The 141,933-nt window shown below is 44.8% G+C and overlaps 8 protein-coding genes across 14 annotated transcripts; 7 read left to right on the plus strand and 1 right to left on the minus strand.

Annotated features, from left to right (window-relative positions):
- Positions 1-4,605: 4,605 nt before the first annotated feature.
- tp53inp2b (tumor protein p53 inducible nuclear protein 2b) lies at positions 4,606-12,721 on the plus strand. 3 transcript variants are annotated; one of them, XM_079741805.1, is made up of 4 exons: positions 4,606-4,875; positions 7,000-7,386; positions 8,121-8,664; positions 8,758-12,721. In XM_079741805.1, the coding sequence occupies exons 2-4, from the start codon at positions 7,263-7,265 to the stop codon at positions 9,011-9,013; spliced, it is 924 nt and encodes a 307-aa protein (XP_079597931.1). In that variant the 5' UTR covers positions 4,606-4,875; positions 7,000-7,262; the 3' UTR covers positions 9,014-12,721. The 3 variants fall into 3 exon arrangements, with proteins under 3 accessions (XP_079597931.1, XP_079597933.1, XP_079597932.1); XM_079741807.1 differs by having other exon boundaries at positions 8,511-8,664; XM_079741806.1 differs by having other exon boundaries at positions 4,606-4,871.
- A 1,049-nt stretch (positions 12,722-13,770) lies between these two features.
- ggt7 (gamma-glutamyltransferase 7) lies at positions 13,771-21,350 on the plus strand. Of its 2 annotated transcripts, none has more exons than XM_079741077.1 (16): positions 13,771-13,891; positions 14,436-14,651; positions 14,786-15,012; positions 15,211-15,362; positions 15,451-15,568; positions 16,681-16,748; positions 17,198-17,271; positions 17,437-17,630; positions 17,991-18,078; positions 18,200-18,327; positions 18,625-18,713; positions 18,822-18,974; positions 19,109-19,223; positions 19,324-19,461; positions 19,573-19,672; positions 19,814-21,350. In XM_079741077.1, exons 2-16 carry the CDS (start codon positions 14,438-14,440, stop codon positions 19,987-19,989), a joined length of 2,034 nt encoding a protein of 677 aa, XP_079597203.1. In that variant the 5' UTR covers positions 13,771-13,891; positions 14,436-14,437; the 3' UTR covers positions 19,990-21,350. The 2 variants fall into 2 exon arrangements, with proteins under 2 accessions (XP_079597203.1, XP_079597202.1); XM_079741076.1 differs by having other exon boundaries at positions 13,782-13,891; positions 14,236-14,651.
- Positions 21,351-21,840: 490 nt separating this feature from the next.
- ncoa6 (nuclear receptor coactivator 6) lies at positions 21,841-33,993 on the plus strand. Of its 4 annotated transcripts, none has more exons than XM_079742191.1 (17): positions 21,841-21,982; positions 22,687-23,025; positions 23,180-23,335; positions 23,454-23,576; positions 24,118-24,237; positions 24,321-25,220; positions 25,605-25,748; positions 26,005-27,586; positions 27,687-27,805; positions 27,951-28,375; positions 28,478-28,711; positions 28,796-31,760; positions 32,199-32,255; positions 32,364-32,391; positions 32,893-32,934; positions 33,197-33,333; positions 33,631-33,993. In XM_079742191.1, the coding sequence occupies exons 2-17, from the start codon at positions 22,734-22,736 to the stop codon at positions 33,675-33,677; spliced, it is 7,371 nt and encodes a 2,456-aa protein (XP_079598317.1). In that variant the 5' UTR covers positions 21,841-21,982; positions 22,687-22,733; the 3' UTR covers positions 33,678-33,993. The 4 variants fall into 4 exon arrangements, with proteins under 4 accessions (XP_079598317.1, XP_079598318.1, XP_079598320.1 ...); XM_079742192.1 differs by having other exon boundaries at positions 28,481-28,711; XM_079742194.1 differs by lacking the exon at positions 33,631-33,993 and adding an exon at positions 32,569-32,634 and having other exon boundaries at positions 33,197-33,268.
- Positions 33,994-34,417: 424 nt separating this feature from the next.
- Positions 34,418-45,091, plus strand: top1b (DNA topoisomerase Ib). The gene is made up of 21 exons (XM_079740676.1): positions 34,418-34,520; positions 34,803-34,827; positions 36,278-36,374; positions 36,945-37,071; positions 37,160-37,215; positions 37,428-37,526; positions 37,685-37,775; positions 37,880-37,965; positions 38,210-38,325; positions 38,436-38,557; positions 38,648-38,770; positions 38,894-39,081; positions 39,901-40,045; positions 40,457-40,600; positions 40,881-41,066; positions 41,701-41,769; positions 41,907-42,021; positions 42,173-42,300; positions 42,498-42,592; positions 42,993-43,142; positions 44,011-45,091. The coding sequence occupies exons 1-21, from the start codon at positions 34,488-34,490 to the stop codon at positions 44,111-44,113; spliced, it is 2,298 nt and encodes a 765-aa protein (XP_079596802.1). The 5' UTR covers positions 34,418-34,487; the 3' UTR covers positions 44,114-45,091.
- Positions 45,092-45,727: 636 nt separating this feature from the next.
- Positions 45,728-75,329, plus strand: plcg1 (phospholipase C, gamma 1). The gene is made up of 33 exons (XM_079741583.1): positions 45,728-46,076; positions 46,803-47,090; positions 51,262-51,414; positions 51,854-51,947; positions 52,348-52,395; positions 53,046-53,130; positions 53,428-53,514; positions 53,985-54,007; positions 54,146-54,215; positions 54,357-54,458; positions 55,535-55,653; positions 56,240-56,325; positions 56,789-56,909; positions 57,706-57,874; positions 58,173-58,295; positions 58,493-58,594; positions 58,868-59,055; positions 61,759-61,959; positions 62,845-62,964; positions 63,715-63,895; positions 64,105-64,182; positions 65,025-65,128; positions 65,822-65,915; positions 66,133-66,202; positions 66,812-66,975; positions 67,686-67,782; positions 67,908-68,132; positions 68,894-69,042; positions 70,229-70,343; positions 70,739-70,900; positions 71,055-71,143; positions 72,153-72,427; positions 72,713-75,329. Exons 2-33 carry the CDS (start codon positions 46,874-46,876, stop codon positions 72,750-72,752), a joined length of 3,951 nt encoding a protein of 1,316 aa, XP_079597709.1. The 5' UTR covers positions 45,728-46,076; positions 46,803-46,873; the 3' UTR covers positions 72,753-75,329.
- A 1,099-nt stretch (positions 75,330-76,428) lies between these two features.
- Positions 76,429-89,613, minus strand: zhx3b (zinc fingers and homeoboxes 3b). Its single transcript, XM_079741486.1, has 7 exons — positions 89,338-89,613; positions 81,453-82,363; positions 81,251-81,355; positions 79,387-81,012; positions 78,243-79,070; positions 76,859-77,180; positions 76,429-76,741 (listed from the first exon to the last, which is right to left on the minus strand). Exons 2-7 carry the CDS (start codon positions 82,188-82,190, stop codon positions 76,731-76,733), a joined length of 3,630 nt encoding a protein of 1,209 aa, XP_079597612.1. The 5' UTR covers positions 82,191-82,363; positions 89,338-89,613; the 3' UTR covers positions 76,429-76,730.
- A 2,182-nt stretch (positions 89,614-91,795) lies between these two features.
- On the plus strand, positions 91,796-95,016 carry rab5if (RAB5 interacting factor). Its single transcript, XM_079742046.1, has 4 exons — positions 91,796-92,080; positions 92,496-92,599; positions 92,756-92,885; positions 93,878-95,016. The coding sequence occupies exons 1-4, from the start codon at positions 91,973-91,975 to the stop codon at positions 93,917-93,919; spliced, it is 384 nt and encodes a 127-aa protein (XP_079598172.1). The 5' UTR covers positions 91,796-91,972; the 3' UTR covers positions 93,920-95,016.
- Positions 95,017-95,280: 264 nt separating this feature from the next.
- dhx35 (DEAH-box helicase 35) lies at positions 95,281-102,799 on the plus strand. Its single transcript, XM_079742226.1, has 21 exons — positions 95,281-95,332; positions 95,828-95,955; positions 96,083-96,175; positions 96,525-96,602; positions 96,936-97,040; positions 97,129-97,190; positions 97,281-97,350; positions 97,488-97,547; positions 97,857-97,969; positions 98,072-98,168; positions 98,261-98,419; positions 98,616-98,826; positions 99,033-99,157; positions 99,347-99,401; positions 99,669-99,859; positions 99,936-100,013; positions 100,133-100,262; positions 100,384-100,465; positions 100,559-100,630; positions 101,312-101,423; positions 101,676-102,799. The coding sequence occupies exons 1-21, from the start codon at positions 95,293-95,295 to the stop codon at positions 101,712-101,714; spliced, it is 2,100 nt and encodes a 699-aa protein (XP_079598352.1). The 5' UTR covers positions 95,281-95,292; the 3' UTR covers positions 101,715-102,799.
- The last annotated feature ends 39,134 nt before the right edge of the window (positions 102,800-141,933 follow it).

A 141,933-nucleotide genomic window follows, 5' to 3' on the forward strand; every position in this document is an offset into this window, starting at 1 on the left:
GACATGCCTGGGCCATTGATTTTTTTTCTTTAACAAACTCCACCCCTTCATTATTTTTATGGTCAATGTGCTAAATTACATTATTAAAGCTAAGTAGTTGGCTGGTAGGCCTACTGTATTCATTTATACAGTTTGGGTGGTTTATTTCCAGAAGAATCTGAAAAACAACATATTTTCTTATCTTAAATAGCCTATTCCCCATAAAGGAGATGCAAATTCACACAAACAAATAGCTTTGTACAATCGGTTTTACCGAATACATCAATTTATGTCACAAGCTTAAAACAAAAATTATGGATAAAAAGTACTCCTTGGAGATGCCGGGGATTGAACCCGGGGCCTCATACATGCAAAGCATGCGCTCTACCACTGAGCTACATCCCCAGTGGAACTGACCGTTGCAGTTTACGTATATGTACACATTAAACGGAATGGCGTTTATATAACTAAAATTGCTATTTTTGTCTTGTTTGAGACGAATTTATGTAATCTGACATTCTATTTGACGAGTACGAGCCTGTTCCGTTAAAAAAAATAGAATTGAGCATTGTGCACACCAACGTATCACGATAACCAACGCGTCATCGTGCGGGGAAATAGGACTAATTGAGTCCTAGATATTTTTTAATTCGTCATAATCAATTCAAACATACATTTGAATCTCACTTTCCACACAAGATATGGTCAACATTTAAGGGTTTAATATAGATTAAACAGTGTCATTTTAGTCATAGGACAAGTTTATTTTGGGGTGAGTTGAGAAACACAACTGAGAATGGTGGTTAATTCTCCATCCAGAATCCTGACTGTACAAGGGAGATTAGACCTGCTATAAATGCTATCTATATGAGTTCATCAGTTTAAGCATATGGCAGGGAAGAAGCAAAGATGACTCCATCTTTGCTGCAAACACAAACTCTCATCATCCATGATAATCTTAATCCGTAGGGATGGTTTAAAATAGGCCACTTTCAAGTGTGAAAGCAGGACTGTCCTCTCCTCTTTCCCCTCTCTTTCTCTACCCTCTCCACTCTTCCTTCTCCCCTCTCCCCTCTCTCCCCAACCAGTAATAGCATAGTCCGTCCTGTACTGTTTTCCAGTGCACCAGTGCCAAGGACACTGCTCCCAGGCCCTGTTTGCTGTAGCCTTGTAAGGACCCAGTGTGAGGGACGGCCAAGCGCTTAAGGGCAAAACAGGTCTGAAGAGCGGACCAGGGTTTGTTGAGGACAAACAAGACTCTGTTGTCCCTAACACCTTGATAAAGAAATTCAGCTAATTATACAATACAATGCAATGCTCTCTGCCCCCCCCCCCCCCCCCCCCTCTCTCTCTCTCTTTCTCTTTATAAGTCTCGCTCCACCTGCAGTTACTTTTCAGCAGGTCACCTATATCCCAGATGCAAAGAGGACACTCAAGATCTCTGCAGCTGTGTTGATTAAGTCTACATACAGACCAACCCAGAGCTTGCTCCAGTAAATATCTTATCCTCTTATCCTTTGTTCGCAATCTTCTAAGTGGTAAGGGTTATCAGCTTGTTTCCGTCGTAGATCACACCCTATGAGGATAAGGCCTTATAGGCTTTCAATGTGCATTTGAGTTTGACATTTCCTCTGACAAATCACTTTTCACTGACAAAAAACATCAGAGATTACTCTTATAAGCTCTTTAGCGAACATAATCGGAACATGTTTGTTGGACTGGACCAAAACACCCAATGTCAAGAAGCCCCAGTAAGGTCTGGACAGGGATCACGCATGATTCGTTATCATAACATAATGTCATGAAGTAAATACATTATATCATCTGCATCACATTTAGACATGGAGCAGACCCTTTTACCCCAAGTGAGTTTGGAGACAATCATAACATAAAATCAATAGTTAAGGATTCACAACCACGAAAAGGTTGCCGCACAGTTTTAAACAGCAAATGACGCACATGACGCCTGTTGCTGTATGGCATGGGCCAAAACGTGACCTTTGTTGCGGTATCAGCTGTGAGCTGATGGAAAGGGAGAGTTGCTCTGGCAGAGAGAGGCCAGCCAGTGGCCCCTTGTCTATCAGCTGCCACGGGGCTCTTATCATCTTGCTGCAGGGGGTTCAAGAGGGGACAGAGAGGGCCCAGCAGAGAGCCAAGAAAGGGGCACCAAAATAAAATCGTGGCAGGAGTCGTGTGCACACGAGTTCGTCACTGTGACATGGATAGTTTGCAAACAAAATGGCTACATGGAAACTTATTATGACTAAATTGGTAAGAATGTTTGGGGTGGAGAAGGGATTTCACCAAGACAGGTTTTTTACTTTGCGCACACGCCTTAAAACATGGAATGCTATTATAAGCCAAATCAAAATAACTCAAGACTTGTGATGGCCCAATGATACTAGACAGGCCTAATGCAATGGGGAACATCCCAGTTGAATTCACAAAAGCACTGGGCCCTTTCCTTTAGCTATCATTGGCCTTATCTTCCAAGTGTGCTCAAGAGGAGAGGTTGTCAACAAACAGGCCTTCACATTTCCAGCTCCGGCTTTTCCTGTGTTGACAAACAACAGCTGTACCGAGGGGTGTGGCTGGTGAGACACGCTGCATGCTACTCACACGCGGGTCATCAAGAGCAGGGAGCAGCATTCCACCCTGGATCAGCTGTTGGGCTGTGTGGTCCGGAACAGACAAAGACAGAGAAACAGACACAGACACACAGACAAAGACACACACATACAGACACACACACACACATACACATACACATACACACATACAGACACACACACACACACACACACACACACACACACATACATACATACACATACACAGACACAGAAATAGACACAGACACACAGACACACACACATACACACACTCACACAAACACACACACACACAGGATGAGAGAGTCAGATAAACAGAGAGAGTCATAAACAGAGAGAGAGTCAGTGTCATAGAGTCTGCACTGAGGTACTAGGGCAGGAATATGATCATAACACAGAGAGGACGGTATGGGCATGCGCTTGTGGGTAAGTTGCTTAGCACCTGGTAACTGTATAGCACAAAAACCTTATCATCTTGCCCTGAGTGAGCTCATGTTGCAACTGTGCATTTAGTTGCTGAACTCAAGTCTCTCTCTCTCTCTCTCTCTCTCTCTCTCTCTATATATATATATATATATATATATGACTCTCTCGCTGGCTCTCTCTCTCTCTCTGACTCTCTCTCTCTCTCTCTCTCTCTCTCTCTATATATATATATATATATATATATATATATATATATATGACTCTCTCTCGCTGGCTCTCTTTCTCTCTCTGACTCCCACTCTCTCACCCTTATCTCTTTTCCTCTGGTGAGGTCACAAGTGTGAAAAAACAAGCAGTGAAAATATGCTGAGTAAGAAGTCTATGTATGTGTGTTTCCAATGATATAGTTATCTTTGGAAATAAATGCGTGGCTATTGTTTCTCATGACATTGACCACTCTTTCATCGTTAATAATAATGCACATAATACCCCCCCCACCCTTCCGTTCCCGTCCCAACAAACACACACAAACCAATCATACACACATTCTTTATGCCCCACAACGGACCTCCGATTCTCATGATTCACCAGTTAGCTGTGTCTTTAAATAATGGGATACTAGTAGCGACGGATTATTTGTTGGACACCCTGCAGATGGTTTTCTATCTCCTACCCTGATTGGCTCCTCGAGTGCTGCATTCAGAAGATAAAGCTTTTCTCATTGGCTGGCTTGCTTTGACGGACACTCGGCGGGCCCAGCAGATGCGGAGCAGAAAATGGAAGACGGCGAAGGGGAGGGTAAATTTATTATTTACAAATTAAATTCAAACCTACGCTTCGAAAATTGCACTACTGAGGCGCTATTATGTTTGACACGGAAGCTGTCGTGGTTATAAACCACGGGGACAGTCAACGGTATTTACATAGATGGAACTATCCGTCATCACTAGCAATCAAATAAAGCCCCATGTTTGCTCAAACTATTTAAAGTTTCCCAAGTATGCAATCAACTTCCGCGTTGAAGCGTTAATTTAACTATGCATAACAATAAATCATGTGATCAACGGATGGAACCAATTGAAGTAGGCTTAAATGGAAATGTACAATTTAGTAGTTGAGTTGCCTTCATGTAGGCCTAATAAAGCCGGAGCTTTGGTGGTTATGTGTTGAACTGTTGGATCAATTCAGTTCACGATATTAATTAAGAATGCAATCATGTAACGATCCTTTTTGTAAACTAACTTAACAACTAACCCAATATCTTTTTTTATTAACAACAAACCCTTATAGTCTCTGGTTTAACATCCCCCCCACACCCGTTTGCCCTCTGCCAGTTTATACCATGAACATCAGGGTTTAAGACCCTGGTGATCCGTTTGTGGGAAAAGTCCGAGCTTCAATCTGGGCGCAGGGTGACAGCTCATTTCTCCCAACCCCCACTCGGTTGCCATAAGGAGGCCCGGTTTGCATCTTGTGTAATATTCTGATAGGTCGAAGCGTGAAGGGGGCGGGGAAAAGGGCGTTTCAGAGTGTATTGTGATCTCACAATCAGCTGTTTTGTACGTTCTACATTCTGATCCGAGGATCAGCTGGAGGCGGCAGTAAACAGAACAGAACGTCGATCTGCAGGGAATAAACGCAAAAATAGGAAAGCTGCAGATGTTTTGATCTGAAGAGAAACGTCGGTGTAAAATATTACATGAAGTCCTTCTTCTGAGAAGAAAGCCTTTTATTTTTTTATTATAGTGTTATAACTACCTCACTTAAAGGCTACCTAAAGCTATGCTTTACGAGTTGTTGTCGTTTCTACTTTGTGTGTGAGATCACGTTTACAACTTGAATTATATTACAAAGGCAGGTAAGATGTTCCTTTTCCTTTTTCCTCGATTACGTTTAGTGTTGCGTGATTATGGTCAGGTTGAGAGCTAAAGTGGTGTCAAACTACAACTGTTTTGTGCACCCTTCTCGGGCCTAAAAATATATCAGATGTGGCCCACAAGCATAACACAAAACGCATACATGGACGACACAACATTAGCTGAGTATGCCTGTCGACAGTCGACAGTTGCTGATGTGTTTATGGTTATATCGTTTAGAGATTCGAAAGCTGTCGTCTTTCTCAAAGCAATGATGTCTCTGAGACGCTTCAGTGATGTATATTCCAGTCTCTCAAAATATAACAACACCCGACCAATCCTTCTATTGGGGATCGCAGTGAATATTAATATTGTTCAATCAGGTCTTTGGCGAGTGTTGCTGTATCACTCATAATATGCTCTAATTTCACAATCGAGCGATTATGCTATGGCTATGAAATCCCCATGGAATTATCTATGTATTCCGTGATTGCTCTGCAGCTGAGCCAAACTGTCATTGCTTTGACCCTTAGCTGAAAGCTTACAGGGATAATTCATGGTTAACCTTAATAGCCTAAAGACTTGAATACAGGCCAGATTTTCCCCCAAGAAGTCTCTAGAATTTCTTTACATATAAAAATGTCAACATTGGCGGTTGGATGCAGTCTTTTTTCCATGACAAATGTCAAGTGATTTCACTGTACATAGAAATATGCATCAATCGTATTATTCGGTATTGTTCAACAGAGACAACGACGGATAGTGTATCACGGGTCTGTACTTTCGCCATCAACCCTAAATTCGGTTTTCTTCCTCTTCCTTTTCCCCTTTTTCTCTTGCCGCTCGGTGGGCTGACCATTATACTGTATATGAGGCAGAGCCTACTTGCAGTTTCAGTGACGTGGATTTGTGTCGTCACTGAAGTCTTGTTATTATTTTCAACCCCCCCCCCCCTTCCTGCGCACTTATGCTCCTCCCAGCGTTAAAGGGGCAGGCTGGGAGCTCTGAACAGAACTGGAATGCAATAGGATTCTAGAGGGCTAGGGAGCAAGGAAATAAGAAACGTTTTTTCGATTATTTTAATGCATGGTTCGCTCTTATTTTCAGAAATTCATTCTTTATTGATCCTACACCAATCAAACGACCTGAGTATGCTCTCGGAATACGAGAAATTTTAAATTTAATTGCGATTACTGCTGCTCTTCATAAACTGTTCTGTTTAATTTCTACCAAAGAGTTTAGACTTCACGAACCTTCCAACATGGTCACATGACCTTTTGCAATATTAAATAACTTAAAATAGATACTTTAGCAGAAAAAAACCCTGTTACAATGCATGTTTATTTAAGGATATTATTTATTAATTTTATTCTTGGTAAACTATTCTCTCTGCCCGAGGAACTAATAAACTTCCAGAGGGCGAAACTGCCTACGGCATACTTGACACTGCTCCTGAAGAGACTTGCCCTGTTGTCAGTGTCACCATGGCGACCAGTCAAATAATGGCAGGAAGTCTCACTTTTCAGACAAGCGTACATGTACGTCTCTTCTTTCCAACTCCCCAAACCGCTTCACCAAACATTCACCTAACCTTTTCAGACAGACAGACCGTACGTATGGTCTTGTACAGCCCAGGACTGTTGAGATGGTATTGTCTTGACCTCTATGTTATGTGTAACCCGAAACGGTTCCACCAGCTGTGTGAAGTTACATCATCATGTTGGGATCTAGGCCAGGTCTTTTGCCTCATTTATTTCTGCCCTTGTCCCTCATTCTTCTATGGTTTTCACTGTAACTGGACTTCCCTTCTCTTGATTGGTCTCAATGACAACAAGAGCTTATTTTTTGTTGGCCTATACATACTTTCTACTCTGCTACTTTACCCTGTCTAGTGACACAATGATTGTCGAAATTCAAGAAGGGATGGACGGTTTTCTAATTATTCTTATTATTTTCAATCCAATGTTCTTTCAATGAAGGTAAATGTGTCTTCTGTTTGATTTGGCATTTGTTGTTGTATTGCATTGAGCCTCGGGCCATTATATTTCAGCGAATAGACAGCTGAGCGGTGGAATAGATCTCTTCCCCATAATAACAACCTTCCTCATCCCCTCCTCTTTCTTCAGGCCTTTGCTTCAAAACCAAGTGAAACCTTACATTTGCACTACGGAAGCCTGCACACTCCTGTCCAGCAAGCACAGGGATCCAGCAGCGGAGAGAGCTTAGGAAACAAATTAAATAAATACATCAAACACAAGCAACAAGCAACAAAATCTGTCAATAAAAAAGACCAAAAAAACAAAAGGCAGCTACAGCTTTGTTTAGCGGATCAAAAACAAAGAGACGTCAGAAGGCCCGGGTCCATCGGACAGCAGGGAGACCAGCAGCCATGTTCCAGCGCCTGAGCAGTCTGTTCTTCGGAGAGGTGGAGGAGGTGGCCGCCGAGCTGAAGGGGGAGAACCCCTGTGTGACGGAGGCAGACGAGGAGGGCTGGATGCTTGTCAACTTGCCTGGTGAGTCCCCCCACTCCCACCACCCAAGCCCTTTCAATTCACCCAGCATCCACCCACCACCACAAGGTTGGAGGGGTCCTGTGAAAGCGAATGTCAAAGCCACAGCACGTTTTAAAAAAAAGCTATTGATGGGCAGGAGTGACGGAAAGGGGTGAATAACGGGTTTTAATTAAGAGAATGCTATCACACTATTGCTACCATTCGGTCAGTGTTGTCTCTCTCTGGTGATGGAAGTGGATGTGATTGTCTGTGAAAATCCACCCCTCCCCTCTTTGTTTATGATCACAATCATGACAAAGGTAATATATAAATATATTTGCATAAATTTGCAAATAATGTTTTAGGCCCTTTAGTAAAAAGCCATTTTAATGATCTTTGCAGTTTAAACACACCTCTCAAGACAAACATTATGTCAAGGACATAACAAGGAGGAGCTTAGAGGGTACACATAACTAATGATATGATTCTTACGTTTATGTTCTGTGTTGTGTCCTTACCCAATCCTCCCCCTACCAATTTTTATTCATACAACCTCACATTCCCCACACTGGTTTGTGTGTGTGTGTGTGTGTGTGCGAACGTGCGAACGTGCCCCACTTAAAAATTGTCCCCTCATGCCCTGCATGGCTTTCTCAAACCTTATGCATCAAATTATGCAATACGCCCACCCTCCCCTAAACACCATTCCCCGATTGGTCAAACCATCCCTGATCTGACCCTCGTCGTGCTCTCAGTGGAAGCTGATTGCACGATCCCGCTTGAGGGTGAGCGGGTGGTACAATCATGTCCGGGGAACGTACAACCGAACCGTCAGGACAACATGCAAACGACACTCGCAGAGACCGAGTGGCCCCGCCCACCTCTCAAGCGTCGCAGGACACACAGGGGCCGGGCGCGAGAGCTCGACACGCCGCTAGGCCCGTGTGCCAAGTCCCGGCCCCGGGTCTCGGGAGCCTCGACGCCCGGGACCCTGTCCAGACGAGCCGAAGGGTCGGCGCTGTCCGCGTCCCCCGGTTCCGGGCGTGAATGTGGCGGCGGTGGGGGTGGTAGCAGTAGCGCAGGCTCGGAAAGAGGCTGCATGGATGAGAGTTGGTTTGTCACCCCTCCCCCCTGTTTCACTGCAGAGGGCGCCACGGCCGAGGCCAGCCCCATGGAGGACCTGCTCATCGAACACCCGAGCATGTCCGTCTACGTCTCCCCCAACAACCTCTCCATGGTCTCCAACGGCAACCTTTCCGTGGTGGGGGAGGAGAGTGTGAGCCTGGCAGGCAGCATGAGGTAGGAGCTCGAACCCGCCTTGAAACACACGACGATGCCGTCTCTTTGATCAGCGCGTTAACCATCCCCCTTCCACCGCCCCCCACAATGCAGCAGGGTAGCCGACCAGCCCGCCGCTCCCGCCATGCCCACCAGGGCGAGCCGTGGAGCCGCCGCCCAGGCCGGAGCCCTGGCCAAGGTCACCCAGGTGGCACGGGTCCAGCGCGGGAAGGCACGCATCGAGAGGCGCCACCTGGGTCGCAACCGCATCCAGCGCCAGAACCGCGTCAGGGAGCAGGTTCCACGCCACGCCGCACACGCCAGAAACACCTTCCTACACCAGCCCGGAAACCGCAGCGTCTGCCATTAGTCCTCGCCGGGGAGGGCCGTTTACTCTGAAGGCATTTCTAGATCATAGTCACACCCCGGGTACGCATACATGCTGTACAAGGTCATTCACATACAGAAGATGGGACATCAACACGTTGCACCTAGACAGATATACCCCAGGCTCTGAAGGCTTAGTCACAAACTGCTACATTGTCACCCCGAATTAGCACTAGCTTCATACACCCAATACAAGTTTGAGTTCATTTTTCTTCTCTTATATAAAAAAATGATTAGGAATGTAATACAATGTTTAAAGTCACTTTAGATCTGCAAAACAACGAATATAAATATGAATGTCCCCGGACTTTAACAAAATAGTACTATATTAGTTTGTTCTCAATTTACTCTGCAACTGAAACTTAAAGGATTTTCATTTACCAAATATTTGTTATTTTATTTTATCCAAGATATTATTGTTTACGATTGGTTGTAGTAGTTATATTAATTCTAAGAAAAAAAAAATAAGGGTGTACTTTCTCTGTTAATCAGAATTAATTTTGTAAAGTAAAATACATTAGATTGAATAATGTAATGTTATGTTGAGATTTAATGGGATTGTACCAAAACCTCATTCTCTTTTTGTTTTTGAGAGTAAGAGGGATGTACCACTATGCAGCAAGTGAGGAGGAAATGCCAAAACATTGCTTCTCTTGTGTCGGACTGGCCTCTTCTCGTGATAATATATCAAGTCATATTAGAAAAAGAGAAGCTGAGATGAAAAAGAGGTAGTCAATTTACTAATCTGAAACAACCATTGGCATTTCCCCTCTTATCGCTGTTTGAAAGATATAAGCAAAGTAGAGGATGGGAAGAGGATGAACAAATATACAATGAGTTGCATTAGTTGATACTGAAAGAGGAGGGTGTGGTTGGATAAGGTAGATATAGTAAGTGTATTGTGGCTCTCTGTGCAGCCTATGAGTTAACAACCTTGTTACTGAGTCTGTGTGATGACATCACTATAGGAACCAGCAAGTGGCATAGGATTAATAACAACCAGCACATTGATAAGGTGGTTCTAAAACATAATAACTACCATGATGTCATCATGGACTCTTGTTTTCTGTGTCTGTGTAAGAGACGTATAAGATATACTTGACAAGAGCTTTGACCAAATGTAAGGCTTGTGGCATGGCAGGGGGCTACAATGTAGGGCAGGGTAGGGGAGGTCCAAAGTGGTATGGAGGGCTGTTTTGCAATATTGTTTTCTGTTCATCATCTTTTATTCAGACATTATTCTTTCTCCGTTGGATGTCCAAGGATATTCAAAACTTTACACATTCTTTCCCCCTGAGAAACACGGAAAGTACACTTTTAGTTAACGTTATTTTAACCAAATGAACTGAAAAATAATACATCTGTGAGGAGGGTGCTTCCAGAAAGAAATAAAAAATAAAAAAAAAAGCCCAGCACATGTCATCCCAGTGGTGGGCGTGTGTTGTTAATATTGTGACATCCATGAAAACACAAAAAAAAACGGCTAAGATTTACTAACTGCATCCCTTACCACTGCAGACAAACACAATGCTTAGAATGATGACAATGAGAAGAAACATGAGATTATCCGCCCCTAATACACACACACACACACACACACACACACACACACACACACACACACACACACACACACACACACACACACACAAACACACACATGATCAGGCTGTCCATCATTGGTGACAGGCTATCTATTTTTTCTTTTGCACTTTTGGCCTCTCTCTCTCTCTCTCTCTCTCTCTCTCTCTCTCTCTCTCTCTTTCTCTCTCTCTCTGTCTCTCTCTTTCTCTCTCTTTCTTTCTCTCTCTTGTTCTCTATCTCTCCATCTCTCTCACAACGCACATCTTTTTAACTCCTTTCTCTCTCTTACAGCACATTTAGCCGTAACAGTGTCCACCTGACCTAGCTAACTGATATATATATTCAAACAACAATAGTAAACGATGGTGCTGAAGTGTATATGAATATATACCAATGTAAATTATTTGAGACATGGATGTAAGTTTGCACTGTTATACATTTTGTGAGTCAAATTTATAGTTGTGTGCAGTGTGCTTGTTGATTTATTCTCAATTTTTTTCTTTTAATTAAACTGTCTGTAAGAGAGAATGTTTCATAACATGCTAAGTCTAAAAAAATCACAAAAAAAGACTATATATGGACAAAGGTCTTTTATTTGTCTCTGTAAATAACCTGTTATGCTCCTATATGTCAAGCCTGTCATGGTTTCAGTCCACATAGGGGTTTCCAACATGACTGAAGGGAATCCTCTCACTGCCTCACCTCTACTATCTATTTCCATGGCCAAAAGTGGGTATCACTCCACTTTCAAGTCCTGCATTGAGCTTTGGGAACATGGCTAGGTTCACAGTATTTGTGCCATAAGCAACCACTGCCCCCTAGTGGAAGACAGAAAAAAATGACAATAGGGCTCCTGCTTTTCTGGAAACGGTGGTAGAGGATTCGTTGACATAATGATTGAGTTTGAGGATTCCTTCAGCTAGTTTTGGAAATTACCGGCCCTTTCCAGTTATTTTGAGACAAATATATTTTATTTTACCTCGTCATCACAATCTACAAACTTTCAAATAATGCCAATTTTCCTTTAAATGGCTATGTTTTATTCAGAATAATTTATGATATAATTATTAATATTATATATTTTTATTTTCTGTAGTTTATGAATGTGTCATGTGTCTCAACAGTCCAGTGGCTCAGTGGGTTGAACACTGATGTACACGCCCACAACCTCAAAGATCTCCATTTATTATTTTTGAGGCTGCCTTAATCCCTACGAGGGTTTCTGTCATGATTGTGCCTCGGAGGTTAACAAGCTGTGCCTGTGGTGTATGAACAGAAAGCTGTCACACAGAAAGAATGAAAAAAATCAAAGGCAAAGACGAGGAGAGATCACAAGTGGGCGTGGGTGCTTTTTACCATCACAGAGAGCTACCACTATGTTCTGTTTTATTCTCTTTTTCCCCCCTCCTTTCTCTTTCCCCTTCCTCACCAATGTAATGTTAAAGAAGGGCATTGTGTGCAGTGTGGTGTTTGTTTACTGGAAGGCTAGGTTCTGTCATCCAATACTACGGGGAAGAAAGCGTTTGCTCACAAGTGGGTTGAACCAATGAGGTGTGAGGGATGTGTGTGTAGAGAGGAAGAGAAGGTCAGAGGTATTCATTCAAACATAAGTATCCGCAACTAAATAAATCAAATTAAAAAACATACAATGGAGTAAGCTTGCAGTTTACAATATAGTTATTAGAAGAGTTGTTCACATTGTAAGATGTTTTAAAAAATAAAAGGGTTGAATGTCTGGGGAGTTTTATATATGTATGTTGTGCCCTGAAATGATGGCAGCTTCAAAACATGTCAGGGTTCACGCCCCGTGTCACATCTAATATAGTACACATCTCCCCAATAAAAAAAAACGATAAATAGACCTATAAAATTGGTGTATCTGATATCTGTGGTGATTGTGCCTTTCACTATTTCTGCATGGTTTTTGTGATGTACTGAACTTCCCTTGACCCGAAAGGACAGTCGTCCATTGACAGGCGAGACCTATGCAAAACCAACGGATGGGGTTTTCAAGCATCCATTTAGAAAACACAGGTACCCACCAAAAAAAAAAGAAACTAAAGAAAATTTAACAAAAACAAAACAACAATAAATACTCAAGCTCAAACCTGAATTGTGTCTCTTTATTTTTGCCTGCAAGGAGAAGAAAGATGGGATTCATAACCACTTCTACCTATTAATCTGGCCATCTTTCTATCTATCCATCCATTCATCCATCCTGTGTCGATTCTAGCTATTCGGCCGCCTGTTTAGATCCGGCCTGGGTCAAAAGTCCCAGAGCTTGTGGTCATTCAAAAGAAATTTTCCCCTAAAATTCCACTCACTTGAGATGTTCTGAAAAGATAGCAGGCCGCCATAAGTCCAGAAACGGCCTTGCATCAATCCATCCACCATCCATCGTCCGTCGACCCAACATCCATTAACCCACTTTCCTTCATTGCAACTCTGCTTGAAAGGAATTCAGTGAAACAAACACATAGCCTATACTAAACACATTTTCAAATATTTGGCCTGAACAACGCTAATTTGAGCGTTGGACTTTTTTCCTGGACCGTTTTCCTGAAGAAGATAGCTCAAATTTTAAGAGGAATTAAATCAAACAGACCATAAGGACAGGGTTCCAGTGGTAGATAAGGGTTAGGGTTAGTACGATTTTTCTTGATAATATATGCTGTATTCTTCTACTGACTCCAACATTCCTTTATATATGTACTGTATGACTACAAACATTGAATCACTGTAACTCAAACACCTCCTATTGGATATACCTGTAACAAAACATTGAATCATTGTAACTCTAACACCTCCTATTGGATATACCTGTAACAAAACATTGAATCACTGTAACTCTAACATGTCCTATTGGATATTCCTGTAACAAAACATTGAGTCATTGTAACTCTAACATGTCCTATTGGATATACCTGTAACAAAACATTGAGTCACTGTAACTCTAACATGTCCTACTGGATATACCTGTAACAAAACATCGAGTAACTGTGTCTCTAACACCTCCTATTGGATATACCTGTAACAAAACATTGAGTCACTATAACTCTAACACCTCCTATTGGATATACCTGTAGAACAGGCAGAGCGTGGTTGGCCTGTATTGTAGGTTTCCACGCCTCGACAGTGCGTCTTTAAGGCGGTGACGTTTCCGTCCTGACGTCATGGATCCGGTAGCTTGTGATTTGTGAGACAAATTCTCCTGAATTCACCTGCTTTACCATAATAAAAGCTGCTTTCACGCTGTCGGAGGAGGCTTTTCGAGACGGTAAGAACGTCTGATTAATGGACAGTGCCTATCATCCCGTGATTCGAGTTGTGTTTCCAGTGGTAAATTATGTAATAGTTGTGCATTACCGAATGTCGTCTTAAAAAAAGTATCAAGCGCGCACTACCCCAAATAGATTATGTCAGCTGTTCATCTGTTGAAAGAGAATGGCGTACAGCCCCATATAAATGTTTTATTTCTCGCTATTCTTTTTTGCTGTCTATTTTCTATCGTGTTTCAACAGCAGATCGGCGTGGCTGAATGTCATGACAAACATGCGGGCAAGAAGTGGCTTTAAAGAGTCTGTTGCCACTGCAAAATGTTCTGTTTTCGACCCTCCACAGATGTTGCACATGGATCTTCCAAACAATATGCATCATCATCATCATCCTCATCATCATCCGAGGAATCATTTAGCGTCTGGATTCAGCAGTGTCTGATCAAGAGCGGTGGCCTAAACCATTCTTTGGTGGCAAAATCATAAACCTGTAATAGCATTCCACCTTCTCATAGCAGTTGCATATTTGTATTTGTCTCAAACTAGTCATGTACAATCCGGCAGTCGAAAATGCAGGGTATCCAAGTGGACCTATAGCAGACGAAGACGCAAATCAGGAGACAACTTTAGGCAGTGCGTATTCACCGGTCGACTACATGAGCATCACAAGCTTCCCTCGGCTGCCAGAGGACGAGGTGCTCTCTGGAGAAAACACGCTCAGATCTCGCAAAGATGATGACTGCCTCAGCGACCAAGATGCAGGTCAGAGCATTCCCTGCCACACATCTTTGTCTGCAATCCCCCACTATGGCAATAGTGCCATTGCATTGCACTCATCTACTTCATTGTAAATCTTTTGATTTGTTTAATTTGTAGTCAAACACATTTTTCCACAGACCCAGATGGGTTTTTGAAGTCTGCACGTCTGCAGCGTCTCCCGTCGTCGGCCTCTGACCTGGCCAGCCACGACATCTCCCCCCTCCAGGAGACCACTGTGGACCCCTTAGCAGAGGGCTGTGCCTGCCAGCGGGACGGACTGACGGTCATCATCACCGCGTGTCTCACCTTCGCTACAGGGGTCACCATTGCTCTCATCATGCAGATATACTTTGGAGACCCACAGGTGTGCACCCATCTTGCTATCTGTCTGTCTCTTTTTCTGTCCCGTCATTGAACAGGTTCTCTTATTTAGCCTTGAATGTTTTATTTAGCCTTGACTCGTATAATTTGCCATACACGTACACACACTCACAGTGAGCTACCTGTATTTCTTTTAACATCTCCCAACCCACTCCCCAACGTCCTCTCCTGCTCTTTGTAGATCTATAACCAGGGGGCAGTGGTGACTGATGTGTCCCAGTGCACGTCCCTGGGCTTTGACGTTCTGGCCAGGCAGGGATCCAGTGTAGACGCGGCCATCGCCGCCGCCCTGTGTCTGGGCGTCATCCACCCGCACACCTCTGGGATTGGAGGGTGAGTTCCGCCGATTATATTTAGTTTGACCTCCAACGGCACAAAGCAACAGCAGTCTGACTTGGTTCTGTGTGAACGTGCCCTGCAGCGGCGGGGTGATGTTGGTCCACGACATCCGGAACAACAAGACGCAGGTTATTGACTTCCGAGAGACTTCACCATCATCTCTCAGCGAGGAAATGCTGGAGGCAGACTTCAAGCTGAAGGTATGTTACTGTGTTCCTGTTGCTTTACTCTTGCACGTGACCACATTATCATAGAGCATGGAAAAGGCTGTGTCTTACTTGCTTCATTGTAAGTATAACAAGTAAAACAGGATTTTGTCACAGGGAAAGGGGGAGGATGAACGTAAATTGATCCTTGAGGATCTTTTGGATTATACACAGGTGTCAACACCCATTATTAGTTAGCTGTGCATTGGCTCCTTGCAAACATTGTACGGAAGCAAAATAATATGCCTGCCTTCATAGCCTTCACAGAAGTTGGGCTGTAGAGGACATTATCATATGTTTGGTATTTGGCAAACATGGATAGGAAAATGTGTTGATAAAATCACGATGATAAATATGCTATACAAACAAGTTCAGAAGCTTACAAATTGGATCATTTATGGTTGATTTTCTTTTCAATTTGACTTTTTAAATAACAATTGCTGATCCGAACATATAGTGAAAGATTTTGCAACAAAACAAATGACTCCTTCTTGGATCTGATAAAGAGATCTGAGGAATGAGGACCAACTGCAAATGAAGAGGTCCAAATTACAGTATAAGGACAGAATTCAGGAGACGTACAGGAGAACAAATTGTGGGGCATTGTGGGATAGTCTGAGAATAGAATAGAATAACAGGCCAGAATAATCAAACCAATCCATATGTGGTTTGGATAGTTACATGGAATTATCGGATGCCCTGAATAGATTTTACTTGAGATTTGACAAGTTTCTTGATGTAACTGCCAAAATCACAAATCCCAGAGGGTCGCAGCCATATTGAAAATATGGTGGTTCGCCGGTTGAGCCAGTAAAATTGCTGACTGTCCAGCCGGAAGCTTGGGGTGAGATATCCTGTTTAGCCTGTCCACGGGGCCTGGTATGAAGTCATTGGAGTGGCTGGTCCTGCAGCACTTGGGCAGCAAGGTTGAGTGTTTATTAAATCCTCTGCAGACGCCACGGTCACTGTACTCAATAACGTTTACAAGTAATATGTAATGTATTTGTGATGTTTGTTTGTGTATCATGCCCCAGTGACGCCTAAAATGTTGAACTGAACTGTAATACAACCCTAGTCAGTGACTGGTTTCCTATTGGCCCTTTTAGCCCGGCCTGCTTGTGGGCGTACCGGGCATGCTCAGTGGGATGCACCAGGCTCACCAGCTCTATGGCAGGTACTGAAACTCACTTAGGGAAGATGCCTGTTGAGTGTGTGTTTGGTTCCTGTTTACGGGACCATCCATTTCAATTTTTTTCCTGTCCGAAGGGGCGTCCCAAAAGGCCATTCGTGTTTCTTAGTTTTATATTACCATGCTAAGTGCTGTGCTGAAATGGGCTCATGCTAGATAATGGTGTTAGATAAAACAAGGTTGAGGGTATCTCGCAGTTGTAGTCGCTCTGTAATCAGAAGCTATGCTCAGTGAACATGCAATGTAAACCTCTCCCTGTAGTGTCAGCGTGTAATTACATTGATGCTATGCAATTATTCAGCCAGTTCCATGGCCTCAGCCTTCAAGGCACTTAGCAAACCACTCTTTCTTGCTTGTTTGCCACATTCAAGATTCACACACAAGATTTAAGTATTGTTAACCCAGTGTAACTTGAAAGACCCTTACAATTTCAGATTGCCATGGAAGGATGTGGTTACATTGGCAGCAGATGTGGCCAGAAATGGCTTCAACGTTAGCCATGATTTAGGTGTGTAGTCAATCTGTACTAACTAGTGAGCATTATTGTCCTTGCTATTTCACTTCAAATGTCCCCACTTAAACTATGGTGAAAAGATGTATAACATACATATATCAAATATCAAGCAGTAAAGATTTGGTTTGGCAAATTTGGACATTTTGTTTTTCTCCATAGCTGAAGCTTTAGCTGCAGTTAAGAACCAGAGCATGTCAGAAGCGTTCATGAAGATGTTCCTACCCAACGGACAGCCTCCCATCTCAGGCTTTTTCACCCGACGTCTTGATCTGGCGGCCATCTTGGATGACATTGGGTCAAAGGGGATCTCTGAATTCTACAGTGGAAACCTGACCCAAGAAATGGTTGCTGCTGTGAGTCCGTGCTGTAGATTTTTTTCCCCATAGAAATCGATGATTCTATTCTTATTTTTTAACGTTGTATAGGAACACCTTTTGCATCAAAACCCGCAATTACTGAAATCCAAATAGGGATTGGAATCAGAAGAAACCTCTCGATAAAATTTAACTATATATTTTGACTCTTTGTGACTATAGGATTATGTATTGTTAATCTGTAAACATTGCAGTTGTACTAATATTGCGATACACAATTTAGTATTTTGTCTGTTTTTAACATTGTGGTTCGGGTTCTATATCAAATTTTTTAATGAATGTGGCTAAACAGAAACAGAAGACGGTTGATTCACATGCACCATGATATATTTTCAAAAGGTTCAAGCAAGGGGAGGAGTGGTGTCTGAAAATGACTTTTCAACCTACAGCACAGCTTTAAGGCAGCCAGCTGAGGTCGTCTATCAAGGTAAACACCAGCTCCGATAAGATATGGAAATAAAAATCGTTGACTCATTATTTTTAAGGCGTTTCTCAATGGACCCATATGACCTTGTCTATCATCATGCCTATTTCTTCTTGTTGTGCAGGACACCAGGTAATGGCGGCCCCAGCCCCACATGCTGGCGTGGCCCTGATCACAGCTCTCAACATCCTGGAAGGTTACAACATTACTAACCAGGTCCCCAGGAATAGTACCTACCACTGGATAGCAGAGGTAACATTTTATACATTCACATGAATTATTTTTGTACAGGTAAAAACAAAATACTTTGGTCAGCAGATAAGGCCAGTGGAAATCTTGTTGTGGCTCACAATGAACAATGAATGAATATCAATGTTTTGAATTACAATTTAAAAATGTTGAGTTAGACCAAATGGATGGATTCTTCAGTAAATTCATTGATCCACTACACCAAATAAAGTATTGTTGTCTGTGATGAGAAGATACTGTTAAACGATAGTGTATGTACTAGAAAATAAATTGATTTTTTTTTTCATTGCCCTCCCCAAGTCAGTGAAAATAGCACTGGCTCTTGCAAGCGGACTTGGGGACCCCATGTACAATGGTTCAGTCTTGGAGGTAGTGTCTGAGATGCTGAGGTAGGTTGTTCTTGGTTTGATTGGTTATTCATTCATAGGTTTGACGGTAATAATCATAGGTGCATATTTAATTTATATTACCTTCATGTGGTTTGTTCTTCCTGCCAGTAAGGCCCAGGCTGCACGACTTCGGGAGATGATCAACGACACTCAGGCGTTCCCTGCTGGTCATTACACACCCTCATTTGCGTTGGAGGAAGAAGGAGTGGCGAGCCAGGTTATGGTCATGGGGCCCGACGACTTCATAGTGTCCGTCATGGGGTACTGATGAGCTTCAGTTGCTTATTTTTATCTACTTGGGTTGGGGTTTAAATGATGCCCACCCTGGAAAAAAAGAAAAACATTATTATGCATTATTATTTGCATTTTAATGTCCTAATTCTGTTTTTGTGTAGCTCCATGAACAAGCCATTCGGAAGTGGGATACTTACTTCTTCAGGGATCCTTTTAAATAGCCAGATCCTGGCCTTTTCCTGGCCAAATAAAACACAGACGTCGGAGCATAACCCAGTAATGTTAACATTTACGTATTTCCCTAATGAATTCACTTGACCAAACTCCTTGAGCAATCTCTAATGTTTTGGTCCTTGATCTGCCCTGGTAACTGTAGCACAACAACATTGAGCCTGGAAAGAGGCCCATGTCCTTTCTGATGCCCACAGCTGTGAGACCTGCAGTGGGGATGTGTGGCACCTATGTAGCCCTGGGATCTTCCAATGGAGAGAGGGCCCTCAGCAGCATTACACAGGTTATACAATCGCTTACAAGATTGAATAGATCAATGCCCAAGTCAAATACTATTGGCTGGTTTGATTTTGACATATTTCCTTGTATCTCCGACTGTTTTCTGATCTCATAGGTGCTAATGAATGTGCTGTCGTCCCGTAAGAACTTGAGCGACAGCTTAGCATATGGAAGACTCCACCCACAGTTACAGCCAAACACCCTTTTGGTGGACTGTGAGTATGAACTTTATGCATGTTTGTAGAACCGCAACACACCCAATGTTTAGATTATTGGCGTTACCTCAGTCAGTAGCGACTTGTTTATTTTAACTCAAACTTTTCATCCTGAATCTTATGTATCTTCATTCAATCCAGCCGAGTTTCTGGAGGAGGATGTCTTGGTCCTACAGGCCAAAGGTCATGAGGTGAAAAGGACGGGTGTCTTGTCACTGGTGGAGGGCACCAGGAGAACCAATGATCTCATTATTGGGGTGAAGGACCCCAGGAGTGCAGATGCTTCCGCTCTCACCATGTCTATGAACATGCCCTAGCCATATCCTTACACTGGAGATGGAGGATGTTCTTAAACGCTACAAAGATAGGTTTACCTTAGCAAAAGTGCACGTTTAAAGGTTTTCATGCCGGGAATTTAATTATTCCTGGGCTAGGGGCCTAGAAGGAGGTGAAATGATGGCTAGTCGATGAGCAAATGAAGACATCTCCTTTTTTAGAAGACGAATCAAGGCTACTGATCAGTAACTTTTTTATTTTGTTGATATTGCCGCAGCCAAACAATATCAAGGGACGTTAGCGGAAACCTTTGTCTCTACACACTGCTTGATGGTCCTAGGTCACATTAACCCACCGTAAAACTTCCTTTCCTGGGTTATATAGCGCAACTCATAACACTGACAGACACAGCCATTTGCCATTGTGTATACGTCAACAATGCAGTCCATTTGAACGAAAGGGTAGAGCCATGGTTGGAATTGGAATTTGATTTCCAACTGCAGCTTCGATGCAAGATGTTACGCGTGTCAAACTATTTTCAATCACCGACATACACTAAACCCTTTTCTAGCATGTGTTCTTTCCAAGACATTGTTTCAGAATTAATAAATGACAAAAAAAAGTATCCAATTTTGGTTTGGCATTAAACACAGACCATCGGTTGGGTTATTTTCTTTTTATTTATTTTTGTATAGCACAAGAGAAGTAAAATCAAACAATAAAGTTTAAAATGTATTAAATAAATTATACAAATACTCGATAAATGTTGGATGCTACACATGCTTTGAATGTGGACTGTACCTTTTTAGTGAGCGCAATTAGAACTTCCTTTGGACCACTTTAATATTTATTTATGGATAGGATCAAATCGATACAATTTTGTATTGATGCAGTTGGGGGAGATGGTTTCTTATTAGCAGTTATAAAATAAATGCATTTAAATGTTGTTTTTAAGAAAAACTACTGTGCATGGTTTCATTCACTTTAAATGTTTTGTTTTAATTTTTTATAAGAAATACATAGTTGTGTGCGCAAATTAGCAGCTTTATTTTACGTGAGATCAGGTTTAAATTTGTGTTACTTAGTGAAACTTAGTTTTTTTTCATTTTGCCATGTAGTTACAATAAATAATGTCTTGTATTGCTCACAATTGGTAATATAATTCCTGCAATGTAAAGTTAACTTCCAGAAACATCAATACTGGCTTTCTGACAACTCAAGTTGTTTTTGTGAATGGTGTTTGTTGCACATAATCTGTTGTTTCTTGTTGCCTTCACTTTACAATAAGTTGTCTTAAAATACCTTTTTGCACATGCAGCTCATGTTTGCAATATTTATTATTCTTGTATTTGATTTTGATCAAAAGGAAGCTTATGTCCAAAAATAAAATGTTTGCACAAAGGTTGAGAGCAATGTTTATTTCCCCCATTTCTCATACAGCCAAATACTTTGAAACATCATGCATATAGGTATTGAATAAAATAAAACAATATTTATATTGTCCTTGTATTGGACGAATTTTTATAATAACTTTGTCCAATAATGTTAAACTAATTTGGGCCTTTTTTATAAATGTATGAATTAATGACTTGCGCTTTCTTTTATTGATCGAAGTATATTTCAAAGAAATCTTTGGTGGATGTTGCACATTTAAATGTTGCACGTCTTGTATCTACCAAATTTTCAACCAAACGGCCTAGGAAAGACTGACGTGCTAGGAACCTTTCTGACCTGCTAGGAACCTAGATGACAGCTAGGAACTTATCCAATTAGAGACCTTCCTGCCGGGCTGGGGGAACCTACACAACAAGGGACCTTCGTGTGGGGCTAGGAGTCTAAGAAACTAGGAACATTGTGACGGGCTTGGAACCTAATCAACTAGGAACCTTCGTGACGGGCTAGGAACCTAAACAACTAGGAACCATAGTGACGGGCTCTGGTTTCCTGCAGCGCTGCTGATGTGATCATGTTGTGCTAGCATCTCTAGCTCGCAGAGGCCGAACTGATACATTTCTATTTTCATGGATGTGTTTGGTAAGGCTTTTTATAAATATTTTTATTTTGTATCAAGTTGTGTACTTTCATCTGAATTAGTTCTAGCAATACAGGCCGACTAATCGCCTAATTAAGGGGTTCAGAATTGTTCAATGTTTTCACGATGAATTAATGCTAATGGACTAGCCAGATTTAGCTAGCTGGCTAACTATGGCTTTAATGAGCCGTTTTCAAAAGTATTGTATTGCCATTCGTGTTCAAAAGTATTTACGTGACATACTTACCAAAAGCACCGTGTCACTTGACACAATAACGTCGCGTTTGCAAGCATGTACTGGATGACGTAAAGCATAAATTCTCAGGTGTCAGATGTTGTCTCGAAGGTTGGTTGTTCCGAGGCCTGTGATGCGGACAGATAAGGAGCTAGCTCATTACGGTGGATCAGCTTTATGTTGGGAGCTTGTATGCATATGTCTAGGAGAAGATCGGGTTCTTTTCTGCACAAAAAACGATTACATTGAATCGACACAATATGTGCACAGCATATTGTCTTTGGGCAGGAACAGTGATTACAAAGCTTAAGTAACTGGCGTTAGCAGATCTAGCTGATCATAAACAGATTCAGTTACTTTGAAACTGTACATCTTAAAAACGTTTTCGTTTTGTGTGTCCTTATTTAGTAATCCTCCAAGTTGGATATTAAAATTGGGACCTAAAAAAAACCCATTCCTCCTTTGTTTCAGCATAACCGGACTAAGCTTGACCAGGCCACTCCTAGTATAGGGAGAGGATGGCACATCCACATATTCCACCTCAGCTGCCCCAGGGGGCAAAAATGCTGGAAGGTGATAATGACTCCAATGGGGACTCTGGAGTAGAGGAGGATGTAGTAGAAGATACAGGTGGTTGCCAAGGAAGCGGAACCCAAGAGGACTGTGTTGAGCAAGAATGCAATGAAGAGAGCAATGGGGATGAGGGACATTTTACAATTTTTGTTGCTTTTAAAGGAAACCTGGAGGATGAAGACTTTGCAGAAAAACTCAACAGAGTTGTAAATGGCATACCCAGCATTATTGATTTAGGTAAAGTGTCGGATATTTGTAAAGCATCACTTATTAGCAGGCTGCACGCGCTTCCGATCATCTGCGCTAACAACTTCTTATGTTATCCCATTTTGCACCCGCCATCTCTACCAATTCAGTTTATTGTCTTCATCATATTCCATTCTCCTTCTAGGCTCAGAGACACTGCAGCCAAAGCGCGTGGAGAAATGGAACAGTGTACGTGTTACCTTCAACATCCCCAGGGATGCTGCAGAACGCCTGCGGTTGCTGGCCCAGAACAATCAGCAACAGCTACGAGACCTGGGCATCCTCTCAGTACAAATAGAGGGTATGGCGGAGCTCATTTATTGATATGTGTCGCATGCACCCAACCTTTTGAATAAGTACACATGTTGGAAACATTAACCTAAAGCTTGCTCTTTGGTGTTTATGGCTGCTGTGTCCAGGGGAGGGACCCATAAATGTCGCCATGGGCCAGAACCGAGGCCAAGAGGTCCGGGTGAATGGGCCAATCGGGATGCCTGGCCAGATGAGAATGGACATGGGGTTTCCAGGTCAGCCTGGCCCAGGTATGATGCACACACGGTTAACGCTCCTTAATCTTTCTTCATACCCCACCATTCTGATTGGTCCATAATGTAATAATGTAAAGTGTGTGCGCTCATTTTAAATAACGGGAATCCTCCCTATTTTAATCATACAGTCTAACGACAGTCTGAGTAGAACTATAGAACAGATGCTCGCTTGACAACGTAGAAACACTATGCACATAAGTCACAGAATCATATATTCTTATTTTAGCTGACTAGGTCGTTAAAATACAGTAACTAAAATAATGAAAGGATGAGCTAAATAAACCATGACTTGATGTCCCATTATCGGAAAATGATTTACGACAGGTAGTTACTGAATCAAGGTAAAACCCAGGTTGCTTATAACGCTGAAATAAAACTAATATTCTTCAGAGAGTCTGAGCTTATTCCTTACAACACTGACCTCAGGTACCAAAGTACCATGTGGTACTATCTTCCAGTTAATTGTATAGTTTTATGGTGTGTGTGACTGCCTGCATGAACGCTTTATTAAGGCCATGTGTGTTTTGACTATTAGCTATGAGGATGCCCAATCCATCAATGGTGCCCCCTGGGCCCAGCATGGCCGGGCAGGTGATGGTTCCGGGCGGCAGTGGACAGATGCCTCCCCGAGGTCGAGGATCAACCGCTCAGATAGGTTTGTTACTTTATTTCCCCTTACTTTATGATAGAACATAAGTGGAGCTCACAGAAAATTAAACCCAAATTCTTCTCCCCCAGACGGGATGGACCCAATGATGTCAGTTCAGCAGCAGCAGCAACTCCAGCACCAACAGGCGGGTCCCCACGGCTCGGGTCAAATGCCCCCACAGGCCGCCCATCACATGCAAGCATTGCAGGTTGGCAGGCAGCTTAACCCTGCCGCCTTGCAACAGCTTCAGCAGCAGCACCAACAACAACAACAACAACAACAACAGCAGCAGCAGCAGCAGCAGCAGCAGCAGCAGCAACAACAACAACAACAACAACAACAACTACAACAGCAGCAAGCGCAGCTGTCCCAACTTGGACCTAGACCTCCGTTCAACCCCTCAGGCCCGATGGCTGCTCCTCCTAACTGGAACCAGCTACCATCTGGGGTCCTGCAGCCACCAGCCGCCCAAGGGGGCCCTGCATGGAGAAAGCCACCTCCTCAAGGCCAAATCGGTCAGCGCCCCCCTTCCCTCGCTGCCGTTCAGACTCCCAATCACCCTCCACCTCCCTACCCATATGGCAGCCAGCAAACTGGACAGGTCTTTAATGCCATGGGACAGGGTCAGTTGCAGCAGCAGCAGGGTGGCATGGGACAGTTTGCAGCCCCTCAGCCTAAAGGCCCTCAGACAGGCCCTGGGGGTGTAGTAGGACCCCCTAGGCCCCCCCCATCGCTCCCGGCAGCCCCTGGACAGCAGGGTAACCTTGCCGCCAAGTCCCCCGGTTCCTCCTCGTCTCCTTTCCAGCAAGGTTCCCCCGGGACCCCTCCAATGATGGCCCAGCGACCAACCACCCCACAGGGCTTCCCCCAGGGTGTGGGCTCCCCAGGAAGAGCGGCTCTCGGACCGCAAGGGAATATGCAGCAAGGCTTTATGGGAATGCCTCAGCATGGACAGCCAGGGGCTCAGGTTCATCCGGGTGCAATGCCAGGTAGGCAGACATAAGCTCTTGGTTAAAAGCTCAATGTGCAAGATTGTAGTAGGCGGGAGACTTTCAGGATTAAAAGAACTCGGTAACAGTGTTCTTTAAACTCTAACTTGCTTAGCAACTGTGTGACCAGCTAATGTTATTTGTGGAATAGATCTATAGTTATAGGGTGTGATTTTATTGATGACGTTATTTAAATCAGCATTGACTACATGTATGTCTTGGTTATTTTAGCTTAGTTGAAATGTTTCTGATTGCGTCTTTAACAAACATTATAGTTTCTCTATCTATCCATCTATGCTATACTGGGAGGATTGTAAAATGTTCTTGATTACAACAGTTTGACTAATGATAGTCTGTATGTCACGGACTGATTTCTTATTGCAGGCATGCAAAAGCGTCCCATGGCGTTTTCAAACATGCCTGGGAATCAGAACTTTGTGCAGGGTCAAGTGAGTGGCACTACCCCTGGAACACCAGGAGGGGGAGGTGGTCAGCAGCTGCAAAGCGGTCAAGCCATGCCTCATCAAGGTAACATGGAGCCATGGCTCTTCAAATAAAGAACGGTTGACCAGATTCACATTTCCTTGGCTTTCATTAAAGTTGAAAAGGCTTAAAGGCTTTCAAAGTTAACAATGCATCCCTATAATTTAGTTATAAATCCAAGCTTGTGTAGGTATTGGATTTATGCTATTTCTAAATGTGATTATTCATAGTTGTGGGATTCGTGGTACCAAAAACATGATCTACATCGTTTGTAAAACTTGCTCTTCTCTTACTCAAATAGGGCCACAGCCATCTTCCGTTGCTTCCAACACCATGCAGGGACCGCCTCATGCCCAAGCTAATGTTATGGGTGTACCAGGTGGTCAGCCTCCTGGTGCCGCTGCCGGAGCTAGTATGGGCCAGACGCAACCTGGCCTCCAAACCCAGATGATGGGCCTCCAGCATCAGGCCCAGCCCGTGTCCTCCTCCCCCAGCCAGATGGTTCAAGGCCAGGGCGGAGGTCAGACGGTCCTCTCCAGGACCCTAAGTCAGGGGCCGAGAGGAGGGATGACCCCACCCAAGCAGTTGATGCCTCAACAAGGCCAGGGGGTGATGCATGGGCAGGGTCAGATGGTTGGAGGCCAGGGGCACCAGGCCATGCTGCTACAGCAACAGCAGCAGCAGCAGCAAGCTCAGCAACAACAACAACAACAACAGCAAGTGCAGCAACAGCAGCAGCAGCAACAACAACAACAACAGCAAGTGCAGCAGCAGCAACAACAGCAGCAGCAGCAGCAACAACAGCAGCAACAGCAGCAGCAGCAACAGCAGCAACAGCAACAGCAACAACAACAACAACAACAACAACAACAACAACAGCAGCAACAACAGCAACAGAACACCATGATGGAACAAATGGTTCCCAATCAGATGCAAGCGAACAAGCAGGCTTTTGTAGGAAAGGTTCCGGCGGGGGTCATGCCTGGCCAGATGATGCGGGGCCCTTCACCAAATGTTCCAGGGAACATGGTTCCATTCCAGGCCCAGGTCGGCCAGCAGCAGCAGCATTTGACTCCACAACAACAACAGCAGCAACAACAAATGGCTCAACTTCAGCAACAGCAGTTACAGCAGCAGCTTCAACAGCAACAAATGCAACAGCAGCAGCAGCAACTACAGCAGCAGCAGCAGCAACAACAACAACTACAGCAGCAGCAACAGATGAACCAGCAGCAGCAGCAGCAGCAGCAGCAGCAGGTTCCCATGGCCGGGAATCCAAACCAGGTGATGGGTATGCACGGGCAGCAGATGAGGCTGCCTGCTGGGCATCCCCTTGTTCAACAGCAGCTACAGCAGCAGCAGCAGCTACAGCAGCAGAAACAACAGCAGGCAATGTTGCAACAACAACAACAGCAGCAGCAACAACAACAACAACAACAACAACAACAACAACAACAACAACAGGCAGTCCAGCAACACCAACATCCACTGGGTGACCCAAACAGCGGGCCAGGTGAAATGGGTGTCCAACAGATGCTGCCTGATATGCAGGGACAGCAGCAGCAAGGCATGATGGGAACCCCTCAGCACATGCAGGTGGGCAACGGCCACTTTCAAGGACATGGCATGAACTTCAACCCACAGTTCCAAGGGCAGATGCCCATGCCGGGGGCCGTGGGACCGCAAGGGGGCTTCCCTGTTAACAAGGATGTAACGCTGACCAGCCCACTGCTGGTCAACCTGCTCCAGAGTGATATCTCTGCCAGCCAGTTTGGGCCAGGAGCGAAGCAAGGAGCAGGGGGTAATAACCAGGCCAAGCCCAAGAAGAAGAAACCCCCGCGAAAGAAGAAACCTAAAATAGGAGAGCAAGCTGATGGCCTTGGGTAAGACAACACACCGCCCTGTGATTTTTGTTCCCATTTTTGTTTACTGCTGCTATGGTGCAGTATGTTTATTTGTTGCAACTTGTCTTGCGTTCCTCAGTGGTCTGGATGGGGCTTCTGGTCTGGAGGACTCTGACCTACCTGGGATGGCTGGAGATCACAGTTTAGTCATGGATACCTCTGGTCCTAAACTCCCTGATTTTCCCAACAGGCCTGCAGGTAATTGCTGATATATCGATGTATATCTAACCTGTCATCAAATTCCCTTCAGCATTTCCTTTCTCTAGTAATTGCAGTTCTCTGTACAATGTATATACATTGGTTTTTATTGGAATAATATTGTTTTACTTACTTACCTCTGTAGGCTTCACTGCCCAACCCGGAGAGCAGCGAGTGTTGCAGCAGGTGCCCATGCAGTTTATCCAACAACAGCAGCAACAACAGCAGCAGCAGCAGCAGCAGCAGCAACAACAACAACAACAACAACAAATGCAGCACTTGCAGCAGCAGCAGCAAATACAGCAGCAGATGCAGCAGCAGATGCAACAGCAGCAATTACAGCAGCAACAGATGCAGCAGCAGCAGATGCAACAAATGCAGATGCAGGGGCAGCAGGGGATGGCCGTAACCCAGCCTCCTGGCCAAGCCCAGGCTCAAATGCATCCTCACCAGCTTCAGCAGCAGCAGCAGCAGCAACAACAACAACAACAGCAGCAGCAGCAGCAGCAGCAGCAGCAGCAGCAGCAACAACAACAACAGCAAGCCCAGCCAGCACACCTTCAACAGCAGGTAAGATTAAAACCCTTCTAATGCTCTTCTTCAATAGCAACAACAATACATATATTTATAGGTCCCCAGTTTAAGATTGTGACAAACTATTTTCACAAACAGCAGCAGCAGATGATGATGATGCAGAAGATGCAGCAGGAACAGGCTAAGAGCCGTATGTCCATTCCTCCTGGAGGTCAACTGCCTCCCAGGGGGATGGTCAATCCAGGGGACGTTCACAGAATGCCAGTTTCCCAACAAGGAGGTATGCCTGCGATGATTAACCTGCAGGGGAATGTAGGAGTGCCGCCTTCACCTGACAAACCTAGAGGGATGCCTCTGGGGGTCAACGCACAGGTGAGGACCTGCTTTAAAAGCTCATGTGACGTTTATTTTCAGATTTTCACTTTGCTTACGCTATATGTGCTGTTCCCTGTCCAGCTCGCTGGAGGACCGCGGAGAATGTCTCATCCAGATGTCGGGCCGGCTTCCCAAGGGTCTGAAACAGAAGAGGCCCCTGGAGGAGCCCACATGATGCAGGGCAGGCCCGGAGTCCCAGAGCTGGTGATGCAGTCTGGAAATGGAGCCCAACAGATGATGGTCAATCCAGCATCCAATGCTCACATGATGAAGCAGGGCCCTCTTCCGCCGTCCATGCCCCAGCACCCTGGAGCCAGTCCCCAGCAGCAGCTCCCCTCACAGGCGCAACAAGGAGGCCCCATGCCTGGCATCCACTTCCCTAACGTTCCAACAACCTCGCAGAGCTCCAGGCCCAAAACCCCCAACCGGGCAAGCCCCAGGCCATACCATCACCCCCTGACTCCGACTAATCGGCCACCCAGCACAGAGCCGTCCGAAATCAACCTGTCCCCGGAGCGACTCAATGCCTCCATCGCAGGGCTGTTTCCCCCTAAAATCAACATTCCCTTGCCTCCAAGGCAACCCAACCTGAATAGGGGCTTTGACCAACAGGGTCTGAACCCCACTACGCTGAAGGCTATAGGGCAGGCCCCACCAAGCTTAAACCTGCAAGGCAGCACAAATAACGGCGGTGGAAATAATGGTAACAATGGGCAGCAATCTTTCTCTTCTGCAGGTGGGGCGGCAGGTCCAGGTAGTAAGCAGGACAAGCAGTCCGGAGGGCAGGCCAAAAGGGCCAGTCCCAGCAACAGCCGAAGGTCAAGTCCAGCCTCCAGCCGGAAAGCAGCCACTCCAAGTCCAGGGAGGCAGAAAGGGACAAAGATGGCTCTCGCTGGTCCTCCCAACCAGCAGCAGATGATAAATGCTCCGCCATCTACCATGATGCTGAACCACCCCTCAGTAGCCTCCAATCTGGTATCCATGCCCTCACCAGTAGCTCCTGCCCCCGAGACTCAGCCTGCCCAGAACACCTTCATTGGCATGCAGGGTAACCCCACCGAGGGACCCAAAGAAAGCCAGGGAACCATGCCTCAGCCCCAATCCATGACCCATCCTCAGCCTTCCAGAGAGTTATCTGCCCCTACTAGAATGGCTAGTCCCCGCGTCCCCACACCCCATGAGGGTGGAGTTGTACCGCAAGCAAGTTTGGTTGAGAGGCAACCTGTGAACACGACACCCACGCCAGACTCTGTTCCCGAGGCCTTGTCCGCTTCAAAGGACGCACCAGTGTCTCTCAATCAGCTTCTGGAAAACCCCAACGCAGCTGGTATGCCTCCGAGGCCCACGCAGAGCACGCTTGCCAGGGATGTGGCGAAGGATAGTCCCAAGCCTCCATCGGCTCCAGAAAGACAACAGCCCAGTGTTTCTCAGGCCTCAGACATTCCATGCCCTGTTGCTCCAACCCCTGCCCAGGTGGAAATGGAAGCTAAACCCAAGTCTGCGCCCTGTGTTCCAACCAGCAGCCCTAGCGTGCAGACAACTGCGAGCACTAACGTCAACACTAATCCAACCTCCGTCCCCAGCCTCAACAATAACCCCTCCCTGAGTCAAGCTGTCCATCCCACTCAGAGCATCGTCGCCACGACTACCCACGGCTCTGCTCCAATTCCAAACACTAATGTCACCCTCGCTGTAGCCCCCCAGTCAGCCTCTTCTAGCCACAGCAGTCCTCTAGTGGCTGTCTGCTCCAGCCTCACCACCAGCTCTGTCGGCTCCAAGCCGAGCCCTAGCCCCAAGCCTGCGGCTGGTGTTCACTCTATCATACAGTTACCCGCCGCGTCAAGCCCCATCGCCCCAAGTCAAATTACTGTGTTTGTCACCTCGAACCCAATCACTCCTGCCCCCACGACGCAGGCACCACCAGGCATGGTCCCAACCATGGTCGTTACCAACAAAAATATTAGACCGCAGGACGTCCGACAGCAGACCCCAAACCCCCGCCCGCCCCAATTCATCACTACCAATCCTGTATTTATCAACCCTATTTTCCAGGTCCCTGGAGCCTCTGTGGCCCCAAACACAACCGTGGTGTCCCAGCCAGTAACCATGGTAGCACCCGTCACAGTGGCCACAAACATCCAGCTCTCGCCAGCTCCAGGCTCCACCCAGCCCTCTGGCACTACAGTGTCCAGCGCTCAGCCCGCTAGAACAGTCGGGGGCCAGGTCCAGTTGACAGCCAATACGTCTTCAGCGGCCCCAGCTGTCACACCCCCGGCCCCCCAGCAGACAAACTGTGGGACTGTCAAAACTGAAAACGTAGTACAGGTAGCCCTCGGTCAGAAGTCCAGTCCGTTAGGCAGCCCGCCGCCAACCCGTCTCAGCCCTCCAGCCCCGTCATCGTCACCCTTTCAGTCCCCCCTGGCCTCCCCGCCCACCTCTTCTAGTCCTGGGGCCACAACCCCGCTGAGAAAGAGCCCTGTGGGTCCTCCCTCTCCTGCTCTGGTTCAGAGTAAGCCCATGCAGGTGGCAGCCCCTGGGCCCTGTCCACAAGACCCACCGCAGAGCGCCAGGGAGAAGCCTGCAGCGCCTGCCACTGCGTCTTTGGCTCAACTAGCCCCGCCCTCTACTTCTGCCTGTCAAGTCAGTCAAACTGATGCCCCAGTGACCCAGGCCACGGCAGCTGCTTCAAAAGTGTCCACCGTAGTGTCCTCTCCATCCCCACTCCCAAATCCCTCCCTACCCATTGCGGCCCCTGCTCAGGCTCCCAGCCAGGCTTCGAGTTCTGCTCCCGCCGCTGTCTCGACTAAAATCACCCAGGCTCCTGTTGTGGCTCCTATGCCCACCGTTGCCTCCTCTGCTACCTCACTCCCCAATCCTGCCCCTGTACAAAGTCCCCCAGCCTCCGTTGTAGCAGCCCCCCCTGTGGCGGCTTCAGAGGTGGCCCAATCCACGTCCTCGCCACCGTCTGATCCCATCAGAGAGGCTGCTGCCCCGTCTGAGTCCCCAGCGATGGGCCCTCCCTCGCAGTCTGCCCCAGTCCCTCCAGGTAGGTGTTTGGCTATCAGCTATTCCCAGGATACTTTCCGCTGAGTTTTCCGTTGTATGCATTATAAATGGGTCCGAATATTCGATTCTTCGCTTCTTCGTTCCCGAGGGTCAAAATTCGATTTTTAACATTTGGTGCGTTAACTTTTTTTCCCATTCAAATAGAAAGTTTTTCACAAGCCATAACTTTGTTTCTCTGGTAACGCCTGAGGGTTTGACTAATACCTGGAACAATCATTACCTTCCCGTAAGGTTCTTATGCAATGTTTAAGATATTAAGTGATTTCTTGCCGATGATCCATGGCTGCCTTTTTAAATGTCGGCACACATCGAATAATCGATTATTCGTTCATACCACCCACTGATTATTCGACCATTGAGTTGAGTTATAGACATCCCTAGTATGTATGAGCTGACATGTCTTCATGATCTTCCCCAGCACTAATTGAGCCCGCCGGTCCACAGTCACAGGAACCTATTGCCAGTGAAAAGACAAGTATGTTCCAATTTATTTCCTTTCTTACATGGAAACATAAATGATATATATCCTATATCTCTCGATTATGACTGATGCTAACATTTTTTTCTCTTTTTTTCTCTGCAGCATCTGAAGAAGTCGCCACAGAACAAGGGTGAGGTCCTGAAATAATATTGACCATTTATTATTTTTTCAACCATGTGGTGATTCGTGGGCTTGGGCTTCCATAAAGGTATACCATTCTGCCGATGTTCTCAAAGTTGGCCACGTCTAAAGTGCAGTGCTTGTGAACGGGAAATGCTTAGACATTTCTAACTCTACTGAAACTCAGGGAGTTCATTTGGTTGGCCAGGGGGGTACATGGTGAAATCAATGATCCGCGTGGCCCCAACATTTGGTATGTATGCATGGCATGCAACATTTCAACAATTCAAATGCATGTCTCAAAGATAGATCAACCGCAGTACTCATTCTCTTAAGGATGAGGCTTAAGCTTCCTCTTCACTGATCTTCTCACCTTCTGTTTATGGCCATCACATTTCTTTCTTTCTTGGGTTTATTTTAATTTTCCCAAAAATATGAAGGGGGAACTAAACCCAAGCTTTGTGCGCACCACAGTTTTTAGTTTACCGCTGTTTTTCCACTTCTATCACAGATGGGCAAAGAAAAGAAAGACGCCCATCAACTTAGTCCCAAGGTATGTATTTAAGCCGTACTGGTGCTGCCAAGACACACGCAGTGTCCACGCCGACCCTGCCACCTCGTAGTGGACACGGTGGGGGCTGAAGACGGGCAGTATCTGTGGTAGACGAGGAGAAACAGCCGAGTCCCATGTGGTATTGTAACTCTGACCAGAGGAGGGTTAAAGGATTCCTGCGCCTACCCTCATTAACAACCTCTTCTTCCCTCCCCACTCTTGTCTTTCTCGGTTTGTTTTCTCCCTCTGTCTGCCTCTCCAGAGTTGCCGTGGAGAAGCCCAAGGGTCCGAGTCGCAGGAGCTCCCGGGCGGACAAGGAGGCGGAGGACGAGCCCGTAGCGGACAGCGGGATGAGGAAGAGGTCGGCCAGGCCCGCTGCCTCCAGTGCTGCTTCCAAAGGTGTGTGTGGGTGGGTGGGTGGGAGGGACTGGCTATATACCTTATGTAAATTATAACATTTACTTTGGAAATGTATATCTATCACAATAGAAATTTCAGTCAGAACATGTGTACATATGGATGTACTCTTGTACTTATACTCTTGTATTATCCCTTTATCATCCACAATTGGTTGTCATGAATGCCTATTTTATTTTTTTAATTCAGCAAAAAAGCGATTTCTGTAACACTGCTGTAACTCAATCTTTCCACTCACATGCATCTCAACCGATGATCTTTCTTGTTTGTCCTTCGCAGAGACTGGAGCGAGTCCCACTCAGGCCAAACGAAGGAAGTCTAAATAGGCCTGACTGCAGTTGTGGTACCCTGTGAACTGTACTTTAAACATTTGTAATCATCTGATAACGGTTTCCTGCTCGTGAATTCTGAATTTCACTGGAGTGTGTAACCTATGTACAGATTATTGTTTTAAAATAATTAAATTCTGTTTTGTCCCTGCTATTATGTGAGTTTGTAGTTAGTGTGTGGTTATGAGTTTGTGTGAATGATGTGTTTTTGTTTTTTAATGCTGGATTAATCACGTGAAGACCGATATTAGATCTTGTTATGATTGTATAATTATGTTGTAAAAGTCAATTAAATTTTCTACTGCTTTGTCTTGTGAAATCCTTGTATTATTTAAAATGTATATATTCTCGTTTATTGCTGACTTTCAAAGTAACAATACAATACATAACAATACATATATCCAATGTATACAATTTGTGTGTTTAATGGGGTAGGGCATTAATGCACTGACAAGTTTGTTAAATTGTAACCTTTCAAATAGTCTGTCTCTTACAATTTACCTTAATCGATGTTCAAATGGTATCCCATTAAATAGAAAGTTGAATGGGTCCTCGTTAATATTTGTAACTGACACGTATTTGAGTCAGTTATGCATTATTTTGATTTTTTTGTCAGGGAGGTACCCCACAGAGTTTTTTTCCTCTCGCCATTCAAATTGATATGAGCATGCGCACTGTCTAAATAATGGGACTTAAACCAGCGCACACCGACTCCATTGCATAGACTATCAAGGATTCCTTGTGCCAACGTCGCTTCTTGAACAGGCGTCTTCTGTGGCTGCCTTTTACTTACACAACAACTTGAAGATGAGCGGAGATAATAGAAATACAGATTATCAGGTAGCTCTTTGTCAGCGATGTCTTTATACGTCTGTCACACATCAGTCATGTATTGATAATAAGTCGTGGTTGGCTGGTAATAATAGGGTATGCAATAATGGGTAGAAGTAAATAAGTTCAAATACTTATCTTTATCACGATCATAGTTTTAATTGATGTGCGGATGCAATTAATTGGTGATGTATCCAGGAATTCTTGTTCTACCCACTGGAACTTGAATAACCAAGACACCGGCATTTAGAAAGTAGAAATATTTAATACCTTTGTCTTTCAAAATTTCAGGTCAATTCTGGATCTAAAACAAACGGTAGGTCATGCAGTAACGATTTTCATTCACATTTAGCCTGATTTCTATTGTGTATCATGAACTGTCTACTGTTAGGTTTTAAAGGACAGAAATGGCGTCCCAGAGACTAAGTCCCTTCTCCTCCACTCTCTTGCGTCTATTGTTCAAAAACAGGGTATGAAAAATACCCTTGTGGTTGTAAATATTGTATTCTAAGGATTGATTCTTGAAGTGCGTGGCGTCGTGTTTATTATGCATGCGATAGCTCTATTAAATATTTGTGCAAATATGCCTAATTTTAGAGCCGAAAGTAGCAGAATTGGGGTTGAGGACTTAGTCTCTACGCCATTTTCTTTTTCTCTGTCTGACGGCCAGGGTGCCGACCAGTGAGGGAAGTGCCTGCCGTGATATGGAGGCGAAAGCCGGGAGCCTATCTCCCCTGTCGGCCGGTATTGCGGTCCTTTGACCAGATGTATTGTACCTGTATTATATTACACGCAGCGGTGTATTGCTTCGTCAGGGCGATAAGGATTCATCATTAGACTGTACTTGTAAACTTTTGAAATGAGAAAATAGGTAAAATACATGATTAAAAGCATATGGCATTGATTTCCTTATAATTAAACGCATGTTTATTATGTGGCCATTAATTTGGACTTAAGGAAGGTTTGTGTCGATCCACAAATGTTGGGGCAAATTGTTTTTGGAAAGTAGGCCTAGGCCCAAGCCCCCTTCATAAGAACAGAGTGATGATTGTTATTGTTCTTATGGGAATGTCTTCAGCCGCTGTTCAGCTGTGATGACAGCGGGGCGCCACGAGGTGATGATCAAGGCCAAGTCCGCTCGCACTTTATATATTCTTACCGAAATATTGCAAGAATGTGTCTTAAATGTTCTTTGGTCTTACGCACGTACTTTTTTACTGACTTGGTCAATAACACCGTCTTGTCTTGTGGGCTTTCTTCTTCAGAGAAATTGACAATACGTTGCTAGAGCAAAATAATCTTGGTTTGAAGCAGGAGGAAAAGCCCCTCTTCTAATTTTTGTTCTGTTGATCAAGATATGCTTCCTTGAAAGCACACGGGTTGTATTATATCAACTCTCTGTCTTTGACTTGTTTGCTCATCATGTACATTTTTAAGGCTTTACTTTTGAACACAAGTTCGTGTGAAGGTGGAATAGCCTAAAGATAGGTTGTTCCAAATGCTATTTTAATGGACCTAGTATTTCCATGTTCTGCTTTGTACATTAATATTGTAAAATAATATTAATTGTAAAAAATATTGTCATCTTTTCAATCTTACTATTAGAAAAATATATTTTAATGTAGATAGTTAAATACATATTCAAAATTGTATCAAAGCCATACTAACGGGAATGTCATTTTAGACATATTCACAAGATAAATTATACGATAACATCTTTTGTGAAGTGTTTACATGCCCAGTGAACCACACATGTTTCCCTTTAGACTCTCACAAGCATAAAGACAAGCACAAAGACAAAGAACACAGACACAAAGACCATAAGAAAGACAAGGAACGGGAGAAAGCCAAGCACAGCAACAGGTAGGGAGCCCTGTACAAATGTCTCCTCGCCTATTGACCATTCATTTAAGTGGAGAGCTCTATCTCAAAAGGATAACAATTTACATGTCTATTCAGACAATACCTTTAATCCTACTACTGCCAACCTTTTGTTGATTGTCAACTGCATTGTGTGATTATTGTGATTGTAAATTATTAAAATATAAAACCATAAAGCAAATAGTGAGGCAATATTTACAATTTAGACATTATTTTCAGTAAATGATCAAGATTCATGTATTATGTTGTTATATGTCAAGCAACACATTTCCTTTAATAGCAATCAAAGAACTACACCTATACGTATTTGGTAAATCCATAACATCTACCAAATACAGATTTCCTGTGTTATTGTGTATTTTCCCAGTCATGCCTATGCACTGACATTTTCTACTCTTTATTTGTCAGTTGATATCAGCATTAATTCCTTTCACTGTTGATGTCTTCTTAACTATCATAAGTTAGGAATTAATTACTGTCTGATAAGAAGCCACCGTCTGACCCCTGCCCCCCTGACCTCTGACCTCTCTGTTTGGACTTCTGTTTTCCCAGTGAGCACAGAGACGGGAGAGACTCTGACAAGAAGCTGCGGGACAAAGAGAAAGAGAAGCTGAAACACAGCAACGGCAGCTCCGACAAGCACAGGGAAAAACAAAAGGAGAAGAGGAGAGATGAGAAGGTTTGCCTTCGCAGCCGTCTGTTTGACTTTACTACAAACCCTTTGTAGCAGACCGATTCTTAAATTACCCTCTTCTGTATCTTCACAGGTCAAATCAATCCACATAGATAAACCGAAAAGGGAAAATGAAAATGGATACGCAAGGTGTGCAAGAATTTAGTTGAGAAATGTAGTATTATTATGTAACTGTATTATAATATTATTTATTTGATTTGTGAATTTATTCAAACGTTGTAAAAAGGACGCAAAAAAGAAAATAATAAGTAATGTAATGAATTTGGTGGGTGGCTTTAATAGACTCAATAGCTGGCTTTAGTGTTTATTCATTATCTATCTGTCTTGAAATATTGACCCAGAGAGAAAAGCCCACCTCCTATTAAGAGTGAGCCGGACGACAATGGATTTGACCCCTCGCCCAAACAGAAGCCAACCAAGAGGGAACGAGAGGACGAGGAGTGAGTAACAAATGTTAAATGGTTACAAATACTGTCAGACGGGTGCTGCTGATGTTGTTATATATGAGTTAATACATAGTTATACATGCAGCGTATGGATAACTACTGCAGCCAGTGAGGCGCATGCATCATTCATGTCTTTGTTTGTTTTTTGTTAGATTTGATTGCAAGCCCAAAAAAGTTAAGAAAGATGATGAGAAAAAGGCCAAGAAGAGGCGACAAGACTACGATGATGAAGAGGAGGAGGAGGTACATAGAGGAAGGGCCTTCCTTCACATATTCACATAGTTAATGGGATCTTAATTTCTGTGCATATTTCTTACCCAGAGATTATATCTTGACATCTGTATTAGGACATAAAGCCCAAAAAGAAGACAAAGGTCAAAAAGGGAATGGAAGGAAAGAAACCCAAGAAGGAGGAGGAAGAGAAGTGGAAATGGTGAGTTCAAGGGATATATAGTTGTTCTGCTCATGTTCCAGCATATGAACATCTGCAGCATTTAGGCATTTAATAGTGCATATATATAGAAAAAAAATCATATAACGAATATTAATACAAATAGAAGTAATACACATATACTAAATTACAGGTAAAAGGGTTTTGGTTAGCATTCTTCCGGTATGTATGCACTTACCAATGTTCCCATCGGGTTTTTTATTATTTCTTCTGTTTGGTTTGTAAGGTGGGAAGAAGAGAGGGCCACAGACGGTTCCAAGTGGCGCTTCCTGGAACACAAGGGGCCCGTGTTTGCCCTCCCCTACGAGCCCCTTCCTCCCCACATCAGGTTTTTTTGCGATGGTGAGGATCACGGTGTTTCTGAGCCTCTGCAGAGAATGCTACTTCCCGAGAATGGGTTCATTCATGGTGATGTGTGAACGCGCATCTCTCTTTATGTTGGATTCCTTAAGGTAAGCAAATGAAACTGAGCCCACCTGCTGAGGAGGTAGCCACTTTCTTTGCTAAGATGTTGGATCACGAGTACACCACCAAGGACATCTTCAGGAAGAACTTCTTCAAAGACTGGAGAAAGGTGAGCGGCCTCTTCGTTTTCGCCTTTCGAGAGCATTCATTTTCACCTGCACCATTGCTCAATCTCTTCCTCTCTGGCGCTCCTTCCTAGGAAATGACACCAGAGGAGAAGTCAAAGATCACCGACCTCAACAAGTGCAACTTCAATGAGATGGGCGAGTACTTCAAGGCCCAATCAGAAGCCAGGAAACAGATGTCGAAAGATGAGAAACTGGTAAGCACACAACATCCAAACACAAGCAAACAACCATAGTCATTATCAACACCCTAACCCCGTGACACCTACCGCACGTAATGGTGTACAGAGTTTTGAAGGCATTTTGAACATTTTCCCCAGAAAATCAAAGAGGAGAACGAAAGGATCCTTCAGGAGTACGGCTTCTGCCTCATGGACAACCACAAGGAGCGCATCGGAAACTTCCGTATCGAGCCCCCCGGTCTCTTCCGCGGACGAGGCGACCACCCCAAGATGGGCATGCTCAAGCGCCGCATCAGGCCAGAAGACATCATCATCAACTGTAGCAAGTGAGTGACCTAGCCATCCCTACGGCTAATCCACGGCCATTGTCACATGTAGTTCAGCCTACCGGCCACAAGGTGGAGTCCCCGTCCACATGTGTCCTGACATGTTCAAGACCGTTAACACTTTTAATACCAGGTGTGCGATTCATGTTATCTTTCTGGAAGAGGAAATGCTGTGGGTTGATGACTATTCTCTGGTGCCTTATAATAACAATGATCATAATGTGTACGTGTCGGTTTTGATCTGGTTTCCTGTTCTTTTCACCATACACTACACCTCTCCTTCATACTATAACCTTCCCCTTCTCCTGTCCTATTGTTATGGTCCCCAGTTTCCGTTTCAGCAGTCGACAGAAAGAATCACTTTTGTTAATTTACCTAGTTGTTATCACATTCCTTCCGCCTACAGTGTACTGTGATCTGGACATGAAATGAGATGCGTGTGGCATATTTCGTAGACAAATACAGCCACACATGTATAGAGGGACTCAGACACACACACACACACACACACACACACACACACACACACACACACACACACACACACACACACACACTTGCTACCCCTTCACTGTGTCAAATGTAGTCTTCCTGTACTCTTTGTTATTGTAGAAACAACAACTTCTCCCCAGGGGAAACGATTACCCCGTACGTTATTGCTCTTCAACAGATTGTGTTTTTTGCCACGCTCGTTCTCCATTATCCCAACAGCAGCAGAACATGACTGCAGCAGCAGAACATCAGACTCTAGCGGTCAACAACACAGAGCTGTTCGCTGCTCGCATCCCAAGTGCTCACATGTAGTTCTCCCGTCTCCAGGGACTCAAAGCACCCTAAGCCCCCCGCCGGGACGCGCTGGAAGGAGCTGCGCCACGACAACAAGGTGACGTGGCTGGTGTCCTGGACGGAGAACATCCAGGGCTCCATCAAGTACATCATGTTGAACCCCAGCTCCCGGATCAAGGTACCCCCGCTGCCTCGCCTCTCAACCCCCCTCCTGTAGTATGGGAATGAACAAAATACATTAGATGTATTAGATGTACGTCCTTCTTCCTTTCCCACAATGATCATCAGAATTCACACACTTTCTGAATGTTTTCGGACCACATTCTCTTTTTTTCGTTGTTGTTTTCTCTCTCTCTCTCTCTCTCTCTCTCTCTCTCTCTCTCTCTCTCTCTGTCTCTCTTTCGCTCTCTCTCTCTTTCGCTCTCTCTCTCTCCAACATTTCCTTCTTATTTATCTTCAGTTCTCAATAATTCACTTTCTTTTCTCACTTCCTTTCTGTCTGTTTCTTTGCTTGTTTGTGTGTGTGTGTGTGTGTGTGTGTGTGTGTGTGTGTGTGTGTGTGTGTGTGTGTGTGTGCGCCCGCACGCAGGGGGAGAAGGACTGGCAGAAGTACGAGACGGCGCGGCGGCTGAAGAAATGCGTGGAGCGTCTGCGAGCTCAGTACAGAGATGACTGGAAGTCCAAGGAGATGAGGATCCGGCAGAGAGCCGTGGCCCTCTACTTCATAGACAAAGTGAGCAGAAAACATGGTCTCTGTTTGGAGGGACTGGACATCTAGCTAGTATTCCTGTATTTGCTGGCACCGTCTATGAAGGGGGATAAGGAAAACAGCAGACATAATAGTGTTTTATTTACGTGTGTTGCACTACATTTCAACTGGGGAGTAAAGGAAGAAGTGAAATTCCATCTAGGCTCTTTCCAGGCTCTGGCCAGGCTCTAGCCAGGCCCTAGCCAGGCTCTGGCCATATTGTAGCCTGGTGATGCTGACGTGCAGTGTGCCCTCCCTCCTGTAGCTGGCGCTGAGAGCGGGTAACGAGAAGGAGGAGGGCGAGACGGCGGACACGGTGGGCTGCTGCTCCCTGAGGGTGGAGCATATCAACCTCTACCCCAAAATGGACGATCAGGAGTATGTGGTGGAGTTTGACTTCCTGGGGAAGGACTCCATCCGCTACTACAACAAAATCCCTGTGGAGAAGAGGGTGAGATGAAAGACAGAAAATAGAAAGATAGAAAGAGAGAAAGATAGAGATAGAGAGTGACGGACAAAGAGAGAGAGAGTGCTAGAGACAGAGATAGTTCAAAGTAAAGGATCAGTAACATAGCGTGTGATGATGATGTGGGATTGGATATTGTGGATGAAATTGACACAACTTAATTTTTGGCTGCTCAATAAGACCGGCAATAGCGTAAATAAGGTCACAACAGGTCAGCTGTGGTTTGTGTGCGTGTCTGAGTGGGTATGAGAGAGAGAGTCAAGGAGGATGTTTGCACAGATAGGTGAACCAGACCCTAAACACTTTCCGTCAACTCTGCCTCATGGGGCAGTCTGTTTCCTGCTATTAGTGACACACACACACACACACACACACACACACACACACACACACACAGCATCTTCTCTTTTCCTCTTAAAAAAACAAATATCTAAGGACAAATCCTTTCCGTTTCCTTATTAGCACAAACACAAAAACACCTGTGCTTTTCCATCCTGAAAAGGATCAAATGGCATCCCCAGCTGGCAGACATGTGACATTACATTCATTATTTCAAATATTCGTGTGTAGTACTTTTCATTAAATTGAATATGTATTGATACAAATTCCACATCTTCAGGCCTTCAAGAATCTCCAGTTGTTCCTGGAGAACAAGCAACCCGAAGATGACCTTTTCGACAGACTCAACGTACGACACAAACTCAAACACACACACACACACACACACACACACACACACACACACACACACACTCATTCATTCCAAGGCTGTACCTCCTTGTCGCACTGACTCTCCACGCACTTCTCTACCCCCTCTCCCGCTAGACCTCCATTCTGAACAAGCACTTACAGGAGCTGATGGACGGACTGACGGCCAAGGTGTTCCGTACCTACAACGCCTCCATCACCCTGCAGCAGCAGCTCAAGGCCCTCACCTCCCGTGAGTGACCGCAGGCTCTCACAGACATCTGTGATGTAGCATACATCAACGGAACTTCACGCCACTTGAGTTTATATTCATACAAGCAAACAATATTTTCTGCTATAACGTTGACGCTTTCCCTGCTGTTATTCTTGTCTCCTGTGGACAGCCGATGACAACCTCCCCGGCAAGATCCTGTCGTACAACCGGGCCAACCGGGCAGTGGCCGTCCTCTGTAACCACCAGAGAGCCCCACCAAAGACCTTTGAGAAGTCCATGCAGAACCTGCAGACCAAGGTAAACCCATGGCCACCTCACTCAGTGTAACTCATGCTTTTCTACGTCAACGGCGGCATAATTGAGTTGCATGTACCACATGGTAATTGATTTGTCCGGTAGATTCACAGTATATGTGTACAATCATTTGACCTGTACATTTATAGATACATATTTTGGCAAGCGGATGAACAGAAGTGTGTTTGTGAGGATTCCAGATTGATGACAAACAGAAGCAACTGGCCACATCCAGGAAACAGCTGAAGACTGCCAAGGCAGATCACAAGGCTTCTCACGACGAAAAGAGCAAAAAGTGAGACCACCATCCTCTTCGCCAGCCGGGCCTTGCTCTAAAGTCTAAGTGACACCATCATGCCTTTAACTCTATCCTCATCTCTTTGTTCCACTGTGTTTTAAACATCAATCTCATCAAATTTGATCAAGTATCTAATCATTCTCATCCTCTACCTCCCTCGCTCTGGTCTCAACCCAACACGGCTGCCCATCCCCCACTATTCTCTCTCTCTCTTCTCTCTCTCTCTCTCTCTCCCTCTCTCACCTTTCCCTCTTATTTATCTCCATTTCTCAATGATTCACTGTCAAAATCTCTCTCTATCTCTCTCTCTCACTCACTCACACACTCTCCCTCTCTCTCTCTCTCTCTCTCTCTCTCTCTCTCTCTCTCTCTCTCTCTCTCTCTCTCTCTATGTCAGAGCGGTGGAGACGAAGCGTAAGACAGTACAGAGGATAGAAGAGCAGCTGATGAATCTTCAGATGCAGGCGACCGACCGAGAGGAGAACAAGCAGATCGCTCTGGGCACCTCGAAGCTCAACTACCTGGACCCCCGCATCTCTGTGGCCTGGTAGTGATGTCTCTATTGAGGCTGCTGCAGAGGGAATGCTGGCATGGCATGCACCAAAGACATGATTATTAATCAATCGTTATTCATTTCAAACTGTAGTTTCTAGATTATGTCATTATAAGTACACATATTAGTATTATAGGTGGAGGTTAGCAATAGGGGGTTTTAACCATCCCTCTAAATGTGGAAATAATAGTAATATGGTGTGCTTGTGTGTCTATGCGTTTGTATGTGTGTGTGTTGTGCATGTTTTCTTAGCGAAAAGGGCCGTTAGAGATACACCTCTGTGACAGAAAGGCAGGAAATGCTTTCGTGCTGTGGGAAAAAAAAAAGCAGAGGAGACCAAAAAAAGAAAAAACTAACAGCCGCAGAAGCAAAATAAGAGGAGAAATGTGTGTGTGTGTGTGTGTGTGTGTGTGTGTGTGTGTGTGCGTGTGTCTGTGTGTCTGTGTGTGTGTGTGTGTGTGTGTGTGTGTGTATGTGTGTGTGTGTGTGTGTGAGTGTTTGAGAGAGAGAGAGAGTGAGGAACAATGGGGTTTGTTTCTAAGCTCTATGCTCTGGAGCGTCCACACACAAACACACACACACACACACACACACACACACACTACAAAGTCCTTCCTCTACTGTTGTAGTATGTGGATCTCTTCCTCTCCCTCCCCCTCTCCCTTCGGGTCTGTTGTGGTTGGGCTGGGCCACAGGATAAGCCCTCGCCCACCCTCCACTAGCCCTCGCCCTCCCCTAGCTTGAGCCCATCAATGCCCTAGCCCTCCCCTAGCTATAGCTCATCCCTAGCCCTCTCCTAGCCCTATCTGGTTTTCCCTCATCTCTGACCCTTCTTTTGCTCCTTTCGTCTTCTTCTGCACAGGTGCAAGAAGTGGGAAATTTCCATCGAGAAGGTCTACAACAAAACCCAGCGAGAGAAGTTTGCCTGGGCCATCGACATGGCGGAAGATGACTTTGAGTTCTAACCAATTCCCCCATCCCTCCTTTCTACTCATGCCTTTTGATTGTAGTTTGTAGTTTCCCTTAATGATTCCACTGTGTGGGCAATCCAGGGTGGTCAGGAAGGACTGAATGAGACACGACCGAGGCTGAGCACGGCGGATGTATATCTGTGTTGTGTGTTTAGGTTAATTGTGGAGATGCACAGATAAGCAATGTGCCAGGCTGCCAGAAGGGCTGGTGGTGATGGTGTGTGTGTGTGTGTGTGTGTGTGTGTGTGTGTGTGTGTGTGTGTGTGTGTGTGTGTGTGTGTGTGTGTGACAAGGCCTTAGTCAAATTCATAAGCCATTATTTATTGAGAGATTCTATATTCTAATAGGATAACGAATGAAGAAGAAATCACGTTTTTTCCCACTCTTTATAAAGAAATACAATGAAATGGATTTTGTGTGTGTAAGATCGTAAGGATTCAGAAGAAGATGGCGTTCATGAAATTAACTGTGAAATCCGTCCGCCGAAAGGAAGAGAAGAAACCACAACGCTATGCTGAAGCAGAACTGTTGGCGCCCACAATTTTCTTGACTTTTAATTCTCATTTATTTTATTAGTTTATTTCAGGGATGTACATATTTATGGTTGCCTTTTCTGTTGCATACATTCCATGTTTTAAAGACGAGTATCACATTGAGAACAACACGCTTTCCTTATGTTGATCTTGCTTTGGGCAGTTTCACGTCTTCAAGGACATAGTGTTCTGCTTTGTGAAGTGGCTAAATGGTGTACTTTGGGAGTGAGTGATATATACAAAACTTTTCCAAATAAAATTAAAAAGTGATGTGAGAGGTATTTAGGGGGATTTGCCAAAAACGATCACAAAAGTATTGTTGTATATTATTGTGACGTGTTGCTTTTTGTATTGTTGTGAGGAAGGTGACAGATATCCTCTTTCTATGTAAATTTGTAGCTTGCCTTTTACCCTAAGCATTATTTGCTTAATGACACATATTAATGTTAATCCGTCATTGTATCTGTCTTTGTGGTTTTTAGAATTTCCAAGTTTAGCATAACTGGTTTTTGTCAGTTTTATTTGCATTTATTTTAATGATCAAGTGTCATCTTAATAAAAATAATACATGTATGAGTTACAGTAGATTTAGTCTTTAAAACTAGATTTGTATTTAGTCTTTTAAACACCCAAAGCATGAGAGGAGCTTATCACAGTGTGTCCTATAAAGACATCTAATCAAACCTAATCCTGTCAATCAGTGTATTTTCACAGATCGGTGAAAACTAACAATCCAATAACAACCACAACACTATGTGCAAATAGGAAAAAATCAACAAAGAATCATACGTTGCCCAACGTTATACAATGAAGAAAACCAGCCTTTAACTTTCAGGTAGCTTTTGGGCAGTGAAGTATTTGATTTTAAATACGACACAGTTATGTCTTTGCCTCATACGAGTTATTGTCTGGGATATGTTAAGCCCATTCCTATACCTAGTTAACGTCACATCTCGTTTTAAGTAGTGCTGTCAACGGGCCAATCATCCACAGTAAATGGCATTTGTGAGCAGCTAATTACAACAGCGAGGCAGGGTAAAGTGAAAGATGCTGTTTCTTTAAGAGGCCGATCTATCCACCGCTTTGTTGTACCGGAGGGGTCGGACGGGGGGAAGGGCCCCAGCCGTTCTTCTAGACCAGACCAACTTGTGTACGAGCCGACACGGCTCTCTCTCCATGGACTACTGTTGCGGGACTCAAAGGGGAAAAGGGATCATTCCTGCTGGGACGGCAACACCATTCCAGGAGGCCGCTATGATTTAATCAGGATAACGAAGGGGAAGGCGGGAGGTGAAGACGGGCCGTCGGCGATGCGCTGTCGCCGAGATTTCGGCGCTAGAGACGGAAAGAGAGAGAGACGCGTTTAGCTCCTGCTGGTGTGCGGCTCCTCGCATGTTCTTCCACTTGATTTTTCTTTTCACACGGTAGGACCCGACGACGCGTACGCCGAAAGGAAGAGCGAACATAACGTGTGTTGCACCGCTACTGCCACCTATTTAGTCAGAGGCACACATTAGCCATTGCTTCTTAACAGCAGGGCGAAGCAAACGCTGTCCTCCACTCCTGTGTGCGCCCTGAAAAAAATGTCCCGACTGGTCCTTTTTCCCATGTAGTATGTCCCATGTTGTTTTGGTGCGCCGACGCTGGTGTCCCGGTTCATGCCGTGTTTTACCAAAGGGTGCTTAAACAGGGAAACTTTATGACCAACTGGCCTCTACTGCGAGATATCCCAATAGATTATAGGCCATCTCGTTGTTGGAACAGGACTGTACGATGAATCCCAATCCTATTAAACGTCCCCTGGATTAAGAGTCAAACCTGTGGATCTGGAGGAAAGTTCTCTGAAACGAGTAGCCTCGTAAATCTCCCCCACGACACTTGTTGTCTATTGTTGGGTGCAGCTGTCATGTTAGTTTCCGTCACCTGCTAAACAAAATTGGACACGTATATTATTTTATTTATATAATATAGATATTTTATGCACACCCTACATTAAACAGGATTCTTTACCCGTTGAATTGATCTTCGTGCCCTATACTTTCTTGGCAACTAATTCTGTACTGTACTATTGCCTCAATTATGGGTGCTGGCTATAGGGTGTGAGGGACTTGGAGCAGTGTTCATTCGTTTTCCCGTATTTTTTCTTGTAGGTATCTCGGTCAGAGACTGGAGTGAGGAAAGTGTTCAGAAAGGAAAAGGATAACAAACAGGGGAAGTGACCATGGCTGGAACGCCAGGCTTTTTCTCCAACGGTGCTGTGCCGTGGACAGAGAATGACGCGGAGACCAACAGCCTTTACAGGGACCTTGAACTGGGGACAGTGTTGACACTTTTCTACTCCAAAAAGTCCCAGCGTCCGGAGAGAAGAACTTTTCTAGTCAAGTTGGAAACCCGGACGATTGTCTGGACCAGGGGCACTGATAAAATAGAAGGAGAGAGTGAGTAAAACGCACACCACAACAAAGGTATCAGTCTAAAGATAGCACTCCTAAAGCTGATGTTTACAAAGATTCATAAAGATAAAACAACAATGAGGTTGTGAAGGGGTCAAGTGGATAAGTACACACCACAAAGGAATTCTTAGTTTTGCCACAAAGGCCATTATTATTTGACAATATAATATCCTCCATACATTGTACAAAACCATCTTTTGAAACAATGCATAACAGCAGTCACCCTCTGTTTACTAAACAACCATTAGCCTTTACTCTGACAACACTGTAGTATATCCCTTTTTTATTTAACCCGTTCACATTTGTTAGTTAGTGTTTCAAGTATTGTATAAAACACTACAAGTGTGAATAAGTATTGTGACCATCTCTGGAGTAAAATACACAACATGAAGGCAGAGGTAGATATTTTTTACAATATATCTTTACAATATCTATCTTTACAACATTTACATTTGACTTCATGGTCCTAGTTTGATGAGGTATTACAATAAGGGTAGTACACCACCAATATGTGTGTTTACGGTTGTAATCATTCAGTGTGTCATATGTCTGTCTCCTCCTGGGTAGCAGGATGCCTGCTTCACAGCTGCACTTTGCTCTGGATGCAGCCCAGACACTGTGTGTGTGTGTGTGTGTGTGTGTGTGTGTGTGTGTGTGTGTGTGTGTGTGTGTGTGTGTGTTTCTCTCTCTCTGTCTCTTGGTATCATCTTCTATGCCATGGTTTTATGGGCATATGATCTCATGTCAGACACTCGATACGGATGGAGAGGCGATACTGGGCTGGACCGCTCATTTATGTACATATGTGGAGTAGTGCAACTGTTTACGGGAACAACAGGGATCACTGGGTTTGCCCCGTAATCAGTAAGATGTGGCGGAAGATTCCAGACATGTGTACCTTGGGTTAATAAAAAAGGGGTGTAAAACAGGTTAAAAGTGGATGCTTGATTGGTCCTGGATGGGTTTTGTTTGGCTAGGTGTTTTCTTTTGCACTCCTCTGGTTTGTTTCTGGACACAGTGCATCTTTTTTTCGCCTTCTTGATCCAATAAGGCATTTATGTCGTTCACAATTCAATACAATCAACTTAGTTTTTAGTTTGACCAACAATGACTGCCGTCCCAGAGTCTACAGTGGTCACTTCAGATAGCATCTTAATAACCTATTGCTATTTATATTGATGACCATGGTCCTGATCGAGCTTTGCCTTATCTTCCGAGAAATTTGAACCGGTCTATAACATCGATCAGTAGATCACAAGGTGATGTGTCATTCCACATCTTTCAAACGTCAAGGCAGACTAAACCAGGTCTTGGATTTCGGAAGTTCTTGGAAATGTATCATTTAAATATACATTGGAGAAGTGTATTTAATGCCTCCTGGAGTTTTTCTGAATTATTTATTTTGTTGAATGTCTAATACCATGTATTATGTATGTTTAACAAACCAAGGGGAAACTGCAAACATGTTTCTGTGTAGAAATCAATGATGGATAGACAAACGAGGTCATTAGGACACACTAAATCAGTTAGTAAACAACCAGCGACACTTTGGGGTTAAACTGTGGACAGAAAAGTATGTAGACATTTGTCATTGCATTGTACAAGACTGCAGCTGCTCTTAAAACGGAAAAGTTAGCTACCTGTAGTTGTGATATGCAGTCAGTAGCAATGTCTTATTTCTACAATAGACTTGCTTATTGAGTGAATTAACCTGTGAAAGGTTGAATGACATTCTTCATCATCATTACAAAAAACGTTATTACAATACACATTGTGTTCATGTTACATCAATAAAATTGGTCCAGAACAAGTAATTTCTTAATAAAGTAAATGATAGCAGTTGCTTGTTGAATCCCCAGTTGTTTTCATCAGTTTTCTATATTTGACAAACTTCATACAGAAGTTAAAGAGGTTTATCTTTTAGGCACCACATTGGAGGAGGATACTACGGAGGAGGATTAGGGCCACACACAAAGTCAGTTCTGACTTTATTCTCAGAGTTCTGACTTTAAAGTCAGAATTCTGACATTAATCTCAGAATTCTGAATTTAACCCATTCAGACCGGATCACGCATCTGTGTGTGTTTACCTTTAAAACCGGATTGCGCATCAATGCGTGTTTACCATTAACCCATTTGTACCGGCTGCGCGGAGCAACATTGTATCTACTAGATATGTTGCGCCGCACAGCGTCTGCTGCGCGGTGTATCTACTAGATACAATGTTGCGCCGCACAGCAGCCGGCACAAATGGGTTAATATCAGAATTCTGAGAAAAAAGTCAGAATTCTGACTTTAAAAAAAACTGGCACCAAAACAACACATGTTCCAGTTTCACTCACCTTTTGGTGAGTGAAACTGGAACATTTTCTGAAACCCCTCGAACCCGCAAGAAGTCGCTAAGGGAAGACATCTTGGCACCAGTAGGCTAGGGCTACTGGCTACTCTGCGTGTGGTTTCCTCCAACTGCATAAAGCAAAAATCTCAAAAGAATTCTGACTTAAATCTCAGAATTCTGAGAAAAAAGTCAGAATTCTGAGAATAAACTTTATTTTTTTTTTATGAGTGGCCCTAATTCCTCTTCCGTAGGATACCTTTGTTGATGTACTTACTATTGTATAATGTTTGTCAAAATAAGGTAATTATTCTTAACAATGTTATGAATAATGCTAACATGATTGAATATAGGCTATATATATATTTCTGAATATTTTCTATTTTATGATTGAGTACCTGCGTGTAACAGTGACTATAACACGCTCCCCAGCTGTGTGTTAGTCCATTATACGCTTTATATTAGGCAGAGTGGAAAAATGCTGTATTATTAGTGGTTGAAATGTCAAGTCACTCGGAAATTATTTAATCGTTTCTTTTAAAGTTGACAGAGTTTATGTTGGCCAATTGCATGCTCACAGACCCCTGTGCCTCATTCACCCAGAATTTAACTTATCTTCCATCAGGCATGCGATATTAATGTAATGGTTGGTTTGGGAGATGCAGTCAATTAATAAAGAAATTAGAAATCCTAAACTTGCCATACTTGAATAGTTGAATAGTTGAATTATGACTGTGGACATGAGTTAACGGTACGATAAACTATCATTATGTAAATACTAATCTTTCGCTAGTGTCTTTTTAAAATAACCTTTGGGATCAGGACTGACCAGTAGCCGTTAACTGTTGGAGGGAGAGTTTGGACCGGCTAATGAAGGGATGGTGGGAGTTGATTGTTGGGGCGGAGGGCATGGAGGAAGCGTGGGGGTGTAGAACAGGATGCCAACTCCTCAACTCTCTGGTGGTAAGGTCACACCTCTGGCTATCTCTCGTGTTTCCTGACCAAATACCGGCGCACAATATTTAGACCCAAATCTTTAGTGTGTGTGTGTGTGTGTGTGTGTGTGTGTGTGTGTGTGTGTGTGTGTGTGTGTGTGTGTGTGTGTGTGTGTGTGTGTGTGTGTGTGTGTGTGTGTGTGTGTGTCTTGGCAAGTGAAAAATAAACTGCGGCAAGAGAAGAGAGCAACCCTTCTTAGCTCTACAGAGCACAGGACAGGATGTGTGGTTCAGGAAGCTAGGCAGGAGCTCTACAAAGTGCATGCCTCTGCATGTGTACAGAGGTGTCTTTTTTTTTTGGTGAACAGCGCAAAAAAAATTGTGCTGTTCACAAAGTTTTGAACCGCCACTAATATACCGGTAGTTCATGTATTCGTTAACTATACAGTACAGTCAGCACCTTTTCTCTCTTTTATTTCTCTGGCTTGGATAATATTTAGGCTACATGCGGTTTTGTCTGAGGACGTGTGTTTATTACAAGTATTTCCATTACACTCTGATCTGTGGCAAGTCCTTGGCTTGAATTTTGGTCATATCTGACCCGTTTGAGGTTTCTCTTTCCGATCCACTCACTCTCGCATGTGGCTTGAGGTTGTATCTTTTAACTCTGTGGTCAAAAGATGTAGCACAGTTCTATATAAAGTGTTATTGTTCTTATTATGTTTACGCCTGCAGAACTTGCCAAGCGCAGCTTTGATTTGAGGCCTTTTTCATAAAACGTGAAATAAATACTACCACGAACATTAAAATCTACTGTCTGCTGTTTTAAATGTTGTATTCAGGACCTGTTGGTTCCTCTGTTTTTGTGTGTGTGTCCATCTGTCCAGTTGACATCAGGGAGATTAAGGAGGTCCGCCCTGGGCAGAAGTCTCGGGACTTTGAGCGTTATGTGGAGGACTCTGCTGGACGGCTTGAGCAGGCCCACTGCTTTGTCATCCTGCATGGCTCCGAGTTCCGCCTCAAAGCCCTCAGCCTTGCAGGTACACACCCTCGCACGCAGGCATGCAAGCATGCGCGCACACACACACATACACAGCTGTTTGCAGGGCACGCATGTGCGCCACACGCATTTGCATAGCACAGGGAAAAAAAATATATATATTTGGTGAAATTGATCACAAGATGAATTTGTTCATGGAATTTAAGTATTTTATCCCTATTGGCGGACTGTCTGTACTTTTGTTCTTCAAGCATGAAACAAACACTCAACATGGGGACACTTTTTTGAAATTGTATTGAATAAGCATGGTGGCACTACATTCAAAGTTCTTATCAAACCCAACATCAAACACAACGCTTACCATTTCTTGACCAGATAATTCTTGAGATGATATTTCAGTTGTTATTTAATTTCACACATTTTCTAAATATGTTTCACATAAAATAACTGCAATTAACTGTTGTTGTCTTGTGTCCTAGCTACCTCTGATGAGGAGATGACTATGTGGGTGAAGGGCTTGAACTGGCTGGTTGCAGACACACTGAAATCCCCTACTCCGCTCCAGATCGAGAGGTAAACCCTCTGCTTATTGCCGGCACTCACCTCTTCTCCGCATGTTATCGTATTCTCAGCAACACTGAGAATGCTGAAGGGTGGATGTCTTACCTAGGTCCTTGAGTCCTAAAATCATCACACATTTTCCTCTAAGGAGGTTACTTTATAAGGCTGGTTTTTGTGTAACTCGCACACCAAGGCAGTGTTTCTAACCTCTGCCCTCTTTAGATTTTTTGGTTACACATTGATTTCAGGTCAACGCTGACATTAACCAAATACATTTAGCATTTTCAAGCAAACTGAACTCTGATCCAACTTTTAAGAAAGGGCAACTTTAAAGTTTGAAATAGTGATGCAAATGATCAAATGTTATTTTGAGAAAGTATATTTATATATATTTTTATTTTCTGTTCTTAAGGTGGTTACGGAAACAGTTCTACGCTGTCGATCGCAACAGAGAAGACAAGTAAGCTTGCCTCCGCGTCTTTATAATTGAATAACGTCTCTATAGAACCATCATGGTGGTGTGTGGCGCTTGTTGGGCATAGTGCTTGCAATGCAGCAACCCTTGGAGCGCACACACACATTTAGGCACACACACAGAAGTTGTGTATTGCTGAAATTGTGCTGGAGAGGTGTAGCGGAGGAAGAAGCCCCTCAGCCACTTGCAGCACCATTTCCTGCGGCAGGAAAAAGACTGCAGGGGATGGAACCGTGTGTGTGTGTGTGTGTGTGTGTGTGTGTGTGTGTGTGTGTGTGTGTGTGTGTGTGTGTGTGTGTGAAGTGACAACATTTTTTAAAACCATTGTCGTTTGGCCGTAGACGGTGTTGTCTCTTGCTGCTCAGATCTCTATGCTTACCAGTAACAATGGAGGTCAAAACAGTTGCCCACTGGCTACAAAGAAAGTGTTTTTGTCCAAACAGTTTTCAGGAACATGCATGAGTTTGCTTTTGAAATGTTGTATACGTGCAATGTTTAGTTGTCTGTAATCTTTTGGTATCTATGTCCTGAATGTTGCTGAGGGAAATTTTTCAAGACAATGTTGGCTGTTTTTCACCATGTACATAATCATGTTTTGGAGTTTGACACAGTGTGTTTGTGCGTGCGCGATTTAGGATATCCTGTAAGGATCTGAAGAGCATGCTGGTTCAAGTCAACTACAGGGTCCCCAACATGAGGTTCCTCCGAGAGAAGCTTCCGGTACGCTCCTTCCCTTCATCGCGGTCCGGCTGCACTCCAGCGCTGAACCTGCTTCCTCCTTTTAAGGAGATATTGTTTTGGATGAACGTCAGGGGATTCAGCCGAATACCATTTACAGCTCTCTCTCCCACTGTCTTCTGTTCTTCTTTCCCTACTCCTCTCTCCCTCTGTGTCTGCTTCTCTCTCTGCCTCTCTCTACCTCTATCTGTCTCTCTCTCTCTACCTCTCTCTTTCTCTCTACCTCTCTCTACCTCTGTGTCTCTCTACCTCTCTCTTTCTCTCTCTCTTTCCCTACAGGACTCGCAGGAGTTGCGGAACGGCGACGTGTCCTTCAGCCAGTTCGCTCATCTCTATCGCAATCTCATGTTTGACGCACAGAAAAACGTACGTTCAATTTGACGTCACACAATGTACATTTGCAAGTGTTGCCCTGAGCAGAGGAGACATCTGTCCCGGCTCTTTCAGTATTCTGGTATCCTATATCGGCTACTCTCCCACCCCTCCCCTCCTTATCTCGTCTGCTCTCAAATGGCTGCCTGATCAATACGGAGCCCTTAAATCCTACTCATCTGGTCTGGCCCAGGCCATTAGGGGCACAAGCACACACTCACATATCTGCAGCAAAGGTCGGTGCGGGCTGGGGTCAGATTAAGTGGATGACCTCATTGCGCTCTCCGGCCCTATGCACCCCATTTCCCCCCCCCCCCCCCCCCATCTTATCCCCCATGACTAAGCACAACCAACATTTCGCCTTGGAGCCACATTCCCATTTGGGGCACATTCTGTTCTAGATCATTGTCTCATTGATTTACATTAAACCCCTGGCCATGTGCTATTTCCTGCCTTTCTTTCAGATGGACATTCCATTTATACAGAGGTAGGTCCCACACACACACACGCACGCACGCACGCACGCACGCACGCGCGTGCATTGGCCCATACTTGCATTCTGCAAACCCAAGTGTTGTGTTATAAAGGTGTTGCTTATTGTCAAATGAACTCTGTCGTGTGGTAGGGTCATTGACCGACCGGAACAGAGGATCAGTCTGGAGGATTTCAAGGGTTTCCTTCTGGAAACTCAAAAGGTAAAGGCCTCTCTCTGGCCCCTCCCCTTACTGGTTCTGCCTATCACTGGTCCCACCCATTGCTTTGAGCATAAAGGGCAGTCTTGGCCTTTGCCAATGTTGTTGTTGTTATTTATGAATTTGTATTTCTCGTAAATGCAGGAGCTTTGGGCTGCAGACACCAACGTTGTGCAGGAGTTTATGTTCGGCTACCTGAAAGACCCGCTGAGAGAAGTGGAGCAGCCTTACTTCCATCAAGACGAGGTTCACATCTCTCACCTTCCTGGCTTTCTATTAACATTTTTATGTTTCATTTCCTCTCTGGGTGTTGAGGGGGTTTACTGAGCTGTGCTGCTGATCTACTTGTGTGTGTGTGTGTGTGTGTGTGTGTGTGTGTGCGGTCTCCTCCCACGGAGTCTGTGGCATGGCACTTAGACTTTGCTCTGCTGTGTGAGCTTCTTCGTGGTCCAAAAGCGTTAATCTTTTCACTTGACATGAGAAAACAGGAAGTGTGTGCGATCAGGTTCCAGGCCGGGTGGACTTTTTTTAAACTTTTTTTTCAGTTTTGTTCTGTAATATTTGTTTACAAGTACAGCGTATTATTTTTCAAATAAAGCGTGTTGGCATGTGGTCTAAAGTGTCAGGAATACAGAGTCTGGCTTCGGCCCCCCGCCCCCGCCCCCAAGCTACGCTATGCTATCCCAACCGGCCTGTTACCAATAAGAAGGGCCGAGGGATTTAGCAGTTCAAAGTTTAGTTCATCCTCAAATAAATCCTGTTGGGTTTTTTATTATTATCATTATCATTATTATTATTATTATTATTATTATTATTATTATTATTATTATTATTATTATTATTATTATTATTATTATTATCTTCATATCCTTTATTTAACCAGGTTTAGTCTCCATTGAGATTAAAATCTCTTTTACAAGAGAGACCTGGCCAAGATAGATAGATAGACATAAAACACAAGACAAGTACAAGTTCAATACTAAGTGCAATAGTAATAACACATTTAGATCATTGACTAAAACATTTGCAATTTCCAATGGAGTCCAACTTCAAACTCTTTACAACAGCTTTAAATTCACTGAGAGTAACTAGGTCTTGCAGCTTGAGCTTCTTCTGCAGGTTATTCCAGGAAGATGGTTTGTTATAGTACCAGAGCTGAACAAACTGTGGTTGCTACTGCTAGCGGTTAACACTAATTGTGTGTGTGTGTGTGTGTGTGTGTGTGTGTGTGTGTGTGTGTGTGTGTGTGTGTGTGTGTGTGTGTGTGTGTGTGTGTGTGTGTGTGTGTGTGTGTGTGTGTGTGTGTGTGTGCGTGTCCACAGTTCCTGACCTACCTGTTCTCCAAAGAGAACACTATTTGGGATGCCTCCCTAGACACGGTCTGTCCTGATGACATGAACAACCCCCTGTCCCACTACTGGATCTCCTCCTCACACAACACGTAAGGGGCCACAGCCTATCTACTCTCCTCCTCTCCCCAACCTACTCCTTCAATTAGATTTACTTTTACTTTAAAAGTGGGGTCCTGTCCTTAGTGTGTGTTTGTCATCATCCCCATTATGGGGCAACGTCCACCCGCAACCGGCCTTTTGAACTTCACCGGGGGGAAACACATCAGATAAAACCGTGTTTCTTTTAACACACAATAAGAACCCAGATTCCATTATGCCGGAGCAGGTCCTTTTCCTTCGATTGAAAAGTGTGTGAAAGGGGAGTTCAAATGCCGAATTTATGTGCCAGTTGTAAAACAATACACGGGGGCATAGAAGGATTTAAAACGTTTAGATTTTGATTAGGGTGTTTCGATTGGACCCACTGAAAGAGGAAGTGGTGAGTGTTTTCCCTCAATCAACAAAAGCCCCATGTTACATGGCCGCCCTCTTTGATAAGGGACCGTCTGCATGTGTTTGCCTGGCGTACCGGTGTGAACAGTGCGGCCTCTTGGCCCTGTGTGTGCTGTTGTCGTCATCGCTGTGACTGGAAGCCTCTCCAGGTGCACTCTGATCCGGCTGTGTGTTTATTTTTAGCTACCTGACGGGAGACCAGTTTTCGAGCGAGTCATCCCTGGAGGCGTACTCGCGCTGCCTGCGAATGGGCTGCCGCTGCATTGAGCGTAAGACACCTGCCTACGCACCCGCTCTCTTTGTCAACAGTGTCATCGCCCAGGGTTGCACCTCCCCTTTCTGTGTAATGTTTAGTTTGAGTTCCAAGTCATTTGCACGTGAACATACCTGCACACAATAAGCGAGGCATCACGGTTGCATAACTGCACTATGCATGGCCATAAATCTTACCCTTGTAAGACAGGTTTCTAGTGTTGGAACGGTTTCAGGTCGCTTCATACGAGAATAAATACATCTGACATGTAAACCTACGATTATCTCCCTGTCTGTCCCCAAAGGGCTCTTTCACTGTGAGAATAATCAAATCTGGAATGACTTTATTTTGTATTGCGTTTATATTATGTGTTATATTCTTCATAATCAATGCTGTAACTATACTGGCCATGTTTTTTTTTTTTTCATCTAATATTGCTGACAATCTCTGTGTTTGTGTTTTTGTGTGTGTGTGTTTAGTGGATTGCTGGGACGGCCCAGAGGGAATGCCTGTCATCTACCACGGTCACACCCTCACCACCAAGATCAAATTCTGTGACGTGCTGGCCACCATCAAAGAACACGCTTTCGTCACTTCTGAGTAAGTGTCAGTGAACTCCACCTATTCCTCTCCTATTGTTGTCCTGTTTTCTGAGAAGAAAAGATGAGCCATTACGGTAGAATTTCTGAATTCACCGCACCTTTGCCGAGCGGCACGACGATGTCTGCATTTCTACGTCCACGTCATGTTTACCAGTACACGAGGGGTTGGTATATGTCCGCTCCACTAAAGATACTAAGTGTAGCCCCGTTCAAAACTTGTCTGTTCGGAACGATAGCGTGTCCTATCGCTGCGAGAACCTCTTCCAGGCGACAGAGGACCTCTGCAGTCCCCCTGCAGGGTGTGAGGTCGCTTGGAGGAACGGTTGTCGAGAGATCCAAAGACACGCACACACACATGTGCAACGTTACAGACACTCCTTCCGCTTTAGATAGATCTCAGTAAATCAATACATCCATGTGAAAATGGGCTGCTAAAAAAACAGATAAATAGTGTATCGGGAACAATAAGGTGATGCCTGAGCATTCACCATATCCCCGTGTCCCGCTGTCTAAAACCAAACAAAACACCTGATTCTCCCCCCCCCGGCTCGACCAATCAGCGATTACTTGATGTGCAGAGAAGGATAACGTATTGCTCTCAGAGGACCGCACGCCTTTGCTACGCTTAGACCACAGACACAGAAAATAGTCTATAAAAGTCCCTGGATGTGACCTGGATCTTTTCAGACCTTCTGGTTGCAGAAGTGTGACTCTGCCTTAAAAGTGTTGCCGTCTCTTGCGGGATGTTGCCACCCTCGAGCCTCAATGCCCTCCCTGCCTCCTCCACCCTACAGCTATCCCATAATCCTGTCCATCGAGGACCACTGTAGCATTGTGCAGCAGCGGAGCATGGCCACCAACTTCAAGAAGGTCTTCGGGGATATGCTGCTGACCAAGACGGTGGACATCTCTGCCGACGGCCTGCCCTCGCCCAACCAGCTGAAGAGGAAGATCCTCATCAAGGTGAGGGAGAGGCTTTCTTCGTCAGTCCTCATCATCATCATCATCATCACCCAACTAATTACATAAACATCGTTGACGATATGTGTGTGTGACCCAGAAAAGGTACACACTCTGCTATCTAAAGGAGGATGCTCGAAAAAAATAAAACGATTATCGTGTGGGTGCAAGTGTCACAACCTTTTTATTTGTTTAGGAAGAAGAAGATTGTGGTTAACTGGTTTCATTTTTTCTGTTCTTCCTGTCTAACCACCCCCGCCCCCCCTTCCCACATTCTCTTACTTCTCTACTTCCCCCACAGCATAAGAAGCTGGCGGAGGGCAGTGCCTATGAGGAGGTGTCTACGTCAACACCGTACTCGGAGAACGACATCAGCAACTCCATCAAAAATGGCATCCTGTTCCTGGAGGACCCTGTGAACCATGTAAGGGTCTCTGGTCTTCTGCTGCCTTTCCTGGTTTTAATGCTGTCGTTGAAACAGGGAAGATGGCTGGCATGTAATTTTGGGTGCAGCTGTGTCTTTGTGTCACTCTGCAACCGCATCTTAAAATAAACCCCCATCGCTGAGTTGTATTGAAGTTGATTGTTGATCAACCCCGTCTCTTTTACTCGGCCCTACAGGAGTGGTACCCCCATTTCTTTGTCCTGACGAACACCAAGATCTACTATTCGGAGGAGACCACGAGTAACCAGGGCAACGAAGACGAGGAGGAGCACCGAGAGGTGAGGCGGACGCTTGTGACTTGTTGTATAGTTCACAAGTCCAGGAATTGTTCTCGTGCCATTACATTGCTTTTAAAAAATATTTTATTTGCAAATAATAATCTGATTCTTCTGTATTCTTTGGGCCAAGATACGCTTAATAATATCCACATCGACCAATCATTTTTTCCATATCCCTGCACTCCTAGCAATTTCTCCTCATTGCTCCCATTATTGGACACGCCAGCCACTCACGGTAAACACCCAGAACTGTCACCCTGCCCCCCCACCTAGGTGACCAACGGGATGGACCAGCACGTCACGGAGAAGTGGTTCCATGGGAAGCTGGGCGCGGGGCGGGACGGCCGGCAGATCGCCGAGAGGCTGCTGTCCGACTACTGCCTGGAGACCGGCGCGCCCGACGGCTCCTTCCTGGTCCGGGAGAGCGAGACCTTCGTGGGGGACTACACGCTGTCCTTCTGGTGCGCTGCTCTGCTGCTTTTTAAAACATGGGATTGTGGGATAGTGAAGGATAGGATGGTCCTTATTGCCCCGAGGGGAAATTTGGTTTGCAAACAGTAGTTAACCCATTTGTACCGGCTGCTGCGCGGCGCAACATTGTATCTACTAGATACAATGTTGCGCCGCGCAGCAGCCGGTACAAATGGGTTAACATAGCCAATTCACATCATAAAAAACATAAATCCATATAGCATACAGTAGATGTCATCCTGACAATGTGTGTGCTATAGCAGCTAGGCCTACAGCTTGTTTTAAAACCGAACAGCTAAAGGAACAAATGAGCTCAGATACCTATTTGATTTGGCCCTCCTATTGAGAGTGTACCTCCTCCCTGATGGCAGGAGTGATGCTTGGTTTGTAGCGTCAAAACAAGAGGATGTCCACTTTATTTGGTTTCATATGGTGGATGATTGAGCCCAGCCTTACATATCTATGATTTAGAGAGTTATCTACGGCCCTGTATTTAGATCTGCGTGGTTTCACAGATGCAAACCAGGTGCAAAGGGCGAGATCAATGGCGGATGGTTTAGTCATTGATGGAATGCAGTGTTAGTCACACTTTGTTCTCTGTGACCGCAAGCGTTGTGTCTTGGGCTGCACAGCGCAGATCAAATATCTAATTGTGAGTATTTTTATAGATTTTGCTGTAGTACCACTGCAGGCAACATGATGATGATGTGTCCCGAATCCCATTCAGTGGCATTGGTATTGCTCTGTGGGATAGGAGTATTGAACCGCTTAGTTGACAGAACAATTGGGTTGCATGTTCTACCACATTTCATACTTTGTTAGAATAAAACGTATTTTTTGTTCCACAAAGAGCTCTTCTCTAAACGTAAATCGTAGATTTTACACCAAAGCTGAGCCATGCAACATGGGTGATTCACAGTCCTTATTGCAGTGATGGAGTAAGGATCTGTGCATCAAAGGGGTTCATTTAAAGCTCCTCTGGGGGTTCCCCACCTTTTCTGGCACATGCCCCTATTTCTATGTCTGAAAATGTTTGCGACCCAGACTTCTGCTTCCACCCAAATTAGTTTGGAGTAATATCAATGTCCCACTTACGTTCGCTCTACTACACGCCAAGTGATTTGCTCTTGGCTATGAATCATTATGTGGTCAGTCGGTTCATAAAAAAAGGGCGTCTGAGACGTGTCTTTAGCTTACGTCAGCAATCACCTGCGACCCCATATGCGTACCAGGGGCCCGACTGTAAGGTGTCAATCTCAAAATCCCACGAATAAAACCCTCCATGTGTAGCCTCCAAACGGGCACATGTTTAAGGTTCAACATCTAGCCTACTAAAGGGGTCAAATCTATATGATGCCCTTTCCAGTTCTAGAAACGTACAACTGGATCAGTTTTTATTTGGTAGTCTAGGCCATAGACTAACCAATACTCTAGACTCTACTCTAGGGTATAGGTTTGACTCTAGACTCTAGTCTAGGGTAGTTGAGTGGGTAGTTGGAGAAATGGGGTGTGGATAGCTGGGTGTGGATAGGGCCGCATTTCATTTTTTGTAATAGGCTATTTAGCTACTTTTGCAATTAAAAACAGTTTTAGTTTTTTTATGCTGTGAATATATGCAATTGCAATAAAACATAGGCTACAAAACAAGCAACTTTTTTATATTTTAGTAGATGTTATATCTAACAAGATATGAAGGAGGATGGCAGGAAAAATCCACTAACAGGTTTTTAAGATTAAATTGAGTCGGCCTAGCTCTGCAGATTCAGTTCATGTTTGTGCAAAGGAAATTAATATCATTGCATCATAGAAAATATCAGCCTAAACCTGTTTTTGAAATTGAAACATAATCTTTAAAATAACAACGCTGGTAAACATTTCAAACAATTTAATTTTGACTGTCAAGTTTAGTGCACAGTAGTCTTGTTGGATTGATTCCCAGCAACACTTTGGGCCTGCATGAGCAAAAACTTTTTTCATGCCACTTTACAAGCAGTTTATTTTTACAAATTGATGATGTATGGTTGACTTTTGACCTACAACAATCATCGGAAAATGAATCAATATACATTTTAAGTTATAAAAAAAAAAATAGAAAACCCCAACTTTTTGTATTTATTTTTTCTTTTTGCCAAAGGGCAATGGTGGCGCAAAAGGGCTGACCTCTGGTCTAGTGGGTAGTCTAGTCCAGTGGGTAGTGTAGGGTATAGGGCGGCCTCATGGTTGAGGGGTTTGATATTCTACAGCTAAACACTGGTTCCCAGCCTCAGGGGTCTCTGATATACATGTGGGGTCAGGGGATTGCTGACATATCAGCCACAAATATTTGATCATGCATTTTTACTTTTAAGTGTATTATGTCCCCCCTTATAGATCAACAGTGTTTATATTTAAATTAAGGATTCATAGCCATACGCAAACTTCTCCACTAGGATATGATGATCGAACAGGCAGATGTTGATGCACAAAAAATTTCTGACCGAAAGATGCGGTCACTGGTTAAAACCGTTGGGCACCACTGCCCTGTGTACTCCCTGCTTCTTTAAGACATGCATGCAATTATTCACTGTGGAAGTGGAATTGGATCAAAACCGTCTGCTAGAAAATATGACTAAATAGAGACTGGATGGATGGAGCGATATTGAAACGATCCAGTTTGGGTGAACATGTTGCCGTCTTCCCTCGTCCCGATCCAGGCGCTCCGGGCGTGTCCAGCACTGCCGGATCCACTCCCGGCAGGAGGCGGGCAGCCCCAAGTTCTACCTGACGGACAACCTGGTGTTCGACACGCTGTTCGCGCTCATCACGCACTACCAGCAGGTGGCGCTGCGCTGCAACGAGTTTGAGATGAAGCTGACCGAGCCTGTTCCCCAGACCAACGCCCACGAGAGCAAGGAGTAAGACCCGCCCTGTCCCTACCCATCCCCGTCCCGTCCCATCCCCGTCCCATCCCATCCCATCCCCATCCCCGTCCCATCCCATCCCCGTCCCATCCCATCCCATCCCCGTCCCATCCCATCCCCGTCCCATCCCATCCCCGTCCCGTCCCATCCCCGTCCCATCCCATCCCATCCCCGTCCCATCCCATCCCCGTCCCATCCCATCCCATCCCCGTCCCATCCCATCCCATCCCCGTCCCATCCCATCCCCGTCCCATCCCATCCCCGTCCTGTCCCATCCCATCCCCGTCCCATCCCATCCCCGTCCCATCCCATCCCGTCCCGTCCCATCCCCGTCCTGTCCCGTCCCCGTCCCGTGCCCGTCCCGTCCCGTCCCTGTCCCGTCCCGTCCCCGTCCCGTCCCATCCCTGTCCCGTCCCGTCCCCGTCCCGTCCCATCCCTGTCCCGTCCCGTCCCCGTCCCGTCCCGTCCCATCCCCGTCCCGTCCCGTCCCCGTCCCGTCCCGTCCCCGTCCCGTCCCGTCCCCGTCCCGTCCCGTCCCCGTCCCGTCCCGTCCCCGTCCCGTCCCGTCCCCGTCCCGTCTCTGTCTCGTGCAGCCTGCACAACTGACACAGATGACATCATCAAATGCTGCGCTTGTGCCTCAAAGGCAGACGTCTCTTTGATTTCACTGGTGGTTAACTGTCTGCCAGAATTAAGATTATTGTTATATTATTATTTAACTTTGATGGTTTTTATTTGATGGTTTTTACTTTATGTACATGTTTTTGGAAAGGTGGATTTAGGAATATAGTTAAGAAAAATAGGGTATGAACTTAGCACTGTGTGTGTGTGTGTGTGTGTGTGTGTGTGTGTGTGTGTGTGTGTGTGTGTGTGTGTCAGGTGGTATCATGCCAACTTGTCCAGGAGCCACGCAGAGAACATGCTGATGAGGGTGCCACGTGACGGGGCCTTCCTGGTCCGCAAGCGGACGGAGCCCAACTCCTTCGCCATCTCCTTTAGGTAATGCCATCAAGGCTTTCCCGGCCTTCTAAAACATCTCCTAACAGGCCATAGGGCTTGTACATCAGATTGCATCATGGGATTTTTTGTTGGCTATCCTCTGCCATTTTGTGATGAAAAGCAACGTAAATAAACTGTAACCTAGGCTAATAAAAACGTTGTTTTGCCGTGTCTCGCATGTGAAACGCTGTGTTTTAAACACTACAATGTCTCCCCATAAGAAAAGGAAGAAAGGGAAATAATCCCCAAATACCATTCCTACTAATAATATTCATTGCGATGTAACATCCAGGTTTACAAGCCCAATTAACAATTAACACTCTGAGTCTGGTAATTATTTTGTGTGAGCTATAGAGCAAAGAACCTTTTCCACAAAAGTTTTGTAGTCAGGATTAATGAGCAAAGAGATGTTGCGTTCAAATTTTCTTCTTGGCATCAAACAGCCCAAAACTAAAATCTATGTCCTGTTGTTTAAACCCCCACTACCCAAAAGCAGCATAGACCCCCGTCTCGTTGTTGACATTTAGACACTCATATTGTTGATAAAAAAATGATTTAAAAATTATTTAAAGAACATTTACATTTGATTCATTTTTTTGCAAAATTGTTTAATGTCTTTAATCACTGTACTGTATTTCTGCGGGGATGCCCGCGGTTCCCTGGGGTGCGAGATGATGGTGATGATGAGGGTGGTGATGATGATGATGATGGTGATGCTGATGATGAATGAGGTCTGTGTGCCGTTCTCAGGGCGGAGGGGAAGATCAAGCACTGCCGCGTGCAGCAGGAGGGTCAGATCGTGGTGCTGGGCACGTCGGAGTTCGACAACCTGGTGGACCTCATCAGCTACTACGAGAAGCACCCGCTGTACCGCAAGATGAAGCTACGCTACCCCATCAACGAGGACACACTGGAGAAGATAGGCACCGCTGTGAGAATCGCGCCCACACAAACACAAAAACACCATAGAACGTTCTATAGGCTGCAATGACTTCATAGGCCATGACCATATGGAGACATTTTCCTGATCTGTGTAATCGTAATGTGATTCGCGTTTTGTGTGGAGGCTGTAACATGGCTCTTCTCACGCTGAAGGTCCACCCCTCATTGTAACCCAAGGTGCGTCTCTTGTCCTGTCAGGAGCCAGACTACGGGTCCCTGTACGAGGGGAGGAACCCAGGCTTCTACGTGGAAGCTAATCAGATGCCCACATTTAAGGTGTGTGTGTAATTCAGGTGTTTTCATTGTTTGTTTTTCAGAGCATTCATTTATTGACGTCAGACAAAAAAGACACTAAAAATAGAACAAATCTTATTACGATACTAACTTCAATACAATAGAAAAAGAATGCTCCAGGGCGAACATGACTGGACGCATAGTTTGGTTACAGAGTGTAACACTTAAGTTACTTAGTTAATTACAGGTTTATGTCTCCAAGTCTCTAGAGGGAAATTCCAGCTCAAAGTAGGTAAATAATTGTCGCCACGCCTTGTTAAGTCTTTGGGTACATCCCCTGGTTGTATACTTAAGGGTGCCTCATCAGCTCTCCCACCTACCGCCTGTGTTATGGAGCCATCACCGGGCCAACAGAGGCGACAAGGCGATGTTCTCTGACTGGGCAGCACAAACACCCCCTCAGGGACCTCATCAAATATTTAGTGATACGCCAAAGGTTAAATTCTGGACTGATACTGATGTTTTTATTTTATTTAGTTTTTGTTATTTATTCCTCCTTTTTCAGGTTTGAACATCCATCAGCCATTCATCACATTATCTTTGAATGACCGCTAATTCAAACAGACTTTAATCCAACCTTCTTCCACATGGCAGATTATTTATGGGGAAAGATACATTTAAAAATGTATGCAACCCAACCAATAAACTATGGATACTGCCAATCGGTGAATGTCTTCTTATTTGCTGATAGGCTGATGGAAGTCAATGAGGCGAACATTGTCTGATACCGATAAACGGCTGATAGATCGGTGCATCCCTACAAATATTGGAAGTGTGTGTGTGGGTGTGTGCACTGATACTCTGTTTTGTCTGTCCCTTCACAGTGCACTGTGAGGGCCATGTATGAGTACAAGGCCCAGAGAGATGACGAACTGTCCTTCATAAAGAACGCCACCATCTCCAATGTGGACAAACAGGAGGGAGGCTGGTAAGTCACAGCCGCGCTATTCAATCAGAGATTTGTTTACCCATGCAACCAATAACCATCTTGTGGAATAGAATAGAATGGGAATCCTAGGCTTGAGATGATTGAATTCATTGAATAACTCTGGGATACTTATTCAGAAAATGAGATGGGGAAATAATTTTAACTACATCTGGCTTGATGTCTTTATTGACGATCCATTACATGGCAATTTCTTCAAAAACCCACTCTCATGCAAGAATTATGCATACTATGTTTTTAAGGTTGGCCATCAAGACACTATTTTTCTATGCACAGTAAACATCATCTGGAGAAATGACCGCAGTGGCAGATGGTCATTTTATTAATTTAAACACAAAGCTGTTTGAATGGCAGCGCTTCAGTGCCCTCAGAAATGAAAGATCTGAATAACAAGACTTCTTCATCAGCACTGCGAAAAAACACAAACTACACATCTGCAAAAGTGCAGTATTTCACATTGTTGCTGGCCGAGTTTGTGCTTGCTAATCATGCGCTTGCAGATCCCCCGTTTTGGCGACACCATTGGTCAAAACAAATTGGAAGCGACGGAAAGTGAAACGGCCCGCTCACCCAGATTTGAGCTCGTCCACCTTTAAGACATTAACCTGGAATCTGGTTTGTGAGACCAACCGACACCTAGGAACCCACCGGGCCCCTCTTGTCTGTGTCCCCCAGGTGGAAGGGCGACTGTGGGGGGAAGAAGCAGCTGTGGTTCCCCGCCAACTACGTGGAGGAGATCAGCCCGTCGGCAGCCGAGCCTGACCGGGGGGTGCGCACACACACACACATGCACGCAGGCGCACACAAAAACACACAGTGGATTGGTTGAACAATCACGTCTGTTGAAACCCATAACTTTATCACCTGTGTGATGGCTACTTCAGAGGGGAAAGTTTGGAAAGGCAGTCTCTAACGTTGCGTTGCGCTTGTGTTTTTCTTCGGCCTCCCTCGCTCTCCCTCTCTCTCTCTCTCCATTGGGCCTACAGGAGATGACGGAGAACAGCCCTCTGGGAGATCTGCTGAGAGGAAGTGTGGACGTGTCTTCCTGTCAGATGGGTGAGTGTGGCCCCACCCCTTCCTGTACGGCTCTGTGCCGGGCTGCGCAGCATACGGTCACCTTGCCAGAGGGCAGCCTCTCTCTGTCTCTCTCTCTATCTTTCTCTCTGTGCCTCTCTTGGTCACATGCACATATACATACACACTCTCTGCCCCAATTCTACAAAATCCGAAAGAGTATTTTCTTCTTTTCGCTCCTATCGGGCTCATCGCTGTGCTGCCGTTTCCCTCCTATACCACGAGCGGTTCGCTGTTTGTGTTTCATTCGTCCCTCAGAGTCTTGGTCTGCAATGCATTGTGTAATCCGGTCAATAAATGACCATCACTGCCGGCACAGCCATCACTGTAGCACCACTGTGGGTCCTGGCTGTAATCCTATACCCGATCATGTCCCGGCCCCACACGCCGCTCGCTGGCTCCATCTAGTTGCCGCGTTACTGTAGTGCATGAGAAAGTCAGTGTCGCACCTAGCCGGGGTCTAACGTGCCTCTCTCTCTCTCTCTGTCTCTGTTTTTCTCTGTTTCTCTCTATGTCTCTCTCGTTGTCTTTCTCTTTCTGTGTGTGTGTGTGTGTGTGTGTGTGTGTGTGTGTGTGTGTGTGTGTGTGTAGTGGTGCGGCAGGAGGGTAAGGGCTCCCGGCCCCACGTGTTCTCCCTGGTGCCGGGCTCGTCCCCCCGGGCCGGCCTGGTGGTGGACATCGCTGCCAGCAGTTCGGAGGAGCTCAAGGAGTGGGTGGCCAAGATCCGCGAGGTCACCATGACCTCAGAGGCCAAGGTGAGGAGGAGGAAATGGGTCTTGAGCCACCACAGAGCCGCCTGGTGGTATCCACTGGTTAGGTTCATGTTCTGTGGGTGCTTTACATGCATGTGTTGGTGTCGCTGGATTAAGATACAAAAATGGATCAATTTTGCGTCACATTGTGATGAACAGAATGGTGGCCCAGCATGACACGCACGCATTTCAACAAAGAAGTCCTGTTAATGTTTCCATTGTGCAGCAAGGCCGGTGCTATTGGCTTGCAAATGCCTTTTTTGGCCCGTGACCCCATTTCTAGCTCTGAAAATGTTTGTGACTATAACTTTAGTGCAAATGTTGCTACAAAAATTGTTTTTACCCAATCACCATCTGACGGTTATATCAATGTCTTGGTGGACGTAATTCTGAATCAATAGGCTGTCGGTTCGTTTGTATAGTCCGTCTATGAGTCCGGAAAACTAAATGGATCATCTAATATCTATAGCTTGTGTCAGCAGTCTCCTGCGACCCCATGTGCACATCAGGGGACCGACAAGGTTGGGTACCACTGCAGTACAGGCTGGGTCGCTATGACACCAGCATCATTGTCTCTCTGGCTGCTCTCCTTCCTCCAATAACGTTGATATTCATCCGTCGGTTGAGGGTGAAGCATGAGTCTGTTGGTAATCGCATGTAGCTGCATGCAGGTTTTTGCGTCGCCATATGTTCAACTGTCTGTCTGTCCTCAGCTGGAGGAGGGCAAGATGATGGAGAGGAGGAAGAAGATCGCACTGGAACTCTCTGACCTGGTCGTCTACTGTAGACCCGTGCCTTTCGACGAAGACAGTAAGCACTGGAGTGGAGAGAGGGAGTGCCCCACACGATCAGTGACATCCCAACAATAGATTGGAATTAAGGTGGAAGATGCCGATGCTGATGCATGCCTCTCCCACCCCCTTCCCGTTCCTCAGAGATCGGTACGGAGAGAGCCTGCTTCCGGGACATGTCGTCGTTCCCCGAGACCAAGGCGGAGAAGTACGTGAACAAGATCAAGGGCAAGAAGTTCCTGCAGTACAACCGTCTGCAGCTGTCCCGGATCTACCCCCGCGGCCAACGGCTGGACTCCTCCAACTACGACCCCCTTCCCATGTGGCTCTGTGGCTCTCAGCTGGTCGCCCTCAACTTCCAGACCGCAGGTAGGCCTCGCTTCAGTCTAGTTAGCTAGTACCCTACGGGTTAAGGTGTTGTCCAGGTAGCAGGTGCACTACAGTTTAAATATTTGTCCAGTTAGCGGTTGCACTAGGATTTACATATTAGTCCAGTTAGCAGGTGCACTGGGGTTTACATATTAGTCCAGTTACTAGAAGCTTTTATTCAAGGCTTGTCTGTCACAAGAGAGACTGGTAACAGAGGCTAATTGCGGCGCATTCTTCTCATATGATCGCCATTGATCCTTAGTAGGTTGGGGACGACATGATTGTTGGGTCATGGGTTACAGTTCATCTTTCGGTAAATGATCAAGCATCTGTTTCAAATGTGCCGTGAGCTGCTACGCTCTCTGCTGCCACAGGGTGGAAGCAATTATCTGCAAACCACTATTTTATACTCGTACATCATAAATCCCTAAAACAAATCAATACAAGGCTTAGGCTACCAGGCATGTTTTAGTAATAGATTAGCGATGCATTATGACCTTCATTAGGCATTATGCATGATGCATTATGACTATTCATAACTTTGCATTGGGGGACTAGGCCGTTTCCCTGGGAGTTGGAACGATGTTTCAAGCCAGAAAGAGTTTGTGCCATCATTTGACCCTACTCATTCGAGCTCATCTTATCTGCTATTTAAGTTCAGGGAGTAAGGAAGAAATCCACCAGCACTTTTTTGATGCTGAATGTTTCTTCCTCTTCTAAATGGTCTTTCTCCCTCTCATGGTCCGCTTTCCTGCGTCCAGACAAGCCCATGCAGATGAACCAGGCTCTGTTCATGCTGAACGGCCGGAGCGGGTATGTCCTGCAGCCCCCCATCATGAGGGACGAGACCTTTGACCCCTTCGACCGCCACACGCTGCGGGGCTTGGAGGCCGTCACTCTTGAGATCGAGGTGAGATAGAGCAAGCAACTGCACATATGCATCCTGAGCCGTGCGCGTGGGCGTGGGCGTGTGCGCGTGTGCGTGTGACGATGTTGCATTACTTGTAAAGTTCCGGCACAACCGTTGTGAACGATGTGGCACCCTTAATTGCACAAGCTTGCACAACCTAGGATGTGCTAACGTATGACGTTGTGTTCTCAAAGTTCTCAAATAATTCATAAAGTTCTAAAGGAGGTGGCACGTTTATTCCGTGCCGGCTTTAAAGCACAAACAACCGATGGCTTCTACATCCATTGTAAACCCATGAAGGAGGACAATATAACGGCCTTTACAATGTGGATGTCTGTTCACGGCAGAATGGTAAGCTCAGCGGATGGGGTAGGGACACCGGTTTGATTAAAGGCTTAGCAAAAACAGCAAATTGGACAGATATTGATATCTGATGTAACAGATTTAACAACAAAAAAAGGCTTTGGGAAAGGGAGAGCGCCAACCCGAGCCACGTCAATGTCTTATGCGCATCATTGGGAAGAAACGCCCCCCAGAAATGTCATTCCGTCTCAATATTTGCTGTGTGCGGAACAAGCAGGGTACGTACTGTAATTCAGATGGCAATTCACTTGGTTTTCACCTTGCGTGTCTAGCCTTAACCCTGATCCCAACATCCTGAGAGGTCTTATCATGTAGTGGTATTAGAGGCAGCTTACAACTACAACAGTTGGTGTGTATAGTTTTGCCGTTTGTACCAGATTTCAAGTCTAAAAACACGATTCATGTAAAATATTTTGTTCACTGCATGCCCAGGAAAAACAATCCTATTCTCCCCCCCCCCCCCCCCCCCGCACCTGTCTGGACTTTGTCAACACATCGCACAGCTGGCTGTGTAGTCGTTGTCAAGTTGACGGCCAACTTTTGATGGACGCTTTATTTCCTGGCTCTACTGTGGTAGCATGGTGGTGACAGACGATGATAAATGGGTGGATGGAGACAGACAGAAGTACATGATGAGGTCTTGGCCTCATTCAACTTGCGGCGATCCACATTCAGTTTTTCCTCCCCATCACGTGTTTGGAACCAAGATGGCCGCTCGGAACTGTAGTTCCTTTCCTTTATCTTCGTCACCTTAGTGCTAGTTTGCGGCCTACAGTGTTATTGACACCACTGTTGTACTGATGAGTGTGTTGGCTGCTTCCAGGTGCTGGGAGCCCGCCATCTCCCAAAGCACGGGCGTGGCATCGTGTGTCCCCTGATCGAGATCGAGGTCTGCGGCGCCGAGTACGACAGCACAAAGCTGAAGACGGAGTCGGCAGGTGAGGGCTAACCGTTCCCCTCCGCCCCCCGTCCTGCCTCTTGTAAAGAGCACAGAGAGGAGCGGAGAAGAGGGCATGCTCAGCCCAAGTCATTTCCTGTTTAGACCGAGCTACACAGGAAGTTGTGCACGCAGAGCACCACATGCGCGCGTTATGCTGCTCCGTGTTGGCGGCGGAGGCATTCTGATGTATTGCACGATGTGGAAACGTTCATCGTGTTTATTATGTGGTTTGGGTCCAAAGCAGAAGTGTAATCGCACAACTGTGGTTTGTCCCATTATTATGCTTGGGCAACATGTTTGGCTGCTGTGCTTTAATGAGAGTGATAAGTCTGATCAGAGTATGAATGTAAACCAATCGTGTCGGTCCTTTCCTCTCCCCCCATTGGCTCCCAGCGGACAATGGACTGAATCCCACGTGGCCGCGCAAAGCCTTCCAGTTCAACATCTGCAACTCCGCCTTTGCCTTCCTGCGCTTTGTGGTCAACGAGATGGACATGTTCAACGACCTCAACTTCCTGGCGCAGGCCACCTTCCACATTAAAAGCCTCAAGACCGGTAACTCTCATTACTCTATGGGGCCCAAAGGTGTGTGTGTCGGGGGGCGGGGGGGGGGGGGGGGGGGGGTGGGCGGGGTGAGTGATTGCAACGATGCTAATCATAATTAGCATCGTTGACACGATTTGTCTTCCGAATGTGTTTGTTGTGCTAGGTTATCGATCGGTGCCGCTAAAGAACAGCTACAATGAGGACCTGGAGCTGGCTTCTCTACTGGTCCACATTGACATCGTCCGGAGCAGGGTGAGTTGTCTGGAGAAAGCTACAAGGCTAATAATAGGGCTGCGTCATTGCAACGTCGCATTGCAATGACCTCTGTTGTTGGCAGTAATAATGTTTTTGGTAACACTTTATAATAAGGTGCCATAATAAATAGCAAACTAGTCATTACCTAACCCTTTGTTAATATTTGTTAATTAACACTAAAATATCTATTTGGCACAACTTAATAGTTTTTCCATCATTAATTAAATATTAGTTGTTTGCATAACCCTAACCCAAACCCCTAACACACGACCCTAACCCTAACAGACGGCCCTAACCCTAACCCTAACCCACGGCCCTAACCCTAACAGACGGCCCTAACCCTAACCCTAACCCACGGCCCTAACCCTAACAGACGGCCCTAACCCTAACCCTAACCCACGGCCCTAACCCTAACAGACGGCCCTAACCCTAACCCTAACCCACGGCCCTAACCCTAACAGACGGCCCTAACCCTAAGCAGCGAAACTGTGGTCAGTGAAAAAAACTATTAACCAAATAGATATTTTAGTAACAATTAACAAATATTAACAAAGGGTTATGAAATTATTTGTCATTGTGTGTAGACATTATTGTGTTTTTGAAAGTGCCGCAGCGCTTCTCATGCGAGACGTGGCAAAACAACGTTTTCATTAGCCGAGATCACACCACATTTATCTTGATTTAGGATCCTGCAGTGCTACAACTCTCTTGACTCCTCCTCAGTATGATTTATAAAAAATCCCATGTTACATTCTGATACATAAACACCTGGAAATGACCTCATTCTGTGTGATGGTCTCTCTCTCTCTCTCTCTCTCTCTCTCTCTCTCTCTCTCTCTCTCTCTCTCTCTCTCTCTCTCTCTCTCTCTCTCTCTCTCTCTCTCTCTCTCTCTCTCTCCCCCTCTCCCTGTGTCTCTCTCTCTCCCCCTCTCCCTGTGTCTCTCTCTCTCTCCCTGTGTCTCTCTCTCTCTCTCTCTGTCTGTCTGTCTGTCTGTCTGTCTTTAAGGATGAAAACGGAGGCGCCCACTCGCCCTTCCCGGCGCCAGGTGCCTCCCCGGTGCCGGTGCCGGTGCCGGTGGAGGTGGAGCCTCTGGTGGACGCGGGTTCCTCGCCGGCGGCCTCCTCCAGCGCCCCCTCCCTGTTGCCCCAGTCCCCCATCCCCCTGTCCACCGACTACATTGGCAGGGAGGGCTCCTTCGACGGCCGCTACCAGTCCCCTATCGGTGACTTCCGGGTCTCTCAGGAGGCCCTGCTCGACCACATGGACTCTCAGAACAGAAGGTGAGCGGGGGGGAGGCTGTGGAGTTGTTTGTGTCATGGTGGGGGGGGCCTGCGCCCCGAAACCGTCTTTTTGTCTCTTAGCATCTTCACGAAGCTATCTAGGCCACGAACACCACACGTAGGTTCTGTGTACTTTGCGTACGATTGACGACGCTACGGTCGGATCCGAACCCGCGGACGCCCCAAAACGTCTGCATGGAACCGGCCGGTGTGTTGTGAAGCCGGCCGCCCCCCCACTGGCTTCTTTTAATGTGGAGCTCTTCTCTCCCTTTGTCCCAACCCCAGGATGCGGAGGACTCGGGTGGGCGGAGAGAACCGCGTGTAGGGGCCTGGCCAATCGAGACACGTTTCCATGACAGCCCTCCCCCCGCCCTCCTCCCCAAACCCCCGCCCTCCCATCCACCACCAACTACTTATCGTCCCCACCCTGATCTTCCCGGGCCACTCTCCACCGTACCGATGATGTCACCGACTGCTGTGAACACTGTTTCCATGGAAACGCCTCCTCTTCCTCCTCCTCCTCCTCCTCCTCCTCCTCCTCCTCCTCCTCTACCACCACCATCATCGCCGCTCGCTCTGGCCTACATTTCTGGCAGCTCTCCCTACCTCCGTTTTCCTCCCCCTCCCACCTTGCCCTCCCATCCCCTCCCCACACACACTACTTCCCCCACCCTCCCCCTCACAGTCTCGGACATCACCCCTCGCCCTCCTCCTCAGCCGGCTGCCTTCACCTGCCTGCAGAGCGCAGGGCTCGGTCGCGAAAAGGAAGCAGGGGGTGGGGGGGTGGGGAGGAGGACAGGATGAAGCAACGGATGTCAACAACATGAGAACAAAAATTACTAAATAGACTACGGCTGACGCACCGTTCCAGCCCCATCGTAGCTGTCGTTTCTTCTTTTTTTTTGTTTTCCTTTTCTTCATATGTGACTTTGGCGGTGTCGCTGTAATTAGTGGCGACGCAGAGGGCGAAGAGAGCTGTACAAATCTGTTGGCGCCGGTTACCCCCGGTTACGGCTGGCGTATACGAGTATATATATTTATTCCTGATGTCAGCGGGCTAGGAGGCTGACCTGCTCTCAAAGAGCTCCCGTCTTTGTTTTCAAATTATAATTATGATTATAATTGTCATTATTTAAACTTTTAAGCATTCATAATGTGACTTTTTTGTTTTTTGCTGTATATGCGCAAAACACGAGGGCTCTCTGGCTATTTTTAATAGTGTTATTCCAACATATTATGGAAGCACCTATGTTGCCAATTTCACACGTGTACACACACTTTCTCACTCGCACACAAACACACACACAGACATCCTGGAGCCATCCCTGTCCTTGTGGAATCACCGGGAGGTAGCCTGGTTGTGTTGCGTCGCAGCTGCATCGTCCTGATTCTTTTACTAACCGTAACTTTAGTACCAATATCCTTTGACCAGTCGTTTTGCAGCACTTTTAAACCTTTATTTTTTTTTACTCATTTCAACCGTTCAATATCTAAAGGTAAACATTCCGAAACATTGGATATTATTTTTTTTATGTTTTTGATGTTGACTATTAAAGCTAAAATCACATCTTACAATTTTTCAGTTTGTTGGGCAGCCTTGCATTCCCATTGTTTAGTTTTATTTTATTTTTCGGGAATGTCTGACTTCATTGTGAAGTATTGTGAATTGGTATATTCACCCCTCATCGTACTAAACATTCCCTATAACAGTTAAAGCCATAGAACCAATGATGCAGAACACAACTTCTCATTGGATTTAGATTTAGTTGCCGATGGAAATGTTTTGGATTTTGTTTTTTCAAGATCGTCTCCAAAGTGATTCTGTGGTCTGTTGTGTACAGTTGGAGCTTCTCGTCACATTGGTGTTCATGTTTGGTCATGTTTTAATCTCGAACAGAATGCTAATTGATAAATGGCTTAATAGGTTTTGCCAGTACAAAGCAGAAAGCCTCATGTCGTCCTGTATAGTTTTATGTATTTTCTGCACTGCATTTGGAGGATATTTAATTTCAGAGTTGGTTTTAAAACGTGAGTTAATGTGACAGTAAAAATGCATTCCCCAAACACTGGTAAAAAATACATTTTATGATTTTTATGAAATGTTTCCTTTGAAGTTCAGTGTTTTGCTTTCAGACACTCGAGGCCAACAATCAGTCTAGCATTGATCCTTCTGAACTTAACCTTTTTTAGATCATTGCATCCATATTTTGAAATGCGAGTTTGAAGGAAGATGCTTTATAACTTGCAGCAGTGTTGTACCAAGTCTTGAGAAACAAGACTATGCTGGGACAAGACTATACTTGTTGCATAGTCTTGTCACCTTTAAGTAAACTTTGAGAAACGCTTGTGTGAATTAACAGTTTTTGTCATCTCTTCATCCCTGATCTCCCTCCTTGGCTGTATATGTGCATCAAATTGTTAATTGATAATATGCTAACTCAGTATTTATATTCAGAACTCCAAAGCCATAATGGTAAGAACTAGTTAAGGGGCATAATTGCCTACTAATGCCCGAGGTTTCAAGAATAACAGTTTGAACACAAAGCATTCGCACCCTGATACCATCCCCCTGCCCCCTTGATCTGGTGACTGATGTGTGTTGCTGCGATGTTTCCCTCCAATGCTGCAACGCTCCTGCGGCCAAGCGGCCTGCTGATGTCAATGTGCCTCTGTCTGCGTGAGTCCATGCTCACCTGTTTTGCCACATTAATCACGTAGTGGAACCCAGTGACATGTTTTGTTGGTCAGAATTTTTTGTAACCGACTTGTCTCATTTGCAAACGCCTTTTGGTTTTAACGTGCCTAAGCTATGGAGAAGAAAAGTATTCATTTTCGATTTTTTGCCTTTTTCATATGAAACATATTCAAGCCTGAACATTAAATAAACTACTTATTCAACTAAGGTTACTTTTTTTTTGGTGTGACAAACCTACACACACATTGGGAGAGGCAGTTTAGCGACAAGTTTAAGTTGGATTATACCGGGAACAGAAAAACAGATGTGTCCTGATCATAGTTTGATAACTAACGTCTGGAGCAAAAGACAAATTGAAATGGTAGGATACAGGTAAGCCTAGCTCAATTGGTTGGTAATTATATTGCTCCCTCTAATGGTGGCTGTACGCCTACAATTCAAACAAAGCATTATGTTCCATTTAGTTTATTCTGCAAATATCTGTAAAAAGTACATCAGGCCTAGGAACTCCCGTAAAGATTCAAAGTTCTTTTACAGTTGGATTTATTACATAAGAAAGTTCCATAAAAACATACATAGGTACACGTCCGTGACGCAAAGAAGCACTTGATGCTAATAAACCAACGTTTCAGTCCCAACTCCTTGCGTTGCATTCTGTTAACAGACTAGGGTGCTTACTGACACAATTCCAGCCTTTTTTCCCCTACTTTATCTAACCGTTACATGTCCACTTTAAGCAGATGGGCCTGGACAACAAAGTACCGAAAAGCAAGTGAACAGATTTATGCTAAATTTATAAACAGTCGAATAAACATCAGCAGTGTATTGATATCCCATGATGCAGTGCAAACAGCTTCCCCAACACAATCAAGGTAAGCTGTAAGCAAAATCAACCAAAGTGGATGTGTGCATTGTCGCAGAACGGAAATTGTGTGGTAAAGACACGGATGAAAGAAAAAAATAGGGGTAATTTTACATTTTAAGGCCTGGGCAAGCACCTTCCTTTCAAAGAGCTGTGCAGTTTTTAGTTTCAAACCCCTCAACAAAAAGGTCTCTCTCTAAGTACGCCAACAGCTCTACGGCTCGGGGTAGACTTGGCTGATGTCCGCCGACTGTATGGGCTTTGTAACACCCCCGGCCCGGCAAGTCAGTCCCGACTGCACCCGCCCCTAGTTCAGCCATGGCTGCAGGCAGGCGGAACAAACACAGCCAGTACTCCCCACCCCCTCAGCCAATCCCCTCCCTCCCTCCCTCCCTCCCTCCCTCCCACCCTCCCCCCACCCCCTCCCTCCCTTCACTGGTCCCTCACAGGATCCTCCTTGGTAAAAGGGAAAATGGCGGCTCGGAGGACAGTAGAAAACGTGCAAGGTGTGAACGTACAGGCGATCAGGGGTGGTGGTGGTGGATGGTCGGGGGTGTCAGCTGTACAGGAGGGGGGCTATAGTCACTCGAGTGTCCGTTCCACATGGTGGGGAGAAGGGGTTTCTGGGTGGGGCGGGGCGGGGCTCCGGGGTCCGTACCCAGTGATCTTGTTACAATCACATCTGCTGTCTTCTGCTCCCTCGATGAACAGACCACCTGCATCGTAGACGCCCCCCCCAGCCAGCTTCAATCTGTTCCTGTAGCAAGAACAAAAACAACACGGAAACATAAGCTTGCGGGCCTTTTGCGTGGGGAAATTTTAAGCCGCTACAGAGCACATATCAAAGTTAATTAGCCCAGAGAGGCCGCCATACCTTTAGAAGGCGTCGGCTCACTGCTCTTCTCCTCCTTCTTCTTCTCCTCCTCCTCCTCCACCTCCTTTGTTCCTCCATCAGCCTTCGGCTCCTCACTCTCCCCAGGGGCTTTCAGTGGCAGGGATTCGGAGGCTCCGGTTCTCTCTGGTTTCTCGTGCGCTTCCGTTGCTGCGGCCGTCCCTGGTGAAACGTGCCCCGTCCTGTCCGGAGCCGTGGCCTCTGCCTGGGCTTGTGGGGGAGGCACGAGAGGGGTGGTCTTGGTAGAGAACCAGTAGCGCACCAGGTCCTCTGTGAGGCCGCTGGCCTGGGAGAGCTCCTTCACCTGGCAGGGGGCCGAAGGAAATGATTAGTTTAATCACAGGCCGCTTACTCTTAATGGTATGGCAATAGCTTACACTATGGTTTGTGACGTATTTACAATAAAAAAGCAGTAAACTTAAAGCAGTAAAAGGTTAAGATGTGGATAGGTGAGGTTTTTGGAACTATCGAGGGAGGCTCCAATAATTACGAGTAACACCTTGTTTGATTATCTTTCGATGAAGTAGTATTTTCTTGAAAGCAAGTAGTAATAAACAAGGAACTCAATCTAGTATCAATCTAGCAGCTAGCAGAATCCAAACATAAAAAGGTCACTTTGCAGTTGTTATAGTTCAATGTTTTGCAATATCCATAATTCAAAGGTTTATTTAATTAAATTATTCCACAACACGTAAGTAGATTTTACAATTATCGCTATCCATTGTGCAATAACACATTTTGAAATAAATTAACTTATTGCATTGGGTAGACGCAATCGAGTGGTCTTCTATGAGATTTCTTTTTTTGATTTGCATGATTTATCAAGCAACATTTAGCAATTGTTAAGAGAATGTGATATTTAAATATTAAAAGAAAGATTGCCGTCAACATTAAAAGATAAAAATAATAGACTATAATAGCAATATGATTTATGACAACTAAAGTCTAGTTGCCTAAAACCAGACTTGTGGAGATATAGTCATTCAGAAAGAAGAAGATATTGGCCAAGATGAGTCTTGTTTTCTTTAAAGCGAACCCTGTGGTCAGAGTTATGCATCCTGGCAGAAAACTTATGAGGTAAATCGTGGCAACAGAGGATTCATTTGAAAAGGGAAATAAATCAAAAAAATGGAGGCACCTGCCTACGCAGAAAATAAGTGAGTAGTTCTATGAAAGAGTAGTATTCAAGATAAAGTACAGCAAACCAAAAAAATCAATTCCCATGATAACATCTTAATAGACTGGCAGCAGTAGCAGCAGATCAATAATGACATGATTTTCTACAGTTGAATACCTCTATAATACCTCCATACAGTGCAATCCACTACAGAACTGCCTGTGTGTGTGTTCTGCACGGCGGCCCTACCTGTGGGTCCTCCAGGCCTCCGTGGGCGTCCAGGTGGGTCTGCAGGGTCTGCGCGCTGTCCTTCTGGAGGTCCTCCTCCAGCACCATGCTCTGGTAGGCCTCCAGCCACTTGAGCTGCCCGTTCTTCTGCACGTAGCGGCAGTCCCCGAACCAGCGCACCACCTCCGGCCGGAGCAGCGCCGTGCCCTTGATCAGCTCGTCGTACTGGGGGGCGCTGGGCCACTGGGTGCGGGCGTACACCTGCTTCAGGAGGTGCAGCTGCTCCGCTGTCTTTTTGCCCCGGAGAGGGGAGGGTTTAGGCATGATGGCGCCCGCGGCGGGGGTGGGGGCAGTGGTGCCGGCCGAGGCCGAGGGTCTCGGGGACTGGGATTGAGGCTGTTTAGTGGTGGCGGACGAGGGGAGGGCCGGGGAGGGCGAGGGCGAGGCTCCGGCGGGGAGAGGGGGAACGCCGGCCGCCTCCGAGCCCTCGCTCTCGGGCTTGCCGTTGGCCTCGGTCACCTTGAGCATCTTCAGGTTGATCTTGATGGGGTTGACCTTGGGTTCCCCCAGGCCGTCCTCCTTCTGTTTGTCCTCGGCCTCCTCTCGCCGCGCGCCGTCGGCGGCGCCCATCCCGTCGTCGGCGCCCTCCTTGGGCTCCGTCTCGTCGGCGGCATCCCTCGCCGCGCGCTCCGCCTCCTCCCGCTTGCGCTCGGCGGCCACCTTCTTCCTCTTCTCGGCGAACCAGCCGTGGATCTCGCGCCGGGTCATCTTGGTCTCGGCCCGCAGCCGGTCCACCTCCTCCCCGGAGGGCTCCGCCTCCTGGGCGAAGCTGGCCTCCAGAGCCTTGAGCTGAGAGGGGACAGAGCACAGGGCTGACTCACAGCGTCGTAAAGGGTGAGACGCAGAGCGCTTGGACAGGGTCTTCGGTCATCCAAAATACCAGACTTGATGTTTTATGTGTTGGGACTGTATCAAGTGTCAAGTTCAACCTCGCATATTCTCAACCCTTCATGCTCAGAAATCTTGCATCAAATGTAATTTATAATGTAGTGACTCTTATGAATGAATAAATAAATAAATAAATAAAAGGGATTTGTTTGTTATACAAACGTTTTACATTCCTGTTCTTCCTGTTCTGCGATGCGTCACAGACAACATGTCTCACCTGGTGAGGCTCTCGCTCTTTGTAGCGAATGGCGGTGAAGTCTGGAGAGGGCGGTCTGGGGGTCCGGCGGGACGGCGTGGTGGGGGACGTGGGGGTCTGCGACGGACTGGGGCTCAGCGGTGCCGAGGCCTGCTGGGGGGTTCTGGCGCCGGCGTTGCCATCGGGAACGTCCATGTCTCCGCCGCCGCCGCCGCCGCCCGCTGCACCCCCAGCTCCGGGTGTGCCCCCCTTCTTACCCCCGCCGTCTCCTCCTCCTCCTCCTCCTCCTCCTCCTGCCCCCGCGCTGGTGCGGGACCCCTTGAGGTTGCGGAAGTGGTAGCGGCGGTCGCTGAACCACTTTCGCACTTCTCGAACCGTGAGGCCGGTCAGCGAGATGAGCCGGTCCACCTCGTCGTTGTCGGGGAACTGGGTGACCACGAAGCTGTCCTTCAGCGCGTTCAGCTGCTCCTGGGACTTCTTGGCCTTGCTGCAGCTGGCGTCCAGCAGGGCGTTGGGCGTGCGGGAGCCCGGCGCGCTGCTCGGGTGGAAGGCGGGCGAGGGGGAGGCAGACTTGGAGGCCGGAGAGGAGGAGGCGGCCTCCGCTTTTAGAGCCGAGGGGGAGCCGGTCGCCGTGGAGACCGTCTGCATGGAGACGCTCGTCGGGGCGACGATCGCGCTGGCGGTGCATTTGTTTGCGCCGCTGTTGCCACCGTCGGCGCTCTTGCCGTCCGTGGGGCTTTTAACGTCAGCGCTCGGTCTGTTTGCAGCGGCACTCTTGACGAAACTGGCTTGGATAACCTGAACCTTCTTAATGTCGCCGCCCCCGCTGCTGCTGCTGCTGCTTTTGGCCGAGTCGGCGGCACCGTTGCTCTTGCCGTTGATCGCGTCGACAGTGGCACGGCTCACCTTGCCGTTGACGATGTTGATCTTGCTGTTGATGTTGCCGTGGTTGCTGTTGCCGAGGCTCAGGTTGATGACGCTCGCCTGACCGCTCGTGGCGGTGCTGCTACGAATCCCGTTACTCCCGCTAAAACTGCTGATAATACTGGTAGTGCCCCCTACGAGGCTCCTACTACTGTTGATGATCACGTTGCTCCCGTTACTGCTGCTCCCCACCGTCCCCACCACCATGCTGATCCCCTTGTCCGCCACTAGGGCGGCGGCGGGCCGGGCCTGCATCATGGGCCGGGCCGTCGCCTGGGGCTTGGGTGTCACCGCCAGGGATAGGGGCGGGCCGCTGACTTGGAAACCGTTTGCCATGACGGGCTGGGTGACGATCACGCCGCCCTGGCTGACCAGGGAGCCCTGCAGGATGTGGGGGATCCCCGTGGCGGGCAGGACGGTGATGGTGTGCTGGTTGGAGTTCTGCCGCTGGTTGTTGGAGCTGGAGGGCGCCGTCTGTATGATGGTGTTGAACATCTTCCTCCTGGCGTCCTCGATCTCCTCGGGGGACCAGCTGATGCCTTGCTTCAGTCGCTGGGCGGTGAACCAGATCTTGATCTGCTCCTCCGGGAACTTGGTGACCACGGTCAGGTAGCAGAGCTCCGCCTTGGTGGGGTACGAGAACTTGCTGAAGGAGGTCTTGAGGTAGGGCGAGGAGTCCATGGAGGCGCTGTAGGTGGGGATGCTGCTCAGAGGAATCATGACCTGTACACAAAGATGGAAAATAACCATCAAAGGATGAGATGACGATCACATAGTCAAATAAACAATGTGTTCGACAAACTGTTTGAATAGAGGAACACATTAAGAGACAACTACTCATCATTTAGCAAAAAACATTCACACATCGTCAATCATCGTAATCTTTAAAATGATTACACTCTTAATAGAGAAAAAGCGAGTCATCAAACATTTACAAACAAATTGAGAACAACGGGGACACCTTGGGTAGGTTTTTAGAAGAAGCCGAGGAAGAGTTGGACGAGCCCGAAGACACCGTGATGGGGGAAGACTGGTGAAAGGTTCTGTTCTGCACCACTGACACCACCTTCAAAAAAGAATCGGTGAAAGGGCCGTTTTAAATCTTTAAATCAACGTAAGGAGAGAAAAGGACCCGTGAAGGTAGGTAGGGTATAGAGACCGACCTGCGTGATGGCCGTCTTCAGCATGGGCAGCGACCCCGAGCCGTTGACTATCTGGATGGCCGAGGGCAGGGACACCTTGGTGACGCCGTTGTGGACGATGGTGGGGACGTGGGTGACCGTCACGGTCGGAGTGTCTTTCCTCTCCACCAGCCTCGAGGACGAGACGGTGACGGTGTCCGAGGAGGAGGAGTCGTCCGAGCCCGCGTGGGACACCACGATCCGTTTGGCCTCGGACCTCCCCTTCAGCCTCCTCATGATGGGGGTCTTGGTGATGGAGATCTCCGAGTCCCTCGCCGCGTCCGGCTCGACCACCAGGTTCTGCTCCACCACCACCCGGCGCTCCCTCCGCCGCAGCTGCAGGGTGGTGTTCATCGTGCTGGGGTGGACGCGGGCGTTGTGGAGCGCCAGCCCCTCGAACTTTGGCGCCGACGCGCCGCAGTCCACGCACAGGAAGCTGGGGTCGGCGCGGAAGTCCGGGTGGCCGCTGTAGACGTGGTCCAGGAAGAGGTTCAGGTCGTGGGTCTCAAAGTTACAGGGCCTGCAGGTGTAGGTGCCGGCCCCGTCCCCCACCTCCTGCTTGCCGGCCTCCCCCCCGTGGTCTAGGGGGCTGTGCCGGCCCCCCGCGGAGCCCCAGGCCTGACGGACCAGGACGGGGGGCTCTTGCTCCAGCTCCTCCCGGAGGTGCACGCGCTTGGTGGGGATCATGCACGGGGTGGTGGACTTCCTCTTGCTCGCCATGGCGACGGCGGGTCGGGGGCTGGTTTGGTCGCTGTGAGCGGAGGGTGACGCGCTAGCTGGTTGCTTCCCGGTTGCCTATGGGCCAGCCATGGGGGGGGGTGGACTCTGGACAATGTCCATAGCTCTCGGAGGCCGGCCCCCTTCGTGGTCCTCAGTACAACTTCAAAGGAGAACTGGAAACAAAAACAGGAAAATGTCAGGGTCCTACAACAGCACAGCGTAAGCCCACACCTGTAAAGCTGGATTCCTCATATACAACGACATACAAGGTATAGTTGTGAACACAGGCGAAAAGATGATCGGAGCGTCAAACAACAAGAGACGTGCCATACCCTATGCTTTCCCAGCGGAGCAGCACTCAAGCACTCACACAACTTTCTGTCCTTTAGGTTAAATACACCCTCCTTGCTCCGCCCCTTTCAAAAAAAAAAAGTGTGCAAGGTCCAGAGGCCACTGAACCCCCCGTAGTCTCAGCACCGCTTGCTCCTCTCCTATAAAAAAATCCCTTCTTTCTCCTCACCTTCCCGGCCCGAGAAACTCACGGCTATCTCTTTTATGAGGGTATTCAAGCTCAGCCTGCTCCCTCACTAAAGGCTTTTTGGGAGAGCTCCTGTCTACCCCTTTCCTACCCCTCCCCCATGACTCCTTCCCTCTCTCACTTCCCCTCGTTCAAACACACCCCCACAGCGGAGGCTCACCATCATTCTATTTTATGCAGAGCCTCCCCGGTTCCACATAGTAAAAATACTCGCCATGTTTTGCTACCGGAACACTGGCTTCTTGAGAAGACGGCGGCCAGAGAGAGAGCCAGCCAACTCGTCTGGGTCAGGCGAACGAGCGTCCCGAGAAGGTGTGACTTTAAAAAGCTGACCGCTAATTACGACGTTGAGGTGTGGATGAACACGCGGTCTGGAATGATCAGAATCACAGCCGGCGTGAGTCACCTTTCCCCCAAATCCCTTGCCTCCACCACACAAAATGGTGCCGCTTCCTGTGTGTAGAACACCCCCACCCTCCCCCCCAGCCCAACCCTCACCTCCCCTCAGCCGGCCACTCCAACCACCAACACCACTGATTGCGAAGACCTTAATATGGTGGCGTTGGAAGCGTAGGGCAATGATACTGCACCCGGCTGACGCTGAGCCTCCAAAGCCTGCTGGTCTAACCTCCGCTATCCTGGAATACCTTGACGCCTGCATGACTTCAGCAGCCACAACAACAACAACAACAACAACAACGATGACGACCGACCACACAGTACCGGCGCAGCGTAGTCCAGCACGACCGTTCCCCAACACGAGTCAGCCTGCTTTGCTTACGTCTAGCCTAGATAATCTGGCCGAGGCTCAGCTCTCGCCAAAGCTTCGCCATCGCCTGTGCGATGAGTGATATAGGTCAACGCCATCTCGCAGTAACCCAGTTCCTGTTCCACCCAGCTCCGGGCCCCGCTCCGCTGCCTTCCCGCTCCCACTTTGGTGCACGCCCACATGCAGGCGAGCCTCGCCAGAGAAAGGTCACGGTGCATTAGCTCAGTTAACCCCTCGCGCAACTGGATTGAGCCCGACACCCAGTGATACCGCCGAGGCGACGCTGGCATCGGGAGTTTCTCCTGCGGCGCTGATACAGTTCTGACGGTACCGATATTAAGTGGCCTGTTGGTCCGCCAACACAGGCCCGCAGCCCGGCTAAACCGTGTTGCAGAAGTTGTGAAACAAAAACGCCACAAAGTGACAGAACCCATTTCGACATTGGTCGTCATTGGCGGCGGTTGTCTGAACCCGGCCCGTTTTCAAGGGAAAACACTGCTGAGCAACATCTTTCTGCAGCTTTTCTGTCGCCAACGGTAGAGCTCTGTGTGTGCTGTGGGCGTGCGAGGGGTTAACAGGCAAACTGAGTTGGCCACTGTGAAGGGGAACGTGATGCCCCATGTTCCCCCTCCTCACCCCCCAGGGAGAGTAACTGCCCTTGGCTCGGGCTGTTGTGCTCCCCTCCTACACCCCCTGCCATTCAGTTCTGCATCAGGGGGCACAGCTCTGCCAAGGCAGGCTGGTCACATGACCAAAACACAAAGGCTTATGGGTGGGCAGTCCCAGCCATCCATCACGTGGGTCTGCAGGGTGGGGTAGGGGGATGACATGAGAGAGAGAGAGAGAGAGAGAGAGAGAGAGAGAGAGAGAGAGAGAGAGAGAGAGAGAGAGAGAGAGAGAGAGAGAGAGAGAGAGAGAGAGAGAGAGAGAGAGAGAGAGAGAGAGACAGAGAGAGAGACAGAGAGAGAGAGAGAGAGAGAGAGAATAGTGGGGGATGGGCAGCCGCGTTGGGGTGAGACCAGAGCAAGGGAGGAAGAGAGGGAGGCAGAGAAAGAAGGGGTGTTAACAGTCGTGGAGGAAGCACTGAGGTGTTTCTGCAAGGAATTTTCTGCCCTGATACCACCCTCCCGACCAACCCCCGCTCTACAACACACAACTCTTGCTCTGCACTACAATCAGAGTCGTTCCCCCAATGCTCCACGCTCCCTCCCTCCCTCCCTCCCTGCCTCCCTCCCTCCCCTCCTTCGCTGCACTGCGAAGTCTGGAATGTTCCAGCCGGGCTCTCTAGCCACTGGACACGACCCGAGTGCCGAGGGCTTCAACGCCTGGGCTACAAATGTGTGCACGGGTGACCACGTTTAAATAGCGCCACGCATGTCGCCATCGCTAGAACGAGGAACACCCACCCTGAACGCAATCTACATTAGCGTCTACGGTGTTCTCCTTGCGGACATTTGGAAGAAGCCTCAGCAGTAGTCATGGTGTTCAAGACGACGACAACGGGGTTGGGTGGGGGGGGGGGGGACTGTAACCGTTAACTGTAACCGCTTCCTAACGCCTACGCCAATGATCCCCACCCCATAGAGCTCCTCATGTGAATAAAAGCTTAAAAAATAATTTCAAAAAAGTTAGGGAAAAGTTACACATCCCTCAGAACAAGCGACGCGGCGACGGGCGAAACGTGTCGAAAAGAGGACAACAAGACGCAGAGGCTGAGAATAATAAGTTGGGCAATTATGAAGGACTTCAGAATCATAAAAAAAAATAAGGCCTTTGAGGTGGGTTAGGCTTGATGCAACAACACCGGGCGTTTGAGAGAGTCTTTGGCTCCTCGGTGTGACGGCAATAGCCCAAGCCGAATTAAGGTCAGAAATATTACGCTTTCACTGACCATATGGCAACAGAGCTTCTGCACGCCTATTAAATGCGTCAGAGCTTGCAAACGCGGGTTTCCTGTGAATAAAGGGGGAGACATTGAGTGTGTGTGTGTTCGTACATTCATGTTTGTCTATGTATGTCTATGTATGTGTTGGTGTGTGTGTGTGTGTGTGTGTGTGTGTGTGTGTGTGTGTGTGTGTGTGTGTGTGTGTGTGTGTGTGTGTGTGTGTGTGTGTGTGTGTGTGTGTGTGTGTGTGTGTGTGTGTGGCGTGCGGGGGTGGGTACTTGCATGCCTGTGTGAGGCTTGTTTACCGAAGCACTGTGGCGGCCATTTTTTCCTGTGTATGAGACAGAGACAGAGAGACAGCGAAGGAGAGAGAGAGAGAGAGAGAGAGAGAGAGAGAGAGAGAGAGAGAGAGAGAGAGAGAGAGAGAGAGAGAGAAAAAAAGCCTCAATGACAAACAGAATAGCCAAGTCCTGTTTTGAAATCATGTCCACGCAATGTCCCTGAATTGCCGGCGCTCCACCTTCCTTCATCCCTTGGCCTGACTTTAGTCTAGGCCGAGGCTATATCCTCTGTGTGCGAGGCCAATAATAGCCTTCATAGTCACTCCCTCTCCCTCAAACACACACATCCGGAGGGCCTGCCGATTAGTCCAGCTTGTTCAGAGTCTACCTGAACGCACCCACAACAAGACTCTTTGTAGATCCTGAATCACGATCGCTCTAGCTGTTCTGACGTCCGAACGACGTGCATCACTCTTCAACAAATATTATGGGTACGGTGTGAGAAACTGCCATTTTTTGTGTTCCAACTTATCCAATTCTTCTGTTTCCTCTCCCCCACAGCACCTCAACCCCCTTCCTCCCTCCCCCCCTTTCCACTCCCCTCTGAGCAAGTTGGGCCCAGCGAGACAGGTCGGCAGCGCCACTGGTGTGTTACTGTCCCCATGGCAACCACCTCCTACCCCCTCTCTCCCACCAGCTCATTTCTCTAAAGCACAAGCGAGCGTGGCACTGCTCGCAGCCACCCCCCCACACACACACACGCACACACACGCATGTGTGCACACACACGCATGCGTGCACACACACACACATGCACACACCTCATACGCCATCCAGGCTCTTGATGGGCTTGTTTTTCCACACAGCACAGTGAGTGCTGATTGGAGAGTCCCTGCCCAGCTCCTATTTCAGTGCCTCTCACGCGGCGTTCATGTCTCCCAGCTAGGTGTGGTCGCTGCCACCGTCCCGCGCGATTGGCCAAAGCCGATGGCGTCTCTTCCTGTTCCCTCACAGTGCTCCACTTTGTCCACACATCTGCCCGTGGCCAGTGTCCTTCTTGGCCCCTCCAAACTGGTTCATAAACCTCAGTAGAGGCCTTCTCGAGAAATAGAGAGCAAAGGTGATTCTGATACCCGCCGGGGCCATCAGTTTATTTTCTGCCATCTGTAGACCTCAACCCAACCTGTTTATGGATGCCCTACACGTTATCTCCACGACACACTACAGCAGCCATGCTTCTATCTGACAGGCCACGGTCTAAAGTTCACATTTAGAGTATTTTCTTTTCTTTTTTTTTTTTAAACGCCAGATTGGAAACATCTACTGACCAGGCAATTGTTTTGATATTTAGCCTGGAACCAACCGGAAATTGGTATTCTTCTGGCTGAGGGATAAATGCATTTCTCCAACTCTAGCAACCAGAGTCTAACCTCAACCTCCGTGCCTCTACACAATCCCCCCTACCCACCCCACCCCCGTCTGCTGCGGAGCCCGCTCCGCTCAGGTCACTGTGCGGATGGCTGCCTGAGTTGCAGGAGGCTGCACTGCTGAGGCCACTGGCAACGCAGGCGTTAAAAGTGGATTGGTGAGAGAGGAGGGAGGGGGAGAAAAAAATGGCGGAGCACCATGCTCCTTGCTGTTCCAACCTAAAATGGCTGACATCACAGGCTGTTTACCAGCCACCAGATCAGAGGCAGCCACTGACCACCAAATGTGAATGCAGCGGGGATAGTCGGCCGCTCGACTAATAGCAAACATTAATTAATTCACTTATTGATTTATTTGTTTATCACACCAATTTTTAAATGAAGAGGCTGGGGGTTAAGACGCAAGTTCATCCTGAGTAAATCACGGTCAAGATGGGGATATACAATTGAGTTAGCCAATGAGTCCATCCCCTGGCCCCCCTTTCTGTCGATAACGTGCCAGACCAAATATGAATCAGAGGCTTGTGAAAACACTGGTGAGCATGATGGAGGACGTGTAAAGCATAAGGTCCAAGGGAGATCGCTCTAGGAAGTAATGTTGAGTAGGGAAAGAGCTCTAGGAAGTAAGCTTGAGTAGGAAGAGAGCTCTAGGAAGTAAGGTTGAGTAGGGAGAGAGCTCTAGGAAGTATGGTTGAGTAGGGAGAGAGCTCTAGGAAGTAAGGTTGATTAGGGAGAGAGCCCTAGGAAGTAAGGTTGATTAGGGAGAGAGCTCTAGGATGGTTGAGTAGGAAAAAAGATCTAGCAAGTAAGGTTGAGTAGAGAGAGGGCCTTAGGAGGTAAGGATGGGTAGGCTGAGGGCTCTAGGAAGTAAGGATGAGTAGGCTGAGGGCTCTAGGAAGTAAGGATGAGTAGGGTGAGGGCTCTAGGAAGTAAGGATGAGTAGGGTGAGGGCTCTAGGAAGTAAGCTTGAGTAGGAAGAGAGCTCTAGGACGTATGGTTGAGTCGGGAGAGAGCTCTAGAAAGTACGGTTGAGTCAGTTGACGGAAAAGCCATCAGTTCAGATCAACGCCACCACATCATAACAGGATGTAATGCTTTGGGGGCATAAAGATAAACCTGTTGAAAGACCATCTGCTTGCCATTTTCAGGGCAAGGGACATCCAGCCTGCAAGCTATTTAACACATATACACAAATAAACACACACACGCACACACACACACAGACATGTATACATACACACATATATATTATTAAAAATAAAAAAATAAATAATCAGCAACACAAATTTGCTAATTTGACTAATGCGAGGGGAAATAAGTGATGAATAGATAGTATGATTAGGCTGATGTTCTGTGTGAGGATATTAGACAAGTAGTTTTTAAAACTTTGGCTTGCTTCCTTAAGTCAAACTCGTGAAACCGTTGACATGATAAATAACTCAAAGCACCCATTCACAATATGTTAACTGTGGAAATCTAGCCTTTATAAGCCTTGTCTACCAAATAAACATAATAGACAAACGTGTTATGGAAAGCATAACGGACTGTTAACATCAGTCATACACAGTTGTCAAAATATTAAAAAGGTCAGTACAATTAGGACTAGGATCACTCAGTACTCTCGGTACGTAACGCCAATATGAAAACATATAGGCTAAACTAAATAATAATCGGCAGATAATATAACAATAACCATTTTTATAACATTTACAAAAACAATACAAAAGGCTGCAAAGCGATTGTTTTCAACTTGTTTCGCAGAGTAACGCAGAAGCCTTTGACGGGGGGATTTTAAATCCAAGGGGTACGGATATGTATTAGGCATATACACACACCTATCATCATATACATGTATAGGTTAATCATACAAACTTATGGATAGTGGTATTTGTCATACGATACAAAAACGAGCCGCCTCTGTTAAGTGAGCGCCGCTTGATACATTCCTCAAAATGAAAGCTCGTTACAATGTAGCGCGCATGTTGATCCTGCGCTCAAGTTGGAGAGAGCCTTAATAACTTCACAGCCCGAATACATTCAATCTTCACAAACACGGGAGCCGATTTAAAGTGATAGCAAAGGCAAGCCCCCAAAACTAATCGCCCCCTTGCTGTCGCCATTTTAAGCAAGCGACATGCAGCTGGCCAACGCTGCTTAGCGCAGCCCGCAAAGGTAGGCTAATATAGCTCCTGCAACTTTGGAAAGGTAGACAAACACTTTTTAGCATACGGTAAAATCCCCACTCACCTCTTTGTCCAAGCCAAACTGTTATGGTAGCGGTAGAAAAGTAAAAAAAAAATGATACGGTTTCAGCAAGACAGATAAATTACTTGGTATTTGTTTATGTATTATACTAAGGTGTATATCCCCCTTCTTAATCGATGGATGATGAACGTGACACTGGAGCAGGGTCGCACAATGGCCCCTTTCTCTTGTTTATTTCGAATGGCTCTCGGTATCAGGCAGGCAGAGTGGAAGAAAATACGACGTACGTACCCAGTGAAGAGACAGACACGTGATGCAAACGTCACTGACGGTCGAGACTTCGAGTCGGCGTGAGAGCTCCACTGTGTGTGGAGAGAAGCAAGTGAGTCAGACAGGCATCCCATCATCATGCATGACAATAATAAAGTGAACGGCGGTAGTCAAGTTTGGGATGACCTATGGGAGATACGAGATCTCCCTCAATTAACTCGCAATCAGGCTACTCCTACCTGCCCCCAAGGTAACTTCCTGAAAGCCAACCCCGCGCACTGTTTTAGGACCCCGACCCCCCCCCCCCCACACACTCACACACACACACACACACACACACACACAAACGTATCCGTGCGCTCCCCAAAACACATTCACACACCCACACGCATCTACACCCCCCCCGCCACACAGAGACAGTCACACACACACACACACACATACACACACACACACACACACACACACACACACACACACACAAACGCTCGGATACACGTGCACACGCACACACACACACACACACACACACACACACACACACACACACACACACACACACACACACACACACACACCAAAAAAGTAATTAAAGTTATGTTCGGGAAGTTGTCATCCAAGGCCTGCAATTGGAAACAAATAATATACCACAACCACTTTCCACACCAATCAACCAAGCTCATGAGTTGGTTCTTTCTCGTATTTGTACAAATGTTGTTTTTTTTTAGGTATTAAAGGTGTGTCAATGAGCGCGCTATCTGTTGATGGTTTATACGTGTTCTGTTTTATAGGCCTACGATGTCAAATTAGATGTAGGCCTATGCCTCTATTTGCATAGGCTAATTACAAGGGTGTTATTGCCTAAATATTAATTAAACATATCCATATTGTTTTTAAAACTGTTTAGTCAGCGCCGTTTTCCTCTAACCACTCAATAACAGAAATCAATAGCCTACTTCTGCAAACAATACATTGGTTTACCTCGACACAGGGACGTAGTCTAATTTATTTTATCATATGCTTTAATTGCACAGAAAGCAAAAGCACAAAGATTATAATAATTTATTATTATTGAATAATAAATTATTAAGGAAAACACATAAGTGAAACAAATTATACAACAGTGATTCGTAAATAACGGTTAGATGGGGAGTTCGGAATTTAAATACATGTTTTAATTAACGGCTCTGACAAAGAACGCCCTCTGCTGGAGTTCCAGGCTCAATAACAAACGGTATCCAGCCAACTCAAATATCGCCAAAGAGGGCAAACAATGCACCTGCAATTGGATTGAGAGCCAGAAACAATTATGGCCTGAGTAAAAGCATTTTTTTCTGCTGTGGACCCTTTTCCTGTGTCAGATATAACCTGTGAGCCTCCTATCATTTATTTTGATGTGACTTTTATATTGAAAATACTCGTCAGTAAAGGTTTGTTTAATCAACTTAAAGCAAACTAACTGAAAAACCTGGGGTTTTCCAAGACCAGGCAGTCATGAAACCAGGTAAATATAATTGTAGAACGTTTGAAAGAGGAGCCCTAATTGAATCACTTGCACACACATGTGAATGTTACATACACATTTAGTTGCTGTAGTTATCACTTATCTATTGTCTAATAAATTAGACAATAGATAAGTGAGGGCCTGTTGTATTGTTTGAATAATTGAGGTGCAGTCCATTACAATAATTGTGCCTCAGGTTTCTTCTTCTTCTTCTTCTTGCCACTGAATGCAGAGGCGGTATTCTGCTGGACGTAAGTGATAGTAAATGTAGTACTCCCATTTGCAGCCCATTGAAGGTCGATACTATTAGTGGTGGTGGGACCCCATTTGATAATTTTGCGAAACTGGCCATGTATCTATGTTTTGTGAGGACATCTACAGGCTTTCTTGAGGCGTCAGCTATGTGCCAGTTGATGATGTCATACTGATGTCTCTTTCTAAAGTTTATACAAGTGACAGCAGCACCCTTTGAGACAGAAACTGCATCAAAACTCATGTTGACCTATGCCCAAATAAGATACGATTTATGAATGATAATAATAATGTATAACTAATGCATACCATCAATAAAAAAAAAAGTATGAGGGACATACAACCATCTTGTCTTTAGATGGCACTGTCGCAAATCAAGTTAGTTTTTGTTAACGTCGAAGCGACGTCGCAGTTTGTGATTGGTTGTCGTTTCTGGGGTCAAAATACTCTGCGCATGCCCAGAACGTCGTTTTTTCTGCCGGAACGCAATCTGTCATATCAGCATAGGGTTTTATTTCTCCTCACAGACTCAAAGAGATTTAAATAACTTCAAACTGAAGGAATATCAAATACAATTGTCCTGCCTAACGACCAACTGGATTGAACGTTCAGCCCAATATCTCTGTCACTCACCAGCGTAACAAACTCAGAATGAGGAACGGTTCCAAGCGGAAAGAAGAGATCCATCTCGTCAACGGAGGTGTGAAGCAGTCCACATGGGGCAAAGCCTTCAACAGTCATGCTGTCTGGGAGGAGAAGGTAAGCAGAGGGCCTCGGACGGCTAGTCTACAAGGACTATAGTCTGTAGTAGTGTAGTTTGCAAGTCTTAATTGCCATATAGTTTAATCTATTCGCTTGTCGTCATCGAAGGATTGGAAATGCTATTCCCCCTAGCGTTGACCTTAGCAGGATAACCGTGTACACAACTAACACTTGCTGGGTATTGCATACTCTATCCCCACACAAGCTTTTGACCCACAATTAAAACAATTACAAACCAAAATTGCAGTGCTTTTATCCATCGTTTTACCCACAAAGAGTTATTCCTAAGATTCTGTTCTTTTTGGGTCCTATTTATTGCATACATATTATGAATGTCATTCATTGATATCGCTGTAGTCAAGTGTGGTAATGAATATCTCAACGTTAATCATGCCAATCTTTTCTTAAACAGGATGAATTTTTAGATGTAATTTATTGGATCAGGCAAATCATTGCTATAATCCTTGGTGTGGTATGGGGTGTCGCGCCACTGAAGGGATTCTTGGGAATAGCCATGTAAGTATTGATTGTTAGCGTTATTTTTGTTTCAGCTGACCATTAAGTACTTTTTTTTTTTTACCATGTAATGGCATGGCAACAAATAGCCTTGTATGTTTTAAAGATTGTCAAATGACGGCATTTGGGTAATCCTTTTTGTTTTCTTGCTTTTAGATTCTGCATCATCAATGCTGGCGTCCTCTATGTGTACTTCAGTAGTTTCCAGCAGATTGACGAGGAGGAGTATGGGGGCACTTGGGAACTCACTAAAGAAGGCTTCATGACATCTTTTGCTTTATTTCTGGTAAAGATTCTCAACTCTTTATGCAAACAATTAGATGTTTTAAATAATCAAGTGAACATGCAGTATAAATCAGGTTTTAGCAATTGCTTACAATTTAAATGGTTTGAGGCTAGAATATACGATTTATTTATATGGTTATCTGCCAGTTTTCTGGCTTTAAGGTGTTAACTCTCCATCAAACTATTTGCATGTTACACTTCTACCCCCATTTCTCTCTCTAATGCTGGCATACACCACCATCTTCATAATTTTCAACTGACTGGAGATAATGCAGTTTAATGGGCTTCTGTTTAGGGCGACACTGTTCCATTTCTTAAAGATAATACTTCTTTCATTCATCCTTTGTTGATTTTTTTTTTACTCATTACATTTAATTGAAAATTGAAACCACTTTTAGTAATGCTATTTGGATTTGTGCTTTATTTTACTGAAAAACATAATAATGATAACAATAGCTATAGCAAATCACTTAGCCTTTTTTTTTTTTTTTTTACAAAAACTTAAGTTTTACAATGTCCCAATCTTATCATAAAGGCTTCCCATCACAATTAATTTAAGTCCATATCTTTATTCCATGACTATCGCCCAACAAGTGTAACATCCATGATATTGATAAGACTATCAATATCATGGATGTTATTGATAAGACTATCAGTATCATGGATGTTATACTTGTTGGGCGCTAAATCATTTCCTACACATGATAACTGCCCTACAATTAATTGGATAGCCTTATTATTTAAATTCTGTTAAAGGACATTTTTGGAAATATACTAAACTCAAGAGGAAATATGGCCAATCACATTCCATAGATTGTATGAGACAATGCAACGTATGCATTCTCACCATATCATTTAGCCTTTTGTGAAAGTATGCCAATTGTGGTTCTGAACCCCCTGGAGTGGAGCATTATGTAGCTCACACACTGACCAAGCACAGTACCCCGACCACCATACTTATCTTGATTGTATTTTATGTTCTTCTCTTCCCAGGTTGTGTGGATAATATTTTACACAGCACTTCATCATGAATGAGAGAAGACCACCGGGGAGAATTCATTCAAACAAACATTTCAATTGAAGGAAAAATGTCAAGACTCAGCATAGAAGTACATGGAGAAAGAGCGGTAACAGCAGGACCTCTTCCTTGAGCAGTGAGCGGCTCCTTCGGAGAACATCATTACTAAATACATTACAATAGGTCTTGACAGTCCCGGAGATACTTCACGTACCTCTGTATCTCTTCTAAAATATGTTTTACTTTCTCCAACCGACAGCGTTATGATCCATTAAGAAACACTATTTAACTTAAAAGCAGTGGGGAAAGTTACTGCAATTCCATGCTGGAACGTTGATGTGATGAAATGTTTTAATTCATGTTTTGAAATGATGTCATCATTGGTCATTGGTAAAACAATGTAAGCACCACATGTCAGTCTTTAAGAGTGTAATGCAACAGTAATTTTTTGTGATAACAAAACAAAATACATTCACGTTTTTGGCTTTCCTTTTCTTAATTTTCAAGATAATTCTGCTTTATTGGCCCCTATACCTAACATGTGATTTGTACAGAAATATCTAACTTTAAAATTGGCTGATCAAAATCAATCAGTCCAGACCTAACAGTTTGCTGCCACACTAGGAGACTGAGTAAGAAACTAAGAACAATATATGCATGTATTGAAGGGCATAAAGTCCATTGAATAAAGCTTAAACTGTTATATGCACTGCCATGATTTGCTACTAGTATGTATGGTGTCATTTGTCTTGGATGGATTGTAAGTAGTGGATATAATTAATTTAAGTTTTTCTTTTAGTTTTTACATGTGTAGCTTCCTGATCAGGTCTTACATAATGTTTTGAAACTCGTTTCAACCCTGATTTGTTTTTATCAATGTCCCATTTTGATTTAAGTCCATATTATGTCATGCTGTTTTTTTCTATGTATTAGTTATATCTCAACTGATGTAACAGACCACTCAGTATTTTATAGTGAATACATTTTAATGACAGCCATTGTAAGGTGACTAATGATAATAGTAGGTACAACATGGAAGGTTTTTGCGAGGATTGTATTTTCTGACTGGGCTCTTTTGAAATATCACAATAAAGTAGGCTTTGTGTAGCCTCCATTTTCCAGGAGATTGTCTGTGACTGATTGTTAATTCGTTTGACTTAACCATAGACCGTAGTAAGGCAATATTTTTGAAATATGTCCTAAGTATGGGTCGTTGAATAATATAAGCCTTTTGAAAAAGTAAAATGACGAAGCATGATTGTTATACTTTTCAGCTCACTCAGTAGATTGATGCGTAAACCTACCTAGTCTTTGGGTGACATTCAGAAATTCGAAATCCCGACATGTGACGTCACTGACCGATTGAGAAATATGTGACGTAGAAGCCAAAATGGCGACTCCCCTCTCCACGATGAAATTTTGGAAGCCGGGTAAGTAAGGCAAAACACGCATTTTGTGCATAAATACATTGTTTCTGTTTCTGTATCTAGCAGTTATTCATTTTCCGTGGCTTATTGGACTGTTGTCAGTCCTTATGACGCACCTTTCGGTGGTAGCTGCGTGATATGCAGACTGCAGCTAGTTCATCAATGGGTTCCGCTGCCTCGACAGAGTAGCAATGCAGGACTGCACTGTGTCATAAGAAGAGGTCTCAAAGTATGAAGGTTTACAATGAATTGGCAGTGGTGCTTTTTCTGTTGGCTGATTTTTTTGTGTACCATACCATTATGCTGATCGCAAATGGCATGCTGTACTTATAAACGACAAACACAACACGTATTTATTTAATAGTTAATGTGAAATGTGTCCATGTACGCAATCATAAGTGCTTACTGTTTCAGTTCCATGTGTTGTTGCAGTAGCTGTAATTGAAAAAAGAAAATGATGCTAAATCAACCATATATTATGCCATTCTGCTCCACCAGGATCAGAGGCACCAGGGATCACAGAGGAGCGGGAGCTCACGTCTGAGACCACCGGTTCCCCAGTCATATTCAACCCGCATACTGCTCTCTCCATAGAAAAGCAACGACAGAAACTCCCTGTCTTTAAGGTTGCCTACAACTATCCAGTAGTATTAAATGGATAAAATACCTAGTAGTTAACTCATTTGTGTGACTGTATGTTGTATCTTCTACACAATATATTCTATTCATATTTTCCCTACAATATGTTTCCAGCACAGAAACAACGTATTGTACTTGGTGGAGAGCTACCAGACAGTAATCATCGTCGGTGAGACAGGATGTGGAAAAACAACACAAATTCCTCAGGTTTGTACGGCTCTAGATTCAGTTGTGGTCCTTGAACCCAGAACCATTTGAATGCATCCGGATTCAACAAGATTCAGATGTTCCTACGTAGAATATGCACCAAACGAAAAAAGCCGCAGTGCTCTCCAATGCAGCAGTTGAATCGTGTCCTTCAACCGGCTTATTCCCCATTGTGTATCAACACAACCTTCAAAATATGCTTTGTGTTCTCTTTTGAGTTCAGAACAAATGAGCCCAAACTTTTCTGTTTCATGCCTGGTCTGCTGTACTCATTCATTGAGTCTATCTCTTTCCCGCGTCGCTCTTATTCTCTTTGTGTTCCCTGCCCTTTTGATGTTCCTCTCCTCAGTACCTCCTGGAGGCTGGCTGGGCAGCGGAGGGTAGAGTCATCGGAGTGACACAGCCCCGCCGCGTCGCAGCCATTTCTGTAAGGTTTTAACCTCGAAGATACATGAACGTCATATGTGCCTAACATTCACCCATTCATGCAAACATTCTCACACCGATGGAAGTGCCAGCCATGCAAGGAGACAGCCAGCTCGTCGGGAGTAGTTAGGGTTAGGTGCCTTGCTCAGGGACATCTTAAACACTCAGCTAGGAGGAGCTGCTGATCATTCGCTGGTTACAGCCAACCCACTCTACCTCCTGAGCTACTGCCGCCCTGTCAAACTCACCAATCACCTGCTAATGTTCATTGAGATGCAGGTTGAAAATAACGTAAACGGACTTGACTGAGATGTGTCTGTCCATCTTCTGGTAGGTGGCTAATCGTGTTGCAGAAGAGAGGGGGGCCCTCTTGGGACACGAGGTGGGATACACCATCCGATTTGATGACTGCTCTGATCCCCAAGCTACCAGAATCAAGGTATTACTCCTTCTGAATGTCATTCATCTTCCGACATATGTGATATGTTATATCAGAGTATTTGCTTATTCGTGCCTGTCTTCGTTAGTTTCTAACGGATGGCATGCTGGTGCGTGAGATGATGGCTGATCCTCTTCTGAAAAAATACAGGTAGCCTTATATATTATTATACAGGAGCATTGCACTGAAGGAGAAAAGCCATTTTTGACCTATACAGTCTACTGTGTTCATTTTTCCCAGCGTGTTGATGTTGGACGAGGCCCACGAGAGAACCCTGTACACAGACATCGCCATTGGATTACTGAAGAAGGTAACATTGATATATGGCCATTCATACTGTATTCTGCCTCACAAATAGATTATCGTTGTGTACAGTCAACAACACTCACTTCTCCCTGTTGTGTCATTTAATGTCCCTGAGTGCCGTTCCTCTCCTCCCTGGAATAGATTCAGAAGAAGCGGCGAGACCTGAGACTGATCGTCGCCTCTGCCACACTGGATGCCAAGGTGATTATGTTCCCTCCAAACTGCTGCACTGTTACGCCCTCCGGACGGAGCTCAAAGCAATGGCTTCACAAGAGATCAGTAGATATCTCCAGGCAAGATATTATCTGGCACGGTTTGCGTCAAATAAAGTGGATGTAGCACAACGTATTGTTCATCTGGACATAAACGTCATCCCCATTATTATCACTTGTATCGCAATGCCGCATACGTTTAGTGGAGTTTTGACAGAAAAATGAAAGGGGTGTTTATTTTTTTTTTTTCTTGCGTATGCTCAAATCTTTAATTGGCTTCATTTTTCCTCCTCTGAAGAAATTCCAAGAGTTCTTCAATCTGAACGAGACTGCAGATCCTAACAAGGACACGTGTGGTATACTCACAGTAGAAGGTCGCACGTTCCCTGTGGACATGTTCTACACCATCAGGTATTCAAGGAACTGCCAACCTGAATAACAGCCTTTTGTAGGTAACTGCAGGCAGTATTGTCGCTAAACCCCTTTGTCTGCTGTCCTTGTTTGGTTCTTCAGTCCTGTACCAGACTATGTGAAGGCCACGGTGGAAACTGTGATGAAGATCCATGAAACGGAAGATGATGGAGATGTTCTTGCTTTTCTCACTGGGCAGGTTAGTAGCCATGTTTTATCCCCTCTGGATAAGGTATTTGTTATCTTTCATAACCATTTAAATATTCTTCTGTGTGTTGTTTTTTGTTATAGGAAGAGGTTGAGAAGGTGGTATCTCTGCTCCAGGAACAGGCTCGCTCTCTGTCACGTTACGGCATGAAGAAATATCTGCGGGTAATGCCCATGTACGCTGGACTGCCATACGCTGAGCAGATGAACGTCTTTGAGAGGGCACCACCCACTGTCCGCAAGGTGAACGCTTCATTTGGTGTACTAGTTCCGTGGATTTTTTTTCCTTACATATTGTTCATCCAGATTTGCTATAGTTGTTTGCAAAATGATGTACGTTTGTTCACAGCTTGTTTGTTCTCACCACACAATTTGTGTGTAGCAGTGTAACCTCCAAACCAATCTGGTAAATCTGAACCTCGACTATTTGCGCCCTCAGGTGATTGTGGCCACCAACATAGCAGAGACCTCCATCACCATAAACGGCATTGTGTTTGTAATTGACTGTGCGTTCGTGAAGCTGAGAGCCTACAACCCTTCCACTGCCATCGAGTCCCTGGTGGTCAGTCCAATCTCCAAGGCCTCGGCCAGCCAGAGGGCTGGAAGGGCTGGCCGGAACCGCTCTGGGAAATGCTTCCGATTATACACGGGTATGCAGTGAATAAGCTTGCCTTACGCGTGTGCGTGTGTGTGTGTGTGTGTGTGTGTGTGTGTGTGTGTGTGTGTGTGTGTGTGTGTGTGTGTGTGTGTGTGTGTGTGTGTGTGTGTGTGTGTGTGTGTGTGTGTGCGCTCCATCTTGTCACATTGTGTCTACGTCTCGTCAAATTCTGTCCACCTCTATGTGCCTTTTTAACAGAGGAGGACTATGAGAAGCTGCCAGCCTCTACTGTGCCAGAGATGCAGCGCACTAATCTGGCCCCCGTCATACTGCAGCTCAAAGCCCTCGGTATCGACAACGTGCTGCGCTTCAGCTTCCTCTCTGTAAGGGAACCCGCTTTGCATCCCAAGCGAGGCTGGGATGTGCCTTGTGAAAGCTAATTTCATTGGGATTGCTTTCTTAGGAAAAATAATTAAGCATATTGAGACCCCATTATTATGATGACTTCCATGGTGAAACTAAACACATTAACATACTTTGTTTACTTGCTCTACTTTATTCTCCTCATGCAGCCTCCTCCAGCTCAGTCCATGATCCAAGCGCTTGAACTGCTCTACGCTCTCGGAGGTGAGAGACAAATAGGGCAGCAGAATGGTGCAGGGACTGTGGAGATAAGGTTTTAAGCCCTTCTGTTCAGGCATGAGGTTCCCATCCCACCCAGGGAATTCGCTTTTCCCTCTGTCCTTATCCTTTAATAGCAGCGTGCATGTTTTAGTGTGAACAAAAGCGTCACATTGTCACCTACCCCTCCGTCTACCTTAACATATTCAACCTTGAAACACCTTTCCATTATATGGCCTTTAACCTGGTGTGCATCTGTGATCTTGTGCTCAGGTCTGGACCAGTATGGACGTCTGACTGACCCTATGGGGGTACGGATGGCGGAGTTCCCACTGAGCCCCATGTTTGCCAAGATGCTTTTGGAGGCAGGGAATTACGGCTGCTCCAAAGAGATTGTAACCATCGCGGCCATGATGCAGATTCAAAATATTTTCGTGGTGCCATCCAATCAGAAGAAAGTGGCTGTAAGTGATTCTTTGCTTGCATAAATAATTGTTATATATTGCTACACACCCACCTGACACACATCTCATTTTTCAGGCACGTGAGCACCGCAAGTTTGCAGTGGCCGAAGGAGACCACCTCACCATGCTGAACGTGTACGAAGCTTTTATCAAGGTACGTACACTTAGCCTACTCCAACGAGCTCCTCTCCGTTGATGACAAAATAATGTTTTTTAAAGCTTACAAGTATTCCTACCTACCTACCTACCTACCTACCATGCTTCCTTCTGCAGCACCAGAAGAGCTCCCAATGGTGCCAGGAGCACTTCCTCAATTACAAGGGCCTCCTGCGCGCCATCACTGTGAGGGAGCAGCTCAGACGGCTCATGAACAAGTTCAAGGTACCGCGGACTTCCAGCGAAGGTATGTTGTGTGTGTCTTCATGTCTGTTTTGAATGTGTGAGAGAGAACTTGTGTGTGATTTGATCGGTGCATGGAGTGATGGGTGGTCTAACTCATGGTATTTTTTTGTTTTGTCGCACAGGCGACCCAGACGTGATCCTTAGGTGCATCGTTGCTGGGTTCTTTGCCAACGCAGCCCGGATTCACCATTCAGGTTCCTACAGGTGGGTCTTTCTTAGTCGTCTGTTAGTGTTCCAACTCTTATAATCATTTGACATGAATCTATATTTAACCTCAATGCTCTCCACTCTCTGCAGGACATTAAGGGATGACCGTGAGCTTCATATCCACCCAAGTTCTGTGTTGTACGGTGAAAAACCTCCCAAATGGTAAGAACACAGTACACCTTAAAGGCATTAGGCACAGCATGCAAACATCAGCCTCGTCATATCCATGGCTCTAACAGATAGGGTTGCTATTTTGGACCCATGGGCCTGTACACAGGTTGTCTAGTATGTCCAGAATGTAGACACCATTATTTGTGAATTGGATTCAGTGATTCGTTTGTTGGCCACTTCTTTTAGCTTTCAGATAGGCTATAATGGATGTCAAGCTGTCGATTGTTTTCGCAACCATTCTTTACGTGATCCTATTGATACCGGCGTCAATACACCCTGAAGTTCCTTTTTTGAAAAATATATGTTTTGTATCTTTTCAAACAATCAACAACCTGATCCTTTCACTTCCATCCTAGCCCAGCTAGATCAATACCGGATTAGGCCATCAAATTTAATTCTGAACTAATTTGTGAAATGTTGCTAAACCTTAGAATCATTCTACAATCTCTGGATATAATGGTGTCCACTCTCGAATCTCGACAATCTGTGATCCAAAATAGCATGCAAATCTCGAGCATGTGAGGAAAAATATCCTTCTCTAAGGATATTGAACCGAGACACTTCCACATACAGGGAATTAGTTTGAACCTGTTTACCCTTTTTAACTTAGTGGAATTGGTGGATTTGAGTCACTTAACTTTTATCTAATGTTCCTCACCATGTTGCTCTCAGGGTGGTCTATAATGAAGTGGTGCAGACGGCAAAGTACTACATGCGTGACGTGACTGCTGTGGAGTCCACCTGGTTGGTTGAGTTGGCCCCACACTTTTACAAGCAAGCCAAGGTAAGGAAAACACACAAATAGTCATGATATATGTTTGAATTAAATATTTTTGGAGCTTGTTCCTAAATATAGTGGAGCTTGTTCTTAAATAGATCCTATGGGACACATGCAGTTACAAAAACAAAGAAATGAAGTATGCCAACCCATTTTGCAGATATAATCCAGTCATTTAATGTTAGTATTTAATGGTGGACTCCCCACTGTGTCATGCATTGATTCTAACCACATACATTATTCTCTGTGTTCCTTTAGCATGGGTCACTAGCCAGTAAGAGATCCCGTGTTCTCTGAGACCTACCCAGATCAGCCATGAAGACCACAGTTATCCCCACAGTTAAAGCACCACTGTGCCCCCATCCATCTTCCTGTTTATATATACATGTAATGTAACTTCTTGTTCATCTGCACAGTCATGCCCCTCCACAAAGGAGGCCCTATTTGGCCATGCTAGATCGGACACTGGTGATTTGCTTACGTTTGTAAGCGGTTTTAGTTATTTTTGTTATTTTGTCTAGAAGCCAGCGGAGTGTCTGATTGTGATTTGGTCAGTTGTTGGATGTGGCAGGAGTTCAGGATGTGCCTTACTTGTGTCCTTTCAGATGTGGTCAGATAGTGGCGACCAAACATACCTGTAGATAGTAATAAGTGTTTTCAATGACAGCTCTGTAAGAGACTGACCTATTCCCTAGAGCTTGGCATCTTTGTTTCATAAAGCTGTATATTTTCCTGTTGCAGTGCAGCACAAAAATTAAGGACATCAGATTGTTTGGATTTTCTACTTTTGAGGGAGTTATTTTTTTATTATCTTGCCGCATAGACTGGGTGCCTCTTTCTGTTTGTTTTTCGTTTGCGATGCAGAGCAGATTTTCATTTTACAATTTTGGAAGCTTATCATCTTTAATTTGATTGTCCCTTAATAACACATTAATGTTTCTTGCTGTGGCTGGAAATGTTTTAAAATCCATGTGATGACCCCTGATTGAATGACAAATGTGAATGAGTTGTTTTCCTTCAGACTACTGTTTTCAAACTGTTGTCAGTGTACAACTGGCTATCTCAATCAAAGTAGCCTTGATACCACACTGTGCCAATTTTTTATCAACCATATTTCACTTTCTATTCTCAAATGGAATGTGAAGGTAAAACTTGAGCGTTTGAATTACAAAACTGTGAATTCAAAAACCAAAATTAAGTGCCATTTGTTCCTGTGCTTGCATCCACTTATACATTCATTGAACAGCATCAGAAAGAAAGTAGCATTTATGTTTTTGTCCCCTCTTGCTGTATTGTTTATTTTGACTTAAAATACATTTTTGCATTTCCATTCGTGTTGTCAGGATTGATGACAACGTTTTTGATTAAAACATTTCTTGCTATCCGTCCATGCATCCATCTTTTTGAAAACCGGTTCTCCACTTTTGATTACAGTGGCACTAGGGCGGGTACAGCCGCAGTCCAGGTGCGCGTTTCCCCCGGCAATTTCCTCTAGTTTAGCTCCTCCAGGGAGACCCCTAGGTGTTCCCAGGCAGGCTAGGAGATGGAATCCCTTGAGGGCATCCTTGGTCTACCAGGGGGGTCTATTCCCAGTTGGCAGTGGGTGCTATACCTCCAACAAGAGGTGCCCAGGAGGCATCAACCTCATCTTTAGTTATTCTATCCTTTTTCCTTTTTTTAAAGGATGCCTACCTCATGTTTTTTTCTCTTTTATCCTTCTGTATTTTATTTAAATATTTTCAGTTAAAATGTTGGGTTAAGGAATTGAAAGCAATCAGTTGAGCAAGGAAATAGTTCTTGTATTGTTACATTTGGTTCATAAAAGTGAAATTGTCAAGTAAACTCCACGTTATGAACTCATGCCTGCATGATTTTCTTAGATGACGTATTCTTGAAATAACTAGATCAAGTGAGACCGTTAACCATTTAAGGACAACACAATAATTTCAAGAAATATTTGATCTGATTAGATAAGTAGAAATCTGAGGAATTACTGCATGTGATATATAGTAATATATTGGAAATCAGTGTATAGATTAATCACAAATATAGCAGTTGTATACAATGATTCATTAACCTTTGTGCTGGTACCCAGAATCTGTATGCAGCCAAACTATAACATTTAAAACCATGTAGTTGTTTAACTTTGACAAAGCGCTCTGTTCACTATCATCTCTTGAATACATCATCAAATAAAGTCGTATGTCCATGCTCTGAGGTGTTCCCATGTCTTTGGTATGCCTGTGGATGCTGTGACTGTTGTTTGCATGCAGTGCCTTACTTATCCAGGGGGTGTCAATGTTGGACTTTGCAAGAAAGGGAAGGGGCGTTACCGACGAGGAGGACGTAAAGGTTTCAATAATCGAGTCTAAATCAGAATTATAATTTTGTATTCGACTCCACTGAGCCCCTTTCTATTAGGGATGTATTTCGCCGTTTACATAGGTTTAGACATGAAAATAATGTTGATGTAGTCGTCATATTTGTATAGTAGGCTATATCTCCAATGAGCTGGGGCCAGAACGGGCTCCGGATGACCAGGCATGCTGCTTGATTACCACCGTTTTATGTCAAATGTGGTTAAAGCATTATTCAGCTAAATTTACTTTTTAAATTAATTTGAATAAATTGAGCAACGTTTGCAATGAGTTTCTGAGGGGGTCATCCACTCAGCCGAAAATAAGCCATACCGAAAATACCTTCAGATATAGGTCCTAACACCACGTGGATGGGTAATGAATCCGGAAGTACGATTATCTACTCGTTATGATGTTCATTTTGTGGGGCCCAGCAGCAATATTTTAAATTGTAAATTGCAACTCTCAGGTATTTTCAGACTCAAACCAACAAAACAGAAACAACTTTCTCAACTATGGACACATGGCTGCTGTGTAAAACCAACACAAACTGTTTCACGTGATGTGAGCTGTATCGTTAGTTTAAACACCGCCTGTTGATTCAGGTGGTGCACAATGTGAATTTAAACCAACGTAGCCGATGGGAATTTATGTTCCTTTTGGAACGAATAAATAAGTAGTAAAATCGAAATATGCTACTGGATTCAATCGAATGTCCAGTGGAAAATGTGTGAATCTGTTAATGCAGTTCACAGTCCTATACCATAACCATATAGTTGTGCTATTGCCTCAGTAATGCATTATAAAGATCGTCCTAAAGATGCTTTTAGGAATTGGAAAGCAGGTACAGCAAGGCCTACATTCTTAATTTAGCACACATTCCAACTCTTTGTAATGTGATTTCCCTTATTTAGAAATGTACATTGCAAATAAATAATCCAATAAATCATGCAGATGTACTACGCACCAAAGCTTAATGCTTTCAGTGCTCGCCATTGATATTGTATTATTGCTGCTATTACAGGTTCCATTGGAAGCATAGCAGGTTGAAACCCAGCTGTCGACGATCCAGAACACGAGAGGAGATTTGACCTGAGTGAGTCCAAATAGCACTGTCGCCTATATGGAAGTATATGACAATATAGATGAAATATCTGCATGTGTTTTTGTGTTCCACTCAGTTGGCCATTATGGCTGTGCAACGATGGCTATGATACCAGGCATGACAGCCGGATGTATCAGTGATTAATAGTCGGCATGTGGTTTGAACGAGGCAGCAATTTGAACAGGTTGTGTGTATGGGGTTGACTGTTTCCCTTGGTGTTTCAGTGCTTCAAAAAAATCATTGACATGTTCCATCTAATTTAAGGAATGTTTAACTGTTTCTGGTGGTTTAATGGGAAATGAAGTCATGTGTGAATTGTAATTACCCCTGTTCAAAGTTTATACGTGTTTTGAAAGAAAACAAACAGGTTAATTTTTCTCTCCTTGGTGACTATTCAAGCGTGACGTGTTCTGGCTGACAGTTTTAAATGGTCTAGGCTGGTTCTTTAAAACACTGGTATAGCACTGTGAGCCCACGTGTAATGTTGGATAAGACCTAGGGAAGGTCAAAATGTTCCGTTGGGACGTTTTGTTCCAAAAAATATCAAATATCTGGCCACCTTCTTTGACCACATATTAACCAAATGTATTAGCGCAAGACTGTTGCAAGTTCTAAATAAGTAACTTAACACGCAGGCAAATAGCACAGAATTTTTCAAGTAGACCTGACTATATTCTACATTTTGGTTATGGCACGTTCATTACTAATGTGGATAATGACGATCAAGAAGGTACAGTCAGCCCAAATTGTTTAATGAGATTACCAAATTTGATTCCTAAAGAGCAACATTTTTGACCAGGCAAGAAAAAAAGGTAAAAAACCTGAATGCAATTGTATTTGATATCCACGATGCCAAACAACCTCATTAATCTAAATCAATATCATATATCTGAACAGCAGCTCTAAAAATCAAAAAGCCTCATTGCATTCATGACACGAATGGATGTGAATTAATATCATTCCATGAAAACAGGATACAGCTTGGCTGAAAATATCCCCCCCCCCCCAAACAAAGAAAATTCAAGCAGGGGAGTGATTTTTACATTTGCTAGGTAGGATGCAATCAGTAGCCTGGAATTGCAGAGGCCTCCCCTGGTGACAAATTGAAAGTGTCTCAGCCTAGTTTATAGCCCTGATCAGGTCAAACGAAAAATATTGGAGGTCCGGGTGAGGAGACAGGCCCGCCTGGTGCAGATAAATGGACTGATCATTTCTTATTGAGAAACAATTCCTAAAAGGTAGTTTACTGTGTGACTGGGAAGGCACCGGGCGGCGAACAGAACCCGCGCCCACTGCTCCCCTCCCTGACCCTTCCTCCACCGCCGGAATTAAATGGATAGAGAGAACGCGCGTTTCTGATGGCACTCCTCCGCCGTAGAGACACTCCATTTGTTATGAAGTAGGGGTCCTGATGAAGTGTAGGGAGCGCCTCTTCCCTGCACACAACCCCCTCCACTTTCCTCCCTTCCCTTCTTTTTCAGGCACTACAAGGCCAGCCTTCAGTCTGCTTCACGTGAAATGGATGGAAGGAGCCGATTGAATTTTACACTCGCCTGCTCGTGATTTATGTGTTGGGTGTGAGGCGCGCTCACAGGCGGTGAAGCTCCGCCAACACTAGCTGGTGCTCTAGCTCCTCTCTGGTCGCGGCCGTTGATACCGACCTGGTGCAGATGTACTCAGTATTTTTTTTAAAAATCGCGCTGTTTAAAATGCTGTTTTTTTCTCTCGGGGAGCTCCCTGCACTCTCTCCGTTTGTGTTAATCTGAAGTCTCTGCTCTCACCCACCCTCGTATCATGCCTTCATGGTCAGTTCCTCAGCGGGCTTCCTCCCTCTCAGTGTAACTTGCCTGTAAATGTCAGTTTATCACGTAACCCACTGTTACAGTGCAGGGGTGGAGGACTAATAAAATATGTCACCTTGTCTTAGTGGATCTTCTTACAGATGCTGTTTATATGACTGTTTGTAGGGACCTGGACTTGTTATTTTTCCAACCATGTGTTTTCATTCTAGATTAACAATTTTTCAGTAATAAAAAGGATAGTATTTGACTTAGCCAGGCCCTGCCACTTAAACAATATAATAATATATAACATGATGTTACAGTTAAATTTACATTTAACTGTAATAGGGAGAGACAATCTCAGTCAATTTATAATATTTGCTTATTTGATATGGATGATTAGTTGACTATCAGCAATAACTCTTACCTATATTTAGGTCTATATCTTACATCATTTAAAAACAATAGGAATGTCTATTTTTGAGGAATGTCATTCTCGTAACTTTTTAATATAATTTTGAATTAGATATTACATTTGCAGGGTGTCTTACACAGATACTCTATACTGCCTGCTGGAACTCCCAGTGCATGCTGCTCTCCTGTCCAGCCCCTGCTTTGATCATCAGGGCTACAAGTGATGATGGATGGAGCTGTCTCCTACCAGGTTGTCATAGCATCTGTTGTGTTGTGTGCACTATATTGTGCTCTGTGGATACTTGGCCACCCTTACATCCATGCTTGCGTGCACAGATACATAGTAAAGGTGCCTGTATGCATGCACACATTGCAGGTGAGCCCAACAGTACAGGGCACGCTATGAACCCTTAATTCCATCTAAACTTTTTTTTTAAGAAACTATGAGCAATTGTTTTTCACTTATAGCGAGAACTTTCCACGAGAGACTTCCGATTATTTTAAATGATTGCCGTGTTACGAATTATTCATGAACCATTGATGTGGCATTTGGATAATACTTCACTTATTCTCATTAAGAGCGATGATGAAGTACATGGTGTCACGGTGCCCTGGCATGACTGAGCTCACCTTCACCATCATCAGAATGAGTACTGTGGTTGAGCAGATAGTAAAATGGCCGACATAGCGCCCTCCCCTACCGATGGAAGGGGAGGCGAGGCATTGAGTGAGGAGAAGAGAGGGAGACAAGCGGAGATAAAAACAATGGGAGAGTGACGAAGGAAGGAATGGTAGAATGAGGGAGAAATCAATAGGAAATCAGTGTTTGGGAAGGGCGTGCCGTTTATCAGGTGACACGGTTAAACAGTGTTAAGGCACTAAAAGTGAGAAAAATATGGGCTATCCCGATGTTGGTATTGATCACAGTGAAATTGGGCGGCAGAAGGCCGAAGCCACTAATAAAATAAGACGTATCTGAGTGGGAATCAGCAGGGATCGATGGGCTCCGTGATCAAGGCCAAGAACATCTTCACCGCGATTTAAGCCCCTTCCACTGACCTGTGGCCCCGTTACACATCTTATACTGACCAAGGGTGGTGATTGAGTGGTGCAGGGAAGGAGAAAAGTAGTAGAGGCCAATATCCTAGCATATTGGCAGAACTTCAAGGATCAAGGCCAAAACCCAACCTGGCTTGTATAGACTTGGAGAATTACTTTTAACGAATTTGTTAGTTTTTAACTCTTCTGCTACAGTTGCTGTCCCTGCCAAAATGTAACATATTTTGTAATTTACAGCAGTGTTCCCTAAAGAGATTTCAAAAGGTTTTGCAATAGTAATGGCACCAAAACAATGTCTCTGATTTATATATTGCATTATTAGAAATGAATAATGAATTGTTTTCTGGAGAGCGACCAAAGCAATAGTGAGCCATTGAACTACCCAATGACCACCTGTTCCTTTTAATTTGACAGTTGTGTCTGTAGTTTTTAGTTTTTCATGACGTGATAATAGTCCCGTTCTGTTTAAGAGAATATTAATGTTCCTCCTCCCTTAACCGCTTTGACATTCTTCATTCCTCAGAAGTCATCAATCTCTCAACGGGACACACAAATAATTGCAATGACCGCTTCATGGCCAAACTTTTATTCCTGGAAACTATTGCCCCAGGTTGGACTCTGAATCTCTCAGCGCGTTGATGATCTCAGAGCTTTACAATACAATGAGACTACAACCACGTTTCCTGTGTTAAAAAAAATACCCAGTAACTGGTGTCATCCAGGGCCCAGAGACAGTGTTACAGGATAGTGGAGGGCGTGTTATGGTACATGTGCTGGGAAATATCGCCAGGTGGCAAGTGTCTTCAGTTCTGAAAAATTGTTGAATACATTTTCCATCATGCTGCTTTTTTTTCTCGTGTAAAAACTACTATTTCCTTCAGTCCCTTTAATGGATGGGTCGAGGGGAGATCCTTTGGTCTGCATGAATTAACCTGGGCCATGGAAGCCTGTAAGGGATACTAAGAGGACGCTGATAATTCAGTGGCCAGAATAACTGTCGGCAAGGGACAATATTTCTTAACTATTTTCTTTGGCTCTTCCTGCAGCGTGTTTAAGGAACGCCACAAGTAGGGTCGACTAGGGGGAGAGCAGAGTGTGACAAATAGCAGCAGATCATGCAGAAAATGTGCGATGCTAAACATCACTTACTGCACATGGGAAAAATGGTGTGTTTGTGCAGTGTTTGCTGTCGAAGGAGTTGGGGTGGAAAAGTGAAGCAAATAAAAAAAAAGCAGAGGGTTGCTCTCACAGCTGGGGTGTTGAAATTGAATACATGGCTTCATTTGGGGAAAAAAAAAATGAAACTCGAAATATTATGTCGAGGAGGGCAGAAAATCTTGCTGGGGTTTCGGGTTTCTTTTGATCTGTCCTGATGACGATTATGAAATCCAATAAAAAACTAATTAGAAAATTAGGATGGAGATCAATAAAGTTTGCTCCGCTGGAGCATGCCGTGTACGTATGTGTGTGTGGCGGTCAGTTCATGGTCGACCCCGCTCCACCAAGGGAGCAGGCGGGGTGCAGCTCTGACCTGGCCAAAACAATTGTTACTGATACTCCTCTGGAGATTCAGCCCGCTCCACCTTGATATAGCACTAATTTATATTTTGTTGACGGCTAGTTTCTCTGGCAGTGTGTAATGCGATTTGATGGTTTTTCGTTTTTGCTAATTCCACCCATCTAATGTTACGCCTAATGTACCCTGAAACCTCTTTATTGCTCCTGCTTCGCTTTACTTGCTTAATTTATTTATTTGGAGTTGGGTTTGACAACCGCAAAAACAAGTGACGTAGTGGTCCTGCATTGACTGGTGTGGGAGGGAGAGTTGCAGTATGGGGTTTCCAGCTCTGTTGCATTTTGAACCTATATCTTTCTCTCGAACCCATATAAACATTGATTCCTGGAAGGTTTTTTGCTTGCACCTACTAATGGTATTGGATCCTGAGCCATGTTGAAATGAACAAAGTTAGTTTATAATGAGCATAAAAGATAAATAGCAGCAGAGGCTTCAGGTTTTTTCAAGAAATCGTCCGGACAAATAATATTCAATAAAAAAATAATTATGTACAATTTGACTACTTTAAACAACACTAATTGAACTTTCAAGTATTTGCAATGTTTTTTAACAAATGTTACTCGGTAATGCAGACGCTATCATTTAAGAGTTGGTTAAACTGCAACCTCTTAAATTGAAATGCGATTAAGTGGTAAAGCAAATTTGAGAAGTTAGTCCCCCATCAAATAGGGTTTACTCATGTTATCTATAATGTATCCATAATACTGACCTTCAGCACAATTTCCTTTTATGTAATGGTATTGTAAGGAGCAATTGTTTTGAATAAACCTCAAAGCTGTTGCTTTTTTTACAAAACAACTTACCCGTGTAAAGTGATAAACTGCACAACATGCTGTTTATGTTCCTGCACTACATGTTTAGCATTATAATCCATGTGGAAGGCAATACATATATGGTTCACATATGTTAACCCATTATGGTCCACAAAAAGATCTTTTCTTTTCAAAATGATAATTTCCGAGAATGGAATAATTAAATTATACATATGATAAATTGCGGTACACATTTTACTGACATCTTGCTCCATCATGCTCTCACTTTGACCCCAGAGTCGGGTGTACTGCCTACACTGGCACTAACATCAGCACAACTTGGCTCAATCTTGGAGCCGGTTAAGTGTTTGTGACGATGAGGATGCATAGATAAGAGTGGGGATGTACGGTAGGCAAGGGGGCTCCGAGCTACAGACCTGTAAGGTAACGAATGAGTGGACAGGCCGGGCCGAGACCACAGTGTAGCACCGGCTGAACATCACCCGCCCCTCCCCGGCTCCAGTCTCCTACACCCCAATCTCTTTGGTCCAGCTCGCCGCCCACTTGGTCGGTATGGAAACGGGGCCTTATTTAGTGGCCGGACCCGTCCGTGTCCGTGGCTGGCGATTTGTCCTTGTCTAATTACGACTGCTGGCTGCTGTTGCCCGCGTGCACATGACTAATGGAAGGGCTGAGGTTGAGGAGGGGCGAGGGGGGGGTGGGGGGTGGAGCCGCAGCAAGAGGAGGAGGAAGCAGCGGACGAGCAGGCTGGCCGCTGCTGATTTGTGGACCAGGCACTCTGTCATTACCCTAGACCCATTTGTCTTCAAGAGAACTGTGGAAGAAGAGGGTGGAGATGGAGGGGGGGGTTCTGCTGGTGGTTTGGTTGGTGGAGGGGGGCCTCCGGGGCTCCAGGGCTCCAGAAAATGCTTTACAATGACTCCCATTTTCCACCACTTTCATCCATGGCCAATGCTGCGTGTATGCTCTGCCCGTGGTGAGATGGAATGGGCGGCTGATGTGATGTAGGATATGACACCGACCCTGATGGTTTGCTGCTGCTGCTGCTGCTGAGGGCTCAGCCCGCCGGCGGCCACCCAGCCCCTCATCCCCCCGGGGGCATTCCTTATCTGTTTTCCCTCTGTCCCGGAGCCTGGGGGGCTCTCCGAGACATGCAATGATCATCTGTCTGAACTCCGTCTCTGAGACATTTTTATCTCCCCAGGATCAGACAGAAAACATGCACCAGCAGCACCTCGGGCCGTGGCTGCTGTGTTATAGACGGGACGAAGGCGTCACCCATCAGCACACGCGCACTGTTTACAGAATCAAATGAAAAGGATTAAATTGCTGTGTTCGCGGCTAATTAATAACCCGGCGATATGACGGCAACACTCGAATGAATAGTGTGTTGAACTGAAGATGCGTTGGGCGGTGGCCTCGTATTCCCTGCAAGTCTTTCCTTCAACCTCTGCTCCCGATGGTCAGCCAGCTGCGTCCCGCTCTGCCTGGGGCCCTCATTACACTGCTGACCGGCCGTAGCAGGGCAAGAACTGCTAAGTTAGTATTGATTTTACACCGTTTTTTATCCGGCCCCCTCCCTTAGCTCCTTCTCCAGGTCTTTTTAAGTAAATAAACACCAGATTTGTCATGTTTGTCCAGAGAGAGGTGAGGGCAATGGGGGTGGATGGGGGGCTGGGTTAGGTTTCGGGGGGGTGGGGGGGATACGGAGAGGCCAGGCTCAGGCCCAACATTGGGTCAGCCATGATTCATTCGGCCATCTCACGGATGGAGGGGTTCGGGGGGGGGTGCCTCTCTCTGACCCCCTCCCCCACACTGCTGTCCCTCCCCTAACGCTCCCGGGGCAGCCCCGGTGCTAAATCACTGGCTGTCATTGGGATGGCAGAACAATGGTTACGGGGCGCCTTCTGCCTCAGCCCGGGCGCTGGCCGACCGGACACAGTTTCCTCTATTGTTTCTGGGAGTCGGCACCTTCTCTGGCCCTCGGTGGCCCCTGGGCCCCAGAGGACTCCGAGGAGGCTCAGGGATGGCGTTATCCCGATAGGTCACTGGGTTGAGCCACTGTTGAACCGGGAGCCAGGGCAGGAGAGATGAAATACCTTGGGTGTATGCCTGTTCTTTCTCACAATGCCTTAGATGTAGTTTATGTGATGGAACAATTTATATCAGATAAAAATAGATTGTATATAGCCTATATGTAGTACTGTAACATCATTAATCATGTATTATCATCATTAATATGATTGTCATTTTATTGTGCCCTTGAAAGTATAACAGAGGTGGCCAATTTATTGCTAACAACACAGAATTATGGTCTCTTCACTGCCTTGCATAACAAAGTTATTGGGTTTATACTTTACTGACCGGTTATCCATCTCAGTCACTCATTTATCACGCTTTCTCCCACAAGCCCTCTTGTCTGCTCTCACTTATTTTCTGATTCGGGCCTGCCTCTTATAGTGTTTAAAAATCGAGAACCCTGGGGTCAATCTATCAAAACAGAAGATGCGGATCCACAGACCCGCATCCAAACACTCCCCCAGTAGTTATGATGATGTTCCTGGTCCTGTTGCTGCCGTTACCACGGCTACAGCACATTGAACAGGGGCTCAAACACAGCCTGTCGGGGAGGCTGATGAAAAGCATGAATCACTTTTACTACAGTTGCTGTTCGGCCACCCATCATGCCTGCCTGATGTGTGTGAGACATAATGGCGGTATACAGAGCTCAGTAAACAAACTTATCTGTGGACACATTTAGCAATGCGTTAGTCTCACCAATCAGACTTTAGATAGACATCTAAAGTCTGATCAGCTCAAATCTGGGTTAACAGGGCATTTTAGTATTTTGCGCTTTATATTTGTTTTGACCAATCATGTTACTGGAGGCAGGGATGTGTAAGTGCGTAATTGGCTATTAACAGCGAACACAAACTCGGCCAGCAGTAGTAAACTGTAAACTAGATGTGAAAAGAGTAACATCAATAACACTTCTCCTGGTTACTACAAGTGATGAGACACACAAAGACACACACATGCAAACACGCTTGATTCAACCATTTCAAACTAGCAGCTTTAACAGCTCAGCTATTCTATATTTTATCTCAAATTAATTCAAACTTTATCACTTTAGTTATTCTTCCCTTTATGTTATGTTTCCAACCGTTTGATTTTTTTTGTGGTGTGAATGTTTACCTTGTTTACTCCTTTTGGGCTTTGAACTCTGTTCAAATCTTTTTACTTGATTTAAAGGCGTTCAACTTTTCTTTAGTGACATATTTTTAGGTAGCTAATTGGCAAAGTGCTCCCATATACTTTATTATTATTATTATTATTATTATTATTATTATTATTATTATTATTATTATTATTATTATTATTTATTCACGAGTCAAACAAAGTATCGGACTGATATCGGTATTGACAGATAGCCATAGCTGCGGTATCAGTATCGGAAGTGAAAAAGTGGTATCGCGACATGCCTAAAATATATATATATATATATATATATATATATATATATATATATATATATATATATGGCATGTCGCGAGGGCACGGTTTAAGATTTTGCACCAGACCTTCTCTTTTTGAAAATTAATCTATTTATATATATATATATATATAAACACGATAAATATATATTTAAATATATACATATATATTCTGCGATATGCTCCCATTCAAACTGCATTGGTTCCAGGGCTGTAATGACATGCGTATCGAAACCGAAATTGCGACACTCAGAGTGTCTTGCGGTGTGAGAAGGCCAAAGTGCGACACGCACTTTCTAACTCCCATTATCCTTCCAGCCACGTGATATGAGCTGTTAGTGCCAGGTTTTCCGTTGTCCGGTAATAGAAAAATTCTCTTGTCTGATTGAAATTTGCGAATAATCGGTCTAAATAATATTCTGCTGACACCGCTCCTCTTATCGATGCCGTAAGCCTGCGACGAGATGCCCTCGCTGTGATGATAGCGCTCCGTCGCTACGGAGGATTGCATTTCTCCACAGCCTGCGAAGTCGTCATATGCGATATGAACGACATTTATCCAGAGTGGGCCAAGCGCGCAAAAATAGCCTATGTGATCCCTGTCTCTAGTGTTTTGTGTGCTTTGACCGGCAGTTGGTCTACTTATAGGTCGCAATGAAGCGGCCACCGATTCTTGACAGGCTGGGTACTTTATTCTTATACACAACCGGACTCGTTTATTTCCTAACTAGACTGACACACACACACGCTACCGCTTGCTCGTTCACCCACTTGCTGACGTCACTCACACACGCTGCCATTCTCGCGCACACACATACGCTACTCGTAACACTAGGCCTCGTTATTGCAAATCAAACGTTCATGTTTTTTTTCCAATCTATTTGAATGTTAGGCTACTAAACATGTTGCATTCTATATGGCCTGATTACGTCATTATTTAAGCTACAAAGCCTAATAAGAAGTGATAATAGGATAATTGACCTGCATATCATCAAAATGTCCGGAAAACGAAACCTATGAAGGTCACTTTGACCGGCACCGTTTTTTTCTAGCGGGAACGCTGGTTAGTGCTACCAAACTATTCAAATGACTATTATTTATTTGACATTAATATTTCAAAATACCTAAGCCTAAACCACAAAACTAGTTGAGATTTTTTTTGCCTACTGGCAAGCATCCTCCAACTGCAATCTTTATTTATTTAATCTTTAGTTATTTATTTATTCATTTTGCTATACTTTAATGTATTCTTTCTGTTCAAATCTGTTCAAAGTGTTCCAGATTATTTGTTATTAAATGTTACATTAAGTTAATTGTTATATAAGTGTTGTTTAAATAAAATGCTTTTTCAATTTAAAGAAATCCAAAAATCGTGATACAAACCAAATCGTGAGGTGATGTATCGTTACAGCCCTAATTGGTTCACATTTCGTTCCGTGTAGCACGATATTTTGTGGTAAGGGACGGGTTTTAGTTTCAGTTCGGAGTATCCATGATACGGCATTTACCCTTTGTTGCATTTGTGGTTTTCACGTATATATAACTAGATGGCCGGTGTACTGTACTATCTGGGCACACTACTTTTGAAGTCTAAGAAAATCTCCCAATTCAAATTGATTGGTTTAAATGTTTTTCTGTGTAGCACGAAAAAGTCTGAGAAAAGCTCCCATTCAAAATGCATGCGTTTGATTTCCTTTCTGTGTAGCACGCTAAATGTCGGATAATCACGCTCTGGGATGATTTCAATAGATTAATTTTCGTAAGCATGTGCACGAAATCACGTGATATTTATTTATTACTACCCTTAACCTATATAATATAATTAAATAATCTGAAATAATTAAATTCAGATTATATAAAAGAATGACTTGAAATTGGTCCTAGAAAACAAAAACAGAACATTACTTTACCGATTTTAGTTATCGTAGCACAAATCATATTCTTTTGTTTCTAATGCATGCAATGATGGTTCATACCAGCTTTGTATATTTCTAGTTGGTCTCATTGACGTTGAGGCTAGAGCGTGTGGACTTTCGTGAGTACTTTCCAGCTCACCTCGTCATCTGACTAATGGAACACAGCTCTCATCAATTTATATTTACTTGTCGCACATTACCAATTGTGTTGTGATAACTAAAAAAATCAAATGCAAATAGTACATTTGATTTCTATTTAAATAAAGAAATAAAATGAACTTCAGGCAATGAATGTGTCTGCACTGAATCATGCAGATCGTGTGCAAAATCCTTTGTTGGGATAGTCTGCAGAACATGTAGATATGTAAGAAATATTTGAATAAATGTGGTTCTCAAAGAAAGGGCCCTAGCCATGGTTTGAAAAATAGTGTACTTTGCTCCTGCACACACAAGCCAATCTCACACATGGCGGACACAAAGTAGGGGGTCTAAAATAAAATAACCATGCACTTATCTCAGAAAAGTTCTCAACAGCAGATAATTTACAAATGTTTTTTTAGTTTAAAAAAATATATTTTCCCTCAAGACAAACTACTGAGGTCCTGACCTTGGTGACCTCATAGGTAGGCTCACAGATTTCACTCACATATAATCACAGACATTTAGTTAAGGAAATGCATGATGAAAGGAATAAGGTGGAAATACAGATGGAAAAATAGTGGGGTGAATCAGCCTCATGAGGCTGAGAAGGAGATACCAGGGGGGCTCAGAAGCCATCCTCCTGGCAGAGGAGGCTGTAAGTGAGTAAGGTAGTAATAAGGCACTGGGGATGGACTGAATGTATTTTCAGTGTTCATCAGTAACATAATGAGGAATGTCACCTGCAAGTTGTTGTAAACAATGCATATCTAATTATTCAGGGAGAGCAGGCCTAATGCTCATCTGTGTTATTTTGTTCTTGACCAATGAAAAATCAGGGCCATATTTTTGTTTCTTTTACATGAGACTTTGTTTAATTTGTAAGCAAAAAGTTGTCTTAATAGGTGATCGATTTTTTTTTTACTATTCTAATCCTACTTTTAAGAAAAAAATATTATGTTCAGATTATATAATAACAAGAATGACTTGAAATAGATCTCACAAACAAAAACCGAACATGGCTTTACTGCTTTTAGTTATCGTAACACAAATTCTGTCCAAATAATGTCCAAACTGTCTGTTTCTAACGCAGCCTTCTGGTTCAGCTCACATCGTCATCTGAACATTTTAAAATTGAAGTCTCTAGGTGAGAAATTGTAGAAAGAGATAGGCCCAAAAGTTTATAGAGAGCTCAGGAAACAAACTTATCTCTGGGAAACCGCTCTCCACAATTTATATTCATCAGTCACACATGAACAATTGTGTTTGGATAACTAAATAAATCAAATGCAAATGCTACATTTGATTTATATTTAAATAAACAAATAAAATCAATTTCAGGCAATGAATGCGTCTGTTGTATTTGTGGGTATCGTTTACTTAGTTTAGAATGAAGAGACGGAGCTTCGCAGTATGTTGCTTTATTGCTGGAGAACTAACAGAATCTGCCACGTACACATCACATCCGGTTCGCGCCTCTACTACCGTAATGACGTAAGCAGTACGTGCAAGCTTATGGTAAATATTAACATGTATTCAGACTACTGGCATGATCTGAATACTACATCACTTCTTTTTTTTTTTTAACTTGAACTCAACGTTGTCTGTTACTTCCACTTCTGGTTACTTTGAATATTCATTAACTAACTAATTAACGTCCACTTGGTCTGTAAACAACAATAAACCATTAGGCAAACAACTGGATTGCTTCAGTGTAATGCATCACATAAATGCTTTCTCAAATATCATTTCACCTATGGAACATAGAATCAACTTTGCAAACACTTTCAGATACAAAATTTGTCTGGAGATAAATCTCTTTTTTTTTTCATTGCTGAACAATCTTTTCAAACTTTAGCAAATTCAGTCCATTTCACAGTCCATTTTTTTTTTTGTTTTTCAGGCCGTATCAAAGTCCTTGAGGTACTGTGGAGGCAGTCGGTGCCTAGCAGGGTACCTTCCTAACACTGGGATTGTGTCAGCGGTGACTTCTCCATCCTCTACTTCTGTTACAGATGTGTCGCGCAGGCCATGGTTGAGCTTCTTGAAGAAGGAGGAGTTTCTTGTCACTCTGTGTCCAGTCCGCTCAGCTGTGACCATAGAGCCTTTGACGGTGGTCACTCTGTACGGCTTAGGATTGTAGGCTGTAGTAAGTTTATTGTGTCTGGGTTGAGAGCACAGCACCATGTCACCAGGTCGGAGAGGGTAAGGCGCAGCGTGACGGCAAGTGTCTGAGTATGCCTTCATTTTGGCTTTGGCCTTGCGGTCTCTCCTGCGAAGATCCTCGTCTGGTCTGATAGGTGTGCTCATTGAAGGCATCTTTGTGTGCATCCTGCGGTTGAGCAGCAACTCAGCAGGTGATGTTGTTGTTGTCCTGTGTGGTGTTGCACGGTAATCCCGTAGGAATGTGTAGAGATGCTGCTTCCAGGGGATGTTTTCCATGTGGGCAACGCGGAGGCACTTTCCAAGTGTTCTCATGAACCTCTCTGCAGTTGCGTTTGCCTGGGGACATAGTGGCCTGATTTTCCGATGGTGAAACCCCATGTAGGCTGCAAACTTGCTGAACTGCTCACCGTTGAAAGGGGGGCCGTTGTCGGTCTTCACCGTTCTGGGGATGCCAAGCATCGAGAAGATCTTGTCCATGACAGGGATGACCGAATTTGCAGAGGTGGAGTGCATGACTTCCACTACAGGATACCGGGAGTACTCGTCCACGATAACTAGCAAATGTTCACCTGTCGGCAGTGGGCCGTAGAAGTCTGCACTGACATCTTGCCAGACTGTGTCGGGGAGTTCTGACATCTGCAGTGGTTCGTTGTGTGTTTCTGGTTTATTAGCTTGACATGCCAAACAGTTTCTCACCATCGCCTCAGCTTGTCGATCGATGTTTGGAAACCACACCCTCTCTCTCAGGAGTGCCTTTGTCTTTGTGATTCCCTGATGCGCCTCGTGTGCGAGCTGGAGGACCCTGTGCTCGAGTGCGGAGGGAATGACGATTCTGGAACCTTTTCGTATAATGTCATTTTCATGTAACACTGTGAGCTCGCTTTTCACATGTTCATATTGTCTCAGTACAGTGTCTTTTGTGACTGTGTGCCACGTATTGTCGCGTATGAGAGTACTGACCTTTTGTAGTGTTTCATCTTTGAGTGTCTCACACTTGATTTCATCCAGAGTCATTGCTTTTGGTGTGCTGTTATGCATGATGAAGTTCACGTATTCTTCAGCTACTTTCGTTGCACGGGTGTTCTTGGTAGGTGCTTGTGCTGGGATTGGGTGACGGGAGTCACCCAATGTAGTCTGCCGGATTATCAGACCCTTTTCTGTATTCTACTTTGAGGTTGTACGGCTGCAGTCGAAGTCCCCATCTTTCGATGCGGGCGGGCGGCTTGGACCTCGGGTTGTTCCAGATGAGCTCGAGTGGCTTGTGATCCGTCACCATATCGAACTCTTTGCCGTAGATATAGAGATGAAAATGTTCACAGCTCCATACGATTGCAAGCTTATGGTAAATATTAACATGTATTCAGACTACTGGCATGATCTGAATACTACAGCGTCTGCACTGAATCATGCAGATCGTGTGCAAAGGCCTTTGTTAGGATTGTCTGCAGTACATGTCGATCTGTAAGAAATATTTGAATAAATGTGGTTCTCACAGAAAGGGCCCTAGCCACGGTTTGAAAAATAGTTTACTTGGCTCCTGCACACACAAGCAGATGTCACACACGGCGGACACAAAGTAGGAGGTCTAAAATAAAATAACCATGCACTCATCTCAGACAATTTCTCAACCGCAGATAATTTCCAAAATGTTTTTAGTTTAAATTAATTTTTTTTTATGAAAACTAATTACTGAGGTCCTGACCTTGGTGACCTCATAGCTGGCTACAGGTATGCTCACAGATTTCACCCATATATAATCACAGACATTTAGTTAAGGAAATGCATGATGAAAGAGCTCAAAGGAATAATAATGTGGAAATTCAGTGAAAAATAATGTAATGGGGTGAATCAGCCTCATCCGTGGTGCTGGGAAGGAGGTACCACGGTGTCTAAAAACCCATCCTCCTGGCAGAAGAGCAGAGAAGCTTTAAGTGAGGAAGGTAGTAGCCAGGCACTGGGGATGGAATTGATTGTAACTTCAGTGTTCATCAGTAACACTGAAAAATGTAATCTGCAATTTTAATCAATGCATATGTAATAATTCAGGGAGAGCAGGGCTAATGCTCATTTGTGTTATTTTGTCTTTGTTTAATTTGTAAGGAAAAAGTTGTCTTAGGTGTTACATTTTTTTTTATTACTATTCTAAACCTACTTTTTAAGAAAGGGTTAGGGTTAGGATTTATATTATATAATAATAAGAATGACTTGATATATATCTCACAAGCAAAAACAGAACATGACTTTACCGCTTTGAGTTATCGTGCAACAGATTCTAAATGTCCAAAAAGTCTTATGTTTCTAATGCAGCCTTGTGGTTCAGCTGACCTCGTCATCTGTCTAATGGAACACAAATTCTAAGGGCCCTTTTTTAGCTTTCTGAAACGCAAGTGAGAAGCGCCAAACGCAAGTAGTTTTGTGGGCGGTTCTATGGCGATGTTGCTATTTTACCGGCGGATAAATGACTCTTGCACCTGGCACAAATCTAAAAAGGGTTAGTCTGAAGTAGCCTAATTACCCGTAGCTGTGGTCTGAGCGTAACTTGCAATAAACCAATGAGAGTGCCATCTCCCATCCCCTTTAAGAGACATTTGAATTTTGAATTTTGACAGCGTGTTTGCAGTCTCCGATGAGACAAACTTCAAATGGCTCAGTTTATGGCCAAATAATATGGCCTAATTCACACATTGAATAGCGTTTTCTTCCACAACTTCAGAAATACTGAGTCCTCAAATAAATTTCAGCAAAGAAAACTGAACACACATGTGATATGCGGTAACTGTGGTTCTATTTAATGATATACGCAATACATTAACAAACATAGTTTCTTAATGTATTATATGCATTATTGTTATCGACTTGTGTTCCTAATATGCATGTGTCCCCCCGTTAATATACATTGCCATGGACTGTATTTTGCGTTACGTGTTTAGTTTGCGTGTGTTTAAACAGATGGACGCACACACACGCACGCCCGCATTCATTAATTCTTTTACACATACACACACGCGCGCCCGCATTCATTCATTCTTTTTAACACTCAATCGCGGTAAAACAATGTTTTTTCACGATCAAATACTCATCAATCCTAAAAGTTATGGGCTTGTACACGATGTCTGTGTCAAGAAAATATGTGTTTGCTGTACGGTGTTTGCAGATGCATTGACTTAAAAGTACAACTTATTACCACTGTGTCCCCTGTTCTTTCCAAAATAATTTACCAAGAATGTGTGGCTAGGTAGATGAGAGAAGCAAAGTGTATGCGCGAGGTGCACAAGCAACATTATGCATGCGCCTTTAAAATAGCATCTGAACAACGAGCCACCGACTTTAAACCAGGTATTTCCTGGTTTGTGGCGCAAGTGATTTCTGAAACTGCAAAATAGCACCAGGGAACGTTAGCGCCAGAACACGGCTCCTCCTTTCGCCGAACGGCCCCTTGGGGCACAAGATCATTCCCTAATTTGCCGACGCGTAGCGCAGGAGGGAAAAGAACGCTCTGCGCCAGTTGCAAACTAGCAACGACACATGGGCCAGTGAGAAAGTCAATTGCGCCGGATGCAAGATAGGGCCCTAAGTCTATATTCTGAGAGACGCTTCCATTCAAAATGCATTGGTTCACATTTCATTCTGTGTAGCACGATATTTCGTGGTAAGGGACGTGGTTAGTTTAGTTTTTGAGGTCTGCTGAAAAAATCCTTTCCTTTCTCCTTCCCACACAAGCAGATGACACAAACAGCGGACACAAAGTAGGAGGTCAAAAAAAGAATAATCGTGCACTCATCTCAGACACGTTCTCAACCCCAGATAATTTACAAAATTGTTTTCAGTTTAAATTTTAAATTTCTGCTCAAAACTAATTACTGAGGTCCTGACCTTGGTGACCTCATAGCCGGTTACAGGTATGCTCACAGATTTCACCCATATATAATGACCAACATTTAATTAAGGAAAGGCATGTTGAAAGAGCTCAAGGGAATAATATGCTGGAAATACAGTGGAAAATATTGTAATGGGATGAATCAGCCTCATCCATGAGGCTGAGAAGGAGATAAGGAGTGGCTAAAACCCATCCTCCTGGCAGAAGAAGCTGTCAGTTAGGAAGGGAGTAACAAGGCACTTGGGATGGAATTTAGTTTCAGTTTTTGAGGAGGTCTGCTGCAAAAAATCGGAGTATCCATGATACGGCATTAACCCTTTGTTGCATTTGTGGTTTTCACATATACTGTATATAACTAGAGGGTGCACTGTACTATCTGCGCACACTCCTTATGTCAAATGAGTCAAAGAAAATCTCCCAATTGAAATGTATTGGATCAAAAGTTGTTCCTTTCTGTGTAGCACGCAAAAAGTCGGACAATCGTGCTCTTGGATGATTTCAATAGATTTAATTTTTGTAAGCATGTGCACGAAGTCGCGTGATACTGGGTTGAACTAGCGTTGCTCGGCTCGTTGTGTAGTGTGAGTTGGAGCGGTTTTTGTAGTGTCTATTATAAAAAACAAAGACATATGGGCTGGTCAGCATTTTTAGTAATAGATTTCATCGATCAGCATTCACTACATATATGTCCAAGTCATTTTACACTAAAAAAAATCATTTGTTTTGTAATTAACTTATATGATTGACGAGAAAATAATACACAAAAAAAAGAAATAGGAAAATATCACAATATACAGAAAATATGTCGATATAACAGTAAAATATGTCAATATATGGAGAAAATATGTACATTTTACAGAAAAATATCTCAATATAACTCGAAAAGATCTCAATATAACAGGGAAAGATTTCAATATAAGAGGAAAATATCTCAATATTACGAGGAAAGATCTCAATATAACAAGAAAAATGATCTCATGATGAGAAAACATTTTGTTATAACGAGTTCCTGTATCTATTTTTATTTTTCCGCTATGTTTTTACTGCCGTAAAAAAACATGTCCTAGGCAGTTTCCCAGCCTTGTGCAGATAAAATAAAGGTTGGGCAATACCACTCAACACTGTCAGAAACAAAGCAGGATTATACAGATAAAGGAAGATATCCTGAGATAAAATATTTTCCAAAGACGAGATCAACAAGGTGGGCAAATAAGTAACCAAAATAATCCCCAGATTCAATGCAATTATGTTGAAGGCTCTTCGCTTCATATTGTTACCCCCTGTCCTCTCTGTATCTACTGGCCCTGGCTGCTTCAAGGACCAAAGAACTGACAAACAACAGAACACGATTACAGACAGTGTCATGAAAAAGCTGATTGTAACAATATAATTTTTATAAACTTTCCAAAAGCTCAACAAGATGATCGTTACAGCGACCCAGAGCAGTCCACTGCAGACTACTCTGAATTTCAGGGCCTTGAACCTGTAAAAAATGACATGATACAAAACAGCATGTGGTTTGTATCGAATCAAACACAACCTCAGCAGTTGTGGATATTTTCACTGGAACCAGAAAATGCTATTGGTTACCTGATGAAGGTCAAAGGTTGGACGACAGCAAGGTAGCGCTCCACACAGATGCAACACTGGAACAGGGGACGGCCGAACCATATTAACGTTGAAAGTGTCAAAAGCAGGTATATAACAACTGGGTCACTACCAGCAGGGTCAAACAGGCAGTACAATTCTAAAGGAATCCCCGACAGGAAAAGGGTCTCGCATATTGCCATATTTAGATGGAAAAGCTCAGCTGCCAATGATTCCTTTGTTCCGTGAGTGATAAGCCACATCACCCAAAGGTTGGCTGGGAGGCAAAAAACAATGTAAGGAATCAGAATGGTGACTGCCAATCCTTGGCTGTATGTTATGATCACTTGTAATTGAATTCCACATTTTCCAAAGATTAGATTTGTTGTTGAGTTGTCATAGAAAGAATTGTTATGTTCTGGAACCATTGTCATCACCCCAAATGCTCCTGTTTGGCTCCTGCAAATAGTTTCACGTCTGACTTGGCTGATCTACCAGCATTGAAAGGCTCAGTAAAAAAGTTGCCTTAAAAGTGAACACTTTGGATTACTATTCCAAACCTACTTTTTAAGAAAAAATAATTAAGTCTAGATTATATAATAATAAGAAGAATGACTTGAAATAGGTCTTACAAACAAAAACACAAATTCTAAATGTCCAAACTGTCTGTTTCCAATGCAGCCTTCTAGTGCAGCTCACCTCGTCATCTAACTAATGAAACACTGCTCTCCACAATGTATTTTCAGCTGTCACACTTATTATGTTGTGATAACTAAACAAATGAAATGCAAATACTACACATATGTTCTATTTAAATTAACAAATGAAATCAACTTCAGGCAATGTGTCCGCATTGAATCCTGCAGCTCGTGCGCAAAAGTCCTTTTGTTGGACTTTCTGAGGATCCCTCAGAAGTATTAGAATACATTTGGTACAGTTGATTATATTTGTTGATTTAAATAAACAAAATATGTATATTTCTTACATTTTTTGTTTACATTTTAAATTGCAACTTAAAACTAATTACTGAGGTCCTGACCTTGGTGACCTCATAGCTGGCTACAGGTAGGCTCACAGATTTCACCCATATATAATCTTGGACATTCAGTTAAGGAAACGCATGATGAAAGAGCTCAAAGGAATAATAAGGTGGAAATACAGTGAAAAATAATGTATTGGGGTGAATCAGCCTCCATGAGGCTGAGAAGGAGGTACCACGGTGTCTAAAAACCCATCCTCCTGGCAGAAGAGCAGAGAAGCTTTAAGTGAGGAAGGTAGTAGCAAGGCACTGGGGATGGAATTGATAGTAACTTCAGTGTTCATCAGTAACAGAATGAAAAATGTAATCTGTAAATTGTAAACAACGCATATCTAATAATTCAGGGAGAGCAGGCCTAATGCTCGTTGGTGTTATTTTGTTATTGAATGCAATGAAAAATCAAGGCCATATTCTTGTTTATTTTATATGAGACTTTGTTGCATTTGTAAGCAAAAAGTTGTCTTAATAGGTGTTACATTTTTTGATTACTATTCTAAACCTACTTTTTAAGAAAGATTAAGGGTTAGGGTTTGGATTATTTAATAATAAGAATGACTTGATATATACAGTGGGGCAAAAAAGTATTTAGTCAGCCACCAATTGTGCAAGTTCTCCCACTTAAAAAGACGAGAGAGGCCTTATCAGTATAAAAGACACCTGTCCACAACCTCAAACAGTCACACTCCAAACTCCACTATGACCAAGACCAAAGAGCTGTCAAAGGACACCAGAAACACAATTGTAGACCTGCACCAGGCTGGGAAGTCTGAATCTGCAATAGGTAAGCAGCTTGGTGTGAAGAAATCAACTGTGGGAGCAATTATTAGGAAATGGAATACATACAAGACCAATGATAATCTCCCTCGATCTGGGGCTCCACGCAAGATCTCACCCTGTGGGGTCAAAATGATCACAAGAACGGTGAACAAAAATCCCAGAACCACACGGGGGGACCTAGTGAATGATCTCCAGAGAGCTGGGACCAAAGTAACAAAGGCTACCATCACTAACACACTACGCCGCCAGGGACTCAAATCCTGCAGTGCCAGACGTGTCCCCCTGCTAAAGCCAGTGCATGTCCGGGCCCGTTTGAAGTTTGCTAGAGAGCATTTGGATGATCCAGAACAGGATTGGGAGAATGTCATATGGTCAGATGAAACCAAAATAGAACTTTTTGGTAAAAACTCAACTCGTCGTGTTTGGAGGAGAAAGAATGCTGAGTTGCATCCAAAGAACACCATACCTACAGTGAAGCATGGGGGTGGAAACATCATGCTTTGGGGTTGTTTTTCTGCCAAGGGACCAGGACGTCTGATCCGTATGACGGAAAGAATGAATGGGGCCATGTATCATGAGATTTTGAGTGAAAACCTCCTTCCATCAGCAAGGGCACTGAAGATGAAACGTGGCTGGGTCTTTCAGCATGACAATGACCCCAAACACCCCGCCCGGGCAACGAAGGAGTGGCTTCGTAAGAAGCATTTCAAGGTCCTGGAGTGGCCTAGCCAGTCTCCAGATCTCAACCCCATAGAAAATCTTTGGAGGGAGTTGAAAGTCCGTGTGGCCCAAAAACATCACTGCTCTAGAGGAGATCTGCATGGAGGAATGGGCCAAAATACCAGCAGCAGTGTGTGAAAACCTTGTAAAGACTTACAGAAAACGTTTGACCTCTGTCATTGCCAACAAAGGGCATGTAACAAAGTATTGAGATGACCTTTTGTTATTGACCAAATACTTATTTTCCACCATAATTTGCAAATAAATTCTTTAAAAATCAGACAATGTGATTTTCTAGATTTTTTTTTTTCATTTTGTCTCTCATAGCTGAGGTATACCTATGGTGAAAATTACAGGCCCCCTCATCTTTTTAAGTGGGAGAACTTGCACAATTGGAGGCTGACTAAATACTTTTTTGCCCCACTGTATCTCACAAACAAAAACAGAACATGACTTTACCGCTTTGAGTTATCGTGCAACAGATTCTAAATGTCCAAAAAGTCTTATGTTTCTAATGCAGCCTTGTGGTTCAGCTGACCTCATCATCTGTAATGGAACAAAGCCCTCCACAATTTACATTCATCTGTCACACATGACCAATTGTGTTGTGATAACTAAACAAATTAAATGCAAATACTACATTTGAGCTCTATTTAAAAAAACAAATAAAATCAACTTCAGGCAACCTATCTCCTTCAACAATTGTGGATGGAGATAGGTCCCAAAGTTTGTAGAAAGAAAGAAAGAAACTTAACCGAACAATAGTTGAGCGCTGCATGCAGCACTCACCTAGAAAGTCGAAAGGTTTCAAAACAACATCTATTCAGCCACTTTAGAATTTCAGTAGAAAACGATCCTTCTGAATGCTTCATCCACTCATGTGAACGGATTTTCTTCAGTAGAATATCTTTATCTTTTAGGTCCCCAGCTCTGTGCCTCCTCCCCACAGAAGCTGTTATAACATAGTTGAACTGATGGGTCCGAGATTAGCAATGCATTGAGTAGCATTGCCTTCTGAGCATTAGGCCTGCTCTCCCTGAATTATTAGATATGCATTGTTTACAACTTACCGATACAATTTACTCAATGCGTCAGTAGAATATCTGTATCTTTTTGGCCCCCGGCTCTGTGCCTCCTCCCCACAGAAGCTCTGTTATAACAGTAGGACTGATGGGTCCGAGATTAGCAATGCATAAACAGACCCATGAACCGCACTCAAAACACACATACTCAAACAGACGCAAACGTACACACACACACACACACACACACACACACACACACACACACACACACACACACACACACACACACACACACACACACACACACACACACACATACATACATACACACCCAAACACCTCCCACTCCCACTCACACACACACACACTAATTTCACTCTATTAAGTGTCGATAGGTATTTGACCCATCGGCTCCCGGAATGTGATCCAGCCGACCCAACGACTCGGACTCGTTAGCCCGGGATGAGCTCAGTTCAGTGGGCATGGAAAGGGGCTCCAGTTACCGCTCTAATCTCATTGAAAGACTTTAGCCAGGGCTAGCGGATGCTCGCATGTCAGACAAACAGCTCTGATACTAATAGCGCTGCTTTGTGTTTCAGATGTGTGCGTGCATGGGTGTGTTGTGGTGGTACATGTGCACGTGCATACAAAACAATACGGAGCTCATACCCATGTTTTACCAAATAGCGGAAACACGGCAGTGTGTGTGTGTGTGCCGGTTTTTGTGGTGTCTGCTCTTGTATGTGCACAAGTTGTGTGTTTGGGTGTGGGGATAAAATCCTAGTTCACAGGATGCAATTTCCCTTTAATATACCCATCCAAATGTAATTTGGCGTCTATGGAGTGTCTGTGTGCTGGGCTGGGCTGGGCTGGTGTGTGTTTCTGCTGACTGCTCCTGTTTTGTGTTTATATGGATGAGTGGCTCTCTGGGAGAGTATTATGCATCCTTTTCAGCGTTTAAAGATTATGTGTTTGGCGGCGGCAGAGGTATTAGACAAAAAAGGAAATATGTCTTTGATTAAAATATCTTTTATCTCTTTATTGATTAAAAGGCCGAGTTTGGTAATAGAATTTCTCCGCCCCTCCCTGCTGGGCAACCCTGTGCTCCTTTTCTGCTCTTTTCTCCTAAGTTGAGTTGCTGCTGATGTATGAGCGTAGCCCTGATTTATGGTGTGTTGCATGTTAGGAGCTACTCACTGACTTGAAGTTGTTATCATGCTCGTGAAGCAACGGAAAAGTTATACTTTTTACAATCGATTCAGGGAGTTTGTCAATGCAAATACCAAATATGTGTTGCTTATAGCCTCAGAAATGCAAATATTTTGTTGCTCTTCTCATTTCCTCATGACGAAAAGGAATATTTATTTTCCATGGCTACTGCTTTGGGCTCTGGTAACATGATGGATGGTTGCTGATGATTCTTTAACAATTTTGATCACAAAACAAAAACAGAAAAACAATGCAAATATTATTTTGTTTGTTTCATGTTCAGAAAACATAAACTCTTTTAATACAATGTGTTGTACTACCTTACAAGAACATTTTTTGAAAAAAGCTGAAATATTAGTATTGTTTTGGACAATTGTATTTTGTACAGGCATACAAAGGCAGATACCCTCACATGCATCACCATACATATCACCATATCCACCAAGAGAGTTTATATCGGCGGCCTGTAAAAAGCTGGGGCACCTTTTTGATTGGTCTAGACTTAAAAAAAATGGCTTGGTCCTCACTAAGTTCTAAATGTATATACATCTAGCCTCTAGCGAATCTATTATGTGACAGCACATGTGACTTTTCAATTTCAGACTCTTGGTAGATATGATTGTGTGCTTGGGAAGCTTCAACTACCCAAAATCCCCAAATATTTTGCCTTACAGTCGATAATAAAGTTAATAATTGTTGAGGTATTCTCAAGCTCCAGGAGGTGTATGATACCGTCATATATGATCTATCTTACAGCTATTGAGACTGCAGAATTAATGAGCTATTGTATCACTGTAGATACTGTAAAATTAACGATTAGAACAGTGTTTATCCTGTGGTTGGTTCCCCACCTTGCTCAAACATATGTTTAAATCGGTCAATGTAAAGTGCTTGTTCCAAGGACGCTACATTACCACCTTTCTGTTCATGAAGAGACTGTCCTCTTAGCCAGGGATGGGTGTTTTATCACTAAGGGTGACAGACTGGGTGGTTAATAGGTTGCCTACACCTCTCTGGTGACTCCCAGACAGAAGGGTCAAGCCCTGCCTGTACCTAATTAGTCAGGTCAGCAGCCAGGCGCTGGGACTCCAGGACACCTGATCATGACCAGACTGTCTGACACACACACACACACACACACACACACACACACACACACACTCTCCCTGTGTGTGTGTGTGTTTCTGTGTAACCCATGAGGCCGTTAAGCTACCCAGTGTCTCCTCCAGGGACAGAGGGCGTCCCACACGTAACTTTGATTGTGTGTGTAGGATTGGGCTGAGGCTGACTGAGAACAGATGGAGATGTGCTCTTTAATTAACCCTGCAAAATCACAGGGCTGAGAACGGGCCTCGGTCCGTGAATAACACTCAGTGCATCCAGGGTGGGTGTGAGATTCGCTGCTGTTGTATCTGTGTGTGTGTGTGTGTGTGTGTGTGTGTGTGTGTGTGAGCGAGGGAGAGAGACTATAGGTCTGTATTATTGTACATACAGTGTATGACCGGCGCTCCCATCCCCCCCTCCCCAAGAGCGGGGCGTTTTATTTCTCATTAGCGGGCAGCAAACTGCTCAAGGATGAAATTTGCTAACAGGAATTAAAAGTGCATTAACACATCTGAGAGATTCATTTCTGCTAATAGTTTTATTAGTGCTCTGACCTTTCAGTTCATTAGAGGACTGAAGAAAGAGGAATGGCAGGAGAGGGGGAGGCAGGGTGAAAGTAGGGGGCATGCATGCGTCTGTGCTGCTGGAGACCTGGATAAAAAGATGCGTTCGCACAAAGGACTCATTAGGGCGATTGTTGTCATCGGGACGCCCCAGGGCTGTTCTGGTTTTGGATGCCAGCATGATCTTCACAAACACATGCAAAGCAAAAATAATTTCCAGGCACGATCCCAATCAGGCAAACCTGTTGTCTGGTCTCTCCCTCGCCGTTTATTGGCTAATTGCGATGCAATGCGGGGGAGCTTTTGAGACGCTCGTAAAGCACTGCTTAAGGTAGCGCCCATTTGGGTGTTTCAGACAGATGATTTTCACCTTCCTCCACTTAGCACCCTGAATTTATGCCACAGTGTATTTCAGGTCGGTTAGCACTTGAGTGTCACTTAGCCAGCTGCTTAATTGTTTATGAACTGTGGCCTAGCGCTCTTTAAAAATTAAGGGAAACCTCAGAGAAAGGAGGAACAATGAAAATGAGTCAGAACAGTTAACAGGAAGAAGTGACCTATCGCGTCCGCTATTCTCGTGGCCCCCCCTCCCGCTTGTCAATGGAGGCGAGATAGACACTGAAATAGAGCGGGAATTTACCTCACCGAGGAGAGCAACTAAAAGGGATTTAATGTTGTTTTCTTTCTGTTTTATTGGAAAACAAGTGAGGCAAGTTACAGTGCAATTTGCCTTCCCCTGTTCCCTATAATTAGCACCGTACAGAAATGAAATAACATTGACGAGAAGGTCAATAATCCTGATCTATAGTGAAATTAATCCTGCTATCGACACAACAAGCAAACAATACAATTAAGGACAATGACAGGATAGATAGAAAAAAATAATAGAAACACAGAGAAAGAGGGGGGAGTGAGATAGGACGTGTTTTATCTCCAGGCTTCACTGTGCAGAAATCCTATGAAGGTTTCTAATTAATTCATCCATTGTTAATGAAGGCGAGGCGGGGAACCAGGGATTAAACACGAGGAGACCAAGGAAGACAATTAGTGATACCAGTCTAATGATTGTTTTTTAACTCACTGTTGTTTCTCCCCTTGTACTTTGTTGGCTGGCTGGGGGATCATTTATTGGGCATTCAAAATGAGCCTCTCATCAGCCTGCATGGCCCTACACAGGCAAACACCAACTTCGGCCATAAAATCATTCTCCTTTATGGAATCCTCTGTGAAGCCTTCTCATGTGGCCCTGATGTCAACGGCCTTTATTTATAAGCAATGGGTGTTTTCCTTAAACGAATCAATTGCCAATTAGCATAGTATCTATTGATGGAATGAATCATCATTATCATTCAGGTTTTAGAGAGGGCACTGGGCTCTAGGCCAGATTTGCCTCTAATGTAGTCGTCCGCTATCCCTCCCTGTAATATTAAATTTACATAGACGTTTTATCCTCTTTCTCATAACAATTAGAACTGGCAGTTCCGATACTTTTGTGCATGGATTATGAAATCAATATCCAAACGACACGCAATCATTCGCTAGAACACTGGCTGGAGTTGACAATGCAAATAGCGGCCCATGATGCAAAGCAGTATCTCTGTGAATCAAAGGAACAAACGAAGCGGTTTTGTTGGGTAAGAAGCACAGGCTTAATGTGTCAGCCATTAGTGAGTTGGCTGCCACCATCGACAGAGGGGGCACTGTGCTGTTTCCAGCTAAGTGAATTTAACTGGCCCCCTGGACAGGCCTGGGGGTACGCCTGTGAGCAGTGGCCTGGAGGGGTTAGCCGCGGGACGGATGGAGCATTGGAGCGTTGGAAGGGGAAGAGGGATTGCCTTTCAGGAATTACGAGCCATTAAATCAGAGCCTGGAAATCTCAAGGTTCCCTAAGACTGCTGCACAAGGAATCTGCGGCCAGAGAAATATTGTTTATGGTTTAAAAGCCGGGGCGATGGATTTATAAAAGAAACATTCATCATTGCAGGAAAACGGAACAAAACATTCCGGAAATAAATACTCACTCTATAGGTATACTTGTCACCCAGACAGCACAATAACAAGTGAATTGGGAGGGAGATCCTTCATTTGCTGGCAGTTGGCCCCCAAAGATGGTGTATGTGTGTGTATGTGGCTGTGTGTGTCTCTGTCTGTACCAGATTCTGTGTTGTCCTCTCGGTAGTGCACAGAGAGGACAACACAGAAGCTATTACATTCCCTGGACTTGGACTCTACTCCACAGGAGTTGGACCCTGTGGTTAAAGTGGTATGGACATAATGGGGGTCGTTTTTAGTGTTTGTGAAATGTTCTTGTCTTAAAATGTTTTATTATATTGTATCTGATTGAGCTCTATGTTCATTGACTGAGCAGTTCCATTTATAATTTTAAACCGTGCTCCATAAAGTTACTTGTAGTGGGCGATGAAAAGAAAATAATCACCCAAAGGGATGATATAATGTTCGTCCCAAATATTGAAAGCAATATTATCTACACTTGTCTAAGTCCTAAAGACTGTGATGTAAACAAGAGTTATTATAGAACCAAAGTACCAAGCCTAAGTACTTTTCTATAGTTTTGTTTTCCTTTTCCCCCCCTCATAGTTCCATCCTTTCCACTGGACATTAGTCTGAGATATCAGGAGTGTCGATATGAATGAGTGTTCTCCAGTAAACACAATTAACAATATTGATTACTTCTGACTCGCCCATTCCTGCCATAAAGAACAATAGTTTCAGTAAAGGAGGTTTTTCCAGGAAGGTGATGCTTTTTGCTCAGTGCCGCGACCTTGGTACAAGGTAAACCGACATGGTTAAGAGGTGCAGACATCGACTGCGGACTGAACACGGTGTTGTTTGATAGAGCCTTTTGAGACAGGAAACAACACAACTGCTGTAGAGACGTGTGATATTTACCACAGTCTTATATGCTACTCTCCGGGTTCCATTATATTGTATACATACCAACAAAGACATAACATACATATGTACGTGAATCAGAACAAAACAGTTATGTTTACTTTAGAACGATAGAATTCTTACATGCACTTGATAATATAGCGGCTATTAAGCTATCCTCTGTCAATGCTGGTGTGATTATTAAAATAAACTATATCTTCTAAGGGTTATCTTGTATTCTATCTGTGTCCTACCATAATGTATTAGCATTTTTAAAATTGCTCAAATTAACTAATTCATTTGTTGGCTTTCATACTTCAATGCACATGTTGGGACTATTTGATCTGCACTGTTATCCAATTTAGGAATAATTTTGATAACTTTGATATACATTTCCCTCTTAAATCTAATAGGCACATCTGGAATAGCTTTAATATCTGGAATAACTTTTACTAAGTATTTTCTAATTAGCATTTCACTCCTACTACATAAATTACAAATGCCTTGTCATAAGAATCGCATTGCTCAGAACTTCCTTGTTTTACTCTTCATTTGATTAATATAACTCTTGAATCTGGATTTTGTCTGGGAATTCTTCAAGCAGATCCCAGAGCGTACAAACACGCCGGGGCCAGACACGAGGTATCGACTTAAAAATCTATAACATTAGAAATATTGACAGATATTGATTGAGATTGATGGAGATTTCATCAATGCTACTGTCTTACACACATTCGCTGTCGGGGAAAGCATTTATTGAATGGGAGCGAGAATGCGGGCTAAATTAGACCATTGGAACAGATGAGAATGGCCCTGTGACAATGACGGAGTGGTGCCATTGAAAATGAATAAAGATGGGAGATGTGTCCATTTGAACCAAAGGCTTTGTTAGCTGATGATTGGTGGGCGTGGAGAGACGTGCATGAGCACTTTGTGGAAGATGTTACCATTGAGGCAACTCTATGCACACTATACTGTGGCGTTTACATAGTATAGACCCTATGGGTTTTAAGCAAGTTTTAGTGTGAGAACTGTTGGTGTGTGTGTGTGTGTGTGTGTGTACGTGCGTGAGATTGTGTGTGTTTGTGTGTGTGTGTGTGTGTGTGTGTGTGTGTGTGTGTGTGTGAGAGATGGATGGACTGGTGGGGCAAGGCCGCGGATAAGAGTGCAAACAAACTGGGTAATAAATGAGAGCGACAGAGCAGTGGTGATGGGGTCCGTGTCCGGGCCTCTGATGCATGCCGACCAGGACCTGCAGCCATTTGTAATGGAGGAATGAGGGAGCTGTCACTGGGATGAAGAGACAACGTTCCAGAGAGAGAGAGAGAGAGAGAGAGAGAGAGAGAGAGAGAGAGAGAGAGAGAGAGAGAGAGATCGCCCCTCTTTCTCACACACACACACAAAGATATACTTAGACACCCACACCCACACACAAATGCAGACTTGGAACCACACACACATAAACACACAAAGGCAGACTTAAGGGTACACGCCCGCGCCTGCATATAAGTAAGAGACACATGGAGACACATTGCGGTGCGGACGGGAGCTCAGTAGGGGAGCTAATCATGAGCAGGCAGGGTGCTAATGCAGGCCATAATGAGGGGAGCTCTCAGTGACACATCGCACGCCGATAGCTCACTTAGCTAGGCCACAGGGCCGCAGTGACTGCATTTGACAGCCTTTCACCCACACACACGCACACAGGAATGCAGACGCTAACAGGCAGACGCTGGTGCATACGTTACAGACACAGGTACACACATCCACACGCACAAAGAACAAGCACCAATGACCTCATCTCCATGGAGTCAGTTCAGGACAACTGCGGTATGAGAAAGAGGGAGGTTGGCGGGAATAGGAGATGGTGTAACCCGGGTGTAATCGAGCAGACGCTCTATCCCTCCAGGTTGTGGTGCCGCCTTTATTTGTGTTTTCAGTAATTGCCTTACTATTTGTGTTTGGCTAGAGCGGCGTGTGTAATTTTTCACCTTTTTGTGATTGCTCGCGTTCTCCGTGCCACCCAGACTCTGTAGGCCAGACCTGAACAGGCAATGGGGACAGAGCGTGTACGCCTGCGCACGCGTGTGTGTGTGTGTATGTGTCACTTAGTTAGGGCCGGGCTACAGCTGGGGAAGAGGAATTGGGTCCTGCACCTGCACCGGAATAATTAATGTGATTGAAGGAGCGCAGGAATAAATCAGTGCCTCGCGCAGCCTCAACAGGACTTTTCTGTTTAGGGTCAAAATTTCCCCACTCGGCAATGGATTAATCATGCCTTGCGAACCGAGACAGGGTACGCAACGGCAAGGGCGGGAGAAAAAAAAAAGTTTTGTGTATGTTTATTTGTCTGTTGGTTTGGGTAGGAGTTTGTGTTTATATTTAGTTTCGGTGCGTGTGTACGTGCGTGTGTGTGTGTGTGTGTGTGTGTGTGTGTGTGTGTGTGTGTGCGCACCCTCGGGTTGCCCACATAGAGAGGCCCCCCCCCCCGGTGCCTCTCCATCCGCCATGTAAACTCTTGGAGGACAAACAAAAACACGGGAATGTCATAATTTGCCGGCTTGTATAATTATGCTCCTTCTTAGCCCTACAGTGACGGATAGGGGAACCTTTTGTTTGCATTTGTCATGCGGTGCTGGCATTGTCAGCGGTGGAGAATGTGTGATGTGGCTGTGCAAGGGGTCACCACAAGCAGGGATAGGTGTGGGTACGGGCTTATGATGACATATGTGTTGTTTCTTTGTTTGGCTGTGTGTTTAAATGTATACATGTGTAAGCAAAATGAATATCTCGTGCTGTGTTTATTACTATGCGGCCAGAATTTAAAGGGGACTTAAAGGGGAACACCCTAAAATAGATGTAATTACCCTTGAAGTAAGTACGATTAGGGGACTTTTAAAGGCCCCCGTAAAACAATAACTTATGTATATTGCTCTGTATTTGCAAAGTGCGTCCAGATTTTGATTTTGATTGGGGTCATTGAATATTTGTTTGTGTGTGTGTTTTTCATAGTGTATCATCTTTCTCAGTAAAAGTGGTTTTGCCATTCCCACAATGGCATTATTTGGCATGACGTCTCCCCTGCCTGAGACCACTGCTTATCTCCATTTCCCTGCTGTCCCCCCCCCAGGAGGTCCCATCTGGCCAGAGCCCGCCCTGCTCTGTCCACCCCTATCTCCTTAGCTGATCCATCTCATCACCTCGCTCATCTATTATTCAACCTACTGGTGATGTCGTGATTGAGGCCGGGCCTCAGAAACCTCCTTCTTTTCCCCGGGACTTCTTCATGGACTGTAGTCATTCGACCCGCGCTGCAGACGATTAGAAAGTAATTTGTTGTTATGTATTCGGACGCCCCCAAGTCCAGGCATGTGTTCACGGATCTCTCTCCTGTACCCGATTTGGTGTATTTGCATAATGGAATTGAATGGCTTTGGAATTACCGCCCCATGGGGGAACGGCGAGATGGGGTCGGGGACAGAGTGGGAGACATGTCCTTATGAATGTTTGGAAGGGGGAAATTAATGGTGCATTTTTAGTTTTTATAATGTGATTTAATGATGCAATTCTTCTAATAAAAAGAACATTTTTTAACAGTTACACGTTCATTTACAGATTGCCCCTACACAGGGGGAAACCCAGTGGGCCAATACAAACATCTCTGTTCTCACCCACTCACAGCGCTGGAGGCTTTTTATTGCATTGTGATGGATGATTTCAGTTTGGCATTTTTCTCCACCGTGCATCCTCCAAATGTAACCCCTCTCCCCCCAACACACACACACACGCACACAAATTCACAGGCATACACACACACACGCACACGCGCGCGCACACACACACACGCATGCACGTGCAAATGCATAGGCACACACTCACAGTTTCAACGAGTAGGGTGGCCGTTTCCAATATTCACAAAGCTGCTATCTAATGCATATTGAGTTTGTTTGGTGAAGGATCATTGGATTGTCTGATATACAAAGCTTTGCTTCTCAGCGGTTAATTTCACTACATGCCCGTCTCATTAGATGGAGGGGTATGGGAGGACAAATTATATCGTCTGAGAAATGAGCTCTGTAGTACCGCACAAAATAGCTACAGGGCTAAATAATCATCTTTATTTGACGAAAACATAACCGTCAATTGACATCATTAATATCAAAGGATTTATGAGGAAGTGCCATGGTAGAGGGACTACAGGGAAGCCGTTTCGAAAACATGAGGCTGATATTGAGGTATTCAGGGTTTCTCTCTCTCTCTCTCTCTCTCTCTCTCTCTCTCTCTCTCTCTTAGTTTTTCTACCTACTCTTTACTTTTCCAGTAACCCTGCCCACCACAACAACCCTCCCCCTCCCCCAGCACCTATCTCCTCAGAGGATGTGTGAGTGTATCCAGTTTCCTGAAGTGTTTAGCAGCAAAGCCGCAGACCCCGTACAGGAAGTCCATTCTATTTGCAATGTATCAATTGCTCCGAACACTCCCCATGAACAGAACCTTCCCCACTCCTCCCTGCCCCCTAACATGGCTGCAGCTGCTCGGACACGTGCACTCACACACAGTACTAATGCGTGGGCAGTGTGTACTCTGGGGTCATGCACACACACGCACACACACACGCACACATGCACACTCATGCTCAAGCACATGCAAGCAAAGTGTGTAAGACTCTGACCATGGCAAGTCTAAGGGTTCATTTCCTGGCCAGGCTGGCAAGTCAAATGGGTTCAGCAGCCAAGACACACCTGGCTGCCGAAGTGCTGCTTTTTTTCTGTTACGTATTAAAAGGAGAGAGAGAGAGAGGGGAGGACTCCTGCAGAGTACACCGATTAAACATCAAAAAGTAAGACAATACAAGGGATAAAGTAGGAGCACAGAAACAATCTAACCTAAGGATATGGTCTACTCTGTATATGTGTTTGTGTGTGCATGTGGGGGAGAGAGAGAGAAAGCAATAATAAACGCCTGAGGTGATGCCTTTGAAAGGCACTTTAGATATTAAAGCAGTGCCACTGTTCTGTAATGGGGCTTAAATGATCCAGAAAACACATGATGTATTGAGCATCTAATGAAACGCACATCTCACCCTCCTTAGTTCTCCTTCCAACCTCACAGAGGACCCCTTATGGCCTGTTCACCGCTTTCTCTTACTGTCACAGAATCCTAAACAAAAACGCAGTTTTGAAAGGCGTAAAGATATTTTATTCTGATTGTTTTGTTCTTGTGTTTTGAATTATTTAGCTTAGTTTGATTTGATTCATTGGGTTTGAGTTGTGTTTGGTGAACACTGGGGTTTGGGGGGGGGGTGGGGGCGGGGGAAGTTGAAATATACATGTCCACCATTTGGTTTATTGATATACTATTACAGAGAAAGGGGGTCGGACTTGATAACTTTTAAATTCTTCCTACTCCTTTTTCGGGCGTTAAATATTTATGTATCAGAGTTTGCTTTTTACGTTTGCAGTTCAAGTCTTTGGTTGTTCTTGTTTTGATTTCTTACTTATATATTTTAGCTTTTGTTTTTGCTTTTTTGTTCAAAATCAAATCAGTTGTTCTCAAACTGTATTCCTCTGAACGAAAGCAAACTTTACAATGTGACATTGCCTGATGTGAGTCGTGGTCTTTCCTGGCCAGTTGAGGGGTAGTTCACATTCTGCATCCTACCGTGGTAGCTATACGTTTCACTCTAGAGAGCACAGAAGCAGCCTCTCGTTCTCATTGTCTGTGAATGTCCTTTGTGGTTTGGCCATACATTAATAATGTAAAGGTAATGATCTTCAGTCTAAAGGCCTTGTCCTGGCTTGTCTACCATCCCCGCCCCCGCCCCTGCCCTCTCTGTCTGCAGCCGGGCTGGGAACCCCTCGCTGTAGTATAGCCCCAGCTATAAGGTGAAGACTGAAGGCCAGGCCAGAGAGAGGACAGAGAGTCAGCAGGGGGGGGGGGGGGGGGAGCAGACAAGCCAGGGTAAAAGAGAGGGTACCTTGCAGAACGGGAGGAATTCCTGTCCTATGTTGTGGCAGCAGCCCGGGCACGATGTCTGCTCATTGATTACCAGAGGAGAGAAAGAGGAAGGAAGCAAAGGAGCTTTCTGAGAAAACATCTCCCTCCTGCCGCTGCCCTCTGTCTGCCGAAGTGGGGTCCTGTAGAATGATGGATGAGGAGCATGCTCCGTGGCCTCTGCTGTCCTCTCCTTCTCCTCCTCCTACTCCTCCTCCTTCTCGTCTTCCTCCTTCTCCTACCCTCCTTTTCTCTCTTTCTCATCGCTTTCTTCTTTCTTTCTACGGGTGGTCATGCCCATACACACACGTACATGCGCACACAGACACACACACACACAGAAATATGCATGTGAACACACACACACACACACACACACACACACACACACACACACACACACACACACACACACACACACACACACACTGTATTAGGGAGTGATCGATAGGGAGCTGGCAGTGTGGTAATAATAGCGGACACCCAGAACCACACTGCTACTTATTCATTTGTCTCTTTATTCACTTATTTATTTATATGTGTCCCTTTATAGTGAGGGCTAAATATACATACAGTGCACATGCACAGTGTAACAGCTAGCATGGAGCCATATGTGGCCGCCATGAAGAAGCCCTTTTGCATTTGTGGTTCAGCAAGTCTTTACATCACTTTACATTTGTTGCATAAGAAGCAGCTCCTGGGGTTGTTTTTATGGTCGTACGCAGTATGTTTCTCCTAAAGCGTAGGTAAAGAAGTGGCTTTAAAAAATATATAAATATATATTCATATTTATACCAGGTTTGTCTTGCACGTTTGATGCAATAACTGCAACTCTGCTGGAAATGCGTCTGTGTTTTCGTACTCCGAGTTAAGGTTCGGAGGTATTTCTCTTTAGTGGTAGGCATGATGGACAGGACGCCGTTTGCGCAACATTACACATTATTAATCATGTTCCCTTCATCGGAGAGTGGGAGAAGGGGAGCAGCAAAACAACGATGAGAGGGAGCAGAGAGAGGAGGAGGACGAAAGGAGGAAGAGGGGTAGAGGAGGGAGAGGAGGAGGGTTAGAAAGCCACAAATAACTACCATCAATCATCACGCAGTCAACGTTTTCACATGTTAGGGGTGCCCATTATTGGCAGCAGCCAGGGATCAGTGGGAGTATATGTATGTGGGCATAGGTGTGTGTGTGTGTCTGTGTGTGTGTGTGTTAACTGTGCAATGAGTGTTTGTGTATGTGTGTGTCTGCAATGTGTGTGTTTGTGTCTGCGGAATGTGTGTGTGTGGGTGTTTGTGTGTGTGTGTGTCTGCAGAGTGTGTGTGTCTGCAGTGTTCGTGTGTGTGTGTGTGTGTGCATCTTCAGTGTCTGTGTGTGTGTCCGCGGAGAATGTGTGTGTGTGTTGTTTGTTACTTTGCGCGTGTTTGTGGCGTCTTACCCGGCAGCAAGGTCTTCCTCTCCCTCTCTCCCCGTCTTCGCCTCTCCTTCAACCAACGGCACAAACAACAACAGTTGAGAAATCACCCTCGTCAGCAGTTAAGCTGGCAGGTGTGTTAACTCCCCCAGTACCAAATTAGGATGTGCAAGATTGCAGAAAAACGACCGGTCTTTCATATCCCCCGTTTTTAATCACAACCATTTAGGAAAGCCTGGATGAAGACGGACGGACGTTACATCTCAGCCCAGGTTGTGGCGAGGCCGCGGGGGGCTGGGAGCACACTGTGACCTCCAGCTCCCCACAGGCAGACCTGGAGGTTTGGGGGAGAGGAGGAGACCTGGGGATATGTGCTCCTGGCTGGGAAGGGTTCACATGAGAGTTATGGAGGGTTGCAGGTGGATACGTGACAGTGGAACGGCCTGGCACATCTTTCTCTCTTGTTACCGTTTATAACATACACAGTATAACATGTGTGTTTTATCTTCAATAACGTTTGACAGGTATTTTATTTCAGAAATAAAGTTTGTGTGGTATAAATTTATAAAAGGTATTTGTTTTCCTAAAAACAAACACACACATACAAAAGTCCTTTGTTAACAGTAAAGCAAATCGGCGCTGATACTGGTTATCGGACAGCAGTTTGACTTCAGAGCATTTTGTCTCGCATTATATTAATCCACGATCTTTTGACAGATTAAAAAATATTCTTAGTGGATTCTTAGTGGACTTTTAAATATGGCCACCAGGGGGTGCTCCAGGTTTAGTGTAGCCAACTGTTGAGGTTCCGTCCCCCAATACCACAGACTCTCTGTCTGCTTGTGCATTAACAAATACCTTGGCGGATGTTGTTCACACTGTTGGCTGACTTGTCCCCTATTAAGCACATCTGACCACAATACCTTTTTTATCATTAACACCCCTTGCCCTGCTCTGGCCCCATCTTCCTCTGTGTCACTTAACTATTGGTCACAGACCAACTTCTTCAAAGACTGTTCCATATTATTGGGTTAATAGATTAAAGTTTTCCACAAGTTTAGCCCATTCTCTTCATTTATTCAGAGTTGGTCAATCATTCCTATTTGAAGAGGTGAATGAATACATACAGCCAACTGGACCCTCCAATAAGTCCAATGATTTCTTTCTATTAAAGTGCATTTTCAACATTGTATATTCAAAGGCAAAAGTAAATTGTATACATATTTCCTAATTTAGTTTTTAACTCTATTGTCTCTATATTAGAGTGTATAATGAAATACCAAGGGTTCCACAAGCAAGATCCTCTCCATTGTTCCTCACCCTGTCCAACCCAGACACATTACAAAGTTCCCTTCATTCATTCAACTAACCCTTTAACCACTAATACACTACACGTTTCTTAGGGATGCGTGTATCAACATTTCCTCATCGAGGCCCCCCTATTTAGACGGGGCTGTCTGGCATTGCGTGCGCAACAGAGCTCTGTGGCATATCATTCACGTTAATCAGCAGAACACAAACCCTATTATTGGCCTTTCC

Source organism: Pollachius pollachius (assembly GCF_949987615.1).
Source record: "Pollachius pollachius genome assembly, chromosome: 8".
Classification (NCBI taxonomy): domain Eukaryota; kingdom Metazoa; phylum Chordata; class Actinopteri; order Gadiformes; family Gadidae; genus Pollachius; species Pollachius pollachius.

Coding starts and splice junctions, on each gene's coding strand:
- tp53inp2b (XM_079741805.1), top strand. CDS start 7,263: ATGTTCCAGCGCCTGAGCAGTCTGTTCTTCGGAGAGGTGGAGGAGGTG. Junction 7,387..8,120: donor GATGCTTGTCAACTTGCCTG/GTGAGTCCCCCC, acceptor TCGTGCTCTCAG/TGGAAGCTGATTGCACGATC. Junction 8,665..8,757: donor AGCCTGGCAGGCAGCATGAG/GTAGGAGCTCGA, acceptor CCCACAATGCAG/CAGGGTAGCCGACCAGCCCG.
- ggt7 (XM_079741077.1), top strand. CDS start 14,438: ATGTACAATCCGGCAGTCGAAAATGCAGGGTATCCAAGTGGACCTATA. Junction 16,749..17,197: donor GCTCACCAGCTCTATGGCAG/GTACTGAAACTC, acceptor TTACAATTTCAG/ATTGCCATGGAAGGATGTGG. Junction 18,975..19,108: donor TTCATAGTGTCCGTCATGGG/GTACTGATGAGC, acceptor GTTTTTGTGTAG/CTCCATGAACAAGCCATTCG.
- ncoa6 (XM_079742191.1), top strand. CDS start 22,734: ATGGCACATCCACATATTCCACCTCAGCTGCCCCAGGGGGCAAAAATG. Junction 23,577..24,117: donor TCCAGGTCAGCCTGGCCCAG/GTATGATGCACA, acceptor TTTGACTATTAG/CTATGAGGATGCCCAATCCA. Junction 28,376..28,477: donor CAGCACACCTTCAACAGCAG/GTAAGATTAAAA, acceptor TTTCACAAACAG/CAGCAGCAGATGATGATGAT.
- top1b (XM_079740676.1), top strand. CDS start 34,488: ATGAGCGGAGATAATAGAAATACAGATTATCAG. Junction 37,527..37,684: donor AGGGAACGAGAGGACGAGGA/GTGAGTAACAAA, acceptor GTTTTTTGTTAG/ATTTGATTGCAAGCCCAAAA. Junction 38,326..38,435: donor CATCAGGTTTTTTTGCGATG/GTGAGGATCACG, acceptor GGATTCCTTAAG/GTAAGCAAATGAAACTGAGC.
- plcg1 (XM_079741583.1), top strand. CDS start 46,874: ATGGCTGGAACGCCAGGCTTTTTCTCCAACGGTGCTGTGCCGTGGACA. Junction 66,976..67,685: donor CCATGACCTCAGAGGCCAAG/GTGAGGAGGAGG, acceptor GTCTGTCCTCAG/CTGGAGGAGGGCAAGATGAT. Junction 72,428..72,712: donor ATGGACTCTCAGAACAGAAG/GTGAGCGGGGGG, acceptor TCCCAACCCCAG/GATGCGGAGGACTCGGGTGG.
- zhx3b (XM_079741486.1), bottom strand. CDS start 82,190: ATGGCGAGCAAGAGGAAGTCCACCACCCCGTGCATGATCCCCACCAAG. Junction 81,013..81,250: donor CTTCTAAAAACCTACCCAAG/GTGTCCCCGTTG, acceptor CTTTGTGTACAG/GTCATGATTCCTCTGAGCAG. Junction 77,181..78,242: donor GAGGCCTGGAGGACCCACAG/GTAGGGCCGCCG, acceptor GCCCCCTGCCAG/GTGAAGGAGCTCTCCCAGGC.
- rab5if (XM_079742046.1), top strand. CDS start 91,973: ATGAGGAACGGTTCCAAGCGGAAAGAAGAGATCCATCTCGTCAACGGA. Junction 92,081..92,495: donor ATGCTGTCTGGGAGGAGAAG/GTAAGCAGAGGG, acceptor TTTCTTAAACAG/GATGAATTTTTAGATGTAAT. Junction 92,600..92,755: donor GGATTCTTGGGAATAGCCAT/GTAAGTATTGAT, acceptor TCTTGCTTTTAG/ATTCTGCATCATCAATGCTG.
- dhx35 (XM_079742226.1), top strand. CDS start 95,293: ATGGCGACTCCCCTCTCCACGATGAAATTTTGGAAGCCGG. Junction 97,191..97,280: donor CCTCTTCTGAAAAAATACAG/GTAGCCTTATAT, acceptor CATTTTTCCCAG/CGTGTTGATGTTGGACGAGG. Junction 101,424..101,675: donor ACTTTTACAAGCAAGCCAAG/GTAAGGAAAACA, acceptor GTGTTCCTTTAG/CATGGGTCACTAGCCAGTAA.